Source organism: Dasypus novemcinctus, chromosome 22 (genome assembly GCF_030445035.2).
Source record: "Dasypus novemcinctus isolate mDasNov1 chromosome 22, mDasNov1.1.hap2, whole genome shotgun sequence".
Lineage (NCBI taxonomy): Eukaryota > Metazoa > Chordata > Mammalia > Cingulata > Dasypodidae > Dasypus > Dasypus novemcinctus.
In genome coordinates, this window is record NC_080694.1 from 43797757 (window position 1) to 43905447 (window position 107691).

The window sequence follows — 107691 nt, forward strand, 5'->3', positions numbered from 1 at the left end:
TAGCTCCCAAGGGCAGGACACGCCTTCACTAACTAACTGCTCCTCGTGTTTGCTCCCAACTCTGCCGGGACCCTCCACTGCTGTGGAGGGTCTAGGGCGCCTCCGACTATGTTGTTTTTCTAACTGAAGGAGCGAAAATAGGAGCATGACTCAGATTATGCAATGTTGACATTAAAGGCCTCCTGCTCTTGCTGTTTTTGTAATTTAAATAAATCTAATCTCAAACTGCCCTGCTGCGCCTTTCCCTGACATCATGTTTGTTTGAGCTTCGGAGTCAAGATGAAGATCACGATTTAAAAGAAAAAGATAACAGCAACCTTACAAACAGGGGTTTCTTTTAGACCTGGGCGGTAGAAAGTCCCGCAATTGTGGGTGTGGACGTTTGGTATGCACGTATCCGTGTGGAGGCCACGTGTGGGAGAAATGGAGAGCCCTGTCTGTCCGCAATTTATGAAACATACACTCTTTTAAGAAACCTGAGGACCAGGTTGATAGGCGGACTAAGTGACACATGAAGTAATTTTAGAGTTTTAAAATTCCTATGGATTATATTTAATAAATTAAATAATCTCTATTATGAATAATAGATAATAGATAATCTCTATTATAGATAATAGATAACAATAATGTATCTCTGTTATTAATAATTGATAATAATAATACTGTCTCTAATCTAACATACCTTTATGACTTTCCCAAGATAGCAGACCACTTCATCTGTTGTTTTCTTTGGTCTTTCAAAGGCCCACAGCTTTTCTGGGACATGGACAGAGACCCCAGAAACAACTAATCAAGAAAGTCATCCAGGCTAACCCAGAATCAATAGTAAGTTGTCTTCTCACTGTAGACTGTCTGCAACCTGCTTAAAGAATGAAATTTAACTTCCATTGTAGTGCCATTTGCATGTGACCACCGAGTGAAGTCATGAAAGAGAAAGGGAGTTAATAATATGTGCTCAGAGATGGAGCTGATGTCATTCTCAGTGTGAAGTATTCTGCTGGTGGATGTGTGAGAGAGAAACCAAATTCCCACTTCTGCCCTGTTGTGGCTTCACTAAATCCCGGTTCTGACGCCCAGTCATCAGAGGCTAAAGATGTCAGAGAGGAATGTTGTTTCATTTCTCTCTGTACATGGATTTTCATAGATTAGGCTTTGCTCCTTCTCCTTTGCGATTGTTTTTTGTTTGTTTGTTTTGTGTTTGTGTGGGTGTGTGTTTTGTTGTTGTTGTTGTTTTAAAGATTTATTCTGGGCCAGGCATTTGGGAAAAGAAAAGTACCCTGCTATCATGGCACTTACAATCTAGGAAGGGATCAAGAATGACAGAAGAAAAGTATTTTACTTTCCTTTGCTGGCTCTAACATTTTTACAACTTGATTCTAGAAGACCACTTCTAGTGAGAAAAGTCAGTTCCCATCTTTAATTTGAAGAATCATCTACATTCATGCATAAAAGGAAAATGTAGCCATCATGAGTTGTATATCCAAGGCTTATAAAAATGAAGATTTCCAGCCTCTGGTATCAAATGTTCAGCTTCTATTTAAGAATCATGTTGCGTGACATCATCTTTGATTTTTAGAGGGGGTTGTAGCAGGTGTTAGGGAGGTTTTGACAGTGCCACGTCTGGTCTGGCACATGGCCGCTGAAGAGCCCCGCTTTCCCTCCTCAGTGGATTCCATCTTCAACCAGCCACCAAAACGGAGAGACAAACGTCCTTTGTTGTTGTTCAGGGTAAATGCTATGGGTGTGGGGTGGGGGCATACAAGTGGACTGAAAAGGGGATGGAGTCAGGATACAGGGAGGCAGACCCGAAGTTTGGGTCAGGGAAGGAGCTCAGTAGACTGACTCCAGGAAGCTCAGAACAGAATCCCCGAAGTGCCCTTGTCAGAGATCAGGGCTGGCGAACCACTTCTGGAGCACCCCCACAGAAGTCCACGATCAGGCAGCATTCCCAAGGTCAGAGCCAAAGGACGGCCCATCCCATTGTCCAGCAAGGGAACCCAGGGGGCCCGCGGGGATAGAGGTTCTAGAGAAAGCGTTCCAAAGGCAGTACTCAGCTGACTGTGAATCAACCTAGGGCCAATGCCCGAAGTGCTGTGTATCTCTTACAAAAGTCAAAAATAAGCAAAATTAAATCATACCTGATTAAAGTAGACATACATGCACAGATACATGAGCAGAACATTTTTTAAAATCAAAGAATAATAAAACAATTCAGGATAGTGGTTTCCTCTCGTATAGGCAAATGGGTGGAATGGAGGAGCACCGAGATAATAAGCCATTTGTAAAGTTGTGGTTCTGAAATCGGGTGGTAGGTATTTGTTATATTAGTAAAGTTCACTTACAAGTACAGAGCTGATCATGTATCATGAATCAAGAATTTCAACCTATCAAATTCTGGGCATCTAAGATCCAGATTTTAAAATGACCAATGCACAGGGATCACCTTCAGATATCCTGATTTAAGTGGTGCGAGATAAAACCCAGGCATTGGTTGGAAGCGTCATTGTTGGTTCTAGGGCATGGCCACATTTGGGATAGGAGAACACAGGGGAGTGAGTCACTAATTTCTCAGGGAGCAGGAGAAAGCAAGGTCTGGGAAGATATCACAGGGAAGGGGGCATTTCAGCTGGGCTTGGAAGCATTAATTTGATTTTGACTAATGTACAAGTTATTTCTGGGCAGAGCGAAAATCAAGCAGGCACTGGGAGGTGCAAAACTCCATGGCATGTTTAGCGCAGCAGGGCAGCCTCCAGTAGTTGCATGTGGCTACACTGGAAGGCATGTGGAGGGTCTGAGGCAGGAAAAGCAGGGAGGGGACAGATCATACACAGCCTAGGGTGCTATGTAAGAAATTTGGATTTTATGCAGGCAGTGGAAAGCCATCAATAATTTTTTATTAGGGAAGTCATATTTTTAAAAAACATCTGTATTCTTGTGTATGGGGATATAGCACGGAAGAAAACGTGTTGAAGAAATGAAAGGCAGTGTCTTCATTAATACGCAATCTATAGGCTAGATAAGGGTATAGTGAGGTCCTGATTTTAAGAAGTGGCAGTGAGAATGAGTGATGGATTGGAGATAGGTTTTTCAGGAAAAATTGAAAGGGTCTAAGGCAGAAGGAGGAAACTAGGATGGAGCCCATTTTTCTGGCACAAATGACTGAGTGGATGGTAATACTTCTGAACAAGTTAAGGGTTAGGGAGGAGAATCGATTTTGTACGTGTTAGGTGAGCAGCCCCTAGGGCTAAAGGTGTCCTGTTGGAAGTTTCAGATGGGGCTGAAGTTCCAGCAAAATATCTGGTCTGGAAATACAGATGTGGCAATATTCATTGAACATGAAGCCATGGAAAGGACCCAAAGAGAGTTTCCAATGAGCAGAGAGAAGTTGGCTGTGGGTGAGATCCCATCTTTCAAGGGTGGGCAGAGGAACAGATAGAAAAAGATGGAAGTGGAAGGAGTTATTGGAGAAGCCAGAAAAGAACTTCAAAAATGGAAGGCGAAGGCAGTCAAGGAAGGAAACTGCAAAAAGAAAGACGACTCAACAAGTAAAGCTATCTTACCCTTAGTGGTTTGCCAAGGAATCTATAGGAACAGTCTAGCAAGGCTAAAGGGAATGATTTGGCTTTCTTTAGAATGGGTGAGGTCTCAGTGAGTATGGAAACTAAGGGACTTCCCCATGGGAAAGACAGATAAGATGTCTCCTGAAAGGAGTCAGGTGCCAGAGAAGAGGGCAGTGGTTGGACAAAGAACTCAAAGTGCCTTTGGTTATCATTTAAAAATATACTGGAAAAGAAAAGAGAATTAAATAACAAAAATTAATAGTGGTGGCAGGTTATATGGGAGGTTTTTTTTCTTACTTTCTCTTGCTATTGCCAAACAATATTTTTGTAATCCATTTACCTCACTTTTACACTGGAAAATGAAGTTTATTTTTAGGTCAGGGGAAGGATTAGCCTTGGAAAAGAGTAGACAGCTCTCCTAAGATAAAATAAAGACACACATGGCTATAGATGATGTAAGAGGCAGAGAGAAGGGAATTTGGAAGCGCAGGCAGATGACCTTTATGGCGCTTTCCCTGCCATCCCCAGTGGAGTTGCTAACTTCCCCCACCTTGCCCCACTGTGCCGTGTACGTCTATCCATTAATTCACCTGCCAGGTTTTACGTGTCCTGTCTATTTTCATATCTAATTACTTCTACTCCTGCCTTATTTATCTCTGTACTCCAAGAATTTGACACAAAAGCAAGTATTCAGTCAATTCTTATTTAAAAGAAAAACCTTTTTTTGGGAGAAAGAAGCCCATCTTCTGAGAGTGGGAAGGCGAGAATAGGGTGAGACCTTGAGAGAAGAGTGAAGTTCTAAAAGTGGTGGAGAATGGGAGGCAGCGGACTCCAGAAGGAGGGTTGAGTGAAAAACACACATGGAGTTGAGGAAGGTCAACCACCACACCATGGAGCCAAGAGTGCCTACAACTGAAAGCAGGAGGATTGCATCCAGCATCCATGTGGAATCTAAGCTCCCTCTTGATATAGATGTGGAGTGGACACAGCCATTCCAAGGTCCACAGGATGGAGGAAGAGAATATGGATTAGAGTGGACTTACTGATATTCTATTCATGAACTATAATGATTAGTAATCTAAGAAAATGTGGCATTGGTGTGAAGAAAGTGGCCATGGTGGCTGCTGGATGTGGGGAATGGGAGGAAGAGATGAGATGTGGAGGCATTTTTGGGACTTGGAGTTGTCCTGGGTGGCGCTGCAGAGACAGTTACCAGACATTGTATGTCCTCCCATGGCCCACTGGGTGGACTGTGGGAGAGTGTGGGCTATGGTGTGGACCACTGACCATGAGGTGCAGCGGTGCTCAGAGATGTATTCACCAAATGCAATGAATGTCTCATGATGATGGACGAGATTGTTGCTATGGGGGGAGGAGTGGGATGATGGGGGTGGGGCGTATATGGGGACCTCATATTTTTTTAATGTAATATTAAAAAAATAAAGACAAAAATAAAAAACCCACACTAAACACCTTGTTATAAAAGCAGGCTTAGCAGCTGTAAGGGAATGGAGGCAGGTACAACCTTAAGGAACCCAAATCGAGGGCACCTCCAGCCTCCATTGACCTAAGAGAAATTCTTCAGCGTGGCAAAGAACGCAAGGCAGGTGCTGAGACCTCTTTCCAGGGACCTGGCGCAGCAGTCAGAGTTCCTGCTCTCCTGGGAGAAGGGTCACTTCCAAGGTCACAGGTAACACAGAGGTCAGGGGCGCAGTGGCCCTCAAGGCTGCCACAAGTGGCCTCGCCGCATCGGGTGGTTTCTCACATTCCCTTGGCCAATTCCTCTGTTTTGTAACAGCTCAGTCAAGGGTTTTACTGGAGCAGACAAGCATGAAATGAATTTTCCAGCGAAGTTTCCGAAAGTGGAGGAAAGTTCATGGCTCAGAAGCACTGGCGGGTAATGAAACGAGACGGCAAGCTTCTGTGGGTCTTTTTAAAGAGAGTTTTCCAGTTTCGAAATCTGAAGCTAAAACCTGAGCTGTAGTTTCTACCCTTGGCCCATCTTGACACCCTGACATCGTGTTTCCATTTATTTTATGAAGCTTCTAAATGGCCCGAGAGGGTCGCCCTGGCTCCCCTGGCAGCTGGGGTCTGGCTTAGAGCACGCCTCGTCTGCTGGCTTCTCTTTGCCCCGAGATCTGGCTTGTGATCATGCCGCAGTCCAGCATCAAAACTCCCCAAAGGACCCCAGGAAGCGCCGGCTTGGTCAGAGGTGCTGGCCTGAACCACCTGGTAGCCTCTCATCATCAACAGTTATTGGACTGTTGCTTAGCATTTGGAACTTGTCTTTCACTTATCTAAAACCAGCCCCTTACTTTGGAGGATGACAAAGCAAAACTAAAACAAAACCGGCCATCATGTTCTGCTTTCAAAGTGACCTACTCAGGGCTTGTGTTTGCTATATGGACTTTCACAAGCCAGGGTTAGGCCCCCCTGGGTAAGAGAAAAAAAAATTTTAAGTGGATATGCAGTTTTACCATCAAACAACTAAAGCCTTGATTTGTCCAGTCCATCACTCACCCACATTCCTCAAGACCTACCGTGTTTAGTTTAAAGCCGGTTCCATTCTCTGACCTTGAGTGAGTCACTTAATAAGTCGCTGAGACTCAATTTTCTCTAAATTGGAATAATCATGCCTATTTGGAAGGATTGTTATGAGGATTAAGTAAAATAACGTATGAAAGTACAGAGCATACAACACTGGATAAATGTCCCTTTCCGTTCCCTTCAAACTGCCTCTTATAATTAGCCCATTATCTTTATTCAATCCAGATCTTTATTTATTACCTTTTACGTCCTATTGCAGAAATGGCATCATGGGGTGACCCCAGGCTTACTTCCCCGCAGTCCCTCCTACCTGACGCTAGCGAGAGTTTCTCTCCCTGAAACATCACTTCCATCATGTCTCCCTTGTTTGAGGTTGACGGTCACTTCCCAATGCCTGCCCAGCTCTGCAGCCTGGAGTTGAGAACCCACTGTAGCCTGAGTGCATTCGGGCTCCATGACTACACTAAATGGGCCCTTGCTTGAGTTGGGGTCCCCTTTAAAATTTTTTCCAGGAGGTTTTCGCACGTGTGTCTCTTTTCACCCTTTCCTGACTGTTCACATCTGTCTTTCTATATCAAAACTGTATGCATCCAACATGATTTAGCCAACATCCAACCTCTTCCATGAAGGGATTCCTTTTTTTTTTTTAAAGATTTATTTATTTATTTATTTCTCTCCCCTCGCCCCCACCCCGGTTGTCTGTTCTCTGTGTCTGTTTGCTGCGTCTTCTTTGCCCGCTTCTGTTGTTGTCAGTGGCACGGGAATCTGTGTTTCTTTTAGTTGTGTCATCTTGTTGCATCATCTTATTGTGTCAGCTTTCCGTGTGTGGGCGGCGCCATTCCTGGGCAGGCTGCACTTTCTTTCGCGCTGGGCGGCTCTCCTTACGGGGCGCACTCCTTGCGTGTGGGGCTCCCCTACGCAGGGACACCCCTGCGTGACACGGCACTCCTTGCGCGCATCAGCACTGCGCATGGGCCAGCTCCACACGGGTCAAGGAGGCCCGGGGTTTGAACCGCGGACTTCCCATGTGGTAGACGGACTCCCTAACCACTGGGCCAAGTCCGCCACCCATGAAGGGATTCCTGAACTCCACGAAGACCAACTTTGCCAGTCCACCCTGATGTCTAGCCTCTAACTGCACTCTGATGGCACCTGCAGATCTTGTCATGGTTTCAGACTTTTTATGGCTGAGACAAGGTAATGTATGGAAATGGAGGAACTGCTTCATAAATTCTATTATTTTCTTGATTGTATAATCCAAGAGACTGGACTCAAGCAATTATGCTAACTCAGGCATGACATATCTTAAACAAGGTCTTTCTTTCTCTTGTTCTCTCTTCCTCCCTCTTTTCCTTCTTTCCTTCCAATAAAAAAATGAATTCACATTTAATCTTTTCCTTAAAAAGTTTTAAAATATATATATATCACTTTATCGTGATATAATCCACATACCATAAAATTCATCCTTTTAAAGTATACAATTCAGTGGTTTTTAGGCTGTTCATTCACAGAGCTATACAATTATCACCACTATCTAAGTCCAGAACATTTTATTAGCCTGTCATTCTTTTTATTTTTTTTTAACTTTTATTTTTTTATTTAATTGACTTTTTTAAAAAAAGATACATAGATCACAAAAAAATATTACATTAGAAAAAATATGAGGTTCCCATATACCCCACACCCCACTCCACTCTGCCCACATCAACCATCTCTTTCATCAAATCATTGCATTTGGTGAATACATTGTGGAGCACTGCTGCACCACGTGGATTATAGTTTATACTGTATTTTACACTCTCCCCCAGTCCATTCAGTGGGTTATGGCAGGATATATAATGTCCACCATCTGTCCCTGCAATATCATTTAGGACAACTCCAAGTCCTGGAAATGCCCCCACATCACATCTCTTCTTCCCTCTCCCTGCCCTCAGCAACTCCCATGGCTATTGCCTCCACAGCAATGATACAATTTCTTCAGTTGCTAGAGTCACAATAGTTCTATAGTGGACTACCAGTAAATTCACTCTAATCCATATTTTATTCCTCCATCCTGTGGACCCTGGGATGGTGACATCCACTCTACCTTTAAATCAAGAGGGGGCTTAGATCCCACATGGATGATGGATGCAATCCTCCTGCTTGCAGTTGTAGGCACTCTTGGTTCCCTGGTGTGGTGGTTGATCATCTTCACCTCCCTGTTAGCTGACCTGGGTAAGCCCAACAAACCAGAGAGTAGAAGTCACCACTCTGCTGAGGCTCAGGGCCTGGCTGGCACATGGCCAGTCCAGAGATTCATGTCTCCTGAGTATACACCAACCACAGGGGTTCAGTAAAAGTGACAGAAGAGGCATGTGTAAAAAGGTCACATCTGAGTCCATCTCCATCACACTCAGGAACACAAATTACAAAGTAGGACCCATTGACATGGCACTGAACTCCAGAGCCATCTGCTGTGACCAAAGTTTAAAAGGTACTTCTTGTCTATTTTCTAGCATGTTAAATGAGCTGGCTTAACCTGACCTTCCGCTTTGGTTGGCATTTTCTCAAGTCAGGATTTAGAACTGCTGAACGGAATGTTTGAAGCAACACACCTGTCAGTTGCAACTGTATTTTATTTTTTCTTAGGATTATGCAAAAAGATTCTTTTTTTGACAAGATAGGGTATCCAAAATACAGATGATTTAGTATTCATTTATATTATGAGCTCATAGGATTACATCAGGGTTTTATAGATACGATTTCATTTCCCAAGACATTGTTGCAATAAACTCTACACCAGCTTCTTTGTTTTGTAATTCTTGAGAATATAAAGAGTTAGCATCATAGAGTCTTGGGATCTATGTATTTGAAAATTTTTAAATGTTCATTTTTTTTTAGGATTTCTAGAATTTCAATCATTGAAAATTACATATAGGCAACAACTTCCATAGTCACAACCATATTCTGAACTCAGATAAGACAAAACTCACAAAAGGGACAGAAAATAGAAAAGATTTGGTAAATTTTGCCAGAGAAGGGTCTGGATTGCTCTCACAACTTAATCTTTGATTATCTGTCACCACTGCTTAAAAGCAGACTTAAAAGCCAGGGCCCCCTCCAATCTGTTAAAATTGCATGTCCTCCTTGAATACATGTTTAATGAGGGAAGGAAACATGTTCTTTTCTCTAAAGGTAGGATACCAAGGCGTAGATTGGTATCCCAAGGAAAAACAAATGGTTTCAATAGCCTTAAAGCTGATTCATTCATCCAAAAAGCACCTACTGAAGTGCCCCTTGCAGACCCAGCACTGCGCCAGGTGGTGATGCAGCCCCAGTCCTTACTCTCATGGAGCTCACAACAGGCCACCAACGAGACCACACGGAGAATTACAACCTGTGTTAAGGGCTCCAGTGGGAGTGATGGGGCTTGGCCATGAGAGGTGAGGGCTTCCTTTGAACAGAGTTGTTGGAAAAGTTTGCTCTAAGGTAATAACAGTAACCTATAAACCGAGACCTAAAAATTAAGAATGGACCCTCTATGCAAAGGGACAGCTTGGAAAGCATATGCGAAGAGTATAAGGTGGAAAGTATCCCGGCACCTAGGAGGAGCAGAAAGCCTGCCGGAAGGGCTGGAGGATAGGGAGTGAAGGAGCAAATGGAGGTTGGATTCCATAAGAGCCAGGTCAACAAGAGCCTTCTGTATTGGGGTAAAGAAGGTAGGCTTTATTCTAAACGCTTTGGGAAGGGAAATACCTGGATGGTTATAAGCATGGAAATGACATAATCAGTTTATGTTTTGGAAACATCTCTCTGGCTGCCATGTGGGGATGGATTGTAGGGGACAAGTGGACACAGGAAAACACCAAGAGGCGATTGCAGTCGTCCAACTAAGTGATGATAGTGGTTTAGATTAAAATGATAGAAATAAAGATCGAATGAGGTACATGGATTTGCGGTATATTTCACAGATAGAACCACCAGATTCATTGATGGATTAGAAAAGAGAAATCAAGGCTGGAGTTTCTAAGTGGGTCTGGATGCCATAATCTGAGATTGTGGGGAAAAATCTGGTGGATAGGAGAAAATTAATTTCATGCTTGAGATACCTATGATACAATCAAATGAAGAGATTGAAAACAAAGTTGGATTTACAAGTCTGAGGCTCAGAGGAGAGGTTAGGAATTAAAATGAGAATCTGGGAGTCTCTAGCAAGTCAATGACATCTCAAACTGAAGGACGCGATTCGTTCTCCAGGTAGACAAGGTAAGTAGAGGAGTGGGTGTAGAACTATGCCCTGGAGGACTGCCCACCAACTAGAAGATAAGCTGAAGACAAGAGTCCAGCAGTGGAGACATAAAGAACGGCCAAAGAGGTACCGGGACAACCAGGTGACTATGGATGAAGAGAGGGGAGCATTTCAATAAAGAAAGTGGCGGCTGTGTTACGATGGTCCCGAGGAGGTAAGGGGAGGACTTGAAGAGGAGTGTTAGATTTGGCAACATGGAAGTTATTTGGGATGTAGACAAAAATATCTTAGCAATCGTTGTAGCAATAGAAAATGGTGACGAAGTGGACTCAGTGACCGTAAGTTACTCTGCTGAGAATTTTGCTGGAAAAAGAGAGAAGCAGCAGCTGGCAGGGGATGTGAGGGTCACAGGAGGTATTTTTTATCCTCCCTCCCACTCCAAGAGGGAAGATGATAGACCCTATTGGTGTGCTGAGGGGAAAGATTTCACAGGGCTGCATGACCGGTGGGTGCAGGAAGGAACATAATTACAGAAGTGGAGCCGACGCTCAGGAGAGATGCTGATTAAACCGCGCAAATGAATGGATGCGAGCCGCAGCTCTCACACCTGGGAGAGGTTCAAGCTTGACCCTCACTAGGCTAGGACCAATCTTTTGACTTCCGTAATGAAAATATGAAAACTGATAAAAGTGCTGCGATTTCTAGAATTCCTAAAATCACAGAACAAAGGCATGAAGGTCCTTTAACTCTCCTACTTACAACTGCACAACCTTAGTTTCTGTCTCCCAACTTATGACTTGCAGCACTTCTTAGTAAGGCAAGAATCTAAAACTTTCCAAGCTTTTTTCAAAGTTTAACTCAGCCTTTACTCCAGACCCCCACCCACAATGGGAAATGTCTGAAAGTAAAAGGATTTTTTTCCCACAAATGATATGGCTCTAAGTTTAGAGAATGATTAAATATAAACTAACTAAGCCGAGGAAACAGAGAGACCACAAGGAGAAAAGAGTCAATAAACTGCAAAAAAAAAGAATGCATTGTTAACAATTATTGAACTGCATCTGACGAATTAATAATGTGCTTTAAAAATCATGATGCCACCACAAACAGAAGGGGGATGCTTGGACCTGGGAATGCCCCATGAGCCTTCAGGATTGTATGGGGCCTAAAGGTTCCAAAGAAAAAGTCAGGTTTATGTGGCAATTTGAGTACAATGGATATGAAACTGGACACTTTCCTTCAGCTTAATTAAAGATTTCAACTTGAATTCAAAGGTGAAAGATTGTGACAAATAAATAAATAAGTAAATGCAAAGGAGAATAGAAATTCAAGTAGCCAGTAGAGAGCAAAAGCCAAGCTTCTGGAACACATGACATATTTTAGATTGTAGAATGAACAATAACTAACCCAAGGATAATTACCTTTAGTTAACTTTTGCATTAATTATATTTCATTGTATTCTAGCTCTTGAGAGTTGGCTAACCAGTGATAACCAGTATAAATTCATCATGTTGGGATACAAAAATATTTACTCTTTTTTTTCTTCTTCTTCCCCTTCTCCTCCCCTACCCTGCTGCTTTTGCTGTCTGTGTTCATTCACTGTGTGATCTTCTGTATCTATTTCTTTTTTTGTCTTCTCTTCTTGTCTTTCTCCTATAGGATTCGCCGGGATTCAATCCTGGGGACCTCTGATATGGAGAGAGGTTTCCTGTTACCTGCGCCACCTCAGTTCCTGGTCTCTGCTGCACTTCACCTTGACTCTCCCCTTTGTCTCTCCTTTGCTACATTATCATCTTGCTGCGTGACTCACTTGCGGGGGAACTGGTTCACCACTTGGGCACTGGCTCACCATGTGGGCACTTATGCAGGAACTCAGCTTGCCGCACAGGCACTCACCTTGCCACACAGGCACTGGCTCGCTGCACAGCACCCTTTCTCTTCTTTTTCAATCCCTGGGGTGCCCCAGGGATTGAATCTGGGTCCTCCCATGTGGTAGGCAGAGACCCTATCACTTGAGCAACATCCACTTCCCTAGTTACTCTTGAATAGGGCATCTTTGGTTGTAAGGAAGACAAACCTATATCAGTTGACTGGAGAAAAAATTGGGGGCTTCTAAGGTATGAAACTCATGGAATCTAAGAAAATGCTCTCCCACCATTCCTCAGGAGACCATAGCCCTTCACCCTGAGTTCTACACTCAGAGCCAATCTGTTGGTCCAATTTTTGAAAGAGTAATTTTGATTGACAAATGACCAGCCAATAGACTACTCTAATTAGATGTGGCCACAAGTGGAGGTGAGGGAAAGTTCATTTAATACAAAGGATTTACCTTCCAAGCCTTTGAATAAAGCTGGATAACCAGAAGGGTAAGATGGGTGCAGTGATCAATGACCTCATGTCTCTACTACAGTCATTATTTTTTATGCCACGTAAATAAAGACTTTAATATTGTAAAGCATCATTAATCTTGTTTACAAATTATTGGTCTGCAAATTAATGTTTGTGATTCTCATATATAACATAAATTAAACATATTCATTTTTTTTCACTAATTATAAAGTGATCTCTGATCTCTCTCCAATCTTGCATCTCCTCTAGGATGACCCTGATGTCAATCTTATAGTCTCAACTTCCATTTTATAAGACACTTGTCCTCATCAACTTCCCAAAGACAAATTATCTGGTAGAGGTGGGGAGCTAGATAGAATTTAAAGTCAACTTCAAATTTCTAATCTTGGACAAATAACTTCACTTGCCCAGGATTGTAAAATAAAAGCCTTGAACTAGAGAATCTCTGAGTTCTTACCAATTTTTAAAGATTTATCATTCTATAGTTCTTCAGTGGTGACCTTGTAGATGTCAAGTTCATTGACTCAAAATGAACTATTGGATTCCATGTTAATGCATGATTGCACTTAATTAAGAAGCTTTACTTACTTCAAATAAGAGTTTGGGATGAATGTGTTGTTTAAATTAAGAAGTTCAATAATAACAAGTTAGGAAAAGGAACAAAGTCTAAGACTCAAATATAATTGAGTGTTAAACTAAATAACACAATAATGTCAACTTTAATAAAAAATCCGGTTTTTTAATTTCTCCATCAGCTTTTTTGGTCTATCTTTGCCATTCATATATAGATGGACATCATTTAGAAAGAAGAGAAGAAAAGAAGGAAGGAGGAAGGGAGGGGAAAAAAGGAAGGAAGAAGGGAAGGAGTAAAGGAAAAAAAGAAGGGAGAAAAGAAGGGAGGGAGGAAACTTTTTCTCAACAGTAATACAGAGCATGTTAAGTTTCCACAACAAGTTTGAAATCCCAAATATAGTCATATTTAGCAAGCTTCTATCTTTTTAAAGACAATCAATATTCTGCATGTAGTTGTTTGTGATGAAACTAATATTGCCATCTCAGTGTCAAGGGCACCAAATGGTTGCAAGGTCAACCACAAAGAAAGCAGCAGTAGACAGGCCATGAGATCCTGAAGTGTAAGGCATCTGCATTAAGTGCTTAGCATGCTGGCCGCCTGAACCCTCTCAGGTGTTAAGAGAAGTTAGGCATTCTTGTTTCTTCGCCTTCACTTCTAAAGGATTATCTTTCTCAGATACCAAGAATTTCCCAAAGTTCTAGTCACCTAAACAAATATGTCATTTAAGAAGTTAGCTTAGCAACTTATTATTTTGTTGCCTATATGGTGTTCTAGTTACTAAGGCTGTGTAACAAGTTACCCCAAAACTTAGTGGCATAAAGCAACTATTTCTTTTGTTCATGGGTCCTGTGGGATAGGATTATGGACAGAACCCAGTGGGGACAGCTTGTCTCTGCTCCGTGGTGTCTAGGGCCTCAGTTGGAACAATCTGAAAGCTTGTTCATGCACTTGTCTGGCATTTGATGCTGGCTGTTGGCTGAGAATTTAACTGAGGCTGTAGACCCACGTAACCAGGTGTTCCACGAGATGGTTCACAACATGGTGACTGGGTTCCAAAGATGAGTGTCCTGAGAGAGGGAGGGGGTGGTAGAAAGAGGGGGAAGAAAAAGAGAGAGAGAAAAGAGTAAGAGTGAGAGAGGAAACCAGGTGAAGCTGTACCCCTGTTTGACCTAGTATCAGAAGCACTCGGCATTGTTTCCAAGGCATTCTATTCATTAGCAGCCAATCACTAAGATGTGTCCACAGTCAAGGGGAAGGAAAACAGACTGTTTCACAAAGGGGAAGTGTCAACGTCACATTATAAATAGGGCAGGTGGGATGGTGTGTATTTTGCTGTGGCCATCTTTGGAAAATACAATCTGCCCAACATGGGTAACATATTTAGTTAATTGGTCACTCCCTAGGTGCCTCTAGATAGGATGACTCTTCTCCCTGCCCAGTGAACTGAAGTAGATGTTTTGAGTTTTTTTGTTTGTTTGTTTTCTGACTCTCAGGGAAGAAGGAATGGATTCTTGTGATGTGAAACCATCTGAGTCTGGAGTTAGCACTTCAACTCTAACCATGGAATGTTCTACATGAAAAATCTGCCCTAAGAGTACAGCAAACTTTAACAGATCATTTGAGGATGAGGATGTCCTCATCAGCAGAGACCAAGGAGCTGTGATGAAGATGTATGCTTTTGTAGAATGTTTAAAAAATATTGTTTATTTCAGAGGTCTCAATATTATACTTTAATGTATAGGAAGGTGTAATAATTTAATTATATAAATACCTAGGGCTTTAAGCTTACTTTCTTTGCACAGTTCTTAGAACCAAGGAAATGCAAGGAACAAATTATTGCTTGTGGAAAATAAAATTTGAGAATACATTCTAGATTTACCAAAGTAAATCCCTTTGGCTCCTATAATTTTTTAAAAATTATACTTTCAGCTCCATTGGAGTCTGATCTTTCCAAAGATACTTCTTTTACCTTACGGGAATCATGATATTATCATTTAATGTTTGACTGGCTTCTTCTGTGCAGGTTTATGTGATTTCCTCTTCTGGGGATAAACGTTGAGTTTCTCCCAGCCACCTTAGTTTCATTTATGGAAACAGAAGAGTTACTTTTTCATTTTGAAGTCTTCCCCAATCTTTCCCACAGGAAGTAAACCCTCTCCCCTCTAAACTTCTGCAATGCAATACCTGTGCCTTGTGTGGTTCTTTTTACTTATTCTAGTATTAGATGATTATTTAATGACATCTTCCTTACGGACTAAACCTTTGGATAGAAAGCTTGAGGTTTTTATATATTAGTATTTCCCATCACATTGAACACAGTGCCATGTGTTTATTAAATATTGAATACGCTTGTCATTTGAAAAGTCTTAAAAGATTTTATGAGATGAAGATGTCTCAGAGCAACATGTGTATTTGGATTGGAAGATAATTGCCCAGATCTTTACCACCAGGGGCAGTGCACACCACAGCCACAAGGGGGTGCTGTTCAGCCTGTGTTTTGGGTGAAGGGAGTCTCTTAGGGCTCTGTAATGAAGCAGCCCAGGTCTCCTACTGCGACAGGGGGACATCTTTCACTCCAGACCCAGCAGGGGTACATAACAGAATGATGAAGGGCATGGACTCTGCTGCCATATAGCTTGGGTTCCATAGCACCCGGCTCAGAGCTCCCTTTGAAAGAATCTGCCCCAGCTGCCACTTTGGATGCCCTGCAGCATTCCCAGGAAGCCACGCTTCTCCTGGCCTCCTCCCAGCCAGGACGGAGCACATGGAGTACCAAAACCAGGCCACTGACCGAGGCGGGATTCCTCCAGCATGGGCCTAGGCACTCCCCACTGGCCTGGCCAAGACTTCCTTTGACCTGTGAATAGAGAGAAGCTCTTCCCGCCCAACCCTTCCTTCCTCCTTCCCTCTCACAGGTGTCCCACCTGCATCTCGGTCTGAAGTCTCTCACTGCTGACTCTTCCTACTTCATCCCCCTTTTTGGTCTTCACTAGCAATTCTCTCAGTACATCTCATGCCTGTCTAATCTTACCTTGGTGTCAACTTCTCAGAGGACTCAAACTGACCCAGTTTCAATTCTTGACTTTTTAATTTATAATCTTGACGTATACTTTGGGCAGATAAACTTTTTTGGGGGAGGGGGAGAATTGGGAGAAGCTCAGTTTCTTCATATGTAAAATAAGGAAAAAATAGTACCTACCTCAAAGAGTGGTTGTGAGGATTAAATAAATCCCCACATCTAAAACACTTAGCAGAGTGCTCATAAACAAGCCCTCCAGAAGCATTAGCTGTCATGAACTCTTCAGGGCGCCATGCTGAATAATGTGTGATCAAGGTTAAATCCCTGTTAGAAGGAACCACCGTTGTACTTCAGTTACCAACCGGAAGCATTTGCTGGCTCTGGTTATGTCAATAACGTTAATTCTCCCCTCCCCTCCATGGGTATTGGCACATTCTTAAGCTTAATGCTGAGGAACAGCATTCCAAAGCAATTCCAGGATCATTCCCTGAGTTCCTAAGCAGTCCCTTATTTTTAAAACTAATAATAAAAGAAAAAGCTGTATTATTGAACGTCAAATCCCCCCGCTTCTGCCTATTTTCATCTGTTCTTATGTCCTTACTCTTCAGTGAAAAAGAAGAATTGCTCTCATCCTGTTTATGACAGTTCAGAAAAGTATGTCTCTACTCATGCTCCTTTCCTCTAGACTAAACATTCCCAGTTCTCCTAACGCTTTCTTTTTGATCTTCGTTTCCAAACTATTTATCACTTGTGTTCTCTTTCCCTGAACGCTTGCCAGAGTTCCAAAAAGTTGAGCCCTGCCTTGCAGAAAGTTCTCGAAAAGAGGTTTAAGTGATTACAAACAGCAGATACGAGACTGTTGCCAGCCTTCCAGTCAAGGCCTGGGATTACTAAAACCCAAGGAAGGCAGTTTCTTCCTGTATCATTTCATTTTATTAGGGAGAAAAGAGAACATTAATAAGGAACTAAGTGAGGGGACTGCATTCACATCTGGGTATATTAGAGTAAAAGAAATCCCGTAATAGGAGTCTTTAGTAATAACTGGAACAAAGTGTATTTGATTATCACTGCTTAATAGCTCATTTTGAAAGACTCACGGTAATTATGACATTCACATGACACCTGCTGGCATCCACATAGTTAAGAACATTTTGCAGGGGCAAGGACTTGAATTAAAACATGCTCTAAAGGTTTGTTTAAAAAAAAAAAACATATAATTAAAACTAGGGCTTTGTTCCATAATCCATCTTTCTGGGCAGTTACACTATGTTTTGATGCCAACATAAGAGCCTTGATTACGTTTGATCTTAGATCCTGTTTTTCAGTGAGCACTAGTCCTTGTGACTCAGGCTTCTTTTTGCTTTTTCCCCCTGTCCCAAAAGCCAATGTGAAGCACAGCTCTCGCGGACACCAGAGTTCTGATTCGTAGCGCTCGGCAGGTGAGTAGTCACAGACGACACGTGTCGACCTGACCGGTAGGCTCAGTTGTGGAAGTCGGTGTGATTTAGGTCCCAAGCTGCCAGGCTCACAGCACAATGCCTCGCCCTTTGTCAGTTACATCCGCGAGGCGGAGAGGCTTGAAGTTCACTCATGGAACAGTGAAGGAAAGGACGGGGTTTCTGAGACATGCTGAATGCTCTCTAGCATTTCCCCCTTCCTTTTTGACATCAGCGTTATCCTGAGAGACTTCTCGGCAGACTAAGCTCAGTTCGCACGGTTCGGATTCACAAGGCTTTGCCTTATCGCTACATAAAATGGAAGACACCCCTCAGAGGGAAATGAGAGACGTGGGACACCCTGGGATATGACAACAAGAAAGCCACAGGGGACAGGAAGGCAATGAATCTTAAGGCCTCCCTCAGACTGACAGAGCTGGGCTTTCACACGCTTGTCATCTGAAGCGGACAGGGTGGGGGGACGGGGGGAGAACAAGGCTGGCATCCCGAGGTCCCAGCCTGAAAATAAAAGCTAACGGGCACACGTGCTCTGAAAAAACAAACTAACAACAACAACAACAAAAACCAGAAACCAGAAACCCAAACTAAAATCAAAGTGAATTACAGATTACTTATCTCCACTCTCAGGGACAGCCTCGCTGTCCTGGGTAAAAGGCGGTTCTGGAAGAGAATCAGCAGTGCAGACACCCGAAGAATAAGAGCGCCTTGGTTACATTTAAGCCCCACAATTCAACGTGGTTTCATATATTAAAAAAACAAAACAAAACAAAACCAGCTCAAGTCGCTTTATTTTCTTTTTAAAGATTTATTTATGCCGGTTGTCTGTTCTGTGTATTTGCTGCATCTTCTTTGTCCGCTTCTGTTGTTGTGAGCGGCATGGGAATCTGTGTTTCTTTTTGTTGCGTCATCTTGTTGTGTCAGCTCTCCATGTGGGCGGCACCATTCCTGGGCAGGCTGCACTTTCTTTCACACTCTCCTTACGGGGTGCACTCCTCGCGAGTGGGACTCCCCTACATGGGGACACCCCTGCATGGCAGGGCACTCCTTGCGCGCATCACCACTGCACATGGGCCAGCTCCACACGGGTCAAGGAGGCCCGGGGTTTGAACCTTGGACCTTCCATGTGGTAGACGGACGCCCTAACCACTGGGCCAAGTCCGCCGCCTCAAGTTGCTTTGGAATGTCCACAACCAATACTTTGTTCTCAGCTCAGGAACACAGCTAGGAATGGGAATGAGAATGCAAAACACCACCAAGTCATTCAAGATCCAGAGGATTTTCTGAGAAGTTGTCAGATCAGAGAACTGTTTTCCCATCCATTCCATCTTCCTGACTGACTAGATTCTAACTCTGTACCTTTGTTCTTTCCCTCATCCCTGTTTCCCTTCTAGAAGTCCAGAAAAGTCAAACTGAGGGGTGCAGTATGTAGGAAGACCTGGGTTAGGAATGAGGAGTCGCCCAGTGTGGCTCTGGACCTCAGATGCTTTGGGAGTGAAACGAAGAGTTAGGTGATCCCCCAAGGTGCCTTTTGTTTCCAGAGTTCTTTTTCTCAAGTGTTGGCTTCTCATTAACTCAACCTCTCTCTTACATGGAGCGATTCAGTCTGTTGATTTCATTTAAACCCTGCAAGGGACTGGGGTTGTACTTTTAGGATGCCTGGCATCTTGAGGGCAGGGATACACTGTTCCAGAAAGCCTGTGGGTGAACCTGAGTTTCCTGGACTTTTCCAAAGATGCCTCCATTGAATCCATGGCCGTCGGAGACTCTTCCGTCATGACCTGGCACCATGAGGATTTCCAAGGCTTACTTTTTTTTTTTTAGATACCATGCCTGGGGACTGAACCCAGGACCTCACATGCAGAAAGCCGGCGCTCAGCCACCAAGCCACATCAGCTCCTGAGCTGTTGTTTCCATTTGTTTGCTTATTTGGTTTTTTGGTTTGTTTGTTTTTTTAGGAAGCACATGTGGGAAGTAGGTTCATAACTGCTTGAGCCACATCTGCTCCCCTTCAGCCTTACTTTAAAAAAGACTTTTCTTTAAAAGCTTTTTTTTTAGAGAAGTTGTAGGTTTTCAGAAAAATCATGCATAAAATCCAGATTTCTCATATAACACCCTGTCACTAGTACCTTGCATTAATGTGGTACATTTGTTACAATTCATGAAAAAACATTTGTATAATTGTACCTTTAGCTGTAGTCCATTGTTTACAATACGGTTCACTGTGTTGCACAGTCCTGTGTTTGTGTTTTTAATTTTTTTTTCTGATAAGATATATACAACCTAAAATGCCTTGCTTTTTGCAACTCTTCCAGTGATACTCTCCACTTTCCTCTCCTCAAGACTTGTCCCATGCATGGTTTATAGTCTTCTGGATTACAAGAACCAGAATTGTGCTGGGATCTGTTAAATCGTTGGTTGTGTTGTTTTGTTTTGCTTTTTCTTAAGGATACAAGGGGAAGTAAAGAAGGCAGAGAGGGAAGTGGATTTGGCTGAACGGATAGAGCATTGGCCTACCACATGGGAGGTCCAGGGTTCAAACCCAGGGCCTCCTGACCCGTGTGGAGCTGGCCCATGTGCAGTGCTGATGTGTGCAAGGAGTACCGTGCTACACAGGGGTGTCCCCCGGGTAGGGGAGCCCCACACGCAAGGAGTGCGCCCCGTAAGGGGAGCTGCCCCACGTGAAAAAATGTGCAGCTTGCCCAGGAGAGGCGCCGCACACACAGAGAGCTGATGCAGCAAGATGATGCAACAGAAAGAGACACAGATTCCCGATGCTGCTGACAAGAATATAAGTGGACACAGAAGAACACACAATGAATGGACACAGAGAGCAGACAACTGGGGGGGGCGGAAGGGCAGGGAAGGGGAGAGAAATAAATAGATAAATAAATAAAAGAAGGCAGAGAGCTCAGAGACTCCCAAACAACACTCTGTGGAGAGTGAAACGTTGTTCAAGATACTGTGAGGTTCTAAGGATCTGGTCCTCCTATTTCTTCAGGAAAGACATCCATTGTTCTCTGCTCCAAGTGGCTTCAGGTGACAAAGTGATGGGCTCTCTCCATCTCTCCTCTTCTGCTCTTGCTCCTTCCTGGATCTCCCTCTGCTATCTTTGAGTTCCAACTCCCTGACATGGAGCAGTGGACTGGCCAACCAGCAGTCAGTACACACTGCCTCTGTTGAACAGGTTTTCCCACCAGGTCACTCATTGGCCATTGGGTAGCCTAGTGATGGTTGACTTCCCATGAGTTGTCCATCGCTAGTCCTATCCATCACATGGTGGCCCACATGGCTCTAAGCAAGGTGACCAATCACCAGGGAATTCCTTTGAAAGGACAGTGGGTGTTCTGGGCCCAGCAGTCACCTCACCAGGCATTTCCTGTATATCCCACCTCTCACCTGTTTATCAAGCTAATGAGTAGTTTATAGACTTTACCTTCAGTTTCTCACCTTCATTCTCTATTGCCCTCACTCCCTGAAATCATTGCGCTCTGACTTCTGACCCTACCTTCCTTCTCTTAACTCTAAGTGAAATGACCTCTCAGCCTTAAAATAAATTTGTCTTTTTTGCCACAAACCTGGAGCTGCACTTCAAGCTGTTGATTGATCCCTTCTTTGCAAAGCTCCCTTGGCCTTGGCTTCTGTGGCTGCCTTAACCTGGGGTAGAGATGGGGTGGGGACAACAAGATGTAGCAAAATCCCTGGTGTCAGTGACCCTGGATATGACTCCTGATTCTTCCCACCACTCAATATCTATTTAGCGTTACACTAGTTAATTGTGTCCAGTTCACTGTAGTTGTTTTTGTGCACCTATACCTTTGTAATGATTGAGTGAAGGGGAAGAATTCTAGTAACACCAAGTCTGGGCTTAGATGAATGAGAGAATAGATGTGCAGAAGCTCCAACCTCACATCGTATGTCCAATTAGATGCCAAGACCTATCGATTCCGCCTCAGTTACCTCTAACGCATTCCTCTTCTTCTTTCCTACCACCATGGCAGAATTCCCTATTATATTTCACCTGGTTTCAGTGGTTGACAAACTGAGTTCTGAGCAGAGCTTGGGAATTCCAGGGAGATTCCAGTTCAGGAGATTGTGTGGGTGGGAAGAGAGGTGAGCAGGATCCATTTCTGTCTCCATATCTTAATAAGGACAGTTCCACTTTCTTCTATTCTATGTGATTTTTTAAAAATTTGAAGACAGTATTTTCCTTTTTCCATTTTTTTTTTAGTTTAAGAAACAACTGGTTCAGATATTAATTCTGCTTTATAACTGATCTGTCTTCAAAATGCCTCCCTATAATCTACCTTACATGCAGCTTTCAAATCTTTCACCTTAAAGCACCCTTCCAATCATGTCATTTTTCCATTGCCTAGAAATGCACTGTCCAATATGGTAGCCACTAGCTAACAAATGAATTCAATTAATTCAAGTTGATCATAATCAAATTAAAATTTCAGTTCTTTAGTTGCACTAGTAATATTTCAAATGCTCAGTAAGTTACCACATAGATCAACTCAGATATAGAACATTTCTATCACCCAGAACTGTCTATTGGCTATTTCTATTGGACCTAATTAGATGAAAATTTCTGACCTTGTCCTTAGAGAATTAAATCCTTTCTAAGTCCTTCTGTTGATGTTTTCCTTCATGTAATGCTCCTGCCAGACTGAACTGTTTCCAAACATACACATTCCTGCCTTCATGCCTCAGTTTACCCAGTCCTACTTAGGGTGTTCCTCATCCCATCCCTGCCCCCAAAAGCCTACTCCTAGTTTAAAGTCTCTCCTCAATGGCATCCTTTCTAATTTCCCAGCTCAAAGTAATTCCCCCCTTGAATTCTCATAGTCCTTTAGACGGATCATTCTAATGCCACCTACCATACTTTTTCTAGAATGATGATTATTTGCGCATATGTTTTAGCATTTTCAATGGCATTCCTCCAGAAGCAGGTCCTGAGATAAGGATTCCAATGCAATAGCTTCATTAGTAGGTGAAGGGGGCGGGTTAGTGAGACCCAGAGGGGAAGGAGCCAGTAAAGTTTGTACTGTTACTACCATGTACGGCTACTACCATGGGGACTGGAGCTCAATTACACTGGGGGACACTGTAGAACGCAGTGAGCCCACCCAAGGTCAAGGAGGCAGTGAGTTTATTCACCCATGCTCTGCCCACTGTATCTTTGAGGGTTGCTTCCAGGGAAAATAATTCCTGGGCATTTCCAGGTTGTTCTGCTTTCAGGCTGAGGATACATGGCCAGAAAAGAAAATCCCTCAGAGTCAGATCTTCACAGCTGTCTCGTGCAGCCACAAATGGTGATGAGGCAGTTCTGGGCAGGTCACAACCACACCTGCTACAGCAACCACCCACTGGAAGGTCCTTGGGAACTGAGGCCACCCGAATCATTTATGTGCTCCTTCCTCAGTGACCTAACATGGGTAATCAATACCCAGTTATTTAATGATTAATGAAGGCATAATCCCAAGGATATTAGGTACAAGAGAAGGCTTCTTAATGGAAGCCAGTGGTTTGGATTCCTGAAGTCACTCACCTGTCAACCCAGATAATCTGAGCAGACATTTCCACCCCCCGACCCCCTGCCCAGTGTTTCCATTGGCTTTGACAGTCAGTACTTACGGACCAGATATTTTCCAAGGCTGAGAATCTGCTCAGACTGCAAAGGAGCTCTATGATTGCTTCAGAAGCTTCCTCGATAAAGCAGGTAGTACCTAGAAGGGAATAATTAGTGGAACATCTATCAAGCTCACCTTTAACCTTGGTGATGCCTCTGTCCCAGCCATCCAAGGACCCAAACTTCTCCATATCAGCAGTAGCTCGGCAGGGGCAGTCCTCTGTGTCAGCCGGGAGGGGTAAAGGAGACACATAACAGTAGGGAATCTAGAAGGAAAGTGGGTGCTGAGCATGTGTGTGTATGCATGTAGGCGTGCTAGGAGTGTGTGCATGAGCACACACATGTATGATTTTGAGTGCGTGTGCGTATGAGTACGTATACGTGTACGCTGAGAGTTGTTAAGGACACTGATTGCCTGCCCTCCCCTGTGCAAAGGGGTATCAGAGGCAACACCCACATCCTGTTGACCCTGATACCGGGGCTGCTGTGATCCCATTCTGCCTCTCCCCACCCCCCCCAACCCACCCCACCCATCCACTACGGTCTCCTTTGTCCCAGACTCCCACAAACAAGTAGCCATGCAGAGGCTCCAGCATGCATGCCAACCATGCTCACGGAGTCGCCTTCGAGCAGGTTGTACTTAAAAGTACTTAAAAATAGTGCCCTTAAACAAGTATTTTCTAGGACCCTGACCTCACCCTTGTCCTTTACTGTCTCCGCAAATGGCACGTTGAAACCACAAGAATGGACTTCCAGGCCTCCTCGTCCCTCCTTGCAGCTGTAACTCAATTCTGGTATTTTCAGGGGAAGCATCAGCTCCACGACAAGCACGGGCAGTGGATGCCCAGGACTAGAGCTTGGGATTCCTAAGTCAGGGCTGTGCGTGTTTTCAGAAAGATGATGGAGAGTGGGAGGCTGGGGGTGCAGGGACCTGCCCTAGGCCTGCTTGGGCGCAGGATGTGTGTCAAGGCAGCATCAGCCGAGCCTTCGGGGAGAAAGACGAGACCCTCTCTTCTTTGTCCAAGACGCTTTTCCTGGGATGAAAGGCGCACGGGTGACATCCCGGAGCTCAGATTAAACAGTCGGCTGGCCCACGAGGACGGGGAAATTGCCAGCGGAAAGGCCAGTGGAAAATGTGCACCAGCCCAGGCAGGAGGAGCCTGGCGCGGAGGGCCCCAGCCAGTGGGCGATTCCGTTCCCGGGAGGAGCTGGAGAGAGGGAGGACCCGGGGGGAGCTGGAGAGAGGGAGGACCCGGGTGGGGGGGGCTGGAGAGAGGGAGGACCCCAGCGATGGCCACAGCAGAGCTGGGAACCGGCTTCTCCCGGAAGCGCAGACGGACTCAGAGCACAGTCCCCGAGGGGGAGGCAGAGCCCACGACTGCTAGAATGTCACGCAGACCGGCTCCCCCTCTCATTCAGGGGAGTTAGGGGACCTCTCCTGGGCCTTGATAAGAGAGAGGGGCCAGGGCCGACCTCAGAGGAGCGCTGTGCGGATTCAAGGGTGTGAGGCGCCCAGACCTAAGATCCTCCTAGGCCTCGGCTATCACCACCGGGCAGGCCGTGGGGGTGGCTTCGGGGGCGCCCGCCCCGGGTCCAATCGCAGGAAGGTCACTTCAGGGTGCAGCCCAGCAGCCCAGAAGTCCAGGTCATTGCTCGGTCCCCAGGTCCATCGTCACAGGGTCGAGGTTTAGAGCCGCCCAAGCAATCACAGATCCCGCGGAGAGCGCGCCCCTTGCTGGGCCGGTGAGGTGGGCACCAGCGGGTCCCAGTTTGGGGAGACAGAAAGGCGGTGTGGGGAGATGGTCTGAGAATGGGATTGGGGTCTCATCAACATTTCCAAAAAAAAGAATCGTGAAGGAAAACTGGGACTAGGGGAGCATAAACGTAGGACAGGAAAAAGTCCTATATTTAAGATAAAGGACTGTCTGTAGTTCTACAGAATTCTCCAGGCGGTGAGAGCCACGCCGTCTTCAAATCCCCCTGCCGCCTCTCCCCGGGGCCTGCTGGAATTGTGACCCTTAGATCTCCTGATGACACAACCGAGAAAGGAACCTTCTCCCCAGCAGGTGACTCTTCAGACACGTCTGTCTGTCAGGAGGCAGAGAGGTGGTGGACTGGATTTTGCTTTATCACAGGAGTTCTTCACCAGGTGAGCTTGAATTGAAATTCAGAAAAGTGGTGTTCTTGTGGGGACGTGTTGGTGCGGGTGTGACATATTTATTAAATAATGCACAGTATAGCGTGGACTTAGTAAGGGTTTTCACCTGACTGGCAAAGGGGTCTTTGGAACAAAGGTAAGAAGTCCTGCCTTATCGGCATTTTGGTCTACGGAGGCGTGGAGAGAGTCCCAGGATTCCCTGGTTACAAACAAAGTCACCTGAGTTCTTTGTGATTAAGAGGCATGGCTTTACTCCTTGGTCGGCATTCACATATGGTCTTTCAGAGCGCCCCCAGCGGCTCTTGAGCCCACCCACAGGAGCAGGTTCTTCCAATAAATGCCGCCATGTTTAGATTTTCCTCCTCCAGATGTCAGTTTGACCTTTCCAGTAGCAGGAGGGTGGAAATACCCGATGCATACCTCCCCACCTGAGCCAACGTTCTCCCACCATTGGGGTCTTGAAAGGGCCACTTGAGAGGGTTGTAAAGAAAAGCCATAGACCCTGTGCTAAAGCCACAGCGAAGCCAAGTATAGTTCGGGTTTCAAAGAGAAGAGGGAGAGAATGTAAGAAATGGGTCAGACAAGGAAAGAAGATTGCGGTGTCCTTGGGGAAACAGTCCTTATCCAGGTGGTTAATGTCTGATCCATATCCAATTCACTTAGCACGCTCTGTAAAGCTGAAAGGTCTCCGTGTCCGAAGGAACAATTTTGGAAGGCCCATTTTTGCAAAATTATAGGGAAAGGGTGTAGCTCAGGCAACTGAGTGGCACTCTAGATATGAAGAAAGAGACACAGCTGACCTTTGGCATTTGCAGGGGGACGGCTGTGAAATGTGCTATTCTGTATGGAAACTCCCGGCCTTGCAGCTGTGCTGCTACTTTGCCCAGCCCTTCCCAATCTCAGCAAGGGCTGTCATTCTGGAAATCTCCATCTAGTGACTCCATTCCTTAGAAGGTTGCCCATCTGAAAAGTCCTGCCCTGCTGAGCACTCCTTAGCCTGCCCACTTCAGGTGAGATAACTGTAAACGAGGTAATTCTTCAGAGTCCTTCACCTGTGAAGCCAAGGTGCCAAAGTGGCAGGGGCGCCTTGTAAAGTCGGACGGAGTCTGGACATAGCCCTCCAGGGCCAGCAGGGTGATCTCACTGTGGGGCTTCATCTGCTGGAGGAATGCCTGGCTCACAGGAAGACCAGCATCCCCATCTAGAGGTGTGCAGATTTAAGCCACTGAAAAATGCTCTTTCATGAGGTCCCAGAGGGGCTGGGAGGTATGAATGGCGACTCACAGCCCCGTACACCTGACCAGTCCCGGAGGCTCGAGAAGGAGCCCCTAGGAGATGAGCCCCTAGAAAGTGGCCCAGTAACACCTAGGGAGGAGCATACCTGCCTTGGGGACATAGGAGACCCCCCCACACCCGTCACTGAACTCACAGACTTTTAGAGCACGGAATGAAGGAGCAGCGATCTGCAGGTGCTGGAGAGGAGCATCCCAGCAGTGACCTGAGATTCCACCTGCCAGTAACAGTGTCCCAAGCCAGCCGGGAGCCTCCGCAAAGGCGGTGGGCCTGTCGCTGCTGCTCATGGAGATCTACAAGGCCAACCTTGGGAGCCCCGAGGGCTTCTTAGAAGTATGTGCAGGACACTCTTTGGCAACTTCCAGATCCAGTTGGGAGGCAACGAGGCACTCACAGCCCACAATTTGTGGTTAAGTCGAAGAGGGCATTTGTGATTCCTATTGTGCCATAGAAAAGTATGTTATGTGCACATTGCATGAGCACAAAGGGATGAGACATTGCCAGAAATTGTACGTGAAAATCAATCTCATCTCTTACAGACACTGGTTCATGGGAACATGCGTCTACTGATTTACCATCCATTTGTGTTTTGGTGTGTTGTGCTTTTTTTTTTAAGATTTATTTTTATTATTTATTTTCTGTGTTCCCTCCCCCCACCCCCGCCAGTTGTCTGCTCTCTGTGTCCATTCACTGCCTGTTCTTCTGTGACCGCTTCTTTCCTTATCAGCGGCACCGGGATCTGTGTTTCTTTTTGTTGCTTCACCTTGTTGTGTCAGCTCTCCGTGTGGGCGGCACCATTCCTGGGCAGGCTGCACTTTCTTTCACACTGGGCGGCTCTCCTTACGAGGTGCACTCCTTGCGCGTGGGGCTCCCCTACGCGGGGGAACACCCCTGCGTGGCACGGCACTCCTTGCGCACATCAGCACTGCGCGTGGGCCAGCTCCACACGGGTCAAGGAGGCCCGGGGTTTGAACCGCGGACCCCCCATGTGGTAGGCGGACGCCCTAACCACTGGGCCAAGTCCGCTTCCCTGGTGTGTTGTGTTTCAGTCCCTACCAGGGGATAGCGTTTGAGTTAATGGAACCTTACCTCCCCCCTCAGTGCTCCTTGTGGCTAATCAGCAAGATGGCAGGTCAGCCAGGGTCAGGGTATCGCCAAATCCTAGGACGCCCTCCAAGAGGCAGCTCTTCAGAGTTCGAGCCTCCACCCTGCTTCCCCTCCCCTCTGTTTTAGACTTAATGGGCTGCAAAGCCTTGGCCTCACAATGCGCGGCGAGGGCTTCTTAACCTTTTTTGTTCCATGGACCCCTTTGCCAGTCAGGGGAAAACCACAGACTCCTTACAAAGTCCACGCTATTCTATGCATTATTTAATAAATATGTCACACCCACACCATTACGTCCCCACAAGAACCATGTTTTTTTGAACTTCTCATGGACTTCTTTTTTAAAACCCGCGGCACACAGATAAGCTGACCACGAAACCTTTTTCATTTTCACAGCCACTGCTCTATTAAAGCTCCAGCTATCCTCGAGCTGTCTCAGGGAGGGGGTAGACCATCATCAGCATAAGTGCAGGTTGTCAACCTTCTCAGGTTCCCAGGAACAATTAGAGTCTGCGGTGTTTAATTTGTTCGAAAAGGGGGAGACTTACAATATTTGATTCAGGCAATTGACTTTAAGGGATTTGGTTTCCAGATTTCCTACTTAGGAATCATGGTCCATATTCACATTCGCTGGACTACTAAATCATGTATATACCAAAAAAAAAAAAAAAGAATTGGGAAGAATGGAAACTTTTAAAATCTTCCATTAAAATACTGGTACAGGGAAGGCTGTGGCTCAATCAGATGGGTTCCCATCTACTATATGGGAGGCCCTGGGTTCATGTCCCAGGGCCTCCTTGTGAAGGCAAAGCTGGCCTGAGCGCTGCAGAGAGCTGGCGCACCAAGATGACCCGACAAGCAGATACAGAAAAAACATGCAGGGAATGGACACAGAGAAGGGACAGCAAAGAAAGTAACAAGCCGTGTGTGTGTGTGTGGGGGGGGGAGAAATAAATAAAATACAATCTTTAAAAAAAAAATACTGGTACAAATGTGTTTTGGAACCTGTAAAACAGAGCTCAGAAATATCCTCTCACCTTCAGAAACTACCTGCAGCCCGGAGACTGCTTCCATCACGTTTTTATATACAACCAAGATTAAGTCCAGCATTATTTGAAATCACAGGTTTGCAGATCCCTTCTTTTCATGGGTTAAAGAAAACATATCCTGCTCTGCTGCATTGAAAATGGAAAACTACAAAAGTCGGATTTTCTTGTCTTTTGTCCCCATGCCCGCTGGAGGCAGTTATTCATCAAGATAAACTTTGGTTGTTATTTAGAATTTGTTTACAGAGTGTTCTCTACCACATCTTCCTTATAAAAATATAAGCTGGTACGTTGGTTCTTGCAAACCTTTTTCCAGAGTTTAACCTTCTGAAAGGTACAATGAAAAATTAGAGGCTGGCGCCACCCGGCGGTTTGGTTAGAAAACTGCTCCTAGCTGTGCGGGATCTCTGAAAATGGAGCGCGCGCCCTCTAGTGCACGGAAACGGGTGAAAAACACTGAAACGGCAAAAGAGATGACCAAAGTTATAAAGTACTTACTAGGAGCCAAATACTGTGCTAAGAGCTATGTGAATATTGTTGCTTTAGTTACTGCTGCAGTTATTTTAGTTATTGCTGTGGGACAAGTCATCCCCAAATGTAGTAGCTTAAAATCACGACAATCATGTCGTAGCAAAAGCTCACAGTTTGGATGGGTCGCGAGCTGGGCGGTTCCGGCTCCAAGTATCTCCTGAGGTTGCAGACAGTGGTTGGAATCACCTCGAAGTCTAGTCCGCCCCCAGGTCTGCTGGCTGAGTGGGTGTCTCCAGGAGATCTTTCTCCCACGTGAGGGCTCCAGGGTAGCCTGACGCCTCCAGTTTGGCTCAGGGCTGCCAAGTGGTGTCCCCAAGGAAGCTGGACTCTTTTCCTGCCCAAGTCTGGAGAATCCCAGTGCGCTGTGTTGGTAGAGGCATTAGGAAGGTCCACCCTGGGTCAGGGAGGGGAGCGCCAACCGCACCCCTCTTCAGCCGGCAAGTGTCAGCATCAACATTGTGAGAACAGCATGTGGGCTTGGGTATATCTATGTAGTCGCCGTCACAAAAAATATATATACAGTGACCCCTGTGGTTTTATTTAATTCTACCCCCAACTATATGTGGTTGCTGCTATCATTATCCCAATTTAAGAGGTAGAGGGAGGTCCTGAAAATTGCCTTCTCAATATCAGACTTGATGATTGTTTAATAAGTCATCTAAAGTACCATCTCCGCATGAGTTTTCAACCTTGCACTATTGATATTTTGGGCTGGATAATTCTTTTTGGGGGGTGGGGACTGTTCCCCCACCTTTACCCACCAGATACCAGTAGCAACCCCCACCCTGAGTTGTGACAACTGAAAATGTCTCCAAACATTGCCAAATGTCCTGGGAAGGGGTATGTTGCAAAATCGCCCCCAGTTGAGAATCACTATTTAGGGGAAGATAATCTTCTTTGGTTATTTATTATTGATCTGGACAGATTCTGTAAAGTTAATGTTAACTTGTAGAAGATTGATAGTTGCTATTTATTTCAGTCTGTAGAAAAGATGGTTAAAGTTTTATTGCCTTGTAGGGCATTAACCAGTCGTGATCTATCTTGCAATTTTAATCCAGCCTTCTTTCCTCCCACTGACTGTATACACCAGCTCTTCCTGCCTTCTTGAATTAGCATTGTCATCATGCTGGTTTCCTCATTAATGAATTACCCAAATCTTTACCACATGCACGCGCACACACCTGTTTCTTGGCAGAAAGCAGTCAGAATTCTTTACAAAGAGTCGACATGGAGATGTGCTACTTGGATCTTCCTTCAAGAAAGAATTTGCAGAACAGCTTCAGTGCTTTTGGGATCCACCGCAGCACCTGGGGACCATGCTTTCCTAAGCAGCCCCCAGCCAACACACAAGCAGAGTGGGATCTGTTTTAGTTTCCTGGCCGCTAAAACAAATACATAAACCCAACGATGGATAAAACCATGCAATGAGTTGGCTTTACAACAGGAATTTATTGGCTCATGGTTTCGGAGGCTAGATGGCTTGCTTCCTCTGGGGGTTGGTATCTGCTAACTGGCCGGCAATCTTTGGAGTTCCCTGGCTTTTCTGTCACATGGCAACACACATGGTGCTGTCTTTTCCTTTCTCTTCAAGTTTCCATTGACTTCCAGCTTCTGATTGTTCCCTTGGCTTCTCTCTCCACCCAGATTTCACTCTGCTTATAAAAAGCTCCAGTAACCCAGATTAAAACCCAACCAGGGGGAGTGGATGTGGCTCAGTGGTTGAGTGCCTGACTCACATATACAAGATCCCGGATTCAATCCCCAGTAGCTCCGAAAAAAAAACCAAACAAATCCAACCTGATTCAGTTGGGCAGCACCTTAACTGAAGTAACAACTTGGAGAGATCTTCTTTACAAAGGGTCCACCCCCACCAGAATGTGGGCCAAGACCAAGAACACATCTGAACTGGGGTGTACAATTCAATCTGCCACAGGGTCCTGGGGCCTGGCCATTTCTGTTCAATATGGAACCCCTCTAGCAGGTGATCTTCGCTCTGGAGCTCCCTGTCAGGCTGGCTGGGACTTTTGTGGACCAGCACTGGAGTTTCAGTCTCTCTCTAACTATCCTTCCTCCCCTCTCACTGTTCACAGGCAACATCACGGCTAGCGTCCACTTCTGCCTCAGGTGCCACTCAGACCTGGCAGCCACATATGTGGCTCCCCGAAACTTGGCCTAGAAGAGTCTTTCTAGAGTGAACCGTGTTGCCTTCAGAACTCAAAGAGACCTCACAGGCACTGTGCTTCCTTCTCTGTGCTAGGGAATGCAAGGTGCAGCGATTTATCTTTTGCTTTGGGGCAGATATCCCAGCATGAACCTGGGTACTGGACTCCTACAAACAGCCCTCAGCAAATATTTGGGCAAATATTTGGTGTTGTTTCCAGCTGCCTGATTCTCTGGCCCTCCCAGGATGCCTGTGACAGATCTAATATCTTTTACTAACTTCCTTTCCCATTTAATAAACCAAGTTTGTCTCTGTTGCTTGCTATCAAGAATTCTGATTTTTGTGTCTCCTTAGCAATTAGTCCAAATCTTCACTTCTCTCCTTCAGAGCCTCATCCACACCATTTCACCTCATTCTGTCAATTCCTTTGTTCTTATTTCGCAGAACAAATAGGGGCGATCAGGCCTAAATCCCTCGTCTTTCCTTCCCCTGTTTTAGTTTGCTAAGAATGCCCATGCAAAAACACCAGAATTGTGTTGGCTTTTCCAGTGGGGACTTATTTGGGTAAAAGCTTATAGCTTAAATGTGCATATTAAGGCATCATCATAGCATAAATGTGCATATTAAAGCATCATTGTAGTTACTTTCTCACCGAAGGTCGGCTGCTGGTGGGATCCTGGGCTCCTGCCAAGTGGCAAAGCAAAATGGCGACTTCTCACTTCAGGCCTGCCTTGCTGATTCCAGCCTCCAGCCTCTCCCTCAGACTCCCCAGGTTTCTCTCAGCCTCTCTCTCAGCCCCCCAGGGTTTCTCTGTCTTCCGGCAGTCCTCTCTCTCATGTGGCAGGGTCAAAATGGTGGCTGTCTTTCTCCGTGGGTCTCTGTTTTCAGTTCTCAGTTTATAAAAGACTCCAGAAGAGGGCAGAGACCTAAACTGGCTCACGCCTCACTGACAGTCCAATCAAAGGCCCTAAAGCGATCTAATCAAAGTGATCTAATCAAAGGTCTCACACCCACAGGAATGGATTCATTTTAAGAACATGATTTTCTGGGATTCACAAAAGAAATACAAACCATCACCCTCTCCCTAACACACTTAGCAGCATTTCCTCTACACTAACTGGGTTCCCAATATCTCACAGAGAAGGGCCTTCCCCAGGCCCAATGCCCATTCATTCTCTGGGTACCACTCCTTCCAATTTCCTCTGGAGCCCTCTTCCAGAAATTCTCTTGGTCCTTATTGTTCTTTAAGTCAATTTCTCCATCCTTTCCCCCTTTTCTCTCTCTCTCTTTAACTTTTGTGCTAACACTGGGTGTGCTTCCGCATTGCATTTGTCCAAGACAAAATCTGACATGTTATCCTTTTCTATTTACACATCAGTGATCCAGTGTCAGCTAACCAAGACACTGTTTCCACTAATCTGGCGATATTCCTATTGTAGGGGCATTCTCTTTCTTCTTTTAAAAATAACCATTTTGAATTACAAAAGTAACAGTTTTTCATTAATGATAGCTCTAAAAACAAAGTATAAAGTAAACAAAAAGTAGTCATTACCCCATAACCTGGAAATCATCAAATTGATATTTTGGGGTAGTCTTTTTAATCTTCTACATAGGATGTCATAAAATTTGTATTATGCATGTTCACCTAATATTAGTCTGCATGTAATTTTCCTTTTTCCGAACTCCTTGAAATTCTATTATTTTTGTTTGTATGTAATTTAACAATATTAGCTTTCATTTAAACATATTTTCCTGACATATGTAATTGCATTTTCTGAAGACATAAATTTTGACTGCAAGCTATAGCTAACTTGCACTTCCAATAGACATCTATTTCTAGGATATCTGCCATACTCATAGTGATTCTATCTTCTGTGGAAATCACCCATTTCACAATCCCCTTCCCAAAATGTAGCTTTAATGTTGAGCAAGCATGAATCAGAGAAGGAATCCTGAAACGAATTTATTTTTATCTTCTACCATGACTTCAAGTTTATTTTGTTCTTTTATTTAGTTCTTTCCTTGAACTTGATGAAATCTGAGAATTACAAAATTTCACTTAAATATCTGGTTACCAAAAAACCACAGAAGCTGTTCCCAACAGCTGCATTTACAGTAGATAATCTGCCCCGTGGCCAGAGTTGGTGGCTCAAGGTCTGACAACCTAATCTAAGCTGGGCCAATTGTCCTCTCTCGCCCAGGAATTTCAAAATTAATTCCAAGAGGAAAGCTTGTCTCTTTATGTGGCCCTGCACCTGTGTCCCACTTCATGGACTGAAGTCCAGAGGGAAAAAACCTTCAGAGCAAGAGAAGACAGGAAGAGATGCAAGAAAGAGAAGTAGAAATGGGCACTCCCTGGATCTGTCACCATCTTGTTTGCTGGTTTCACTTCCTGAATTCCAGCTGCGTTCCCGCCTTGGACTTTTGTGCAACCTCTCAGTGTAAAACCCATTCCCAGTGTTTTGGCTTTTTTTTTTTTTTTTCTTTTTGGTGAGGTTGAGCTTCTGTTAAAGAGTTCTAAATTATACAAAGATGAATGTGACTTCTGGAAGGTTTTCTCCTGCAAATAACCAATCCTACTTATGATCTATACGTTCTTGGCTTCCCCTGTGGAGAAGGCTCTTCCCCCATCTCTCCAGCCTGCAATCCGAGGGTCCATTTTGGCTGTAAATTTAACTGTGCACTTGCTGCTTGCTCACTAGACTGTAGAGTTACCCACACCATTTCTCCTCTTTTGATACTTCGGTGTAAACCATTTGGGTATATTTTCCTGACTTGGCATTACATAAGCCTAACTTAGATTAATGGTGGGTATTTAATTGAGAGGATATTGTCAGATATTGCATGGGATTTGATACCCAATGACCCATTCAGCTTAGTTTTTTCTTTTTTTCAGGAGGTACCAGGGAATGAACCCAGGACCCTGTATGTGGGAGGCAGGCACTCAACCACTCCCCCAGATTAGATTTTACTTCTAATCCCTTTGTATTGTTCTTGGAAAGGAAACCAAATTTTATTTTATCTCCAATGTAAAGAATGAAGCACTTGGCTTTTGGTTTTTTGTTGCGTTCTGAATGTCAATGAGTTCTGTTTTCGGAAGTTTGTCTTGGGTTCAGTATAAATTTAAATTACATATTTTTATGGCTCAAGGCAAGAAACAATCTATTCACATTGCCAAATAAGACTTTTCCAGTAGTACCAATATAATTTTTATTGGTATTATGGCTCTAAAGATATGTCTAAAAAACCAAAGAAGAGCAGAAAATTAACACAATTCTAAAATATCCTGACAAACATTTTTGCTACCCTAGGCTAAGCTCCAGCCCTGCCTCTGGCAGGGAGGGAGCTGGGTGGATCTGCACCAGTGTCTCCGGGCAACTGTAGTTGCTTTCAGCCTGCACAGACTAGATTTCTGGATAGGGAGGATGGACAATCCCCCCTAACTGGAAACAATCAAGATGTCCTTGTGTAAGTGGTTAAACAAGCAGTAGTACATATGTACAATGGAATAGTACTTAGAAACAAAAAGGAATAAGCTATTCATTCACACAACAGTATGAATGAACTTTAAATACACCTTGCCAAACTAAAGAAGCCAGTACCCAAGGTAACATATTTATCAGCACATTCATATGACATTATTAAAATAGTCAAAACTATAAGGATGGAAGACAAATCAGGTTTTTCCAAGGCTTGAGGGCATGGAGAGTAGTTGACTACAATTTGGATAGATAGATAGATAGATAGATAGATAGTCCTATACTATAGTTCAAAGAATATAGTAAATATTTGTGAGTCCATACTAATGTAAATAATTGAATTAAATGAACTTTAGGGTGATAGAATGCTTTTGTTTGGTGCTGTGGTAGTACATACATGATTTTGTGCATTTGCCAAAATTGATATAAATATACATCATTAATAGTGAACTATATTGTAGGCAAATTTTTAAAAATTAACCAGGATCATCAGTAATACTAGGAAGGAATTCTGAATGTGAAAATGAGTCTAATGTTATTACAAATTGATGTAATAGTTTTATTGAAGAGGGAGGGAAAAATAGGAGTTGATATAAGTAAATTTTGACAACAGTGTCTTGACTAGATCCTTTAAAGCTAAAGATAAAAAGAAATGAAAATAAGCTCTTTAATTGTTAAATTGTGTATCATAAGCTTATGTGTTACAAATTCTGAAACCACAAGTATACTGGGGTTGAACAAGTAAGTAAATAAATTGGAGATAATGGTAATGTTCATTTCTTAATTTTGGCATATGTATCAAAACTTGGTTATCCTAACATTAAAGGCAGCTGGGTGAAGGGTATATGGGACTCTGTACTATCCTGTAAATTTTCTATTATCCTAAAATTCTCCTGAAATAAAATTATTGAATAAAAGGAAAAACACAAAAAACTAAAAAGTGAAATATATCAAGAGGGCAACAAGAAATAACGGTGCTTAGTGTTAGTGCCCACTTACTCTTTTATGAACACTCAGTCTGGTTAGTTAAAAAGGTGGATTATTCATGGGGTTAACTGTGCATAAGAGGAGGTTAAATACCATAGTTCCACCAATTGCTACCAAAGTCCCAGATATGGTTCTCACTGTTCAAGCACTGCAATGAGATAACAGGGATTGTTATTCAATTACTGATCTAATGCATTTTTCTCAATCCCAATTACAAATGGAAGTTAAAAATAATTTGCATTCAGGGAAAGGGGGTAGGATGGAGGCAGAATAAGGAGCACCAAGAGTCAGCTTGTCCTACACTGCAATTAATAACCAGAGAGAGTTATCTGAATCACCTGTTTGGGGGGCCCAGGAGACCAAAAGGGCACCCTGCAATATCCTTTGAAGAATGGAAGAAGTGGATAGCCCATCTGCAGAGAAGATTCATTAGTAGAGCACTCCACATCTCTGAGGACGGTGTCCATCCCCCTCTGGTAGCACAAGATGCCTCAGGAGCTATTCCTTGGCTGGAGTGGGAAGCTCTATTTCCCAAAGATAGTAGAAAAGAGATGGTTGGACATCAACTTTAGCTTCTGATTAGTAAATTCAGCTGGCTAAAGTCCAGTCCTAAGAACAGCTAACGTTTGAACCTGTCCAAGTCAGAAAGAGACTGGTAGCCTCCATTTTAACTCTAACCCCCAAAATGAGGGGAAGCAGGGCTGATTGAAAATCACAGTGATGGTAGGGATCAGCTTCTTTCCACCCAGATCAACTCAGCCAGGTAATGGTGCCCAGTTGTTTGGTCAAGCAGTTTTTGGGTATTCATGTGTCTGCATTCTCACCACATACAAGGCAGGAGGGGGGCAGTGTTTCCTCATCCTCTCCAGGCAACTGCAGGCTCTTTTGGCCCACATGGACTAGACTGATGGACTCACCTCTGACAAGCAGGAGGAGGAACAGGTCTTCCTCAGCCTCCCAAGGCAACTACAGTCACATTCAGCCTGCAAGGACTAGAATGTAGGACTGATCTGTGGTTCCATCCCTGCCCCTAACTGGGAGGAGGAGGGATAGTGCTCCCTCAGCCTCTCCAGGCAACTGCAGTTCTTTCGGTCAGCACAAACTAGATTAGTGGGCACACCAGTGGCTCCATTTCCACCCCTGACAGGGAGGAGAAGGGGCAGTGCTCCTTCACCCTCTCTGGGCAACTGCAGTTGCTTTTGGCCCACATTGACAAGCTTTTGCATACACTTGTGGCTCAACTGCCACCTAGCAAGGAAGAGAGGGGCTGATGTGTCATCTCTATCTGGGCAATGGTGGACAGTTTAGACTTGCATGGCTTAGTTTGCTGTTCACATCTGCAGCTCCATCCACATCCAAGGCAGGAGAGGAAGGGGAGTGGAGCTTCATCAGTCTCTCTGGGCAACTACAGATGGTCTTAGCCTGCATAGCTTAGATTACCATATATGGCTATAGCTCTGTACCTACTCTTAGTGGGGAGAAAAGTGGGAGAAGCTTCACTGGTTCCCATGGCAATGCAGACAGCTTCAGCCTCCAAGATTTATAGTACCAACCACATCCTCAGCAACCAACAAGGGAGAAAGGCCAGTAAACAGATGAAAAAGAGCTGAAAAAATCCAAATTGGCTAGACACGAACCAATATAAAGTTCCAAATTAAATTGAACCACATATCAAAGAGGGCTGTAGCACAAAAGAAACTGAGCCTAGAATAAATACATCTAGTAAATCAGATGCCAAGACAACAAAAAAAATTGGAACCCATTCCAAGAAACAGGAAGATATGGCCCAGTCAAAGGAACAAACTAAGCTTCCAGATGACATAAAGGAGTTGAGATAACTAATCATCGATGTTCAAACAAAACTTAATAAATTCAATGAGATGACTGAAGAGCTTAAATATAATAAGAAGACACTGGGTGAACAAAAAGAAGAGTTTAAAAGCAGACAGAAAAACAGCAGATCTTAAGGAAATAAAAGACAGAATAAATGAAAGCAAAATATGCCAGAGGCATATAACAGCAGATTTGAAAATGCAGAAGAAAGGATCAGAGAGCTTGAAGACAGGGCCTCCAAAAGCAAAAATGCAAAAGAACAGAAAAGAAAAGAATTGACAAAATTGAACAGAATCTCAGGGAACTAAATGATGGCAAGATATGTGCAAGTATATGGGTCATGGGTGTCCCAGAAGAAGAGAAGGGAAAAGGGGCAGAAGGAATATTTGAGGAAATAATGGTAGAAAATTTCTAAACCCTATTGAAGGACATAAATATCCATAGCTGTATTAGTCAGAGTTCTCTAGGAAACCGAACTGACAGGATCTATCTGTAAATAGTATCAGGTTTTATAAAATTATCTCACATAACCATGGGGATGCAAAAGTCCAAATTTTATAGGACACACTGCAAGCCAGGGGCTCAAATGAAGGTTCTTGTTGAATTCCTCAGGAGGTGCTGGCTATATGAAGTAGAAATGGGGAAATCACTTAATGTTGAAACCACTTCCCCTTTTAAGGCCTTCAACTGATTGGATGAGACATCACTCATTGCTGATGATGATCTCCTTAGGTGATTGTAGATATGACCAGTCATCTACACAAACAACACACTGGTGATTAAAGCCCAAGAAATGTCCTTTTATTATAGATAGCCCAGTAATTGACACATTAGCCTAACCATCACAGTCTACCCCTTGTCAACTTGGCAGCCATACACATCACCTTAAACCATATTTAGTCTCTAAATAAAACAATAACATATATATATGTATTTCCACATAACGATGATCAACTGTCCTGAGTACAAGTGGAAACTCATCATTCTTCCAGAGAAGGGTGCAAGTCCTTGGTTAATATTGACTCTTAAACTTGACATCCTTAAATATTACAACATGAAACTAAAACAACTTATAATCAAGAAAATGAGGACATTTAGAAGAACGTTTCAATAGCAATCTGGGGCTGGACATCCGACTGCGTTGAGAAAGGAGGGAAGGAGTGGTGATGGTAATGGGCTGTGCACAGTACAAGCGGGCAGTTAGGAAGCCAGGCTCTCACGGCCTCTCTATCCGAATCCTGGCTCCACCTGGACTTGGCAACACAATGTGCAGAAGGACCTCTCTACGTCTCCATCAGCTCATCTTTAAAATGAGGATTCTAACAGCTTCCTCTTCAGGAGGGTTTGCAAGATGATGTGGGAAATGCTTAGCACAGTGTCTGCCCCACAGGAAGAACTCAGTGAAATTTTGGAATATATTATGTTATTTGCTGAAGAGTTTGGTAGTGGAAGACAGCACAAGTGGTCATAGATAAATCCATTTTGCAGTGGATGAAGTAAATGTTATTTTTGTTTTGTTCTAAACAGGAGTTATTTGTGCATATATTTTTAACTTTTTATTTTGAAAGACTTTCCAACTTAAAGGATAGTTACAAAAATAATACAAATCCTATAAAGAGTACTCCATCATTTCCTTGCCCTCTCAGATATCCAGATCAACCAGTTTTAACATTTTGTCATATCTGCTATATCACTATCCACCAATTTATCAGTCTGTCTATCTACCTACCTATCTATCCATTTTCTGAACACTTGAGAGTAGGTTGTATACACCATGCTTCTTGAGTACTTAATACTATCTTGCAAATTTCTTAAGACCCAGGATATTCACTTATGTAACCACATTAAGTTGTTATTCAGTAAAATAAAATTAGCATTGATAGAAGACTTACAGTCTATATTCCAATTTTTCATGTCCCAGTAATGTTCTTTTGAGTGTTTTTGCCTTCCTTGTGAAATCCTGTCCAGGATCATGTATACATTTATTTGCCATTGTCTCCTTAGTTACATTTTGTTGTTGTTTTCTTTTATAAAGAACATAAATTCAAGATAAACTTTCCCATCCAAACCATTCCCAAGCATACCATTCAGAGAGATTAATCACCATCTTCCATTACTAAAACTTTCCAGTCTCTCAAAACAGAGGCATTACACCCATTATATATTAACTCCCCATGCCCCTGCCAACCTGTGCTGTAATTTCTGTCCCTATGAGCTTGCATAATCTCCAATTTTTCTTTGTGGCTAATATGAGACTTAAATTGAACATCCTAAATCTGTAACAGTCTCATTTGCTTTGATACCAACTAAACTACAATAGTTTATACACACTGTGTTCCTATACCCGTCCTCCCACTTTTATGTAGTTCTCATCACAAATTACATGTTTATACATTATGAGTCCAAAACTACTGATTAATCATTACATTTTATGCATTTGCCTTTTAGATCAGAGGTTCTTAATCTTTTTTATTCCACGGTCCCTTTACTAAGTCCATGCTTTACTGTGTATTATTTAGTAAATATATCACACCTGCACCAACATGTTCCCACAAGAATAAAGTTTTATTTATTTTTTTAGTTTCAATTCAAGCTCATGGACTCCCTTGTTAAGAACCCTTGTTTTAGATACTGTAGGAAGTAAAGAGCAGTGCTGAAAACAAAAAGTACAATAGTGCTGACATTTATATTTACCCATGTTGCTACCCTTACCAGACATCTTTATTTCTCCATGTAGCTTTGATGTACTGTCTATTTTCTTTTCCTTTCAACTGCAGAACTCTCTTTAACATCTCTTACTGGGTCGGTCTAGTGGTCATGAACTTTCTCAGCTTTTGTTTATCTGGGAATGTCTTAATCTCTCCTTCATCTTTGAAAGTCAGTTTTGCCAGATATAGAATTCTCGTATGGCAATTTTTTGCTTCCAGCACTTTAAATATGCTATCCCACTGCCTTCTTGTGTCTATGATCTCTGATAAGAAATCAGCTCTTAATCTTATGGAGGTTCCTCTTTAGGTTTTCAGAATTCTCTTTTTCTTTTGCATTTGACATTTTATTATAGTATGTCAAAGTATGGATCTATTTAGATTCATCCTATTTGGAATTCATTGAGCATCTTGGATATGTATTTTCATGCTGTTAATTAATTTTGGGAAAATTTCAGTCATTATTTCTTTGAATATTCTCTCTGCCCCTTTCTCTCTTTCTTCTTCTGGGATTCCCTAATGCAGGTCAGCTCTGTTTGGTTCCTTTTAATAATTTCCATCTCTCTATTAATATTATCTTTGTGTCCATCTAGCATTTTCCTGATTTCCCTTTTTGTCCATATTTTCCTTTAGGATTTTGAGCATATTTAGGACCACTTTTAAAAGTCTTTGTTATGTCCCAGGTCTGCTCCTCCTTACTGACGGTTTCTAATGCTTTAATCTTCTCCTTTGCCTAGGCCATCACTTCTTGTTTCTTTGTATGTTTTACAATCTTTTGTTGAAACATGGCCATTTTAATATTTTAAAGTATTATTGCTGGAATTTATTTTCTGAAGCATCTGATCCTTAAGCCTGTATTCAGCTAGTGTTATGACAAGGCTTTCTTTGAATGCCAGGAGGAAACAATAAAAAAGAAGAAAATACCTTTCGCAGTCTTTGTGGATTGATCTGTTTGGGTGTCCTCTTCTAGGGATTATCCATAGGATGAGTTTAGAGAATAGCTTCAGGCCAAAGTGTAGAAACTTCCCTTATCCTTTCTGTGTAGTGCATCTTACCTAGGAAACAGTTTCCTCATGGTCAGGCACTGCACTGTATGTCCTACCACCTACCACCACAAATCCCTTGCCCCCAGCAGCCACAAATTGACTGCTCTCCCTAGTGTTCTGTAGGAGAGATCTATGTCTTCTACACACAGGACAAGTTCTGGGATGGGGAGCCTGTGCAAAGTATCCTGCTTCAGTCCCTCAGGCTGCCACTAGTCAGATTGGGGTCAGATGCATATGCTCCTAGTATGTGCACCAGGGTTACTCTGCTCCCTCCAGAATTAGGACAGGAACCCACACTGGGAGTGTGCACCAGGCTGAGTGGATGAGGGGGTGAGGAAGGACCAGCCAGGGCCCTATGAAGTCCTGCCATTTTTAAGTAGACTCTTTCTAGATTTGGTGCTTGCCTTGTTTCTGCAAGCAAGGTGTTTCTGCCAGTTCTTTCTGGTTCAGAGCTTCCGTGGGGAGATGGAGCCCTGAAGCTTCTCATATTACCATCTTGATATATTTAAATATTTGTGCAAATTTAAACACAAGAAATAAATAATAACTCCAAGAAAAAAAAGAGATTAAGGAATTTGGAGAGGAAATGCATCTTCATTAAAGACCAAGTCTGGTGCAAATGAAAGATTTCAGGAGGTATGACTATAAAACAATAGATTACGTACTTTCATGATTTCTATTTGCCATCACTTATAATTCCAAATTGATATTACTGTTGAAAGAAGACATGCTGGAAGGTTAGACTTTTATTTTAACAGTGTTGCCATGACCTCGAATACTTTTGAAACTTTCTTAAAACCCTGTTATGAACTGCATGGACAAATATTTTACCACCTAGGCTATATCTCATTGTTGATTAAAACAATTATTTTCCTGGCTGGTCACTCAACTTATGTGACAGCAAGAAACTTCTGGCCATTTCCAAAAGCCAAATCAACCCTCAAATTAAAAACATTAGCATCATTGAGGACATTTTAAAAAATGTGTCAAATATCTATCAAGACTAGTTTTTAAACAAACAAGTATGAAATAAAATACTCTGATTTGAAAATCATCCTAGCTGGCATAAAGGCTCAAGGACTTTATATCAGGCAAGCTTTCCAATAGAACTACAAACAAATACATATATTATGAATTCGTCTTTTTTTCCAGACTTTTAAACAGTTAGCCCTACCTGGCTACTCTTACTGAAGCAAAGATGAAAATGTCAGATCAGGACTGTCTTTTGAATTGATAACTATTCAGCAATATCAAAGTAAGTGACCAATTTAAATAACATGGATTTATTTTACTCCCCCTCATGTCCTAGACTTTAGTTCACATGAGAAAGAAATGACCTTGCTTTTCAAAGGCTTATGAAGATTAAAAAGGAATAAACAGTGACTTGAAAATGTCTAATAATATAGTCAGGATCTTCAGACTTTCAGAAAGGAGAAAAGAGGAGGGCAAAATGCAAAAGGGCCTTTTTTAACTTGGCCCCACTTTAAATAAATTTCTCAGAAAGCCCAGCATGGATATCTAACAGAAAGTCTCCTTTGTTTAAAATGGAATCTCTCTAAATGGGCCTCTTAATACACATGGGTCAAGAACTTTTCAGGGCCTAATCTTTTACCTTGAAGTGAGTTAAATTCTTTAATCATCTGTTTACTCTTTGCATCATATTTTACAATAAAACAATAACTTGTACTTTCTTTGAAGTTGGAAACCCAGGACAAATGAGGAGGTTGAAAGAAGAGAGACCCAGAAGCAGCAGGGTGCAGAGAGGAAGTGGCATTTTGTTGGGCAACTTGTTGGGTACGCAGAAATTTTGGCCTAATTCTGAGAGATAACATCCCTTCAACCACTGCCCAACAGGGTGCCTTGCTCAGAGTGAGTGCTCAGTAAATATATGTTAGTTTGATTTTGAAACACTTACCCTTCCGTACCTTTGGTCATCAGAAAAGATGGGGAAAGAGCTGCTGTCTGCCTGCCTTGGTTTAACCATTTCTCAAACTGGGAATTATGCCACAAGACCTTGACCATGAGGAGGCTCTGATTGAGTCTATCCCATTCCTACAGCTGTCTCAGATGAAATGGAGTCTATGTACACATACACCTGTGATGGAGTACCGTGCATACTTACATAATTCATATAGTGCATTTTATGTAGCGTAACCTACATAGTATGTATGTGCATATGTGTGTGTGAAGATATAAGTATGCAGTCAGTTACAGGTTGTTTCATCCCTGTTTCTTTATAATTTCTAATGAATTTCTTGGTCTCCCTTGTTGTTGTTTTTTAACACATAATGTTCAGTATAATGAAAGAAAATTGATGAAAATTATAAACTGAGGTTCAATCTCATAATGGGCCAGATGTTCTCATTATTTTCCCAAACACTCCACCTCAGATACTCGCTGAATGAGCTCAAATAAGTTGTATTATCTAAGATGGCATCAAACCTGGCCATTGGGAAAATTTTTGTCCAGTTTTATTTCTTAATGCAGTCAAACATTTCAAATTGAGTTTGAGTTTGTGATAGATTGGTCTGTGTAACTTAACTGGACAGCATTTTAAGATGGAGTAGGACGGTGGCCTAGAGCAATTTTGACACCTAAAGAGAACATTCCTAATGAGGTGGAGTCAGCCGAAGGGGTCCTGATGCAAAATACCAGAAATCTGTTGGCTTTTATGAAGCATATTTATTTGGGGTAATAAGGTCCTAAAGAGTCTAACCCAAGGGACCATATGAGGTACTTCCTCACCCAAGTCCATAGCCACATGTTGAAGCAAGATGGCTGCCGATACATGTAAGAGTTCAGTCTTCCTCTTTCCTCTTAAGGCTCCACAGGCCCAGCTTCTTCCAATCTCAGCTGTAGACTGGAGGGCTCATTTCTTTCTGGTCTCAGCTGCTCTGTTCTCTTCACAAGGTCAGACGTAAACTATCAGGTGAAAGGCTCATGTCTCCCCGGGGCCACAGGATCAAAGTCCTCTTCTGTGTCTATGGAGCTCTCTCTCTTAAGTATCTGCCTCTGTGTTCTCCTTGAGTGAGTTCCATTTATATACCAACAAGGGGGCAGACCCTCAGCCCTGCACACCCTAATGGCTCAGTCAAATCAAAGCCCTAATCCTGATTTAATCAAGTAAATGTAAACCCTTTGAATTGAAATCAATCATGCCCAGAGGAAAAGACCAGTTTACAAACATAATCAATATCTCTTTTTGGAATTCATAAATAATCTCAAACTGCCACAGTTGGCATTTGCATTTTGAAGATAGTTAAACTTCTGTAGTCTTGGAACAATATCTGACCTTGGAAGTTAGTAATTATATTCAGCTTCATGTAACAGAAAACATAAATATCAGTGGCTTACACAGACAGGGATTTATTTTCTCTCACATAACACAAGCACAGCCAGCCTGATACTGTGACTCAAAGATTTCAAGGCCAAGTTCCTTGTAGTTCTCTTGGATATTCCCTCACACAGGTAGCAGAATGGTGGCTGCAGTGTTTGCTTTTGTTTTCACATCTTCAAGAAGGAAGAGACAGATTTCCCAAGAGTCCTATTCAGCAATTCCTGCTTACATCTCATTGGCCAAAACTGTATCACATGGATACTTCTATCTACAAATAGCCCCAACAAAATCATGGGTCATTGGTACAGAAGGATGCATAGTTTGGTAGACAGAAGTCTCCACTGTAAGGATACTTCTAAAATTCCCATAGGTCCTGAGCTATTAGACTAATCTCCCATATCATTTAATTATATCTCCATCTAATATGGAGGCCAGGCACATCTGGCCTGGGTAGTTACTGTATTGCTTTCAAGAGAGAATGCTAAGGGTCTCTGAAAGCCAGAAGAGCATGAGAGGAGGACATTAAAAAAAAAAAAAAATGAGTCAGAATGGTTGTAGGAAAGTGGTCTGGGTGAATCACCCAGGAAACAGCCTTTTGCCTACGGCAGGATTCTTGCTCATTGGTAGCAGGATTTTGTGGATAGACAAGATCCACTCAAATTGTTTAGATGTGATAGAAAATTCAGATCACCTAGATTTGATTATTAAACTGAGTTCACAATAGAATTACAAGAAATAAAATCACTGGAGACATCAATACCGAAGGATACATTAGTATCAGGATGGTATTGGAATATTAACTAGGTAAGCTAAACCAATATAACAAAAAGTCCCCAAACAAAATAGCTCAATACCATAATATTGCAGGGTAGTTTCCACATAAACAAGGACAATCTGTTCCATGCACTCTTTCAAGAACCTGGGCTGGTGGAGGCTTTGACGTGGTTAATACGCGGCTTTCAAGGACAGTTGGGTGTCACCATCCCAATCCCTCAGAAAAGTGAAAAGGTAAGGAGGAACAGTGATGGGAGGTGTTTATAGACCAGGTCTGGAAAGGGCACATGTCACATGGGTCCCATTCCATGGCTCTGCCTAACTGCAAGGGAGATACATCTGGCTGTGTGCCCAGGAGGAAGGAAAAAAGAGAATTGGGGCCAATGTAGAGTAATGGTAAAGTTTTGGGGATTTAGCAGCAACAGCATTAGACTATGTTAATGATTACTCAGAGCCACAGTTTCCTCATTTGAAAAGGAACTGATAACATCGCAACCTTAAAAGGAAGGGTTAATCGAGGTCACTGTCCAGTACATGGAAGAAAGAACTGTTAAATAAATGATAGCCTCTATGCTGCTCATGTCAACTCCACTTTTCAATGTGCAGCTTCTTTCAAATAACAAGAGGGCTGTGCCTTATGTTGGACATATTGTATGACGCAGATGTCTTCAAATCTCCTGAATTTCTTGGGCTAACCTACCCTTTGATTTTAAATAGAATGCTACATACAATAGCATGAAGTCCCTTTTCTCCCCAATATTCCTGTATATGTACTAGGTTGGAGAGCAGAGTAAGTAGGCTCTGTTTCTCATGGTCATTTCTAACTTAATCTTAAATTTCTCCCAAATTCTCAACTTCCTCTCAAATCTCTTCTTTTTAATAAATACTTTCATTTTTAAAGAAGCTTTAGATTACAAAAATGCTATATCAAAACTATAGGGGATTTCCATATACCCTACCCCCTCCCTTTCCCACACTTTCCCCCACTAACAACATCTTTCATTAGTGTGGTACATTTGTTACACTTGATAAACACTTACTGAAGCACTGCTACTAACCATGGACTATAGCTTACATAACGGTTTACACTGTTCACACAATTTTATAGGTTTTGACAAAATGTATAATGGCCTGAATTCCGTCACTGCAATGTCATGCAGGACAATTCCAATATTCCCAAAATGACTCATGTTACACCTGTTCTTCCCTCTCTTTACCCATCCTGAAACTATGCTGCTTCTGACCTTCGTGAAACTTCCTTCGTGCCCCAAACCCACTTCCACACGTTTACCAGAAGCAGCAGAAAGTGTTTAGGGCATAGGAAGTGAAGGTAACTCCCAGGCAGCACGGATTTTAGAAAACAGTGAGCTGTCCCCATTCCCGGGAATCTCTCCCTGGCCCTGCCTCTGCCCGCCCCCACCCTGTCCACCTCCATCACCATCTTGCTGGCTTCCCTGTGTCTTAAGCCTTACTCCATGTTCTCTTTCCTCTAACGCAAACCCCACATTCCCAACTGCAGTTCGCTGGCTTCTATCTGTAAATTTAATACTTCTTTTACTTTATTCTGTAAAGAACTTGGAGCTCTTTTGGCTAAACCTCCCCAATCTGATCTGAAGGTAGCTCCTTACTAATAAGAGCAAATTGACAATGACTCCGCCCTCCATTGTTCTTGAAATTCACCCTGAAACAACAGAGAGGATGAGAAGGAAAAATGCAAACAAGTGGAGACAACTGTAGCCCTGGCACACATATGTGAGGCCGAGCAGCCAAACAGAAGGAATATCAAGCAAGGCTATAGGAAGATTCCAGATTTCTAAAGTTTATCTGAGATGCAGATTTCAGGTATGGCTAGCAGAGATCAGTTCCCTAAAGCTGTGGCACAGAGTGAGGGACACGTCCAACAATCTGCTGTTCAGAACATTGTGAGTAGGGTAAAACAGGGAATGATGAGACCAGGCAGAGGCAGACAGTCTTTTTAGGAATGGGATGCCAGTGAGGCAAGGGAGAGGAGAGCGAAGATGAATCTGCAGTTGAGGACTACTTTTGCTCTGGAGACGTGAAAACTGTTCTCATCTACAACATGCTGGGTTCTGACGTACTCCATTGTAAATCAGGATAATTCCTGCTAGCCTGGAGCACAGCCTGAGCTTCCCCCACAGAAATCTCCTGAAGGAGCTGGTGCAGGAAGATCTTGCCTCATTCAAACGTGAGTGCTATGGGTTGAAATGTGTCCCCCCAAAGGCATGCTCAGATCCTGAGCCCAGGTCCTGTGAACGGGACCTTATTTGGAAACAGAGTCTTGGGAGATGTGGTTAGTTGAGGCTAAAGTGGAGTTTAGCCAGTAGGACTGGTGTCCTCGTAAGAAGGGGGGACTGGACACAGACACAGAAGGGCGAGCCCCGTGAGTGACTTGGGCAGAGGATGTCGTGGATTGACAGCAGCCACTGCTAGGTCCAGGAAAGGGGCGTGGGACAGATTCTCCCCTCCAGGTTTCAGAAAGAGCATGGCCCTGCCGACACCTTGATTTTGTCCTCCAGGTCCGTGAGACAGTAAATTCCTGTTGTTTTAAGTTTACTGAGTTCGTGGTACTTTGTTACAGCAGCTCTGGGAAACTAAGACAGTAAGTAATTATGAACATAGGAACCAGTCCTTACAATTCTTTCAACTTCTCTGTAATAGATTGGAAATTTTTCATGATAAAATGTTGGGGGGAGACAGGAACCCCTACAAGATATACGCAAAGACACTACAAAAAAAGAAAGGGAACAGAAAAAAACAAAAGGCTGATGAAAAGCCCACACCAAAACTTCTATTACCACCAAGGGGGTGAACATTATTAATGTACTCAACAAGTATCTATTAAAATATTTTATGTACCAGGTACTGTTTCAGGTGCTGGGGATAAATCAGTAAGCAAATGAGATGCAATCCCTGCTCTTGTGGGGAAATGTGGCAGACACTCCTGTTTGCTACATTATATCTATTAATTCTTCATCTTTACTAAAAAAAAAAAAAACCACTTATTTTATTTGGAGTGGCAATATGCCCAGTTTATTTTCTGTAAACTACACTTCCTAGCTTCTTTTGCTTCTATGAGTGGCCATGTCACATCATTTTGGCAGATGAGATATAAATGGCAGATGGTGAGTGCGCCTTCTGGTAAATTTCTTCAAAGGAAACAGACTCAGCTAGCCCATCTATTTTTTCCTTTCTCCTTCATAATTTTTATTTCCTAGAACATGAATAGGACTCTGGGATATTGAGACTACATGATGACAAGCAGGAGGTCAAAAGTCAGCCTCTAATAAGTCTGAATTTAAAGACCAATAAAACTTGGGGCTGCGAATGCTTTGTAAAATCACTGCATCGGCCATGGACTACCTACTTCTCTATATCGTAATATCATACAAAAATAACACTGTAGGTTCAGATCTGTTACATATACTTGAACACAAGTATATGAGACAAAGGAAGTTGGGAAATAGTCAAGTATATGAAGTGTCTTGTGATGTAAGTGCCATGAACAACAATGAGGCAGGGCAAGGAGTTAGAGGATTACTGGGTGTATGAGAGAGGAATAAGGATACCCTTACATCTCATGGCTTGTTGAGACCTCTCTGATAAGCTGCCCTTTGAACCAAGAGCTGATTGAAGGGAAGAGGCAAGCCAGGTGCATCCCTGAGGCTGGAGTGTTCCAAGCAGAGAGATCGGGTGTTGCTCTGAGTTGGGAGTATGTTTAGAAGACCTGACAAACAGCAAGGAGGTCAGGGGAGCTGGAGTGCAGGGAGGAAGAAGGGATGAAGGACAGATCAGAGAGTGGGTGGCCAGATCACACAGGACTTTTTAGACTGGGGTAAATAGACCCAATCTATAGGAAACCAATGAAATAATCAAGAACTGAAAGGAGGGACATGAGTTTGGGGAAATATTTGTCATAACAACAGAAAGAGCTGACACATGAACTGGCAGAACTTGGAAAAGAGGAAGAAAAAACTAAAATGAAGGTCTAAATGGTCACGGCATAAAAGGGCAATGAGCGCTGCTGAAAATACAAGGAGGGGCATGAGGACAGGTTTAAGGAATGTGAGTAAAACTGAAAACTGAAACCTGAGATGATCAGAGCTCAGAGGATCCAAAAGAAATGACAGCTCAGGGAGACCAGTAAATGAAATGCAAACAAAACAACTGAAATGGGGAAAATATTAAAAAATGTAATTTGAAAAACAAATGTCATAGAAATAAAAGATTTAAACTTACAACAAGTCTCAGTACAATAATGATTCAAAATGATCATCCCTAAGATGTATCCTAGTAAAATTATTAGACTTCAAATATAAGAAATTAATCCCCTGGTCACCAAGGTCAAAATATTTAGTACCTAGAAAGATAGAAAAGATAATCCACTCAATTACATTTACCACCAAAAGACAATGAAAAATGCCTAAAACTCCACAATAAAGTAAATGTGACCCATTAGATCTTCAAAATTTTATGTTTTAAATTAAGATACACTAAAATGAATCCTTTTGGTATATATAGTTCTATGAATTTTAATACATGTAGAGATTCATGCAACTACCACCACAATGAAAATACAAAACAGTTTCATCACTCCACAGACCTCCCTCTTGTTATGCTTTTTAATTCACGCCATCTCCCACCTCTAACCCCTGAGAACAGATCAGTTATGTTACCCGAGTTTAGCCTTTGTGAGAATACCACATAAATGGAATCATACAATATATTACCTTTTGAGATAGGCTTTTTTTCACGCAGTACAATGCCTTTGAGATTCATCCAAGTTGTTGCACTTATAAATAGTTCACTCCTTTTATTACTGAGTAGTATTTGATGGTATGGATCTACCACAGTTTGTTTACACATTCACCCATTGAGGGATTTGTGTCATTTTCAGTGTTGGATGATACAAATATATCTGTTATTAATTTTCTGCTATCAAGCCCAACCAGTGAGTTTTTAATTTCAGTGATTATACTTTTCAGTTCTCAAGTTTCCTCTTAGTTCTTCTTTATATATTGTATTTAATTGTTGGGATTGTTTATGATGGCATGTTAAAGCGTGTTTATAAAGCTTCTTTAAAGTCTTTGTTAGATCATTTCAACACCCGGGTCATCTTTGCATTGGCATCTGTTGATTTTTTTCCCATGAGAATTGAAATTTTCCTGGTTCTTCCTATATCCAGTCATATTGGATAATATTTTGGATATTTTGAATAGTATGATCTGTATCTTGTTTTAATGTTTATGTTTTATGGAGAAGGTTGTGTTTGTTTGGTTTTTTTTAAGCAAACACTCAATTTGTTTGACCACAAGTTAAGACCACAAGTTAAGACCAGGCCTTTAACCTTTTGTGGGCTGTTTTCAAAACCTTTGCAATGCTATTTTAATCCTTCCTACGTGTATACCATGCAGCGGCCAGTATAGTACCTGGGAGGTGCTATATTTTGTAGTGCAGTTCTCAATGTCTTTCTATGCTATTTAGGGACAGTTGCTGCTTGCACAACTCAGGAGTGAGCCCCAAAGTTCCTAAACTAGTATATAGGGTCACTTCCTGAGCTCCACCCTCTCCAAGATCTCCATAAATTTCTGGTTCCCTTGGACTTCCCTTTCCAGGCCTCTGACCAAAAATGGGAGGTTTTTTTGCATGTGTGTTTTTTAATCCTACTCTGTTACACACTTTGCATCTACAGCTGCATCTCAGTCCAAGGCATTAGGGTTTCTCCACTCTCTTGGGACCACATCTCCTCCAGTGAGAGAAGAAACTCCCTCAGAGTTTTAGTCTCTTGCAAGCCCCTGTTGTAACTACTGTTGCTGCTGCCACTGCCAAGAAATTACCTGAGGGCTGGAGCATGAGAGCATGAAAAATTAAAAGGAGACAGGGAATTTCCCCCCTCACCCTGCAATAGGGAGGACCTTTTCCTGCTCCTAAGGCTATAACTGCAAGGCCTCTCCTGAAGCACTCTCTGTTGGCACAGAGACCCACTTTCGGGTTTCAAGGTATATCTGAGTCCATGCCAGGGGACACCAGAGAAAAACACAGGGGGAACAATTCACTGCCTGTTCAGTGGTACTTTGAATCCCAGTCCTCTATCCCAGTCCACCTGCTACTGTTTACTTTGCCTCGAATAGCTGCTCTGTGCATTCGAAGTTTTGTAGCTGCATTCAGATAAGAGACAAGAGGTGGATTGTGCTATCCCATCTTACCCAGAACTGGACCCTGACCCATTATTTTATACTTACTCAAATTTCCATTCAAGTATAAAGCCAAAACAACACCGAAAGCTTTCAAGGAATATCTTGTAGTTCCCTAAGCGTTCTTATTGTTGATGTTAAAATAAGGGAGTGGACGTGTCTCAAGAGGTTGAGTGCCTACTTCCCACATGGGAGGTCCTGGGTTCAGTTCCCAGTGTCTCCTAAAGACAAAAAGCAAACAACAAGCAAGCAAACAAACAAACAAACAAAAACAGGGGAACTGACATGGCTCAGTGGTTGAGCAGCAGCTTCTTATCTACAAGGTCTTGGGTTCAATCCCTAGACCTGGTACTTAAAATATATACATATAGTACTACTAACAGAAGTTGGAAGGAAAAAAGTCAGGGGAGGAAGTTTATTTTGTTTTTTTTAAAGATTTATTTTTTATTTATTTCTCTCCTCCCCAAGTTGTCTGCTCTCTGTGTCCATTTGCCACGTGTTCTTCTGTGACCGCTTCTATCCTTATCAGTGATACCGGGAATCTGTGTTTCTTTTTGTCGTGTCATCTTGTGTCAACTCTCCATGTGTGCGGGGCCATTCTTGGGCGGCTTTCCTTACAGGGTGCACTCTTTGCACTTGGGGCTCCCCTACACGGGGGACACCCCTGTGTGGCAGGGCACTCCTTGTGCGCATCAGCACTGTGCATGGGCCAGCTCCACATGAGTCAAGGAGGCCCGGGGTTTGAACCGCGGACCTCCCATGTGGTAGACAGATGCCCTATCCATTGGGCCAAGTCTGTTTCCCAGGAGGAAGTTTAAATATGCTAAGTGCTTCATCCCTCATAACTGTGAACAAAATATATATCACTTAGTGTGGTTTAAATTCCAGAAGAATTCACATAAAAAGTTAATAACCTTGGTTGTCTGAGGAGAACTTAGTAGCTGGGAAACAGAGGTGAAGGGAGACCTTTCACTGAATATATTTCATATGATGAGAAGTGTGAGCCATGGAAGTATAAATTATATATTTTTTTAAAAGTGGGAAAACAAAGATAGATGCTTGCCACTGAGAGAATTCTTTACAAGTCCTTTTTGCTTGTCGTTTAGAAGAAATAGTCTTTAGAAGGTTGTCAATCTTATATAGATTTTAAAAATCTATTAGTATTTAAGTGTTTCAATAATAATAGATAACCTTTATTGAGCAGGTATAACTCCAAACTCTAAGTATACATTTGGTCCTCTTAATAGTCCAAAGAGATATAAAATATTATTATAACCATATTACTGATAGGAAAACTGAGGCTTATAGAAGTTAAATAACTTGTCTAATATTAAACATTTACATTTGGTAAGTAGTCAAGATAGGATAAGAACCCAGCTAGTCTGACAAACAGTGGGAAAAAACATCTAATCTACTATAACTGATGGTAAAGATAAGGAAGAACAGGTGGGAGGAAGTGGAAATATATAATTTTGGGATTATTAGCATGAACAGTGAATAAACATTCTCTAAACAGGATTAAATATAAATCAGTTATGGTGATAAAGGTTACATTTTAAAAAGAAAACAGAGCTAATGATTTAAAATTATAAGGAATGTATAATCAAAGTAAAGGAAACATAAACCAGACCACTGAAAAAAATTTTTTTAAAAGCAGAAACAAAAATAGAAAGAATAACTATAATGCAACTAATACCACACACTATTAAATCCACAAATGGCGATAGCCTAAATTATTATAATAAAATAAGAATCTCATATTGGAACACAGATTCAAACTCATCAAAAGAACCCCTAGGGAAGCAGATTTGGCTCAACGGATAGAGTGTCCACCTACCACATGGGAGGTCCAGGGTTCAAACACAGGGCTTCCCGACCCGTGTGATGAGCTGGTCCACGTGCAGTGCTGATGTGCGCAAGGAGTACCATGTCATGCAGGGGTGTCCCCTGCGTAGGGGAGCCTCACGTGCAAGGAGTGCACCCCGTAAGGAGAGCCACCCAGTGCGAAAAAAGTGCAGCCTGCCCATGAGTGGTGCTGCACACACGGAGAGCTGATGCAGCAAGATGACACAACAAAAAGAGACACAGATTCCTGGTGCTGCTGACAAGAATACAAGTGGACACAGAAGAATACACAGCGAATGGACACAGAGAAGGCAACTGGGGGTGGGGGGACAGTGCGGAAGGGGAGAAAAATAAATAAAAAATAAATCTTAAAAAAATAAAAGGGTCTATCTCCTGATTTAAAAAAAAAAAAAAAACAAAAAACCTTGAAACTATGAGATTCAAAAGGTTGAAAAATAATAGGATGGACAAAGATATACCAAGCAAATGCAAACAAAAAGAAAGCAAGAGTCATGACCTTGACATTAGGAAAGATTACATTTTAAAATCATTACATAATATTTAATTTAAAAAGGTAAAGTCACAATTATAAACTAACATACATATCTATTCACTGAAAATCATAGAATCAAAATTCATAAAACAATAACTACAAAAAATTCAAGGAGAAATAGGTATAAACATATTATTTGTAGACTTATTTCATGCAGCTTGTGCAAGATTGCATTATTTGTTCATTTGTTTGCTCCCCACACTTGTCATCCTTTCTCATAAACACAATATATCCTTCTTTATCTTATTCATTTTGGTCTCAACCATGCAATCTGTTTGGCCAATAAAATATGAGTGTATGTCACAAAGACCGCACCTAATTTCTTAAAAAATAAAAATAATAAAATAAATTAAAAAAATAAAAAGAAATACCAAGGGCAGGGTTAGAGCCTGTCTTTCTTTAAAATTGTGATAACGTGCTCATGATGGATTTTTCCATTAATTTTTACTTCTAAAAAATTGCACTAAACTATTATTTACCTTGATTACTGAGTTGTTTGGAGCTCCTTTAAAGTTGCGTATGAGGTAAGTGCTACACTTGCCTTACCCTACCGGTGGTCCTGGTTCCTGTGCTGCACATGTTGTATAACAAGTACCTAGAGAGGAGCTACTCTTCAGCCCCTGGGTCTAAAATTGAGAAGACATGTGGAGCTGGGCTGAGCTGAGCCAAGTAGATCCCAGGTGAACAACAACCAAGCTGTAGTTAAATGGAGCATGAGAAAGAAATTAATTGTTTAAGACAATGAGATTTTAAGGCTGTCATGTAGCATAATCTAGTGAAATAATGCACATCCTATGACAAATTTAGTGGGTAACAATAAGTAGGACTGTAGTAGATCTCTTTAGTAAGATAATGAACAAGGTAGATCATATTTGTATGTATCAACTCTATTTCCAGAAAACAGAGAATATACCTTCTTGTACACGTGTCCATATACCAAAGCAAACCATACACAGGGCCACAAAGAAAACTTCCAAAAAAGAGGAATACATAACATTCTTTGACGATGCTGTAATTAAAATAACTGCTAACAACTATAGAACCCCCACAATGCTGTAAATTAAAAACAAAAATACTTTCTTGTAAATAGCCAAAGCTGATGGAAATGGATGTGGTTCAAGCAGTTGGGCTCCCGTTTACCATATAGGAGGTTCAGGGTTGAATGCCCAGGGCCTCCTGGTGAAGGCAAGCTGACCGTGTGGTGAGCCGGCCCACGTGGAATGTTGGCCCACATGGGAGTGCACCCCTTTGCAGGAGTGCCACTCTGCACAGGAGTTCTGGCTGATGGAGAGCTGGTGCAGCAAGATGATGGAACAAGAGACACAGAGGAGAGACAGTAAGAGATGTAGCAGAACAGGGAGCTGAGGTGGTGCAAGAGAATGATTGCCTCTCTCCCACTCCGGAGGGTCCCAGGATTGGTTCCCAGAGCCGCCTAAGGAGAATAGAAGCAGACACAGAAGAACACACAGCAAACGGACACAGAGAGCAGACAACAGGGGCATGGGGAGGGGGATAGAAACAAATAAATAAATCTTTGAAAAAAAAATAGCCAAAGCAGAAATTAAAATTAAAATAGCAGAATTTCTAGAAGATAAAAACAAAAAATGTTAATACAACACCATATACCAAAGACTTTAGGGTACCACTAGAGCATACTTTAGTGTAAATTCAATCTTAAACACCAATATTAATAAACAAGGAAGAATAAAAACAAATGAATTAAGCAGATAGCAAAAAATGCATAATAAATAACAGCAAATAATCTAAAGGGAAACAGATGAAAGAAACTGATATGATGAAAGCTAAAAAAAAAGTGAATTCATTTACAGAAGAATGAGGAACTGATAAATCAATCTAAGAGTGGCTAATTGGTATGTCTGTAAAATGATTAGCAATCACAATTAAGATGAGAAAAAGTATAAGTTCAAAAAATAAGCAATGTGTTTGAGAAATTTTAAAAATTACAAAAAACATTAACACTCTGCAAATTAATTTTTATAATTAGATCAGATAGATAAAGACAAAAGTGGAAAAAATACATAAAGAACTGTTTTAGTCTCATAGGCTGCTCAAGCAAATACCATGAAATGGGCTGGCTTAAACAATAGGAATTTATTTGCTTAAGGTTTGAAGCTAGGAAAAAATCCAAATCAAGGCATCATCAGGGCGTTGCTTTCTTCCTCAAGACCAGTTTCTGGGGCTGGTTGCCAGTGATCCTTGGCTCCTCTGTCACCTGGCAAGGCTCAAGGCAGCATCTCCTGCTTTCTCCCTTTCCCTCTGGGTTCAGCGTCTTGCATCCTATGGCTTTCTCTCTTTCTTTCTCTGAATTGCATTTTGCTTAGAAAGGTCTCCAGTAATAGGATAAAAACCCATCCTGATAGAGGTGGGACACATATTAACTTCATCAAAAGGTCCTACTTACAATGGGTTCACACCTGCAGAAATGGATTAAATTTAAGAACAGGTATTCCTAGGGTACAGCTTCAAACCACCACAACTCACCCTCCTGACCCCACAAAGACATGTGCTTTCTTCATGCAAAATGCATTCATTCCATCACAAAATCTCAAAACCTTAAGTCATTTCAGAAACAATGTTTAGTACAAAGTCTCATCAAAATCAGTTATGGATACGGTCTGCCCTGGGTCATAATGCCCCTCCACCCATAGACCCATGAAACCCAAAGAACAAGTCATCTACTTTTGATATACAATGGAGGGGCGAGGCATAGGGTAAACATTTCCATTCCCATAACAAGAAATTGGAAGGACATCAGGGGTTATGGCTCCCAAACAACTTCAAAACCCAGTAGAGCGTTTTCCATTAGATTTCACGGTCTGAGGATCGTCCATGGAATGATGTGTTGTCCTCTGGGCTTGATGAAATGGTAGCCCCATCTTTTCCAAGTGTTTGTGCAGTGGACCTGCTCTCCCTGAACACAAGGGCTAAGGCTCCACCCTCTCAGAGCACTGGGGTGGCAGCGCTCCTCCTGAACAATGGGGCAGAAGGTCCACTCTCTCCAAGCACACCGACGCAGACTCACCCTTTCCACACACATGGGTGGACCCACCCTCTTGGCCTGAGACAATGTCTTCAGTCTAGACTTCAGCTCCCATTGTTCTGGCCTTGAAGTGATTTTTCCTTCAATCTGTCCCTTATCTGTCCCCTTTCAGTCCAGGCTGACAGCAGTTCTGCTCATACAAATTGTGCAAAAGAAGTTGGTTTTGCGTGGAGTACACAGGAATCCAAACATCAGACAGGAAGACTTTCCACAAATCCTTCCTGCATAACTGCACCCCTAATCTTCACTTGCACAGAAATTGGTGACTGGTTCCATGCTCAATTAAACCATCACATACGGCACTACTCTCTGGGGACTTGCTTTCTAGAAACTCTGAATTTTCCAAAGCATCAGTTTCTGGTTTCTTTGTACCCAGGAGTTCAGTTCTCAGATTATCCCTTTCCTCTTGCCTCTTACTATAAGCTGCAAGGAGAAAAGAGGCAGCACTTTTTCAAACTTGGAAATCTCTTCAGCTAAATATCAAGCTCATCCCTCTCAGGTTCTGCCTTCTTTCTAATATTAGAACTCAATTTTGCTAAGTTTTCTGCCCCTTTAAAACAAGAGTCACCTTTCCTCCAGTCTGCAATGGCACACTCATCATTTCTAAGGCTTTGTTGGAGGCACCATTACCATCCATATTCCTACTAAATGGTCTCTTCCAAGCAATTTAGGCCTTTTCTATCAAGCATCTCACAATTCTTCTGACCTCTATCCATTACCTAATCCAAAACCACATTTTTGGTATTTGTAATAGCAGCACCCTACTTTTCTGGTACCAAAATCTGTTTTAGTTTCCTAGGTTGCTCAAGCAAATTTCATGAAACGGATTGGCTTAAACAATAGGAACTCATTCTCTCAAGGTTTGAGGCTAAGAAAAAGGCAATGTTTTCTTCCTGAAGACCAATGTTCCTACTGGGATAGACAAAATAGGACATACCCATGTAATCTTGGTCGCAGAAATGTCAACTTTTAAAATTCCCTAGGTGGACAATTTGGAATGATTCTACTTTTGGTAGGAAGACTAAATACAATTAGAATATGAATTTCCACAATGTCATTTTGTAACATTCTTTTAGAATTGGAGCTTTCAGGCAAGGAAGATAATCTTTATCTTTCTCTGAGTTACTGTGATGGAAATGTCTCTTGACTCTTAATAGGTGTTCTGTGAAACATTTCAACAGGTAAAGTTTACTGTGGTACGTATTTTACAGTAGTATGGATGACTCTTTCTTCCTCTTATTTCTGTAATTTCTACCAACTGAATTTTATTTTCTTAAAAAAAAACAGTGCTCTTATTTCTATGTTATGGTTTGTATGTGTGTGTGTGTGTGAAGGAATAGAATTTGGGTAAAAATGTATGTGAAAGTGCCATTTGAAAAAAATTATTCTAATAGTGTTGTAAAGTTTCAAGTCAACCTAGTGACAATTAAGTGAGCTAATGTATATAATGGAACAATGACCTACAAGAGAAAGGAGCTCTGTGTTGATTATTAGTTATTAAAAAGACACCAAGAATCTGAAGAGATGGATACTATTTCCATTTTACAGCTAGGGAGCATTGGAGCCAGTTTGAAATAATATTCCCCAGATGATGAAGCAATCAAACCCGGCCCATTCCCTAGTATTTGGAACCACTGAAACCTGAAGCAAGATTAAGCAGCAACCTAATGTGACTCTACCTTATAGAACCATTCAGCAAGAAGGGATGACAATACAGAAAAAAAAGTCATCCATAGTTAATGTTCTTCTCAAAGGATCAAAATTTTATTTTGAATTGATTTTAAAAGCTGCACATGTCTGGCCTAAGACATTTGGGTGTTACCTCTTATGTGTAAGCAATAAACCAGGAACTGTTGGTTAATTGTTATTTATGTCTGTCTGGGTTTGTGGGGCTGCTATGACAAATACCACACAATGCCTTGACTTCAACAATGGGGTTTTATTTTCTCATGGCTTCAGAGGCTAGAAGGCTTGCTTCTACCCGAGATTGGTAGCTTTCTGGTGCTGGTTTGGCACAATCCTTGGGGTTCTTTGGCTTCATCTATGGTTTGAGACACATGGTGATGTCCTCTCCTTTCTCTTCAGGGTTCCCATGAAATTCTGGCTTTTTCCTGTGGCCTTCTCTGATCCTTGCTTCTCTTCATAAGACCTTCAGTAATCTGGTTTAAGACACACCCTCATTCACTTGGGTCACACCTTAACTAAAAATAACATCTTAAAGAGGAATATGGGTTAAGAGTAAGAAAATGCTAAATTGGGGGACACAATTCAACTTACCACAATGTCACATTTAATGGCACAGAATTGAAAGGGACTCTTAGGATTCATTTGGGATAGCCCATGATTTCTGGTAGAAATGTGACTAAACCATTCTTGGGTAGGTGGATCAACTCATTATGAAAAATCCCAACTTTCATTTAAATTAATTTCAGTTTTGGGTTTCATCATTCTGGTGTTGGGTAAAATGTTCAATTCCCCTAGAAATAGGTTTCAAACACAGTGGATATCATTAGATTTATTAAGGCAAACCTAAGTCAAATGCAATGAATTAGCTTGTAATGCATGCACCTTCCTTATCAATCTTTGAATTCCCTATAATGCCTAGCAGATAAGGTTACAGATAGCAGATGCCAACTAAACACTTCTTTTTTTTGAAATTGAATCAAACTGAAAAGCAGGGAAAAAGTTACTGCCTTTGCAAAAAGTATTATTGCCTTCATTGCTGGGTCTTATCTTTTCATTTTCTGACATCAACACTCGGATTCCATTAAAATAAGTTTATGTGAAACAAGAAAAAAGCTGATTTTCTCCTAAGGACCTTCAAGGATACCTTCAACAAATATTTATCCAATACCATGTACCAGGTACTGTCCAAAGTTCTGAATGTCTTAACTACATGCTTCCACGTGTAATAAGAACCCAAATGGGTTCTGTGTAAACTAATTAAAAGGTCCTGATGTAAGGTTTAATGAGATGCTGCTCAGAGAGTCTGCTATGAACCCTTAGAATAGAATATGGTCACATTCCCTATTACCACTAATGGCATAATGCTAATTCTTTTAGCTCTACTGTTAGGTAACCGGCACCTTCCATCCTCAATGTTACATTTATGGAGTTAATATTGAGTTAAGAAAGGTAGTCTGGTTATTAGAAAAATAGCCTAAGAATTCAGAAACGGCTCTGAAGTAGTGTCACCTCGGCCAGGTCACTTAAATCCTTAGAAATCAATTTCCTACCTGCAAAATCAAATGAATCAGAAAAATGTGAAAGCCTCTTTTTAGTTTGATCATCTGAAACCCAATCAAAACAACAGCTCCAATTAAATGTAATTCTAGGAAGACGATAATGAACTCTGCATTATGTAAATTTTGGTTCAATTCCTTTTAAAGAGGCAAGACAATCTCCCTTTCCTGTGTTGAGACATCAGAAGGACCCCTCCACCAAATACACGTGACAGGTGATTCAGTCCTTCCGGGCTTTGCTAAATACACGGGATGATCTGGCTACAGCATGGATGTCTTAAATTTCCTTTATAAATATTCATTTCCGATGGGAGAAAAGGGGGGTGGGGTGGCGATGGCTAGTGCATATGTATGTCGCCGTCAAAATCTAATGCTTATTCTTAAGTTAAAACGATCCCTCGGGGAAAAACCTTCCTACTGCATCGTCCTTGTGTGTCCTTAGGATAGGCTAAAAGGTTTTAAACTTCAAGAAGGAGTTTAATTTGCAACTGAATTTTAGCCGTGCGGATAACGTTGGACATTTCAAAAAGATAGCAAACCACTGGAAGCGAGGCTGAGTCGGGGGCTGAGGGTGGTATTTTTACAGTTTGGATAAAAAGAACACGACAGTGGGAAAAAAGAGTTCAACCCAGCGACGGCGCCGAGGAGTAGGACACCTGCCGGGTGGTTAGGAATGGGGCAGCCACGGGAGAACCAAATTCTTGTTGCGGGAAGGACCAGATGGATGATAAAGCGGGTCTACTTCTGTTTTAGTGAGTTTGGACTATATTCTGTCACCTAGCGCACTCTCAAGAAAAAAAATCCCGCAAATAAGTCTAAAATGTTGAGATACTACGTCTTTAAAAGAAGTCGTCTCTATTAAAGCATTTCATTCAAAGGCAAGGATCTGGAACCCACTTCCCCCGCCCCCGCCCCGCGCACTCGGCGGGACACGGCTGCACCTCCAGCTCGGGGTCCGAACCCCCAAGATGCCGCTCCTGGAGCCGGGCGATGTCCAAATGGCTCCGGGTCTCTCGGGGCGCGCGTGGAGTCAGGGATTGGGGGAGGGCGTGGAGGTGGTTACCTAGCAACAGCCAATCAGCAGCGAGACCCGGCGGTGGCGCTAGTGACGTTGCCCTCGCTTTTCTCCGCCCCACTGCGGGAGGACTCCGGCGCCGTCAGCCACGCGCACTGGAGCGCGAGGGGCCGGCGAGGAGGAGGGCGGTGGGGCCAACCTGCTGCCACAGGGCGGCCGGGCGCGGGGAGGGGATGAGTGCGCGTGCGCAGGCCTCCTGGGAGGCGGAGGGAGCAGGCGCCGGGGGCGGTTCTCGCGCCTGCGCGCGAGCGCCCAGCCGGCGGCCGCGGGCGGAGGGGGCGGTTCCTCGACTGTCGGCGGCCGCGCCACCTGCGGCCGCCGCCGCAGCCTCCCGCTAGCCCCGGCTGTTCTCGTCCTCCGCCGGCGATGAGCTGGGCCCCAACGGGGGCTGCACCTGCCGGCTGCCCGTCAGCGCGAGCCTGCCGGCGTGACCTCCGCCCGGTGTCGGGCCCGACCCCCGCGGCACGGCCCCTGAGGGGAGCGGCGGCCTCCTGCGCCCCGAGTCCTCGCCCGGGGGCCGCGCGGGGCGAGCGCCCCTTCCTCCCCTCCCCCGCCCGCCGTCCTCAATGTCTCCCCGGCGGGCAGGGGGCTGCCTCGGAGACGCGCTGAGCATCCCCCCCCGGAGGCCCGTCGGCAGCAGCAGCGGCGCGCGGCCCGGCGCCCCGCAGCCTCCCCCGGCGGCGGCGGCGGCCTGGAGGAGCTGCGCAGCCGCCGCCGCCCCCCGAGCCCCGCAGCCGCCGCCGCCCCGAGCCCGAGGAGAGCGCGGCGGGCGCCCCCCGGGGAAGATGAAGGCGGAAGGGGGCGACCACTCCATGATCAACCTGTCGGTGCAGCAGGTCCTGAGCCTCTGGGCCCACGGGACGGTGCTGAGGAACCTCACGGGTAATTGATGCGCGCGGGCGGGGGCCGGGATGCGGGGCCGCCTCTCTCCCCGCCCTGGAGGGGAGCGCGCCTGGCCGCCCCGCCCCTGTGCGCGACCCGCTCCGGGTCGCGGGGGCCCTGGTGAGGAAGGCGTCAATGGCATCCACTCGGCGCGTGTTCCCGAGGCGCCGGCGCCCGCCGCCCCCTTCCCCGGGCTCTGAGGCCCCCGAGACGCTGCGGGAGGGAACCCACGACCCCCCGCACCTGCGCCGCGCCGGGAGGGCTCCTGACGGCCCTGCCACCGTGTGCGCGACCGGGGGCCCTAGCTGAGACTTAATTAGTGGGCTTTTATTTACACCTCCCGCCCTCCAACGCCCCTTGCTGTTTAGATGTTTTCCTGGTTTAGCCCTTTTTCTTTTCTGGCAAATCTCAAGCCTAATGCAGGACTTAAATTTCCTGCCCGCAAGAATCTATCTGCTTCAACTGTTAGTTTTTTGGGCGATATAAAAGACTAATTAAGTAGTTTATATGGGTCAGGGACTGGCCAAGATTTAGTCTGTTCTAAGCCTTTTAGCTTTAACCCCCACATATCCCCCTTACCCCCATTTCCTTTTGTTGTCTCTCCCTCTGGCCTCAAGCTGCTAGTTCTGTGGCATTGGATAATTTTATGTATTTCCTATTCGTTAAGGCTTTGGGGTTTGGGGAATTAGATTTAACTGCATCATCATAATTAACATCAGTTTTTAGTTACAAAAGTGAGCAGTAATACACACATTTTCACTGAATCTGTAGGTCTGCATTGTGAAGAAACTTTTGATTTTGTTAACATGGAAATACCTTCATTATACTCTTTGAGTTGCGAATTTAAAAAATACTCTCTGAAGAGTAATGTTCACAAGAGATTAAGTTACAAATGGTGACTTCTCAGTGTCTGCTCCTCAGAGAAAAAAACTTAAAAACATACTCAGGATTTAATTCTTGGAAATGTATAAGGTAGTTTATTTTGACAGAACATCAGTATTTCAAAATGCATGTGTCAAACTGGTTAACAATATTTACAAAATAAGAATGATGTTACACATTTATTGGTGTGTGTATTATTTGACATGATAGTGAATTCATTTCTTAAGGGTAGTTATGGAGATGTTCACAGAGAAAAACCTCATGGGATTATATACAACAGGGTGGCTTTAAGGAAACTGGTTCCATTGAATGTGGAAACTGTAAAATTAATGTAGATTCTGGGTTTATTCATGGGATCCTCACTTTTAAGCTTTGGTTGTTTAAATTGGAGCACACTGACTTTAAATGTTGGTTGCAAGTCAGAAACATGTATTCAAGGTTCTGAAAACCTAAACTGGGATAAAGACTTTTTCAATGGATTGTAGAAAGAGACTGCTTCTCTTACTTAAGGCTTTGCTTGTATTGATCCACTGTTTGATATTTCAGATGTTGTATCACTTATGTTTATTGGAGTGAAACGAAGAAAAGAGGTAATGAAAAAAGCATATTTGTATGTGTTAATAACTGGCTTAGCTCATCAAAATATATTTAGAAAAAAGTTAGCTTTGGGAACCATTGAGTCAAGGTAAATGTAACTTATCTCTTGACCAGATTTAACAATAATGAAAAAAAATATTTTCAGAGTTGCTTCCAGTTCCCTAGTAAACCATTAGAATGGTAATAGTAGTTTCAATCTAGGGTTGCCCCAATTTTCTCCCAGTATAACCTTAGTAATTGATCAGTTGCTCACTGGAATTTACCATATCATGCAAGATACCTCTGAACATCCAAAAACTAGTGACAGTGGAAGTGAGGAACATGGGAACATCTATTAGGAAATAACTAGTGTTGTCAAAGTGTAAAAAGTTCATTTAGTAAGAATATAAATGTAGAAGGAAACAGTTCAGAAATATGATTTACCAACAGGTGAATGTACCACTTGTTAGGAACCACGACACTTCTTAAAAATAGATGTCTGTACGTGGTAGCATTCTGATCTGCTTCTTTGTGGCCTCCCTCTTCCTGGTGTATCTTAGGGATCCTATGTGTAGCTTAATCATTGTTGATCAAGAGATAATTAGATAATGAGAACTTGGTCTATTAAAAGCAAACAAAACAAGGCAACTCCCACTGATCGAGTGCCTGCTATGTATGAGGTACTTTACGTATATTATCTTTAATTTCTGAAATCACTCTTGTAGATTTACAGACAAAGAAGCCCAGAGAGGTAAATTAAGTTCCCCCAAGTCATATAACTAGTAAATGTCTGAGCTAGGCTTCAAATCCAAGCCTTTGCCTACAAAACTCCGGCTTTTTCCCTTTTACCATACTGCTTTAGTTACTTCCTCTTTGATACTCTTCAGGCAGAATTAATTACTTGCTTCATCCTGCTATTTCATCTTGCTCATTGAACATGCTTTTATTATACTTCTCAATTCTTCCTAATTTTTATTTTTCCCTTGTAGACTATGAGCTTCTCGAGGAAGCCTTCTGCTTTGCATTGTTTTTCAGCTACATCTTTTGGAGTAAATATGTTGTTAAATAGAAATGAGGTGTTTAAGCACCTTTTATAGATAATAAACACTTCAAAAACATACCAGTGCCTATTGAATGCACTTTTTGTGCTAGGTACTGTGCTTTCACATATGTTATTTAACTTTTTCAATCATCATGAGAGAGACTATTGTTCATTCTTATTTTACTAAGAGTAACCTGCTTAATACTGATAACTAATAAGCGAGTCATTGTTTTTTAAATTATGAAAACACGTACCGTAAAGTCTGAAGGCATTTTTGACAGGGTGTACTGAACAAGGAAAATGAAGCACGTAAAGAAAGGAGCGTGGTGTTACAACCATACTGACTTGGATTCAAGAAATAACTGAAGGATTTGCAGAATTCTGGTTAAAAGGAATTCTCGTTAGTTAAGTACCAAATAAAAGGTAGATGTACTCTAATCTTTTTTTCCTTCATGCAAACTAACACGTGATGTTATTCTTCTCTTTTGAACTTGTCCAAAAGGTGAAGTGAGATAATGTATTGACTTCTGAGTCTTAGATAGCGACCTTTAGAAAGTAGTATTGTACATTTATCACTTTGATAGAACTAAATTTAAAAAGTAATAATGAAAACTAAACACCTCAACAATGTATTGTTAGCACTTACATAGTACAGTTAATTCATTTTGGAAATACCAAAATGTCACTACGTCATTGAAGTCACATGGCTGGGTCAAGTAGTTATTTAATGACAGAGGTAGGACTAGAACCCATGTTGCCTGACTCCTGGCTCTCTGCCTCTCCCTTCTGTCCCACATGGCTTCTTAACTCAAGCAGGTCTGATAGATGGTCAATCTTACTGTACTTAAGATGAACCTGGTATGTATTTGCCCCAGTGAGCCCAAATATATGTGAATAAAACTTTTTTCCCCCAACACATAGAAGAACCTGACAAACGTAAACAATTATTGAGTAATAATGCTTTCTAAAATATTTAACTGCTGTTGCCTATGTAAGTTAGTGATCTATATTAATTTTATACCCAGTTTTTAAAGTCCTCCCAGCGTTTGGCCTGTTCAGTGTTTTGATTCCACGTAGAACAAATTAACACCTACAGACACACCCCATCTCTGTCACTTAATAACCATTGCCAAAGTTCTCTTGTATCTTTTGCTTCCCAAAGCGTGTAATTCACAGATATCCTGAGTTGTTTTTCACTATTATACACTTCTCAAGCTTATGACTTCCCTTTCTCAAATAATTTTTCTTTTTTGAATATATTTAGCCCCACCCCATTTAAAATTAGAGTCAATATTGTATATATTCTTTCAGTTTTTTAAGGGTAACTTGACTTTTTTGTGTTATCTGGAATTAAATATCTCCTTTGCTTTGCTTTTATTTTTCTTCAACTATTTTGGCTCCCAACTTCGTGTTCTGGCTCAAATTTGGTTGCTGTGGGTTTAAAGAAGATTTTTTATTAGAAAAAGACAGGGTCCCTAAACCCTTGGATAAAGACAGGTGGAGTGGTGTTGGGAAAGGGATAAATTAGTCTCTGGGAAAAGGGTCCGTGACTTCAGGCTTATTCCCTTTCTGTGTCAGCAGCAAATGTCAGCACAGGTGCTCCCCCTTCCTGCTGGTGGTAAGTGTTGGGAGGCTGGGAGTTCAGACTAGAAGGAAGGATAAAAGTCTCGTATCGATATACACACTCACATGTATATTTTCTGTTTTTGGGATATGCGTACTATTATGGCTTCCTTTTAGACTTTACGATTGCTAGGCAGTCTTAGTGTTAATGTTCATTGGCAGCCAAAAGAAAAAAAAGCCACTAACGTTTGGTAGCCACTCTTTCTGTTTGTATTTGTTCACACCTCTTACTGGTGTAGCCAAGCACCTTCCTTTAGTAGTGCTCTCAAGGAGGTATACTTGCTAGTGTCAATTGTATTCAGATTTATTATGGTTAAGTTCCTCTTCCTAAGTGCTTTATTATAGGTGAATTTATCTAGATAAGGTAATTTCAAACACACACTTACAGGTATTTGTTTTGTAAATGTAGCCCTAAAAATAGCTGCTACTTTTCAGTGTTTGTACCATACCCCCAAATTTACTTTTCCTTAAATATAGTTGAAAAATTCTTCACTCTACTATGGTACAGAGCAAATTAGCAACTGCTGCTCTGATTAGTACTTTATAGGGTATAACTTCTTAGGAGCCACTTAACTGTATGTCTTCATGAGAATGAAGCTGCTGTAATTTTTTAAAAATATGAATTACTGTTATTAGGTTTGTGCTTTCTTATTTCCCATCTCATTATCTTAGAATCGTAAATCCGTATCATCTGGCAAGTTCAAATCCAAGGTCCAGATGATATTTCTTAAAGCAATTTTTGAATAAGTCCTGGTACTGCTTAAGCCGTGGTTTTGATTCTTTAATAGTTAACCGTCAGTATACAAATTTATTATTTGATTAGTGGTTAAAGGGAAGATAATTCCTGTGGAGGAGTCAGTTACTAGGGATGTTTTTCCAGTAGAAAGGAAGCCTAAGCAGGAGAGAAGGGAGGGGTTGGTTGGCGGGGAGGACTTGGTACCAGGAAAGAAATTGGACACAGAATGGTCAGATGTAAGAGAAGAGCCTGGAGCCCTAGCATGTTGACTTTATCACAATTTCAGGTGAATAATTCTAATAATGGCTGTATTTATTGAGAACTCATTATGCATCAGATACTGTGCAAAAACATTTTGCATGCATTTTCTCACTCCTATAATTAAAGTGACAATATAATTTATTGACTTATTTAATGTCTATAATTGTATCAGGTGTTGTTTTAGTTTCCTGAGCTCCTCCATGCCAATAGCATGAAATGGTTTGACTTAAACAATGGGAATTTATGTGCTTATGGTTAGAGTCTGAGGAAAATGTCCAAATCAAAGCATCATCAAGGTAATCTTTTCTTCATCAAGATGTTGCTTTCTTCCTGAAGACTGGCTGCCAGAGATTCTTGACTCCTTTGCCACATGGCAAGGCACACAGTGGTGTCTGCTGGTCCTCCTTTCTCTTCAGGGTTTCAGTCTCTTCCACGGCTTTCGCTCTCTTTGTCTGGATTTTAAGGACTCCAGTAATAGGACTAAGACCCATCCTGAACGAGGTGGATCACACCTTAACTGAAGTAGCCTCATCAGAAGGTCCTAGTTACAATGGGTCCAAACCCACAGGGAAGGAGTAAATTTAAAAACCTGTTTTTCTGGGGTGCCTACAGCTTCAGATCACCAAAAGTATGATAGTCTAATTAGGTTTTTTTAATGGCCTAGTACTTTAGCAATAAAATTACTCACAGAATGAATAGTCGCAATAACATATTTGTAAGAAGTCTCGTTTGACTCGAATTCCATCTAGTGACTTTAGCTAAGTAGATTAAACTTATAAAGAAAAAGGTTTTTCATAGAACTTCATGTAAGTAGGAAGAAACCAAACTTTTACCTGAGTTAAATTTGCTTGTGTGATAAATCTTGAATTATGATCTATGTACATATATGTACCTATTTATTATAGTGGGACTTGAAAAAATAAATAGTTTTGAAGGATGAACTGGTAGACCAGTTAACATGAGCTTATTAATATATTCTATTATAGCCCTTCCTTATGTATTCTCTCATATATTTGAATATAAATCAGTTTTGTAAATGTTTTTTCATAATCTCATTATGGCTTATAATTGTTACATGAAAAATATTTATACCTAACATTTCAGTACTAAAGAAGGAGAGTGATACATTTCTTTTTAGAAATTTCACTTTTAGTAGTTATCAACATTTAATACTTTATAATGTTAGGGCATTATTCTAAAATCTTTACATGTATTACTTAGTTTAATCTTCACAATCATCCCATGACCTAGGGACCATTAGTAACTCCACTTTTAAAACTGAGGAAACAGGCACAGAGAGGTCAAGTTCCCTTGGCCATGCTTACACAGCCCTTTGGAGCCAGGACTTGAAAAATGATCTGTGTCAGTCCAATTCAGCAAACATTTGAATGACCACAATGGACGCTGCACTGTTGGAGATACAAAGATAATTTACACATGGTGACTTTTTAAGAAAATCTATTGTGACATATATACAACACCAAATTTCCAGTTTTAACCACTTTCATGCATATACAGTTGGGTGATTTTAATTACAGTCACAATATTGTGCTACCAACACTACCATCTATTACCAAAAAAATGACTTTTTAGGAAGCTCCTCTCCTGCTATTAACTTATAAATCTTTGTGTTCATTATCTATTTCCCAGTAATTAATTATGCCCAGAATTTAGCAGCTTAACCCAGGAAACCTTTTGTCACATAGATTCTGATGGTCCGAAATCTGAGACCTCTTTTGCTGGTGGTTCTGGCCCAGGGCCTTATGATACTGCAGTCTCTGTGGACTTGCCAGGGCCTGGAGAATCTGCTTCTAAGCTCACTCATGTAACTATTTGTAGGAGGCTTCAAATCTTCACCATACAGGTCTCTTTATGACGTGTCTTCCCCCAGAGGGAGCCACAGGGAGAGGGAGAGAGAGAAACCAAAACAGAAGCTAGAGTATCTTTTGTAGCGGAATCTTGGAAATGAGCTACCATCCTTTCTGCCTTGTTCTATTGGTCACACAGATCAGCTCTGTAGACCCTGGTCGGGGACTGCACAAGGGTATGAATACCAGGTGGGGATCACTGGGGGTCTCCTGGTTGCTGGCTATCCCAGGGTAGGTATGGGGAGAAAGGAATGAGGCTTTTACAGGTTAGGAGGATAGGGCAACATAGTTAGTGAAGGGATGAAATATTTGTAAGAGAAATAGAAAGTGACTAGAAAAAGCAAAGGGCTATTTAGATAAAGAGATGATTTATATTAAATAACAGTGCCTAGCATTTTCAAGGGCTAACATTGATAGATATTTCTTGATTATGAATCCTGTGCCAGTCTCTGTAATAAACACTGATGAATAAAGATAAAAATATTAGCCATTGTCCATAAGGAGCTTGTGGTCAAAAGAAACTAATCTTCAGGTTCAGTAGTTTTTTTTTTTGTGACTGCTACTGGTTGAGTTAATGAAGAGCCAAGTAATGGGATTTTTAAAAAAATGTTTTTGTTTTTAATTGTGGTAAAATATACATAACATAAAAATCACTTTTAAGTGCAACGGGTACCAGCACTTCTTTTTATGGCTGAATAATATTCCATTGTATGCCATTGGATTGATTGGGGAAAACAAGGTCCTACTATATATACCTAGGAGTGGAATTGCCAGGTCATATGATAGTTCTGTGTTTAACTTCTGAGGAACCACCAAACTCTTTTCCATAGGGGCTGCATCATTTTACATTCCCACCAACAATGTATGAGGATTCCTATTTCTCCGTGTTCTCTCCAACACTTACTATTTTCAGTTTTTAAAATAATAGCCAGCCTGGTGGGTGTGAAATAGTATATTGTAGTTTTAATTTGCATTTCTTTAATGGCTAATGACATTGAGCATCTTTTCATATACTTATTGGGCGTATGGATATCTTCTTTGGAGAAATATCCGTTCACGTCTTTGCCTCTTTTTAAAAAAATTTTTTATCTCCCACCCTTGCGACTTTTTGCATGCCGTCTTCTCTCTGTGTCCACTCACTGTACGTTCTTCTGTGTCTGTATTTATTTTATTTCCCCTCCCTCCTTGTGGCTTGCTTCCTGTCTGCTCTCTGTGTCCATTCGCTGCAGGCTCTTCTGTGTTCTCACTTTTCTCCCTTCTTTTGTTGCGTCACCTTTGCTGAGTCGGCTCTCTGCATCTATGGGCTGGGTGGCACTCCGCAGCGGGCGGGCAAGCCTGCCCTCACAAGGAGGCCCCGGGACACGAACCGAGGGCCTCCTATATGATAGATGGGAGCCCATCTGATTGAGCCACAGCCGCCTCCCCCATTTTTTAAGTTAGGTTGTTTGTCTTTATGTTGCTGAGTTCTAGGATATCTTTACTTGTTATTGTGCTGTTGAAATCTTCTGTTTCTTTGTGGGTCACTGTAGATGGTGCGTTTCTAGGAATTTGTCCATTTCATCTAGGTTATCTAATTTGTTGGCATACAGTTGTTCATAGTATCCTCTATAATCCTTGTTATTTCTTTTGGGTGGGTAGCCACGTGCCCCTTTCAGTTTTTGTGTCCTCTCTCTTTTTTCTTTCTTTTTTCAGTCTAGCTAAGATTTAAGGGTTTGTTAATTTTTATTGATCTTTTAAAAGAACGAACTTGGATTTCATTGATTTTCTCTCTTTTTTTAAATTCTGTTTCATTTCTCTCTGTTCTGACCTTTATTTCCTCCTGCTTGCTTTGGGTTTCATTTACTCTCTTTTTGTTTTGTTTTGTTTTCACTCTCCACCTTCTTTCCCCTTTAATTTTTAAAATGAAGCTCTGCAGTGGGAGTCAGGGTCAGTGGAAATGGGGCATCCTTTGAGAAGTTCTTGGTATGCAGCTGTGGATCTCTGGGGCTGGATGGATCTGGTGAAAAAAATTGTGCTGGGGTAGGTATCTGTCCTGTTGCTTTGCAGTGCCTGCCTCTCCTGAGGCTGACTGACTCCCTCTGGGTCATGGGAGTTGGGCCCCAGGCAAGGAGGTCTGTGCCTGGTTCCAGTGTACTTTGGGTTCTAGGCAAGTGTGTGTGTCAAAGGCAAGCCAAGTGCAGTAGCTCACACAGACTGGAAAGTAGTTGCCAGTTGAAATGTGGGTTGTGCCCGTAGAGCTTTCCCTGCTTAGGGTAGAAAGGGTGGAGTCACAGCCTCAAATCTTCTGAGGTCAGAAACAAAGGCAATTCGAGCACTGGAGCCTTCTGTGTAGAATCCCATGCCTGCTTCTGACAGGTGCAAAGATTTCAGCTGTGTGTTTAGCCTCTCCACTTTATCATAGATTTTGCCCGTGTAGGCATCAGCTCACAACCTTCCTCTCCCCCACTATTTTCTGTAAGCCTGTCTTCCAGTGTCTAGCTCTCTGAGACAGCTTGATTTGCTTGATTTATATCAGAGAGTTCATGTAGTATTTGTCCTTCACTGCCTGGCTTGCTTCACTCAACACAAGGTCCTCAAAATTCATCCATTTTATCCCATGTGTTAGTACGGTATTCCTTCTTATGCTGAGTAGTATTCCATTGTATGTATATGCCACATTTTGTTTATCCATTCATCTGTGGATGGGCATTTGGGTTGATTCCAACTTTTGGCTACAGTGAATAATGCTGCTATGAACATTGGTGTGGATATATTGATTCGTGTCCTTGTTCCTTTACTCTTCTTTTTCTAGAACCTCAATTTGTAAGGTTAGGTTTCCTTTTTGAGTTTTTTTTTTTTTTTCTTTAATGTAGGCATTTAGAGCTATAAATTTCCCTCTCAGCAGTGCTGTTACTGCCTCCCAGCAGTCTTGGTATGTTGTATTTTCATTTTCATTTGCCTCAAGATATTTCCTAAGTTTCCTTGAAATTTCTTCTTTGACCCATTGTTTAAGAGTTTGTTGTTAATTTCTACAAATATGTGAGTTTTCCAGTTCTTCCTCTGTTACTGATTTCTAGCCTCTTTTTTTTTTTTTGATAATTGGTGAAGGTATTTTGCGTGATTTGTTTCATGACTCTCTGTATGGTTTATTCTGAAAAGTGATCCATGTGTATTCTACGTCCATTGGGTAAAGTGTTCTGTATATGTCTGTTAGGTCTTGTTGGCTTATCTTTTGATTTAAGTCTTCTATTTTCTTAATAGTCTTCTGTCTAAATGTTGTTATTGAAAATGGTATATTGAAGTGTCCTACTATTAATGTAGAACTGCCTATTTCTCACTTAAAATCTGTCAATATTTGTTTCATGTATTCTGGGGCTCTGCCATTAGGTGCATGTATATTTATAATTGTTATGGCTTTTTGTTGAATTGACCCCATTATAGTAAATAGTGTTCTTTGTCCCTTGTCACATTTTATGGCCTAAAGTCTATATATTTGATACTAGTATAGCTATCCCAGCTGTTGGTTACTATTTGCATGGTATTTTTTTTTATCATCCATTCACTTCCAAACCACTTGTGTCTTTGAATTTAAGGTGAGTCTTTTGTAAACAAGATATAGATAAGTCATGCCTTTTTATCCATTCACCAATCTCTGCCTTTTGACTGGAGAGTTTGATCAGTTTACATTTGAAGTAACTAGTGATAATTCAGGACTTTCTTCTGTCATTTTGCTCTTTGGGCTTTGTAAGTCATATCTTTTTTGTCCTTCAGTTCTTCCTCTAATGCTTAATTTCATATTATTTTTTTTATTGGACCATTTTGAGACCCCTCTCATTTCCTTTTGTATATATTTTCTCTGTGTTACCCTGGGGCTTAGGTTTTGACATCCTAAATCTCTAACAGTTACATTTTATTTGATACTAACTTAATGTAGCATACATCAACGCTGTTTCTGTACCCTTCCATACCCCTACCTTTTTGTTGTACATTTTTATAAATTAAATATTAATACTTTATCTAATATCATGGAATATCATGACTGTATTATTAGTTGTTATGCATTTGAATTTTAGAATATATAAGAATACAAATAGAGAAAATACAGTAGAACTGGCATAACTATACGATACTGTTTCCTTTACTGGAGGTCTTTCTGTCTTTATGCCACATTGACCCACCATCTAGAGTCTTTTCCTTTCAGTTTGCACAACTTTCATTAGTATTGCTTGCAGGACAAGTCTAGTGGTGACAAACTCTCTCAGCTTTTGTTTAACTGGGAATGTATTAAATCTCCCTCATTTTTGTTAGACAGTCCTATCAGATACAATATTCGTGGTTGTTAATTGTTTCTTTCAGCATCTTAAATATTTCATCCCATTGCCTTCTTGCATTCCCGGCTTCTTATGAGAAATTAGCTCTTATTCTTATCAGGGCTGCCTTTTATATAACACACTGCTTTTCTTGTGCAGCCTTCAGAATGCACTCCCTCTCCTTTGCATTTGTAAGTGTGCCTACTGTGTATCTGTGCATGGCTCCCTTTGAATATATCCTATTTGTGGTTTACTGGGCTGCTGCTTTCATGCCTTTTGTTAAATTTTGGGAGTTTTCTTCCATTATCATCTCCTATGTTCCTCCTGTCTTTTTCTCTTTTCTCTTCCTGGGACTTCCATAAAGCATACATTGTTGTGCTTGATGGTATCCCACAATTCTCTTAGGCTCTGTTCTCTTTTTTTTTTTAATTCTGTTTTCTTTCTGCCCCTCAGCCTGAATTATTTCAATTGATTCAGGCACCCCAGTATCCCCATAGGGTTCCTCTCTTCCCTCTGGAATGGGGTCCGGGACCCACAATGGGAGCACAGTCTTACCCCCACACTGCACTGGGGAGAGGATAAGGGAAGTGCCAGCTAGGACACCGGGAGCTTGTCCTACCATTTTTAAAGCTGTATTTTCTTGATTAGTCACTTGCCCCATTACTGTAATCCTTTAACTGTTTTCCAGAGCTCTCAGGAAGATAGCTTTGCCAGTTTTTGCTAATTGTTCAAGATTCTGTAGGGGAATGGCACCCTGGAGCATCTTAAACTAACATCTTATTTGACCAGAAGTCCAGACCATTTTTGTTTGTTTGTTTGTTTGTTTTTAGGAGGGACACATGATTGAACCCAGAACCTCTTCCATGGGAAGCAGGAGCTCAACCACTTGAGCTACATCTGCTCCCTAGCCCTTTTTTTCTTTTTTTAAGTGACTCTCTTTTACCATTAGGGGAACATATTAGACTTTATTTTTTAAATGTGTTATTTATTTATATTGAGCTTTTAGCCATTGAGAATGAGTACTATTAAATAATGGTAATTTAAATGTTCTAAATGACTCAATTATATCTGAAGTGTCTGGTAAAATGAAACATTTAAAATGTTTATGTAAATACTTACATAAGTGTGAGCAGTTACTAGAAATGTCATTGTTTCCTCCCTCCTCCAGATAATTGGAGTTCTGCTAGATCTCTGTATGCAAATAAAGAGTTAAAGAAGCCGTAGTTTCTTTAAATTTACGATTTAAGCACCTAATTTTTATCTTTGATTTTTATCCTGGCTTTTTTACTTTGGAGGGGTCACATATTTTCTAGGCTTAGTTCCTACCCACTTAAATTAAATACTTACATAAATGAGTATTTAGTTTTAAGTGGCCCACAATTTTCATATTGATGTTAAGGGAAAGCTAATCTAGGAATTTTAACAAGTTAAGAAGAAAAGCTTAGCAATTTTACTATGAGTTTAGAAAAAAATTTAACCATTTGCATATAAAGTACTTTCTTTAATCTTGAAAGTTAAGCTTTTAAAGTGTGGCTTCTCCAGACCTTTTATGTGCTTATTTGTAGGGTGAGGTTTAGGACCAAGAAAATCTTTCATTCTTTGAACAGGATTTAAAAGGTATAAGCAATAGGGTCCTTTTAAACATGGTTTAGGAAACTGCATTCAATATGTAAAGGTCTCTTCCAGTTCTGAAATTAACTCTTCTTTTATGCCATTGTAGCAGACGCTTCCTCAGGATCACTGTCAGAATAATATATAAGTTGTGAATGTTCTCCCTTGCTTTTGTGCTATGTGCTGTTTTCCTGGTTTTCTTTTTTTTTTTTTTTTAAGATTTATTTTTTATTTATTTCTCTCCCCTTCCCCCAGTGTCTTCTCTCTGTGTCCATTGCTTCGTGTTCTTCTGTGACTGCTTCTATCCTTATTAGTGGCACCGGGAATCTGTGTTTCTTCTTGTAGCATCATCTTGTGTCAGCTCTCAGTGTGTGCGGCACCATTCTTGGGTGGGCTGCACTTTCTTTCACGCTAGGCAGCTCTCCTTACGGGGCGCACTGCTTGCGCGTGGGGCTCCCCTATGTGGGGGACACCCTTGTGTGGCACTGTACTCCCTGTGCGCATCAGCGCTGTGCATGGGCCAGCTCCACATGGGTCAAGGAGGCCCGGGGTTTGAACTGCAGACCTCCCATAAGGTAGGCAGGCGCCCTATCCTTTGGACCAAGTCCTGGTTTCCTGGTTTTGCTTTTATATCTTGATCTGTCATTCACTTGGTCCCTTATTTAGATTTAATTCTAGAAATCGATTATATTTGAAGTTTTATTGTGATAAATTATGCTCATTTATGTGAGTTCAGTTTTCAGCATTCAGTATAAATATTCTTTCCAAATATATCATGAATTTGTAAAATATTTTATCCATCATTGAAAATATTTTAGATAATGTCTGATTCAAAAAAAATTGTTGATACTGATTTAATATGTTTTGTATTATGTATATTTAAAGATGCTTGAGAGCAAGTAAGTATTGAAACTTGTGTATAGTTAAATTTTTTTGTGATATTTAATAATGACTCAGGTTTTTTATATTTAATGCTTATATTTTTGCAACTCAATAATCAGATATGAGGGAGAACAAATTTAGCAGCATAGTTAAGATAGTTCTTTGACTTGAATATAGAGCAATTTTTAACTATTTCAAATAGGATAAATCCTAACCTTATTTCTTTAAAGCAAATGATGTTCTGATGATTAAAAATTAAGTCTGTTTTTGTAAGAATTTTCTTTTACTATCTAATGATAGGTATAGTAATTTACAGTTTGAAATTATATGAGTAACAAGTAGAAAGGGCAATTTAGTTTAAGTAGGTGGTAAACTGCATTGCCATAAAGTTTGAGAGAGACAATATATTAAGCAACTCTTGGAGCTGTCACAACAAAATTAAAAAACTAGTGTTTTTGCTCTCTTTAGAAGCAGAACCTGAAGCAGACAGCTATTAAATATCTAAATCACTTTCATTTCTTCTATATTAAGTGAGGTTTCAAGTGGACAATTGCAGCAGTAAATTTTTAAACCTGTTTAAAGAGTGATTGAAAATAAGAAAAAACGTCCTTTATGTTTACCTTCATTTTAACTTCTTTGGTGTTTATTTCTTTTTATAGAGTTAAGTTTCCTTCTAGTATTCTTTCTGTCTAAAAAACTTCCTTTAATATATCATATAGCCCAGGTCTGCTGGAAATTAATTCTCCCAGCTTTTTTTCTTTCTGAAGAAATACTATTTCACTTTTATTTCTAAAAGATAATTCTGCTGGAGGTAGAGTTCAAGATTTACAGGAGTTTTTATTTTCTTCCTTTTCACAATTTTAAAGATGTCACTTTGTTGTCTTGTTTGATAGTTCCTGATGAGAAGTTGGCTGTGATTTTTATCTTTGTACTTCTTTGTGAAATATCTTTTTTCCCCTCTGGCTGCCTTCACTATTTTCTCTATATCTTTGGTTTTTAGTCATTTGACTATAAAGTGTCTGTATGTGTGGCTTTTGTTTTGCTTAGTATATAACTTTTGTTGTTCTTTTGGGGCGCATTATTTTGCTTGGGGTTCTCCAAGAATGTTGGCTTTGGGGTTTATGTCTTTTATTATTTCTGGAGAATTTTCAGCTGTTATGTCTTCAAATATTTCTTCTTCTGCATTCTCTCTTTCTATTCCTTCTGGGACTCCAATTACTTATATGTTAAACTATTTGAATTTGTTCCATAGATGTTGGATGATCTTTTCTCCTACTCCATCTTCTTTTTTACCCATTCTTTTTTTCTTATATGTTTCAGTTTGAATAATTTTTATTGGGTTATCTTTAAGGTCACTGGTTCTTTCCTCAATTGTGAAATGTCTGTTGATGAGCCTATTAAAAGAATTCTCCATCTCTGATGCCATGTTTACAGTATTTCCATTTGACTCTATCTTGGAGTTTCTGTCTCTCTGATGAAATTCACCATCTTTTTATATGTTTGTAAAATGTCAATTTTTTTATACAAGAACCTTTGACATATTATAGTTATTATATAGTCCCTGTTTGGTTGTTCTAAAATCTGGGTCATCTCTAAGACTAGTTCTATTGATTGTTCTCCCCACCTCTAGTTCCCAAAGGCTTTATTGGTAAATATGCTTTAGGAAAGAATAATCAAACCTGTTGCTTCCAAGTCTGTGGAATGAGGAGTTGTGTTCAGGGACACATCAAGCAATGCCAAAGAGTAGGATATTCCTGCTTTGTCCACATCTTTTTCATATTATTCATAGACTCAGTCATGAGCATAAGACTTATCAGTCTACTCTTCAGGCTAAAATAATAAACTGATTTCTTTTTTGATTGCTTTATCTTTTGACAATGGGTTATTTTTCCTGTAGAGATTGAGATACATACATAGTGTTTATAGATGAGCTTTTTCCAGTAGTGTCTAAAGTTGATTTAATCTGTTAAAGAGTTGAGCTGAGTTTGAATTTTGTTGTTTCTGTGGTCACCACAGGCTTCAGGTTCCTGTAGAGGTTGCTGCTGTTGCCTTGTGCTTAGGGTAGGACTGGGTGCCCCACTGTATTTCTCAGTATTAGTGTTCCATCATCAATCCTTAATGGTCTCCACTAGAGAGACCCACAAAAGGGATCTGTCTCCATGCTCTTGTCTTCCCCCAATGGTAGACTGGTTTCGCTTCTTACTCGGTACTAGGTTCTTGGTAGGGGCAGAGAATTCTCTGCTGTTGTGGTCCAGTTTCAGTCTTTGGCATTCCCTGTGTACAACAGTCTTGGGGTTATGGCTTTGTTGGTGTTCCTGCATTTTTGAACCATGGCAGCCAGATTTACCCTTCTATTTGTGATTGGTCTTAGGAGTTTCCAATCCTTCCCTCGGTAATAACGGACTTCTGCTTCGAATAGGACCCTGGGTCCTAAATGGTGATCCGTGCCTCTCCCAAAGTTACAGATTTTTTTTCTTCCAGCCTTCCCCGAGCTGGACCTGCAATAAGTCTTTTCTTGGCCCTGAGGGTAACAGGATTCACAGCTCTCCCAGAAGCTTCCTTTAAGTAAGAGAAGGATACTAAGAAGCAGGCAAGGTTTCCTTTGTTGAAACCTCTTAATGATCTACACCACTGGTGATGGCTCTCTCCAGTCTTCTGCCCAGATTCCAAACTTTCTTGAGAGTGCCTAATGGAGAGAGGAGCTTGCAAGTGAGTCCTTCATCTCACCACACTCTGTATTTCTTGACTTTTGCCAAACTAGACCTCTTAAAATTTCATATTCTCTATCATACACAATTCCATAATTAGACATCATGTCTTAAAGCAGTGGTGTCTTAATCTTGATTGTCTATGAGAAACACCTGGGAAACCTTAAAAGACTTCTGATACCTAAGCCACATCCAAAACTAGTTATGTTAGAATTTTGGAGAATGGAACCAAGCCATCATTGTTTCTTTTAGGCTCTCCCAAGTGACTCTGACATGTTAGATGTTTGCAATAATTAACAAGCTGTACCTCAGTTTCCCCTGATATGCATGGGGAAAAAGGTAAACCTCCTCCCCTGTGTCTGAAGGCATGGCAGGCACTTTGCCACAGGTTAAACAAAGTAACCCCGTAGAGACAGGAGTGAAAGGAGAGGAGATCTTCACCATCTGCACATCAGATCTTTACGACCTCTACCTGCATATCAGAGGGAGACGGAAACCTTCATATTTACGTATCAGAGGAAATAAAGAAGCCCTTTAAAACCCTACAGATCAGAAGAAACATTTGCTCCTTCAGCATTCCAAGAGACCATAAACTCCCTAATCATTATCAGGAAAATTTTCTCATCTCTAAAGCTTCCTATTGGTCCCTGCACCTCACTCAGACCCTCAACCCCCTCCCACTGTCATTCCCCTGCCTAAGAATGTACTGTAAAATTCAAATCCCCCCTTTCTAGGAGTGGCTGAATTCTGTTCTTCAGACTCCCTCCATTGGGAAAGCTGCTCAATAAATTCTTTGCTTATGGTCAGTCTCCAAGTCCCCAGTAAGTGCTGTATTTTCTCCAACAATAGCCAAGGTTGAAAACCATTGGCTGAGAGTACCCGACTCCCTGTTCCCCAACCATGTCCCGTCTCTAATGCGTTTATCCTCTGATTAAGCACGTTTATTTATTATTAAATTTTAGATGTGACAAGGACTCTTCTTGAGATCCTTGCCGTTCCTCCCTCTTGTTTAGAATTATGTGACCTGGTAGCATCCAGTGCATACTTTAATTATAACACTCTGCACACTGTAATTACAGGCAAGTCTCTTTACCAGATCTGAAGGCTATCTCTTGTGCACTGGAATGGGAATCGTTAGTGAGAGGAACAAGAGATTCAGGCATTTTAATCCAATTGTATTATACGTGCATATAATGTGTTACAGTTTTAAGTAAGCACAGGTTTCATAGACCATCTCACATACTCAGTTGCCAGAAATCCAAGGATATCTTTTGTTCAACTAGCAATTTTTTTAAATACAAAAGTGATAGTGCTTATTTTTTAAAAAATATCAAGCATTACAAATGCATAAGCATGTCGAAGTACTTTCTTGCTGGTAATCCTGTTTCCTATAGGTAGTCACTGATACCTTCTGTAGTTTTTAAAACTCCTCTGTTTTTATACTAAGTAATTGTATGTGTTTTAAGTGAAAGTTTTTTTTTGGTAAAGTTTAACATGCCAGAAAATTATAGTGTTGTTAAATAGTACAAGATTTGTTATATATAGTCTTAACAGTTATTTTTCAAATATAATTATCTTTATGCATGTGCTCTGAAAAACCTAAGGGATTTGGTTATATTAATTAAATTTAACCTCCAAAATGTCCGTGCTTGGGACAATATGTGAAAGCAGTGTGGTCGTGATTTTCAACGGGCAGTGGAGCAACTCAGCCCCCATGGAAATAATATTGAAATCACATAGACTAGGAGGTAGCAAATATTTTCTGGATAGGGCCAGTAGTCAACATACGCAACATATAGTAAAAGCAGTAAGTATTTTTGGCTTGGTGGGCCACATGGGCCCTGTCACAACTACTCAGCTGTGCCATCGTGGTGGTGTAGAATGAATGTAGCCACAGACAATAACCATGAGTGTTCCAATAAAACTTTATTTACCGACACTGAAATTTAAATTTCATCTCATGTTCATGTGTCACAAAATATTGTTCTTTTGATTTTTTTGCCAGCGCTTGGTGTAGGGAACTTTTCAAATTGTAAATTCATTATCTCTCAGTAAGCCTTCTATATGGCACACATTCCCAACTTGAGAAGTCACTACTCCTAGAAACGAATGAAAGCAAATTCTATACCATAGATTTGCTTGAGGAAAAAACAAAAAAACAATAAACAAAGCTTGAGGTAACCTAACTTGAACACAGATTGTTTAAACATATATAAATATGGACCATTTCTAAGAAGGTATAAAATTATGACTAACTATAAAATATAGTCTTATACAAGTATAGTATTTTCAGCTTGAGGCCCAGAATTTGTATCTACTTGCTAATGACATTATTTGAAGGGTTAGATATTCTTGACGATTAAAAAATATATTTGTTGTTTGTTTAACGAAATAGGTTTCATTGTTTTTATGGCATAGGTTTTTAAATAAATACTTTTTATATAACTTTGGCATATAGTAGTGGTTGACATCTCTAGTACATGTCATGATCATTTGGGATATTTAATAAAAAATAGAATTGTGTTTTAGATGCTCCTCAGATTTAGATGTTCTGTAAGTAATTCTTATGAGCAGTGGGTTGAGAACCATTAATTGATGAATTAAAGAATTAAATGGAAAGCTTTTTTTAAAATTAGTTTATTCCCAGTTAAAATTTTTTAAAAAAATATTTCATTCTGGTTGTTAAAAACAGTAAAAAATGCATAAAATAATATCATCTTTAATCTTAAAACCAGAAGATAGCCATTGTTAAGTCTTCTTAATCTATAAATTTTCAATTCACATACATACATTTTTTAAACAAATAGAATTGTACAATATGTACAATTCTTTGACTTTTTTCCCATGTAATATTTCTTAGACATCTAGAGAAATTGATTTCTTGTAAATAATTTTGGTCAAGGATTAAGGACAAAAACACTGATACAATTTTTGAATGACTTGGTTACCTGGGCTGTTATGGAAATTGACTCCTATTCCCCATAAAGACATATTCAAGTCCTAACCCCTGGTACTATAAGTGTGGACTCATTTGTAAATGGGATCTTTGGTGATCCTATTAAAATAAGACCAAACTTAATCAGATAGGATTTAATCCAGTATGACTGGCAGTCTTAGATGCTGAGGAAATTGGGCACAGTAGGAGGAGGAGACAGAAGGAGATAGAGTGACCTGCAACAGAGGCAGAGATTGAGGTACGAATTGCTGGCAAGCTGCCACCAGACTTTGGAGAAAGCATTTCTAACCTCCCAAACTAGGAGACAGTAATTTCTATTGTTTAAGCCAGCCAGTCTCTGGCATTTGTTATAGCAGCCCTGGTGAATTAAGACAAGGGTCAGTGAAAGATAAAGATGGGAAACAGGGCTATATCTAGCATTGTTTGGATGCTGGAACAAATTACATGTCTCCTGCTTTTTACCCCACCAAAGAGTAAACAAACATAACTGCATCTGTCCAGGGAAAATTAGTTTTAGATAGAGATTTGGGGCAGCCTTGAGTGGGGAAAAATAATGAAAGGGCTCTATGAGATGTGCCAAGAAAGAGGAGATAGTCCCCTTCTAGTGAATTAAAATGATTGTATGCATGGGGAGCTTCAAAGTTTCTGTTGTTTCGTGTATTGTATTCTAATTTTTTTTTTTTTTAATTTTGTATTTCATTTAGTATAGCAAAGTCTCTCTCTCGGTTCCTTCCTTCATTATTGCTTCCGTATGGATTAGGTGGGGTGTGGGTGGGAAGAGAAAACCATGGGCCTCTAGGGTGTTCACTTTAGTTGTGCCACCTAGACAGTTTCAGAATACCTGTGAGATCGCACTTCTGTCCTTAATGGCCTGTTTTTCCTCTAGGACTCTTGGGCATCTGCTTTTCCTCTGCTTTTACAGCCTATACTTTTCTTTACCTTCATCGAGTAGGTTTACTGTATTTGCCAATAGTGAGTGGTACCCCCCGCCCCCCACACACACACCTTATCCAGAGTGAATCAAGCTCTTTAAAGGTCCTGTTCAGTGACAAGGTTATATTGATCTGTCAGGTAACTCAGAATAATAGTAATACCATGAAATCGAAAGTAATTATAAATATTCTGTGCAGGGTTCAATTTTTTTCCATGAAAAATAATATGATTTTTGAAAGAAAGAAACAAAAAACTATGAGTTTTCAGTGGTTTGTTCATGCTCAGTCTTTTTAAGGGATAATTCAGTACGGTTATTGTCCCTTTAAACAGAAATGTAGACTGGTCATCAGAGAACAATATGAGATTCTATTTTAGTTGGATTACTCTTTGATATCCTGGGGCTTTATAAAAACATTAAACTTAAAACTCACTTTTCCATATTATTAGACATTTAATACTGAGTTCAAGAACTGTATATTGAGTAGGTGAGCAACACTACTTTTTAATGTCAGATAATCCCTTGGTCATGGTGTTACGTATAGTCAGGAAATTATTCACTCTACTTGTATTACAAGGGCAACAAAGAAATGTGCTTTTGAGGGATAGATCTGAGAAGCTTTCAGAAGTGGGATTGGGATAAAAGCGAAATTGCTGACTTCTCTTAATTGAAGAATTTGTGTCTCTTGCAGAGCCTTTCCTTGTCTCAGAATGAGAGTCAAAACCACCCTCTTGATTGAAAATAGCACCCCTGATATTATTACCCTCTTATAATCTCACTTTCTTAGGGTTACTTTGGAAAATTTTGTGTTTTAAAATACAAATATCCTCTGAGCAAGTTACGCTTTTTTAAATCTTTAATGCATTTACTATAAATTGAAGCCATTTGTTTGGGAGTGACACTATGAAAGCACTATTTCCCTGGAAGCTAGAAGAGAAAAACCTGCAAAAGGCGGGCATTGTCCATTGTTTTCTTAATCACCAGCACCTATCTCATATACCATTGAAAAGCATGCATGAAACTTTAAGACATACTGTAAAATATATCAGATCTCTCTTCCTTGAAAGATGTCAAATTTTCTAAATCCTTAAGAATTTGGCAGGGTGAAGATGTTTATTTTTTAATAATCAATTTTCTATAGTTTCTTCCTTCCCTTTTTGTTAATTGACCTTTTCATTCTGAGATAATTGTCAATTCATATGTAGTTAAAAGAAATGATGCAGAGCTGTCCTGTGTGTACCCTTTACCCAGTTTACCCCAGCGTTAACATCTTGCAAAACTTAAATATCACAACCAGGATATTTACAAAGATGCATTCCACCAACCTTATTTGCATTTTAGTAGTACTACTTGCTCTCATTTTTACGTGTGTGTGTTTACGGATTTAATTCTGCGTGATTCTATCACTTTTTTATGTATCCACCACACTCAAAATACAAAACAGTTCCAACATCTCAAAGACCCTTATGTTGCCTTTTCATAATCACACCTTCCTTTTGTTTGTTTTGTTTTTACGTTCTTTTATACTTGGTAGAGAGTGAATACTTAGCACAAATAGCAGATAAGATATTTAGCATTTATAGAATATTTGTATACCAAGGATGATCTTGAAGGTGAGAGCTAAACATTTTGGAGTCAACTTTGCCAGCTATAAGTTACAGAAACCTTCCCTGAACTGGTTTTAATAAGATATAAGATTTTATTACAAGGAAATCAGGATGCTGCATTGGATCCAAGGATAGATAATGTGGTAAGAAATCACTGGATTCAGGAATCCGGTTGTCTCTTGTCTTTTTCTGCTGGATCTAATTTTCTTTCTTCTTATATCATGGCTTTTATCATGTAATGATAAAATGGCTACTCACAAATCTTCAGTCCTTTAGCTTCAGCTACCAAAGGGCTAAGGAGGCTGAGTTAGTCCCAACTAACAGTTCCCAGGGGACCCCTGTTGTACCTCACCCAGGTATGGTCAGAAAGATGGAGTCAATGCAAGCATATAGCAACATCTTTGGGAACTATGTGGATTGGTTGTGAGGCAGTGGGCATCCAGAAGGAAAGGGAAGGAATGTTAGACAAAATGAAAGATGTTCTTTTCCAACTACCTATAAAATTTCAGTTAAACAGTGAGAGTCCTTTGAAGAAGAATAATGGATTCTTGGGAGAATAATAATGGAGCTTGAAGGGTTCCAGGTAAAACTTTAAAATGACCAGAGACAGTGAATTAAAAATAAACAAAATTGGGAAGCAGACTTGGCCCAATGGATGGGGTGCCCACCTGCCACATGGGAGGTCCGCGGTTCAAGCTCCAGTCCTCCTTGACCCGTGTGGAGCTGGCAGAGTTGTGCTGATGTGCACAAGGAGTGCCGTGCCACACAGGGGTGTCGTCGTGTTCCCGCCCCCCCCCCGCCACTGTGGGCGAGCCCCACGTGCGGGGAGTGTGCCCTGTGGGTAGAGCCACCCAGCGTGAAAGAGAGTGCAGCCTGCTCAGGAGTGGCGCCGTACACATGGAGAGCTGACACAAGATGATGCAACAAAAAGAAACACAGATTCCTGGTGCCCGCTGATAAGGATAGTAGCCGTCACAGAAGAACACACAGCGAATGGACACAGAGAGCAGACAGCTGGGGCCAGGGGGCGGGGGAGAGGGGAGAGGGGAAAAAAGTCTTGAAATTCTCACTGATTCTTTAGTCTATAAATTTGAGGGCCAACAAGAGAATTGCCTGAAATTATTAAAATCATAAAAGGTAAAGCATTGACTAATTTATGTGATGATTTGAATCAAGGAATGGTTGTTTTGTTTTATTTTTTAAAATGTCCTAACACTGGTATTTATTGTAGAAAAATTACACCTCAAACAGCAAGTAATTTATTGATTAATAAATTAACATATAATTTATTTTTCCAAGATGTTTGCAAATATGTCAGGGCATTATTAGACAAATTGTTGGCTGATAGCTATATTATGGAGACGTTTAGGAGACACTAATGTTAAAAGAATAACTTTCCATGCAGTTTAGGATCTCACAGCATTATTGAGCAATTCATGCATAGGGAATAGGGCAGCATCCCATTCAGAAAGTCGAAGGAAGTGCTACTGAAGGAGTGGAAAAGGGAAGCTCAAATAGGGTGAGCATGGAAGCAAGCAAAGAAATTTCTGATTCCCTGACACTGAGCTTTCATTTTACATGTGTGTGTGGGGGGGTGTCTTACAAAGCGGGATGCACATATGCATTGATTAGTATTGCATGCTTGTCCATTCTGATAAGCCCTCTCTTGTGAACTGAAACTGGTTTGCCAATAGGTGTTGCTTATCTGCAGCACTGAAGGGTGCTCCATTTTCTGAAAAAGGCCCTGCAGGTCAATCGTTCTTGTCTTTTGGAAAATCCTTTCTCGGAAAGGGGATCCCTCCCTTCAGTGCCCCGGTGCAGGTGGCTGTTTTATTTTACTTAACACCAAAGTCCAGCCTTAAATTAACCTCTGAAGTCATGAAGGGAATTATTTCCCCATCAAGCATTGTTTGATTAATTGTTAAAATTAATTTTGTCAGGTACTGTGCTAGGCAATTTTCTGTCCATGATCTCATTTAATCTTTCTCCAACTTTGGGGGCTCACTGTTTATTCAACTGAATTTTCTAAGATGTTTTTCAACTGAATTATTAACACTTTCCTTTTCCTTTCAGAGATGTGGTACTGGATCTTTCTCTGGGCTCTCTTCTCCTCTCTGTTTGTCCATGGTGCTGCAGGAGTGTTGATGTTTGTGATGCTGCAGAGGCATAGACAGGGAAGAGTAATTTCTGTCATTGCAGTCAGCATCGGATTTCTGGCTTCTGTAACTGGAGCAATGATTACTAGTAAGTGGATTTTGTTTTCCTTAAGGATATAATTTTAAGTACACTTACGATTGCAGTAACTTTATTCTTATTGTAAATGTAACGTTAGTGTAATCTCATGTAGATTATTGTTCACGGTACACACTTCACCTAGAAAGTAAAGATTAGTTCATTTCTTCATTGAACAGTTATTTTTTTGTACTTCTACTATAGAAAGACATTGTGCAGTGCTTTGTGAGAAATAGAAAAATTTGGCAAAATATTTCAGTAGGCAAATATGTCTTACAGTGATTATAGTTTCTGCTTTAAAGGTGCTCACTATCTAGTAAATGAGAAGGGTAGGCAAAATGTCACAGTGATAGTTGTCATAAAAAAGTGAAAATAATAGCCCTTGATGTCATTTGCACTTCCGTTTTATTCACGTATCAGTATGATACAAAATATCCTCTTGCCTGCTAGAAATGAACCAGTTTAGAATGTTCTCTAGCTAATTGTGACTTTTCTACAGTGCTGCTTCATGTGCATTTTTATACAAGTCCCTCAGGTTCATTCTCTTTGGTCTTTTCTTCTTGACACTTTACTTAGGTACCAACTCCAGCTTTAGATTTTGAGGGTTGGGTCTGATTGTTTCTACTGCTGTTAGTTGAACCAGAACTTAGATGCATCCTGTTGAGATTGGAGGGTGCCACGGCGGCTTCCTTAATATGGTTTTGCCATCTTCATGTTGCTGCTGATTCGGTCACTGCCAATGGATTATAGAGACTTCTGTTGCTCTTCATTTATGGCAAGCGTTCTTAATAAGGGGTCCATCCATGAGCTTGAATTGAAATTCAAAAACACATTCTTGTGGGGATGTGTTGGTGCCGGTGTGATATATTTATTACATAATACACAGTATAGTGTGAATTGGTAAGGGGTTCCATGGTTTTCACCTGCCTGGCAGAGGGGTCTGTGGAACAGAAGAGGTTAAGAACCCCTGATTTATGGTCTATTTCTATATGTCTGTGGCAGCTCACTCCTATTACTGGATCTGTTTTGGGACTTGCCAAGAGGGACTAACACTTTCCACTTGATTTTTAGCCTCGAAAAGGAAGTCCTTTTCCTCTACAGTTCACAGACCTCCCTCCTTTTCTGTCACAGGATTAGCCTTTCCCCAGAATGATTATAACCTTACCTGGGGGAGCTGAATAGCTCAAGTGGGTAAGCACCTGCTTCCCATGTATGAGGTCCTGGATCCAATCTCCGGTACCTCCTAAAAAAAAACAGGAAAAAACCTACTCTCATTAGGTTGATGTAAGATGTTTTGTTAGTGAAACACTCTGGGTTCGGGGCTTCTAGGTTCTTGGTTTATTTATGTCACATAAAAGAATTTAAGGACACGCCATAGGGTAGGCAAGGGAGTAAGGAGTTTATTAAGAAACAAGAAAAGAAAACAGTACCCAATTCAAGACATGGATTGTGGACTGTGCAGCAGGGTGAGATGTGAGTGTGGGGCGCCAGGATAGACCTTTTTAAGACCTTTTCTCCTCCCCCTTATAATGTAGGGGAGGGGCCCCAGCTGTGTGCTGTTCTGATTGGTTGCCTTACCATCTGTGCCTTTTAGCTCTCAGGGGCCCAGTGAGGAGTCCTGTTCAGAGTTATCTGGGGCTTCTTTTTGATCTCAGAAAGAGTTCTAAATGGGACCACATGGCCATAGTCTTGTGGGGTCTTTCTGGCTTTGTTCTTTAGTAGCAGCCTTCCCGTCAGGAGGTTTCCAGGCAGGGTCTCGCGACCATGTTCTGCCAGGCACCAGCTGCCTTCCCTCTTTCACTAACCCGCCTCAACATGGCAAAGGAAGAAAAATCCTAATTAGTTGTTACTCACTGTGGTGGCATACAAAGAGACATGAAGGAGACTGCAGTGTTTTTGATGTGGGCCATGTTGTAATTGTGGAACTATGAACAAAGAAGGAAAGAAGGAAGGAAGAGCTTGCGCAAGAGTTATAAGTAATGTGTGTATGTACTGGCAAAATTATTATAAATCTTTACAGAGAACATGAGAAATACAATTCTATTTTCGTTTATCTCCTGTGTGTGTGTGTGTGTGTATATATAACGCACTGCAGGTCAGTCAAGAATAAAATAAGCCAGTGAGTTTAGAAACTGCCATGTTTTATCTTAAAAATCCTTAAAAGTGTTAAGTCTGACACAATTCCAAGTATGTTTTCTTAATGCAAGTTGTGAGTGCTTTAGTATTCATAGCTGTACATTCAATTCAGCAAATGGTTATAGACTATCTCTCTTCTATGTGATATTGACTGAATATAGATACAGAGCAATTTTGTTTCCAGAACAGAATAATTTTTAATTTTAGTTAGTATGATAGTTAATACCACAGTTGTGAGAAAGTGAGAGAAAAAATTATGGTTACTATTCTTTAGAAACTTCAAAAATTCATTGACATGAGAGCTATTTTCTTTGAAAAGAAAATATTTTCTTGGTCTCTTTTTCACCTGATCTCTTATATATATATCCTTGTCCAATATCCTGAACATAATTATCAACCAATTTAGCACCTCTCTTATGGACTCTGTCCAAAAAACTAATTTTTAAAAAATTAACTTTATTTTAGAATAGTTACAGATTTACAGAAAAATTATGAAGATAATGTAGAGTTTCCAAATGCCCCTCACTCATTAACATTAACATTTTACATTAGTATGGAATGTTTATCACAATTAATGAATCAATATTGATATATTAACTAACATCCATACTTTATTCATATTTCCTTCTTTTTTACCTAATGTCCATTTTCTGTTCCAAGATCCCATCTAGGATATCATGGCACATTTGGTCATCATGCTTCCTTATACTCCTCTTGGTGTGAACATATCTGCAAATTTTTAAAATGTGTTTTTCTCCCACTGTGTGTTATATATGTAAAATTTTAAAACATTACACAAAAACTTAAAATGAAAAATAGCACCTTCTTGTTTTATTCCTTCCAACAACCTAACCCTGCTCACTAGAGGCAACCACTGTAAATACTTCTCAGTATTTCTTTTGATAGTTGTCTGTATATTTCTAAATGGTATGCTTGTACTAATGTTTTTTAGTATATCAATTTTAGACATTATATATGTGATGTTAATGATTACTTTTAAACCACACACCTTTTTCCTCCCTCCAGCTTTCCTAATATAGGTCACATATGTTTTAGTTAAATCAAATGTCATTACATACATGACTATAAATATGTAAATATTCATTACAGGGATAAGTAGTAAAATTGTTTTCTTATTTGTACAACTTTCTTTTTCCTGTGGGGTAACCTATTACCTTCTTATTTCCTCTTTATAAAATAGGCATTTAGGGTCCTAAATTTTCCTGAGTTCTCCTTTATTTCATAATACAAGGTTTAGTATGTATTTTTGTTATCACCTAATTCTAAAATAGTTTAACTCAGTTATGATTTCTTCTTTGGTGTGTGAGGTTTTAGAAATGTTTTTTAAAATTTCCAAATGCATGGATTTTTTCCTAGATAACTTTTTGTTATTTCTATTCTAATTGCCTGCTAGTCAAAAAAAATAATCTATATGATTCCAGTACTTGGACATTTGTTGAGGTTTGCTTTTATGACCTAGTACATAAAATGTACTTAAAAATGTGCTTAAAAAAACTTGATTATTTTTATTTTGTTGACTTTATTGTTAAGGTTCTTTTTCTCTTTTAATAGAAAACCTGTTACCCAGATATTGGTCTTTCTAAATTGATCTTATAAGACTCTGATATTTTCTATTTTGTTCTACTTTCTAAGATATTTCCTTGGTTTTATCTTTTTACTTTCCATTGAAATTTTAGTTTTAGCTATCATACTTTTAATGTCTAAAAGCATTTTCTTGTTCTCTGATTATTTTTCATTCAATCTAGTTCTTTTTGGTGGATACAGTATCTTCTCTTTAAGAATATAAATTATTATTAAAGGTATTTCTCTTAATTTCTTTTCTGCTCCCAGCATTATCTCTTTTCCTGTGATGCTGTTTTCTTTTTTAATCTGTGTCTCACTCTTTAATGTTGGAAGATTTCCTCAAATGTCTGTGACTCTTGTTCATATTTAGGAGTGAGACTTGGAAATATTTTATGTTTGGAGTTGGTGCAGGAGTGAGAATTTTGTGTTCCAGCATTCCCACCATCTTTTGACATTATACTGCTGTCTAATTTTAGCCAGTATAAAGGTATAAAGTGGCATTTCGTTGGTTTAATTTGCATTTCTCAGATACTAATGAGTTTAGACATCTCTTATGCTTCTTATCTATGTTGGTTTCCTTTTCAGCAAATTGCTTTTTACAATTCTGTGCTTATCTTTCTTGTGAGGTTCTTGCTTCCTTTTACTAAACTGCAGATATCTCATATATTATAGATACTGGTTTCTTCCTGATTTTGGACTTTGCAAAGAATACCTCTCAATCTTTTTCTTTTTACCTTTTTATTTTGAAATATTTTCAGATTTACAGGCAGTAACAAAAAGTATACAAAAACATTTTGTCAATTGAGATGACTAGGTAGCTTTTTTCCTTCATTCTGTTAATGTGGCATATTATTATGATTGATTTTCTTATGTTGAACCACCCTTGTGTTCCTCAGTAAATTCCACTTGCTCATGGTGTATTGTTAATGTGCTGTTGTATCTAGTTTGCCTAGTATTTTGTTGAGGCATTTTACATCTATATTCATAAGAGATAGTGATCTCTAATTTTCTATTCTTGTGATATCTTTATATGGCTTTGGTGTTAAGGTAATGCTCACCTCATAAAATGAGGAAGTATCCTCTTCATTTTTTTGGAAGAGTTTCAGAAAAAATTTGTATTAATTCTTTTAATATTTGACAAAAGTATCTGGTCCTGGACTTTGCTTTATTGGGAAGTTTGTGATTACTGAATCAATTTATTTACTTGTTATTGCTCTTTTGAGGTCTTTTTCTATTAAGCCTGTTTAGGTAATTTGTGTGTTTTTAGGAATTTGTCTTTTTCATCTAGTTATCTGATTTGTTGGTGTACAGTTATTCATATTATCCTGTTCTAATCCCTTTTATTTCTGTGGGGTTGGTAGTAATGTCCCTCTTTTCATATTTTATTTTTGTTATTCATATATTTAGGTCAGTCTAGCCAAAAGTTTGTCAATTTTGTTGCTCTTTCCTTAGAACCAACTTTTGGTTTTGTTGATTCTATTGTTTTTCTGTTGTTTGTTTCATTTATATCTGTTTTAATCTGTTATTTCCTTCCTTCTGCTCACTTTGGGTTTAGTTTGCTCTTCTTTTTGTAGTTCCTCCAGGTTGAAATTAAGTTACTGATAAGAGATCTTTCTTTTTTAATGTAAGCATTTGGAGATATAAATTTCCCTTTTATATCTTAGGTTTGTTGTGTTTTCATTCATCTCACGGTATTTCTTTTTAGGTTTGTTGTGTTTTTATTCATCTCATGGTATTTCCTAATTTGCCTTGTGATTTCTTGATCGACCCTCTGACTGTTTGAGTGTATTGTTTTATTTTCACATGTTTTGAGTTTTCCAGTTTCCCTTCTTTCATTAATTTCCAGCTTATTTCTAGTATAGTCAAGAGAAGATATTTTTTAGATTTAAATTTTTTTTAATTTAGTGAGACTTATTTTGTTATCTAACATATGGTCTATCCTAGAGAATGATCCTTGTATACTGAAAAAGAATGTAGAAGAATGTGCATTCTGCTGTTGTTGGATGAAATGTTCTATATATATTTGTTAGGTCTGGTTGGCTAGTATTATTCAAGTTCTCTATTTCCTTATTGATATCTTATCTAGATAATCTATACAAGATTGAAAGTGATGTATTGAAATCTTCTATTAATGTAAAATGTTCATTCAAATCTGTCAATATTTGCTTCATATATTTAGGGCTCTGTTATATGCATTTATGTTTATAATTGTTAAATCTTACTGAATTGATTCTTTTATCAATATATTGTGTCCCTTGCCCCTTTCAACAGTATTTGAGTTAAAGCCTGTTTTATCTGGTATTAGCATAGCCATCACTGCTCTGTTTTGATTCTATTTTTATGGAATATTATTTTGATCCCAGAATTTAAGGTGAGTCTCCTATAAATGGCATGTAGTTGGTTCAAGCCTTTTTTATCCATTCTGCTAATTTCTGCCTTTTGGTTGGAGAGTACACCATTAATTATTGACAGTGGAGGGCTTGCACCTCTTTGCTCTTTGGGGTTTTTTTTGTTTGTTTTTAGTCTTTTTTTTTGGTCTCCATTCTTCCACTTCTACCTAGTTTTATATCTAGCTGTTTTTTTGTAGAGAACCTTTTAGAATCTGTTCTTGTTTCCTTCCATGCATATTTTCCCAATATTTAGTTTGTGGGCACCATTTGGCTTAAATTTAACATCCTAAATATATAACAGTCTTGCTTGATTTGATACCAATTTAATTTTAATATCATACACAAACATTGTTCCTATACCCTTCATCCCCTCCATCTTTAAGTTGTTCTTGTCATAGATTACTTATTTGTACATTATAAGTTTAAAAATAGAGATTTATTATTATTATACCTTTGCATTTTAGATTCTGTAAGAAGTAAAAAGTGTAGTTATACCCCAGAATTACGATAGTAATGGCATTTGTATTTATACTACCATGTTGTTACCTTTACTGGGTGGCTTTGATCTCTTGTCTAGAGCCCTTTCCATTCAACCTGAAGAACTTCCTTCAGCATTTTTTTGTAGGGTCAATCTAGTGGTGATGAACTCCCTCAGCATTAATTTATCAGGAAATGCCATAATCTTTCCCTCAGATTTGAAAGACAGTTTTGACAGAATTCTTGGTTGAGAATTTTCTGCTTTCAGCACTTTTAATACGTTATCCAACTGCCTTCTTGCTTCCCTGGTTTTTGATGAAAAATTGGCATTTAATCTTTCAAGGTTCCCTTGTATAGGTGCTGCTTCTCATGTGTGGCTTTCAGGATTCTCTTTTTTGGGGGGTGGGGGGCATTAAGTAGTTTGATTATGATGCTGCTTGATGTGCATCTGTTTTAGTTTCTTGGGTATACCTATTTATGTCTTTTGTTAAATTTTGGAAGTTTTCAGCCATTATTCAAATATTCTTACTGCCCCTTTCTCTCTGCTCTTTGTGGCATTCCCATATTGCATATATATTAGTACACTTGATGGTACCCCACAGATCTCTCAGGCTCAGTTCACTTTTTTTTTCCTACTCAGAATTTCAATTTCAATTGTCTTTTCTATAAGTTCACTGATTCTTTCTTCCTTCAGCTTCAATATGCTGCTGAACTCCTTTAGGGGATTTTTAATTTCTATTACTGTGTTCTTCACCCTTGTTTGGTTCCTTTTTTATTATTTTTCATCTCTTTATTAATATTATCTTTTTGATTATCTGTTTTCCTGATTTCTGTCAGTGTTTTGTCCATGTTTTACTTTAGCTCTTTGAGTATATTTAGGACAATTTTTAAAAAGTCTTTGTCTCATATGTTCAAGTTCTGTTCCTCCTCCTTGATGGTTTCTGATGGTTTATTTCGCTTCTTTCCAAGGGCCATCATTTTCCATTTCTCTATACATCTTGTACTTTTGTTGTACACTGGACATTTTGATATTTCAGTGTGTTATATCTGGAATTTAGTCACTGGGATATCTATCTATTCCTTAAGATGGTTTCCAGCTAGTGTTATGTCATAGATTCCCTTGGATTCCAGGAGCTAGCAAAACAAACAAATGAAAAAGCACCTTTCCCACTCCGCAGATTCACCTGTGTGAGTGTACTCTTTCAGAGCTTAGCCTGTTTAACCGTAAGTTTAAAGAACAGCCCATGCCAAAGAATAGGTCCCCTCCATTCTCTAAGCGTATGTCTTGAACTGGGTATGCATGTCTTAGCCTAGGAATTCCACGACTTATACATATCTGAACCTTTTTTTCTCCTAGAAAATAGTGTTTTTTCCTGTTCCAGGTGCTATCTTGCCTACCCCACAGTCAGCAATCCTTTGCCACAGGCAGGTGTAATTTGACTGTTGTCTTTCAGCATTCTGGCTACTCTGTGAGCTGCCTTTAAGTGCAGGGCAAGTTCTGGGATAGCAGTCCTGTGATGAGTATCCAATTCAGTTCTTCAGCCTACCACCGGACAAGGTTAGCACAGACATACATGTTCCCTAGTGGGTACACAGGACTGTTCTGCTCCCTCCAGAACTGGGACCAGGGACTCCCACCACAGGTGCAAGCCACCTCTGCACTGAGCTGGAGAGGCTATGGGGAAAGTGCCAGCAAGTACACCATGGGGTTTTCCTACCAATTTTGAGTTGCCTTTTTCTTGATTAGGCACTTGCCCTGTTACTGCAACTTTTTCATTTTCTAGAACTCTGAGAAAGCTGGTTCTGCCAGTTTTTCTTTCTTTCTTTCTTGTTTTTTCTTTTTTAGGCGGTATCAGGGATTGAACCCAGGACCTCGTATATGTGTATATGCGAAGCAGGTGCTAAACCACTGAACAATACCTGCTTCCCTGCCAGTGTTTCTAGTTGTTTAAAGATTTGGAGCAGGGACAGAACCATAGATTATCTTACTGTACCATCTTGGTGATGTCACTCTTGTAGTTAGTTTTATTTCCTGTATAACTCTGTTAAATGTCTTGAGTATGGAAACTTTGGAGTTTTACTGGTTTTGTTTTGTTTTGTTTTTAATTTTTAAGTTGTTTTTCTCTACTTGCAGTCTATACTTAAAAGTGTTGCCCATTTCTTGAAATTGTATGAAGAAACTTATTTTGTAGTTTTGTTTTTTCTCTATTCTTAGTAGGGGCTTCCAAAATAGAATATTTTGGAATATTTTTAAAAAGTCTTTGTACTTTTTACTTTTTACTTTATTTAGTACTTAGTACTAAATACTAAGTAAGGGAGTTGACTTATTTGGAAAAGAGAAGATGGCAATGAAGTAGAAATGTTTTTCAGTTCTTGCTGTTCTCTTCATTAACTCTTACTCCCTTCTCACTTTGTTACTTAGGATGCTTTTGCATGGCTTCTAACCTCCAGTTAAATTAATTCTAAACCTACACAAGAGATGTCTGAAACACCGATTTTCTGGTTCCTCCACCTTGAGCCAAGAGTATTTATTTAAGCTCCAATCTTAAGACTTAAAAAGACATTAAAATAGTAAATATAACCCTCATGTCTTTTAGTTATATAGAAAACAATGCAATATCCAATATACGCACAATTTTTCTTTTTCACAAACATTTCCTACCTGGTTTAAAGTGTATTTATTCCTGCTTTTTAACATTAAGAGTTTAGTGAGGCGTGGACATGGCTCAAGTGATTGCGTGCCTGCTTCCCACAGGGGAGGTCTGCATTCAGTTCTTGAGGCCTCCTAGAAACAAGGGCAAAACAACAAGCAAAACAAAGAAACCAGCTCTGGAGCTGATACGGCTCAGTGGTTGAGCATTAGCTTCCCACATACGAGGTCCTGGTACCTTAAAAAAAAAAAGTGTAGTGAACATTGTCACTTTATACATATGAATTGCTTTTGTCTGGAAAATAAGATTTAAAAATATAAGTTCATGTCTATTCTGTCCTTTAAAATGAAATTTCTTAGAATTCCAGAGTTTAGGCAAGTTAGACTTTTTAAATTACTTTTAATTATGTAAATAACATATGACTACTCTTCCTGTAAAATTTAAAACATTATGGGTAAGTCAAAAGTCTTCTTTGACTAGTATTTTGAAACCAGTTCTCTTCCCTGAAAATAATCCCTTTTTCAGTTTGGTATATATCCCCCCATTTTTGTTAATGTTATTACATTCATTCATTCATACATTTTTACTTATTCTTGCATAATACATATATGACTTATTATAATTCTTTCTAGATCAGTTCATATTGTCTTAAATTTTTCTTTTTTAAATTTACAGGTTCCATGGTATAATTTATTTAGCCATATCCCCTATTAATGGATATTTTTCTTATGTGTGTTTTTTTGCTCTTGCAAAAATGCTGCCATGATTTTTATATGCATGTCTGTGTGTTTGTCTGTATTGTTAATAGTAATACTCAATTTGTTTTACATATGGCAGATATTTTTCTAATCTGTCTCTTGAAGTCAAACTTGTATGTTTTTTGCTTTATTTTTGTGCATTATTAAGAAGACCACTTTACCTGAGGTCAAATAGATTTTTAAAGTTTACATTCATACTTTTGTGTTTATTTAATCCATCTGAAATTTATTTTGAGAGATGTTGTGAAGTAGGGACTTAAATTTATTTCTTCCAGATAGCTACCAATTGTACCATCACCATTTATTGACTCGTGAATCACTGATTGGAAATGCCTTTCTCATTTACTACTACTGTAACAATTAGCCACAACTTGTTGACCACATACTAAGTAAGGTGAAACACTAAACACTTTCTAGGGATCATCTCTTATTCTTCACAACCACCATTTTACAATTGAGGAAATGAGGTTCAGAGAGGTTAAGTAATGATCCAGTGTAATACAGTTTGGATTTTAATCCAGGAGTCTAGCTCCCAACTCATGCTCTTTACCTTATGTCATGGAAAGTTTGAATTGATAGATTTGTCTGCCATTTCCCAGACAACGTGAGCTAGTAATTGCTTTAATTTTCTCCTTCTTGCTTCATGATTGAAAACTTGTTATCGGAGAGTTGGAGGCCAAATAGTGGTTTTCAAAATTGAAGATCAGGGAAATTTAGACTATATATAGTCTAGATATATATATACACACACACATATACATAAACAGTATCAGGTTGATTTCAGCATCATTTCTCATAACCAAAAAGGCATAGAAACTTGAAGAATTTTTTAAGAATGTTATCCGATTCTAACATTTGGGGATATGACCAATTATGCAGTTATGCATAATCAAGTTATTACTTGATTAAGAAAATATTACGCCCCTAGTACTTTATTATTTTCTGAACACATTTTTCACTTGAAATGGTAGAATAATTTTCTGGTCTATGACTAGACTAACCTGGATTCAAATCCCAGCTCTTGTACTTGCTTTGTTTCCTTGGGCTAGTAATTGAACCTCTCCTAGCCTGTTTTTTATCTTCACATTAGGTAATAATACTCAAGGGGCTTTATAATATTTAAATAAGATAATAATTGTAAAATTGCTAGCAAGATACCTAGTTATATGGTAAGCATACCATATGTTTTAATTCCTTCTGTTTTTTATACATTTATGTGAAAGCCCTTGGCTTAGATTAGTAATTTGCTTTTCCCATTTATAACTCTTATAGAGGAATACAGTAACTTTTATTTGGGAGACTTTAAGTGAACTACAAAGAGTACGTCTTTGGATAATTTATTAATAGGTTACTATGTCAAGTAATTGTCAGTTCAGCATCTTGGAATAATTAGTTCTGTTTTTCTTATCTCCAGTTTGATCTGGAGAAATAGTTTTAAGGTTATCTCATTTCAGCCTCTGAGATGGCATATTATAATATAACTGTTTCCTTCTTTGTGATTTCTGAATTATTTTTAAAACCAGCCATTTAGGTGCCACATTATTTTTTATTATATGTACTGTATTAATAAGATGAAGTCTTCAACTAGATGAGCACTGAGGAGCCATCTAACCCTGTGATTCTTTTATTATGGGACATGCACATTATCTAAATATTTTTTCTAGAACATATATCAAGTTCATCTTCTATTTCTATTAGATGTCAAGTAATACTAGTTTTCAAATAACTTTATAGTTGGTAACCTTTTTTAAAAAGTTCAATAAACTGTTTTATATGATAAGAATGAGAAGTGAATTAGTCTAATATTCTGATAGTTTATATGACATTGAAAATTAATCCTTTTAATTACATGAATGATACCTTTAATATTAAATTTTCTTTAATAATTTAGAAGTTACATTAAATTGTAAAGTTTTTCTGTATTATTTATAAGCATCAGTATATTGTGTATATTTGTAAAAATGCTGATGATATCTGGCCAATTGAATGCTCTGGTGAGGTGATAATAATAAATTACTCATTTTTTTCTGAACATATTTAATATCAAATATGTAGCATGTAGGGTCACTATATATCTTGCAGTTGACTAGAAAACCTGTTTTTAAATTAAGTTTCAAATGTGGTTTAGTAAAGTCTAACTTTTACCAATTATATGAAAACCTCTTTCATAATGTATAAAGTGAGAAGCAGTGATGACTTACTCTGCTTTGATAAAATGAAAAGAGATCTTAAATTAGAACCAACCATTCAGTGTGTCTTCACGTGAGTTACGCGTTAACGTCCTTTCTCTCCGTCTCTGATGCAGGTGCGGCAGTGGCAGGCATTTACAGGGTGGCAGGGAAGAACATGGCCCCTTTGGAAGCGCTGGTATGGGGTGCTGGACAGACTGTGCTGACACTAATCATCTCCTTTTCAAGGATCCTTGCTACACTTTGAGGTTTCTGTGAGAATGTCTTACATCACATAAGGAAACAGATGTACAGAATCCCTGAAAATGGCATTGTTAAGGAGTGGAAATGAAATTGTACAAGATGTGGAATGAACCGATCAAAGCCTACAGCTTGGAGCTGTGAGGAAAGTTTGCCCTCTGGTGTTCAAGTGATTGCACTACTGCACTGCACCTTACGTGCCTCCATCCCAGGCAAGGTGCATCTGACACGCTATGTGAAGCTACAAGAAAAAGCACCTTGTTTAGTTGCCAATCAGGTTAACATTGGTGTTGAAATCATTGTTCTTAATAGTGTTGTGTTAAATTACAGGGACGTTTTAAGGAATTGATAAATGTGCCAAACGTTTTTCTTTTTTTAATATTGATCATGTAACAGTTTGCAAGTAGAGATGTAGATGAGTGCTGTGAACATATTTGACATGAATTCAGGTAATGTAAGATTTTTGTCTTGTAAAGCTAAAGCCTATATGAGTGCTGAATACGAATCATTCGATATGAGATAAATTATTTGTTTTTTAATGTTGAGTGTTTCTGGGATTTAGGGCTTTAATATGTTTAGCATTATATTTAATTTATGTGGAAAATAATACTTAATGGAAAACTAGCTAAACCATTTTAAGAACTAAAAGTAGATCTTTAGGGTGCATAATTTTCACTAACTTAACACCCTTTTAATAGTTTCCCTCATGCATAAATAGTCTATCTATTTATATGAATTCAAAAACTTATGGGTCACATACATTGATTGTAGTTTCTTTGTCATAAAAATATAATTTGAAATTTTTCTTATAAATTTTGTAAGAGAAAAGGTCTGAAATGCATGTTGCATTCTTTAAACCTTCTAAAGAAAGTTTGTGCCATGTATTCTCATGGACAAAACATGTTTATAATAAGTATTTCAGTGGGATTATATTACTTTTTGCATTAATCTTGAATTGTGACAAAACATAAACAGTCTTTTCATTCTGGAGTATTAAGTATATTTAAAGAGTGGCCTAAATTAGGCTGTGGAAACAAAGACTCATTTGTAGATAAGTAACAAGTAATTTATATAGTAAGAATAATAAATTATCTTACTTTGGCTATGTGGCAACGTCACACTTGCTAAATAGAAGTTGGGGGATATAGTAAATTACAAATTTTGGAAATCAATCTCAGCATATCAATACAGTACTGAAAGTATATTTGAATGATTCTTTTCAGTTCTTAATTTATTCTCTGTTATTCAAGTTGACTAGATAGAAATCTATGATGATAGTTATTAGAAATTGAAAGGTCCTTAGTGTCAAAGAACTGGAGAGGTTTTAGAAATCTGTAATTGTTTGTAAAAATACAGGAAGCAGGAAAAATGCAGAACCTCATTGAATTTGTCTCCTAATGAGATTTTTTTTTGTACTAGGTACAATGAAAAAAACACGTTAACTTAAGGAAGAATGATTGCAGGTAATAGGAAGTTAAGGACAATCCCCAAAATAATCTGTGCACTGTCGCCTCACGGTTTTATAACTTGACTTGTTAAGTAGGTTTTTATTAGGTCCTATTCAAATTTAAGACTTTCCTTGTCCATACCACTTTTTCTCCATCAGAAAACAAAATATATCAGCCACTTAATAGGAATTTTTGATGGGGGGTTACTTTTTGATGGATACCAATTTTGGAGATTTACTGACACTGTTGTTTGGAAATTTGTTTAAAAAACAAAAATAAAACAATAAGCACCTATGCATTCTTGGAATCTTTGGAGTAAAATCTTAAAAATGATTCTTGTGCATGCCTGAAATTAATTCATATGTTCTTTATATCCCTGACATTTTCTCAAGTTAAATCTAAGCATAAATTTTCCTTCTATTAGACTTGAATTGTGTTCTTCCTTTCATGTCTATTCTACAAATAGGCTAGGAATTACCAATAACATGTTGAAATTGTTTTAGGTCTACAAAATGAATGTTTGAACATGTGGTTATTTTATTATTTCAGAAAGTTATTGTGGTCAGATAATAAAGAGCACATGGTTCATACTCTAAAATTAACCAGAAAATAACTTAAACAGCTTAAATGTATGAGTGCTTGGACCAAAGAGGTTTAAATTGCTGTTTTACTCAGAATGGAAGTATAATTGGATAGCTAATATTTTGTTTGTAAAGTGTCTTACAGTTATCTCATTACCACTTGCTTTTTAGTTATGAATTTTGTGTGTATATGTATGTACTTTTAACTTTGGGGTTGGAATTTTTAGATTCTTTGCTGTTTTCATTTATTCCATTGGGATTTGTTATAATTGTCGCTATAGATGTTTTGAAATGCAATTGAACAGTGTGAATTTAGGAAATTGTCTTAATAGCTATTTATATGCTGTGGTTTTTTTTAGTGTTTTTTCCTATAGAGACAAGAAATATTTAATGATATATATATACACACACATGTATATATCATTATATACCCATATGTAATGCTGCTATATATGAATACAGTCTAATTGGAAAGCTTTTATTCAATGAACACTTTCACATTCTAGTAATTTCATAGGTTTGTTCAGTTGAGTGATCTTTTCAATAGGTTTGAGAATTTCTAAGATTTTTTAATTTGGGGAAATTTTTCTTGGTTTAATAGTGCTGGAGAGCTTGTGTTTATGGTATGGCAAAAGTTCTTATTGATGTATTTGGTTATTTCTTATCATTTGTGTGTTGTTTAGCAGCGAATTTTCTTTTCAAAAAGGACAAGAAGGAAGGGAGGAAGGGATCCCTTGCAGTTTATAATCCTTTAGTTTTTAAAAATGTTTAGTAAAGGAGTGGAGGTGGCTCAAACAATTGAGCGCCTCTCGCCCACATGGGAGGTCCCAGGTTCGGTTCCCAGTGCCTCCTAAAGAGAATACGAGCAGACACAGAGAGCATAGAGTGAATGGACACAGAGAGCAGACAGAGAGTGCAAACGGGTGGGGGGAAGGAGAGGGGTAATAAATCTTTCCCAAAAAATGTTTAGTAAAATATTGCAGATATGAATCAGTTATCCAAATAAGAGATTTCTGTATGCCCAAACTAGTTATGATTTAACCTACTCTTTAGAGATGATCATGGATTAATTAGTCAGGGGTCCTTGTATAAGCTACGAATAATGCTTTAGATGAGGGAAGTGCAAATAATCTGCCCCATGGGACTGTTGTGATAAGGAGGGCAGTCTTAGATGTTGGCTTTATTCAGTGTTTGCAGTTTAATTATTCTTATGATAGACCATAATGATTACCAAACAGTGTTATCGTTTTTAGCATACATTTCCATTGCCCAAAAAAGTTTAAGGTTTTGCTTGTACTTTAAATGAGAGAAATAAAGAAGTGAACTGGTCTGTGTATCATTTATATGTTACATAAGGAACAAGGGTAATTTAAAATTAATGTTACTGGAAAAGGTTTTTAGGGAATCTCTAGTATGAAGAATGTTAGTGGGCCACCATGCTAATGCCCCCAAGCTGCGACCACATATCAACAAATTCAGTTTTGTGAATGTTTTTTGTGGATCTATATGCAAAGTGGTGTACCAAGTATTTTCTATAGTAAGTGGAATTATGACCAAGATGGGACTCCTGCCCTTGATCCACCGGGAGCTAGCTAGGCAGATGATTTTAAATCTTGTAAAGGTTAGGACAGGCAATATTTTGCATTCTTATTTTAGTTGAGAGTTCAAATCCCCCCCCCCCCCCCCCCCCCCCCCCCCCCCGCAATCTGATTTTCCAAGTTGACCACTAAGTGGAATTTCAGTAACTGAGGTAGAATTGTGCTATAGGAAAGAGAGTGCTGGAATTTAAGCCATGGACATAGGTTGGATTCCAGGCTCATCACTAATTGTAGACCTTCCTATCTTGAGCAAATCACTTCACCTCTCTAAGCTTCATTGTGAAGATTCTGTGGGATTGTTTACGAATGGCAAAGCAGTATATATTCGACAGTAAGTGCTCAATAGACAGTCATTTGAATTTTTAAAGAATTACTCTTGCAATACCTATGTTATTTTGTAAGATTCACCCCTCTATTTTCTTCCATTTCCACACTTTCCATACATGTATTTTGAGAAGGAAACTAAGAATTTTCTCTAATAATCTTGCTTCCTTCACCTCTTCTCCACCTCTATTTTCTAAATCAGATGCTGATCTAAGAACACTTATGGAAGTTTGTGGCAGTAAAAATGGCCAGGGCAAGCAGTTCTTTTTACCACTGTTAAATAAAGGAAAAGGGTATGGTTAGCCAGTACTTACTCCTCTATCTTATCCTGCTCACTTCCCTTGGATCCATTCAGGCAACATTCATTAAATCTCTGCTCTATGTAATTTACTATTATTGTTTTAGTGATGGGAAATTTCCAAGATATAGCCCTACTCGCCTCTCTCTGTTCATCCTCTTCTACGCTCCTGTACTTTGGCCCTACAGTATAGAACCAGTTCTGTAGGAAAACAGGCCTGGGCCATCATTGTCTCCCGAGTCCTTCCTTCATGGGCCCAGTGGTGCTTAAGCCCTAATTTTTAAAAAACTTTAATAGAAATACTGTATTTTAAATTTATGTCCATTTTAGAACTTAAGAGGTAACAAGATGCTGAGTATTTTCTAAAATATTCTCAAACTACTTCTCTGCTCTCATTTTCTCAGAAAGTCCCAATCAGAATATCTTCAGACAGTATATTTTGTTTTTAAGACAAGATGGTGAAAAATACTGAAGAAATTCTAGTAGATCTAGATCGCAGAGAAGTTTGGCAACACTTACTGGGAAAAATGAGTGAATTACTGTTGCTTTAATAGTCAGGGGTAAGAATCTCAGTGGTTAAAACTGACCAGAAATCAAATGGAGTCACAGTCTCCCTTAACTTCTCATACTTTTTATAACATCTTGGAAGGAGACTATCCAGGATAAAAAGGACAATGATTAAATATAAAAAAATTTAAACCGTGAATTCGTTTTGTAGCAGAGAATCAAATGCTGTTTCTTTGTATATGAGACAACTTACTAGAGTGCATTTTGAAATCATATTAAATTTTTATTGCAATGAAATCATACTACATTTTTCTTTTGGTGGTTGGATTTTGCTCTTGTGACAGGGGTCTGTGGTCCATGTAAGCAATGTGATTTTGTTGAAGAAGTTTACTGCTAAGTGTTCCGGAATCAGTTAACTAAAAATATATGTGTGAATTTGTTTAGGGGAAATCAAACTTAACATACGGAGTATTTTCAGTAAATGTGGAGATGTACCAGTTAATACATTATTAAGTTAGTGGAAACACTGAGCTGTGGACTGCAATTATCTCTTCCTCTGAGTTCAGGTGACTGTTTCACATTCTTTACATTCATTGCATATATGTTGAACTTACATAATAACTCTTTCTTGATTTTGAGTTCTTGAAAATCTCCCACCCCCTTCCACACAAGTTCATAGTTGTATAATTTATACTTTTATAATTTGAATATTTTGTACAGTTTGTTGATAGAATCAGAAGTGCTGATGTATAAGAGTCTATTCTTAACACCCATGGTTATACAGCTATAATCTCATGGAAAAATAAGTGCTGTGGGCAAGTCAGGAGAGCATGAACCTCTATCATATTTTTCTTATGTACTGCACCACATATATCTACCCTCAATAGTAACATGATTGTCCTCTTCGGGAATGTGTTTAGCTATGTAACTGAAACTGGAAAGCAGTGTGACATAAATACATAGAAGGAACTATAATCCATAATTATCTGAGTCCTTTAACTGTAATACCTTTTCTCCTAAATATATTATATATTGGTAATTTCTGAAAACCATCACTTTTTTTAGAACCCTGTTTAAATAGAATGTTAATTTGAGAGCACTACTGATGATAAAGTTTCGTGGTTTTTGTGTGTGTGTGTGTGTGTGTTTTTTAGGTACCAGGTCTGGGGATTGAACCCAGGACCTTGTGTGGGAAGCCGGCGCTCAACCACTGAGCCCCATCGGCTCCCCTGAGTTGCTTTGTTTTTGTTTTTGTTGTTTTGCTTGTTTTTTTGTTTGTTTGTTTGTTTTAGCAAGCACCAGGAACCGAACCTGGGACCTCCCATGTGGGAAGCAGGTGCTCAACCACTTGAGCCACATCCGCTCCCCTCTTTGTTTTTAAATTAAAGTATTTGCACATTATCATTAAGTCATTTTTGGAAGGAACATTTTAAAGTTTTCTGCATAGAAAGCAGAATAGAGGTACTTCTTTGAATAGTAATAAAAATGATTTGCTTTCAATACTGGGTATACTGATAATCTAGTTGTTGACTAAATGTTGACATTGGATGTATTTACAGAGGAGGAGTTTTTAGAAATTCTGGTCCTCTTCCCAATACACACACAGAAAATACACACACATATACACACATGCATACACATTCAGCCATGAGGTCTATACATATACATGAACAAATATGAAATTCCACAGTATTTTTCATTTTTGTCATAGAACTTGGTAAGATTCATATGATTCTACCTTAAGTATTAGCCCCTGACTCTATAGTCAGTCAGGGATGACAGAATCAACTTAAAGTTAACTAGTTAAAATATCCTTAGTAGTAAAAATATACTCTACCTGATAGGTATTTAAAGATCACTTTCAAATTGTGTTAACTCTCAGACCACTGATGAATCATTTAGTTGATCACAGTACAGCTTTTAAAAGCTAAATGATGCCTTCGTGCCTTGAAAGTTAAGATACTTTTGCAAAGTGAATTTACCTAGATTCAGGATTGGTACAGATGAGTTGGCTTTGTACCTGTTACCTAGGCCTTGGAATTAAGAGTTTAGGAATGGTGTAATTGAAACAAATCTTATCGTTTAAAATAAATCAGTTATTTAGCCATCAGTTATGACAGAGGACAACAACTTTCATTGTATTTTCATGATGTGATGTTTTTCTCTATTTCTTTTTTCAAGTTAGTATGAAATGGGGGGAAATGTAGTCAAATAGGAGATTTTAAGATTGTTTTGTTCTAAACAAGAGATTCTAGTGTGAACAGTATAAGTGTTAGTTTTATATTATAGTACAAGGGCAGACACTTTGTGACCTTTAAAAATATGTTTATCATCAGGGATTTATTTTTTACTATAGAAATACTTACTGTACTGTGACACTTAAGAATAAGGAAGAATAAGCATTGGAGGAAGGGTAATGCACACAAACAAAAGCATATTTGACGAAATACCCTACATTATGTGAACAGTTTTCCCCCGTCTTAAGACTGTAAACTACACTGTATGAGTGTGTGTACTGCATGTTTACATAATAGTTTAATTTTGAAATTATTTTAAAAACTATGTATAGTACCTAACAAGCTGTAAATATTGTATACTAGTGATTTTTAATTTTATATAAAGTTTTTTATTTCCCAACTCATGTACAGATTTCACTGTATATAACATCATTTCCTGGAGAACACAAATTTTGCAGTGAATTTTAAGTATTTTAGTTGCAGTAAGCATTAAGCATCTTTAGCTTTAGAAATGTTGATCTTTGTTTTAAATTATTTTTCATCACCGTCATTTTCTTCAAAGGGCAGCAATAAGCATATGCAAGTTATTTTTGGTTATAGAAAGTTGGCTCTACAAAGACAAGATCTAGGTTCCAATTCATTGCTTTAAAGAAAAGATGCACAATTTATATCCTCCAGTGTCTAATCACAGGACAATTTCTGAGGTCTATATGTGGCTCTCCTCTTTGTAATATACAGGGTGAACTCTTTACTAACACACACACACAAACTGTTAAAAGTGAATCCAGCACTTAAATGTCATTACACAGAATTTATTGGATTAAAAATTTGTAATATACAGTATTTTAATAAAGTTTCTGTATTCAATTTCATGCACTTATATATAAATAAACCTGTCTTTAAAAGCTTCTTGGGGTGTTTGACTCTTGATGACATATCTATTCAAATAATACACTGCAGACTCAAATGTCGTCTTGCCCTTTTGTCAGTTTTTTTCTGGACCAGTTTTCCATATGGATTTTAGAGTCAGTGCTCAAAAGGTAAACAAGTCTGATGACAAACTTGATCTAGTTTTTAGTTTTGCTCCAGTCCAGTCCCGAGTCACATAAGCAATGAGTGTTTTTTGATAAGAATACTATCACTTTTAATAAAAATGACTACCATTTATTTAGTACTTATTATGTTAGACATTTCCTATATATTTTAACATTTAAGGTAACCTCTCAAGTTATGTGCTTTATCCTAGTATTACAGATAAAACCTTTGAGGTTCAGAGAGGGTGAGAATCATCTTAAGGTCACACAGTCATTGCTGGGTGGGGGTTTTCTCACTTACCTGGGTTTCCCCCCACTATGTTGTGTTGGATTCCACAGAATATTGTG

General features: G+C 40.0%; 1 protein-coding gene and 1 long non-coding RNA gene across 2 annotated transcripts; one reads left to right on the plus strand and one right to left on the minus strand.

Annotated features, from left to right (window-relative positions):
* Window positions 1–59407: 59407 nt before the first annotated feature.
* On the minus strand, window positions 59408–62111 carry LOC131275324 (uncharacterized). Its single transcript, XR_009182748.2, has 2 exons — window positions 61672–62111; window positions 59408–59647 (listed from the first exon to the last, which is right to left on the minus strand). It is a non-coding gene; the product is annotated as an uncharacterized lncRNA (long non-coding RNA).
* A 238-nt stretch (window positions 62112–62349) lies between these two features.
* TMEM170B (transmembrane protein 170B) lies at window positions 62350–107218 on the plus strand. Its single transcript, XM_004454281.5, has 3 exons — window positions 62350–62687; window positions 86733–86903; window positions 99193–107218. Exons 1-3 carry the CDS (start codon window positions 62372–62374, stop codon window positions 99321–99323), a joined length of 618 nt encoding a protein of 205 aa, XP_004454338.2. The 5' UTR covers window positions 62350–62371; the 3' UTR covers window positions 99324–107218.
* Window positions 107219–107691: the final 473 nt, after the last annotated feature.

Coding starts and splice junctions, on each gene's coding strand:
- TMEM170B (XM_004454281.5), top strand. CDS start 62,372: ATGTCTCCCCGGCGGGCAGGGGGCTGCCTCGGAGACGCGCTGAGCATC. Junction 62,688..86,732: donor GGTGCTGAGGAACCTCACGG/GTAATTGATGCG, acceptor TTTTCCTTTCAG/AGATGTGGTACTGGATCTTT. Junction 86,904..99,192: donor AACTGGAGCAATGATTACTA/GTAAGTGGATTT, acceptor TCTCTGATGCAG/GTGCGGCAGTGGCAGGCATT.